This window comes from Terrapene carolina, unplaced genomic scaffold, assembly GCF_002925995.2.
Source record: "Terrapene carolina triunguis isolate 2854851 unplaced genomic scaffold, T_m_triunguis-2.0 Scaffold85, whole genome shotgun sequence".
In the NCBI taxonomy this organism is placed as follows: Eukaryota; Metazoa; Chordata; order Testudines; family Emydidae; genus Terrapene; species Terrapene triunguis.
Window position 1 is genome coordinate 4,166,491 of NW_020664436.1, and position 144,179 is coordinate 4,310,669.

At 44.1% G+C, this 144,179-nt stretch overlaps 1 protein-coding gene and 1 long non-coding RNA gene across 6 annotated transcripts; both read left to right on the plus strand.

Moving 5' to 3' along the window:
* The first annotated feature begins 8,743 nt into the window (after positions 1-8,743).
* KCNK5 (potassium two pore domain channel subfamily K member 5) lies at positions 8,744-69,257 on the plus strand. Of its 2 annotated transcripts, none has more exons than XM_024203466.3 (5): positions 8,744-9,046; positions 60,534-60,645; positions 61,918-62,084; positions 63,175-63,343; positions 64,558-69,257. In XM_024203466.3, the coding sequence occupies exons 1-5, from the start codon at positions 8,861-8,863 to the stop codon at positions 65,364-65,366; spliced, it is 1,443 nt and encodes a 480-aa protein (XP_024059234.2). In that variant the 5' UTR covers positions 8,744-8,860; the 3' UTR covers positions 65,367-69,257. The 2 variants fall into 2 exon arrangements, with proteins under 2 accessions (XP_024059234.2, XP_024059235.2); XM_024203467.3 differs by lacking the exon at positions 8,744-9,046 and adding an exon at positions 48,144-48,617.
* Positions 69,258-91,930: 22,673 nt separating this feature from the next.
* Positions 91,931-129,517, plus strand: LOC112109082. Of its 4 annotated transcripts, none has more exons than XR_003899787.1 (7): positions 91,939-92,015; positions 93,543-93,850; positions 101,941-102,063; positions 106,777-106,846; positions 109,364-109,520; positions 111,240-111,335; positions 129,295-129,517. It is a non-coding gene; the product is annotated as an uncharacterized LOC112109082 (long non-coding RNA). The 4 variants fall into 4 exon arrangements; XR_003899788.1 differs by having other exon boundaries at positions 91,954-92,015; positions 93,786-93,850; XR_003899786.1 differs by lacking the exon at positions 93,543-93,850 and having other exon boundaries at positions 91,931-92,015.
* The last annotated feature ends 14,662 nt before the right edge of the window (positions 129,518-144,179 follow it).

Below are 144,179 nucleotides of genomic sequence, written 5' to 3' on the forward strand. Positions count from 1 at the left end.
CAGGACTGATCCCTGTAAGATCCCTCTAGTTATGTCCTCCCAGTTTGACAGTAAACCATAGATAACTACTTTTTCATATGGTCTTCAACCAGTTTTGCATGTAGTTTATAGTAATTTCATCTAGTCGACATTTCCCTAATTTGCTTATGAGTATCATTTGGAACTGTTTCAAAATCCTTATAAAAAAACCAAGACATATCACATCTGCAGTTTCCCCACTATCCACTAGGCCAGCAACCCTGTGAAAGAAGATTAGGTTGGTTTGACATGATTTGCTCTTGACAAATCCATGTTGTCTATTACTTTATAACTCTATTATCCTCTAGGAGCTTATGAACTGATTGTTTAATAATTTGTTCCAGTATCATTCAGGTATCAAAGTTAGGCTGACTGGTTTATAGATTCATAGATTCTAGGACTGGAAGGGACCTCGAGAGGTCATCCAGTCCAGTCCCCTGCCCGCATGGCAGGACCAAATACTGTATAGACCATCCCCGATAGACATTTATCTAACCTACTCTTAAATATCTCCAGAGATGGAGATTCCACAACCTCCCTAGGCAATTTATTCCAGTGTTTAACCACCCTGACAGTTAGGAACTTTTTCCTAATGTCCAACCTAGACCTCCCTTGCTGCAGTTTAAGCCCATTGCTTCTTGTTCTATCCTTAGAGGCTAAGGTGAACAAGTTTTCTCCCTCCTCCTTATGACACCCTTTTAGATACCTGAAAACTGCTATCATGTCCCCTCTCAGTCTTCTTTTCCAAACTAAACAAACCCAATTCTTTCAGCCTTCCTTCATAGGTCATGTTCTCAAGACCTTTAATCATTCTTGTTGCTCTTCTCTGGACCCTTTCCAATTTCTCCACATCTTTCTTGAAATGCGGTGCCCAAAACTGGACACAATACTCCAGCTGAGGCCTAACCAGAGCAGAGTAGAGCAGAAGAATGACTTCTCGTGTCTTGCTCACAACACACCTGTTAATACATCCCAGAATCATGTTTGCTTTTTTTGCAACAGCATCACACTGCTGACTCATATTTAGCTTGTGGTCCACTATAACCCCTAGATCCCTTTCTGCCGTACTCCTTCCTAGACAGTCTCTTCCCATTCTGTATGTGTGAAACTGATTTTTTCTTCCTAAGTGGAGCACTTTGCATTTGTCTTTGTTAAACTTCATCCTGTTTAACTCAGACCATTTCTCCAATTTGTCCAGATCATTTTGAATTATGACCCTGTCCTCCAAAGCAGTTGCAATCCCTCCCAGTTTGGTATCATCCGCAAACTTAATAAGCGTACTTTCTATGCCAATATCTAAGTCGTTAATGAAGATATTGAACAGAGCTGGTCCCAAAACAGACCCCTGTGGAACCCCACTCGTTATGCCTTTCCAGCAGGATTGGGAACCATTAATAACAACTCTCTGAGTATGGTTATCCAGCCAGTTATGCACCCACCTTATAGTAGCCCCATCTAAATTGTATTTGCCTAGTTTATCGATAAGAATATCATGCAAGACCGTATCAAACGCCTTACTAAAGTCTAGGTATACCACATCCACAACTTCTCCCTTATCCACAAGACTCGTTATCCTATCGAAGAAAGCTATCAGATTGGTTTGGCATGATTTGTTCTTTACAAATCCATGCTGGCTGTTCCCTATCACCTTACCACCTTCCAAGTGTTTGCAGATGATTTCCTTAATTACTTGCTCCATTATCTTCCCTGGCACAGAAGTTAAACTAACTGGTCTGTAGTTTCCGGGTTGTTTTTATTTCCCTTTTTATAGATGGGCACTATATTTGCCCTTTTCCAGTCTTCTGGAATCTCTCCCGTCTCCCATGATTTTCCAAAGATAATAGCTAGAGGCTCAGATACCACCTCTATTAGCTCCTTGAGTATTCTAGGATGCATTTCATCAGGCCCTGGTGACTTGCAGGCATCTAACTTTTCTAAGTGATTTTTAACTTGTTCTTTTTTTATTTTATCTGCTAAACCTACCCCCTTCCCATTAGCATTCACTATGTTAGGCATTCCTTCAGACTTCTCGGTGAAGACCGAAACAAAGAAGTCATTAAGCATCTCTGCCATTTCCAAGTTTCCTGTTACTGTTTCTCCCTCTTCACTAAGCAGTAAATGTTTATAGTTCCTCAGTTTCTCTTTGTTCCCCTTTTTGAAGATAGGTACTATATTTGCCCATCTCCAGTCCTCTGGGACCTCATCTGTCCTCCAGGAGTTCTCAAGGATAATTGCTAATGGTTCCAAGATTGCTTTAGCTAGTTCCTTAAGTAAGCTAGGGTGAATTTCATCAGGCCCTGCTGTCTTGAAAATATCCAATTTATCTAAATATTCTTTAACTTGTTCTTTCCCTATTTTGGCTTGCGTTCCTTCCCCGTTGTTGTTGTTGTTGTTATTAATTGAGTTAAGTATCTGATTACCATTAACCCTTTTTAGTGAAGCCTGAGGCAAAACAGGCATTAAACACCTAAGCCTTCTTGATGTCATCCCGTTAATAGCTATTCTTCCCTGCTAAGTAGAGGACCTACACTTTCCTTCATCTTTCTCTTGCTCCTAATGTATTTCTAGAATCTCATCTTATTACTTTTACATCCCTTGCTAAGTGTACTCATTATGTGGCATAACTTATTAAATTTATTAGCTTATTATTCTTCATACCTTTCCTTTGCATCACGATAATTTGCTGTTGTGCTTTTAACATTATCTCTTTGAGGAACTGCCAGCTTTCCTGAACTCCTTTTTCCCTTAAATTTTTCTTCCCTTGGGAGTTTACCTACAAGTTCACCGTGTTTGTTAAAGTCTACTTTCTAGAAATGGCTCATTCACCATCTCCTCCTGATTTGGTGGTCTGCAGTAGACCCTACCATGACATTGCCCATTTTCCCCCTCTTATCTTCACCCACAGACTTTCAACTGGTCTGCCTATCACCTCCTTCTGGACTTCTGAACAAATGTATATATTCTTGATATATAATGTAACACCTCCTCCCTTTTTTCCATGTCTGTCCTTCCTGAACAAGTTATACACCTGTGTACCAATATTTCAGTCATGAGAGTTATCCCACCAAGGCTCAATAATGATGATAAAGGCATAATTTAGCTTGTGTACTAAGACTTCCAACTTATCCTGTGTATTCCCCATACCCAGACTCCTTACATTTGTGACATCTAAGATGTTGAGCAGTTTCTCCCACTGTTCTCGCTCTCATTGCTTCTGTAACCCTAGCGTAATTTTCCATTTCCCCCACAACACTGAGCCCTCTGTTAAGGTCACTTTTTATTATACCTACCTGTGGGCCTTTTCCACCTACCCCTTGTGAACCTAGTTTAAAGCCCTTCTCCCTAGATTGGTGAGTCAGTGTGTGAAGATGCTCTTCCACTTCTTGGTCAGGTGGACCCCATCTCTTCCCAGCAGTCCAAATTCCTGGAATAGCATCCTGTGGTCAAGGAAGCCAAAGCTCTCCTTTTGACACCACCTGTGCAGTCATGCATTCATCTCCAGAATACATGTCCCTATCTGGGCCCTTATCTGCAACTGGGAGGTTAGATGTTTTATATTACAAACAATAGCAGAATATTTGGCAATTTTCACCATTGTAGGAGAAAAATGTCCCACTAAACCTGATCGTGAGGCCTGACTGCCAAAGTTTTTTGTGGGTATTATGATGGTGAACTAATAAAAGAAAGTGAATTCAAAGACTGAAAATACTGCAATTGACTGATTTTTATAACCATGATTTAGATCTTTCCAGGTTAATATGCATGTTATAAAATCAAGAGTTATAAGAAGAAATTGGTAGTATCAACGTTTGTCTGCAAGAGTTGAAGTGAGATGGAAGAAGTTTAGAGTTTCTTCATGCAATAGTTTGAGAGAAACAGGACTACACTGTCCAACGTTGAAGGTCAGATTTCTATTGTAGATAGGTGAGGAGTAAGACAGTCAATGACATGCACAGATAATAAACTAAGATATCTGAGTTCCCTCATGAGGAAGATGCTCATGAAGATTAAAAACTACCCCACTGAAAAAAGAAACTGCAACAGTGTTTAGGCAGCAAAGCAACAAATTACAACCCCTTCCACCTCTCTATGTACAAAAAAGTAAGACAAGATTACCAACAAGAGCTGAGAAGCAAATGTAGATGGGTCAAAGCTTGTTAAAAGAGTGAGAGATGCAGAGCTGATGGACATCACCTGGAGTGAGATCATGAGCCAATTGGAAAGTAAGGACGTCCAGGTGAGAAGTGTTGAATCCTGAGAAGATAGATGCCTGAAGCTAATTGCACCTTTCACAGTTCATACTCAGTAAAATCTGCAGCACTTGTCACTATGCAACAGGTTTCCTTTGCCATAAAATATTTTCATGTGCTCAATCTAAAACATTTTCTAACATTTATTTATTCATTTCAGGGTTGTTCTAGGAAACATCTGTACAGCAAATGTGTCTTAGACATACAGCTTGGCTGAAAGGGATTTCCTTTTTGGACTGGAAAGCCTGAAATGATGATGACTTTTGCAAACAGTGCAAACGGTTGATACTTGTGGTTTCGCTCACAAGAGTACTATCTGCTGTTTCAGCCCTGAAGTTTTTTAGCCTTTGAGTAAGCCACCCCAGCCTTTTCATTATCTCAACTGGCCTGGGAAGCTGTGAGGCCCATATGACCGGTGCTGCGGGTGAACAATAGGGGCACTATTTAATCTGAGGGAGACGGGGAGTAAAAAAGGGCTGTGGATAAAAGGAGATTGGCTCTTTTATGAGGGCAAGAAAAGCAACAAAGAGAGGTGCCAGCTATGGAAAACCACTTATAAAAAGCACAGCACTATAAGTATCAAATAAAACCACCCATGACTTAGACACATTCTTTCTTGCTACACTCACTTTCAATGCAGTATGAAAATGTGCCTTGTATTTTGTTCTGCTGCAGACAAAAGAAATTGAAGTGAAATATCCAAGCAAAAGGAGCGTACTGACAGACTCATAAGATCACTTCTGCTTCTAGAGGGTAGAATTTGCTTCCCACTGAATTGTGGTTAACTGGTTTCTTGTGTGGGTTACCTCTCTAAAACCCAAAGAAGCAGTCTGACAAGTGGAGTAATATTTCAAAATGTCAACTGACTCAATTTCCTGAAAGATTCAGCAGAGTAGACGAGGTAGAGTTTGAGATGGAAAGTAGAAAGATTCCACCCAATCGTAAACATATGTTCCATAACTGTGTTGAAACTTTATTCACTCCTGCTTTATTTGTTATGCAAATCTGCACTATGTTCTGGGATGTTCATGTTGTTCCCTTAATATGGTTGTTTCAGCAATGTAAAGAGTTATAGGTAGTCAGTAAAAGAGGTACAATTTCAAAAATGCAGTCATATATCAAATACCCCCAGGTAAAGAGGCACAAGAACAGAAAAATAGGAACATGTGGTGGATTTTCAATCATTGGCAATTTTAAACTCAAGACTGAATGTTTGTCTAAAAGATATGCTCAGGTTCAAATAGGAATTAATTCAGGGAAGTTCTAGGGCCTGTCTTATGCAGGAAGTCAGATGAGATTATCACAGTGGTACCTTCTGGCTTTATAATCTATGAACACAAAACTGCTATAACCTGATCAGAGCAGTGGTCAATCTAGCTCAGTGTCTCATAGATAATTCAGAGGAAGCTGCAAAACCCCCCAAATAGGCAATTATACAGTAACTTGCCCAGATCCTTCTTTTAAATAGGATTTAAAAATAAAATAAAATGTAATGTAACTGTAGATGTTTTCATTATCCATCAACATCCAGTGTTTTTTTTAAATTATACTAAGCTTTTGGTCCAAATGACATATGGCAGAGTTCCACATGGTAAATGTGTATCGTGAAAAAAGTTTTCCCTTTTATCAGATTTAAATTTGCTGCTTTCTAATTTCATTAAATGTACTCTTGTTCTAGCTTTAGGAGAGAGAAAAAATAAACTTGCCTAATTTACATTCTCTATCCCATCCACTGTGTTTATCATCTCCCTTCTTGTCTCATCTCTAAACTAAACAAACACAATATTTCTAATATCACTTCATATGGAAGTTTTTCCATGGTTCTGTGACCCCTTTTGAAGAAGCCTGCACATAATTGGGGATTCCCAAGAGAAGACAGAGATACTGAACAATCAATACATTGACAGATTTATGTTCTTAGTGAACATAAGAATTCTCATACTGGGTCAGTCCTATGGTCCATCTAGCCCAGTATCCTGTCTTCTGACAAGGGCTGGTGCCAGACGCTTCGGAGGGAATGAACACAATAGGGCAATTTATTGAGTGATCCTACCCCTGTCATCCAGTCCTAGCTTCTGGCAGTCAGAGATTTAGGGACACCCAGAGCATGGGGTTGCATCCCTGACCATCTTGCCTAATAGTCAGAGATGGACCTATCCTCCATGAACTTATCTAATTCTTTTATGAGTTATACTTTTGGCTTTCATAACACCCCCTGGCAACGATTTCAACAGGCTGACTGTACATTGTGCAAAGAAGTACTTCCTTATGTTTGTTTTAAACCTGCTGACTATTAATTTCACTGCGTGACCCCTAGTTCTTGTGTTATGTGAAGGGGTAAATAACACTTACTTTCTCCACAGCATTAATGATTTTATAGACCTCTATCCTATTCCCCATTAGTGGTTTCTCTCACCCTGCTACTAAACTGCTGAGCTTGAAAAAACAGAGAACCTACTGTAGATTATAGTTGCCTGTGATGAATGTATACATTGTTGGAGAAGGCTGTTTATGTAGGGAGCAATTTAGTTTTCTATAAGCAGTCTCACAAGAGCACTGCTTTGATATCACTTCGTGTTTTACACACCAATAACTGAACACCCATACCTATGGCAGGATTTCCCCCCACATTTCTCTCATTTTTATCTTAATTCCACTTATTTCTTCTCATTTTGCTCTGTTTTTCTTCCTTCCTGCACTCTCTTCTTTCCAGCTTCCCTTCTCGCCTCTCCCCTCCACCCTTTTTCTCAGTACATGTCACCCTCCCCGTCTCACATTTCCAACTCCTCTCATCCAACACAGTGCTGCAACTTTTCCTCTCTCTTTAACCCCTTCTTTAAAAGTAAAGGTCAATACAATTCCTGGGCAAGGCTTTATGAACAAGCCACACTGGACTATCTCAAAGCTGGGAGGTTTTGAATGTCTTACGGAAGAACACTGGCAGGGGTCTCTCTCTCATATGTATTATTTATTAAAGGCACGAAATGTACTAGGGGTTTTACCACCACAGAGGAGGACACGGTTCCTTCCCTGAAGATCTTACAATCTAAACTGACAAGGTAGTGGGTGAAAGGGAAGCTGCACATGGCTCCTTTTCCTATTTTTTGCCCCCTTGCCCATGTTATTGGTCCTCGCCACTTTGGCCAGCTCAGATGAAAACTAAAGACATGTTCCAAAAACTTGTCTAGTGACAGTCTATTCCCTCCTCAGGAGAAATGAGACCTGCATCCTCTTACCCCTGCTCAGCTCCAGGAGAAAAAAGGATCAGATCTCACACCCCATTAACGTGGGTGGTCATTCACATATATGGGGGAGGTGTGTAGAGCCCCCAGGCACCATAAATGTCATTTATCTTCTAGATTCACCCAATCTCCAGTAACATAGGTCACCCTTCTAGCCCTGACACTACTAGTTTTAAATAGGGGTTTGTGCTCAAATCCCCATTTATCTGTCACAGATGACAATACACACAGTAGAGGCAGAGGTGTCTCACACCCACAGAGACAGGGTAAGGGCAGAGGTCTCTCTCAGACACACACAGGGTACAGGCATCTCACCCCCACAGTGCAGGTGAAAGGGTGACACTCTCATGCCCCCACAATACAGGCAGAGGGGTGACTCTCTCTCTCTCTCTCTCTCACACACCCACACCGTACAGGCAGAGGGGTGACTCTCAAAACCCACACCCGCACAGTACAGGCAGGGGGTCTCTCTCTCTCACAGACCCCCACAGTACAGGCGGTGGGGTGTCTCTCTCTCGCACACCCCCACAGTACAGGCAGAGGGGTGACTCACCCCCTCCCCCGTACAGGCGGAGGGGTGACTCTCACACCCCCACAGTACAGGCAGAGGATTGACTCTCTCACCACCCTCCACACACAGTACAGGCGGAGGGGTGACTCAGACACATAGTACAGGCGGAGGGGGTGTCTTTCTCTCTCTCACGCACACAGGGCACCTGCGGAGATTAGACTCCCTCCCAGCTCTTTCTACCGGGGTTCTAGTCGCCCCTCTTGGGGCCGCCGGGGCGGGCTGCGCGGCGGAGCGCACACACGTGTCGGGCGGGGGCGGGGGCAGCCCAGCGGAGCGGGGTCACAGCGGCACATGGAGCGGGTAAAGCGCGGCTGAACGCAGGTCCCCTGGCCTCCCCGTCCCGGATCTCCGGGGTGGGAGCCTGACCCAGAGCTGCTCAGCCGAGGCGGAGAACTTTCCCCTCCAGCCGCCCCGCATGCGCCGTCCGGGAAGGGGAGGGGGAGAGTAGGGGCACCAAATTCAAACAGCCGCCGAAGGCGCAAGGCGGGAGGCAGCCAGAGGGAGAGGGGAGAAGAGGAGGGAGGAGACGGTGGGAGGAGAGAGAGAGCGAGAGGCCAAGGGGAGGGAGAGAGAGAGGGAGCCACACAGACAAAAAGGGAGGGAGGGAGAAAAGAAAGGTGTGGGGGGGAGGGAGAGCAAGGCAGGGGGAGGAGGAAGAAGAAGAGCGTCTCAGTCACTCTCCAGAGAGAGCCTAAGGCTGCTGTTCTCTTCCTTGCGCCCCACCAAGGCATTTCCAGCGCCCTGCTTGTCACTGTGCCCGAGCCGCCCCCTCCAGCACCATGGTAGACAGGGGCCCCTTGCTGACTTCTGCCATCATCTTCTACCTGTCCATTGGGGCAGCTATCTTTGAAGTCCTGGAGGAGCCGAACTGGCAAGCAGCGACGGAAGATTACAAGGACAAGAAAAGTGAGCTGCTCAAGGAGTTTCCCTGCCTGAGCCAGGAGGGGCTGGAGAAGATCCTGCAGGTAAGTGGGGGCAGCTGCCTCCTGTCGCCTGTTCGGCTGCTCTGGGGGTGACTATGGAGGGTTGGCCGTTTGAGAGTTTCCCTGCATTGTGTGGGACCCTTTTAACGAGGATCTCAACGCGCGGTTAAGAGAGCTTCACAAATCCTCCCTGTGAGGCAAGGCGGCATTAGTAACCCCTAGCTGAGACAGGGAGAGCTAAGGCTGATGTCTCCTTGACCAACATCCTCCCAATAACAAGACGTGTGCGTGTCATGCGATTACCCCTCTGAGCCAAAACTTTGAATGAAGGGCTACACCGCAATAGTGCTTTGTGTTCCCGTAAATGTCTTACAAGTCTCTTTAAAAGTCCCTGCCCCAAGCAAGTTCCTGACTTAGCTGGGACGCCTGCCATGCAAAACCTAGGTCCTAAGTAACTCAAAAGTTTACCTCTGGTGGAGATTTCTAACAGGGGAGGGCCAGTCTTCGTGGGAGGTGTGTGTTTTGGAGAGTAAATTCCCAAGTAGGGTGCACTTAAAACAGGTGTATGCATGCCTTTAAGGAAGGGGGAGGGGAATTGGTTTTCTAACAAAGTATTTTCATTCATACCTATGGGGTGTGTGTGTGTTTAACATTTGAGATTTCATGAAGAATTTTATTTTTAAAATGAGAGGCGAGTTTGACAGATACTTTCTCTTAATTGGTGTATTGAGTTTGAATCAACTTCCTATAAATTTCGCACATTGCAAAAGTGTCCGTGCTGAGCATTCAAGGTTTGTTTTTTTGGTTTTTTTTTTTTTTTGCCAGTTGCAGGCTGGGCATGTGGCTTCCTTGGGGCACAGGCCAGCAGACTGGGTTTATATCTGCAGGTGATGTGCTTTGTAGGGTTTTTTCCCATCTTTTTTTTTTCCTTTTAAGACAATGCAGTATCTTGTAAATCTAATTGAAAGGAATAGTTGAGTTTACAATAAAAACGTGAGGTTTTCCACTAAAGGAGAGATGCTAATTTTTAAAATACAGTTGGTTTACTGTAAGCGTAATTTGCCTGTACTGTCTGTGAAACAGTGGTTAGAGTGTTATTTTCATTTCCCTTGGTTTCAAAAATGTATTGACTCCTCCTTAGGCTGCCTCAATAAGGTACTACTCTGTGGAATTACACTACTGAACTGTTTGCTGATGCATTACTGTAGCAACTCTTTAACGGATGAGATTAGCAGAGCTACCAAAACTAACAGATTCCCCCTTCTTTTTTTAACTCTACGTGGATACTTTTGGATATCTGAATGGACCCTAGGTGGTGGCATGAGAATCAGGGAAAAGATGAAGCCAAGCAATTGGTGCACTTGATCCTTGTCTTTGCTTGGCCTGTTTTTGTTTTTTCTATGTGCTTAGTAAGTTCTACTTTGAAAAGTTTGCCTGGGATCTGTGGTTTAGCTCTAATAACTTGGTCTGGGAAAAACTTGGGTTAAGGGGAAACCAGTCAAAATTGTATGGTTTGCTTGAGTGGGAAGGGTTACAATTTGAACTTCATTTTTATGAAGCTTAGTATATGTGAAGGGGTAAATACTAGATATTTTAATACACCAATTACTGAGAACCCCTATATAATATGGTGAGTAAATGCAGCATATAGTTTAATCTTTGTAATTTATAGCAAGTCTATTCTTTGCATCTCACTTAACCTCCATGATTTGTTACATCTATAGCACTGGACCGCTTCCTAACCATAAGGAGTGGTTGGTGGTGGATGGGACGGATTCCATGTATGTATAACTCCTCTTTATAGCTACTTAATAAGATTCAACAGATCACGCCGTAATACTAACCTGTTAGTGCCTTGCTATGCATCTAGTGTGTGCACTAATTGGCAAAACCATGTAGTCTGTCTCTTTGGAGCCCATGCAATACTTTTTACATGTAAAAAACACATACACTCAGTGCAGCCGTATATGGAGGTGAGCAGTGGAGAATGAAGAAAATGGGGTTGGCCATATGTTTGGTCCTAGCAGGGCCAGATTAACCTTTTGTGGGCCTGGCGCCAAACATATTTGTGGGCCTCCATGGGGGCAATGGAGCATGGCGTGGGGGGGTGTCGGTCCCCGGAGCGAGGGGCCGGACAGGGGCATGGCATGTCCGCTCAGCCCAGTGTGAGGGCACTATTTACAAACCAGTAGTTGCCAGATGCACAATGGCCCGCCTGGCCCTGTGCTGTCAGTGTGCCCCTTCCCCTCGGGGGTGGGCCCATGCCGTGCCACACATCCTCCTCCTCCCCCCACCCCGATTCCCGATGGCCAGAGCCCCCTGGACCCGCTATGCCCAGTACCCCCCCCAGACCCTGCCACAAATGCACAGCGCCCTGCACAACACCACCCCTACCCAGCGCCTCCCTGCCCACAACCCCACCACAACTGCCCAGCACCCCACACAGAACCCCCACTCCCTAGAGCCCCAACACACAGAGATCTTCCATGCCCCCTCACAGCCAAGCACCCCCTCCAGATCTCCCAGAGACCCACTCCCCCACGCCCTGCCTCCTGGCCACAGTCACCGGCCCTTCTGACTGGCCTGGCTGCCCCTCCATGTTTATGGTGGGGCAGCTGAGTCAAATTTTAGTGGCATTACGACCTCACAGCTGGAGCAACACTCTGGCAGCAGCTGTGCTAATTTAGGACAGGACCACTGCTTAAAAGTGGCTGGGCCAGGGCCCCTGCTGGCTCTGCAGCCTGTGGAACTTTAAGCAAGTACAAAAACCTTGGGGGGGGGGGGCATTAGCTCGCCCAGCACCTCCAAATTGATGACACTGCCTCAAAGGACAGACAAGTTTTCCGACAACTGACTGGGAGTGAATCCTAAAGTGTCTTGGCAAAAAGAACTATGGGATACATCTCCAGACACACATGTGTGAATGCAGAAACAGTGAGGACACAGTAATGAGGGTAGGCTTTGCTGTGGGAATGTTCACACACAGGTTAGCCTCACCCAGGTGCCAGTCACCTTGGCCAGCTGTGCAGTGAAGACAATACCCAGTCACTCTTCTTTCTATTGCCCCTCAGGATTCTGTCCTTTATCCCCCTCTATGCCTTTATCTCTCTATACCTGCAGCCTGTCAGGGTAATCAGCTGGTGGGCCGTGAGTAGGGTGACCAGACATCCTGATTTTATCGGGACTGTCCCGATATTTGCTTATTTGTCCCGCGTCCCGACCTACCTTCGGTCGGGACGCAAATTGTCCCAGTATTTTGCCTCCGCTCACAGGCAGAGCGGAGCCCGGAGGGCAGAGCATGCCCCCCCCGCCCTGACTCCGCCCCCTCCGTCCCCCATTGGATCCCTCCCCAAATCCCCGCCCTGGCCCCGCGCCCCCAGCCCTGCCCCCTCACTGCCCCATTGGATCCCTCCCCAAATCCCCGCCCTGGCCTGGCCTCTTCCCCAAGCATGCCGCATTCCTCCTCCTCCACCCTCCCTCCCAGGCTTGCACTGATCAACTGTATGGCAGCGCAAGCGCTGGAGGGAGGGGGGAGGTGGAGACGGAGTGGAGGCATGCTGGTGCGGGGGGGTGGGGCATGGAGCTCCGGCGGCCGTTTTCCCTCCCCCCCACCCTTTTTTTTTCCTTCCGCCCCGACCGCCCGCCCCTTCCCCCCCTTTTCCCGATATTTCACCTGTGTGATCTGGTCACCCTAGCCGCAAGACAGTTTGTTTACATTGACTGTCTGCAGGTCCCAGTGGCTGTGGTTCGCCGTTCCCGGCCAATGGGAGCTGTGAGAAACAGCAGCCAGCATGTCCCTACACCCAGCTCCACTTCCCGCAGCTCCCATTGGCTGGGAAAGGCGAACCACGGCCACTGGGAGCTGCGGGCGGCCGTGTCTGCAGACGGTCAGTGTAAACAAACTTTCTCGCAGCCCGCCAGTGGATTACCCTAACGGGCTCCATGTTGACTACTTCCAAAATAACCACACTTTTCAATATCTTGTCCCACCTCTCTGATGGGTGTTCCGTTGCGAGCTCAAACTCAACATGGCTAAATTGTGATGCTGATTTTTCCCTTCTCTCACTCCTCTTGTTAACAGTTGATGATGATGATATTGCTATCCTCCAGGTCATCTAGGCTTACAATATTGCTGTCACTATTGTTAAACTATTGTATATAGTGTCATAGTGTGCATGGCATTTCTCACAGAGAATGAAAACGTGGAGTGACATCCAGCCCCACTGAAGTCAGTGGCAAAAATCCTATTGATTTCAATGAAGCCCAGGATTTCACCCATTGTACCTGCATCACTTACAGTCTGAGTCATATTTAAATTTTCTTTCCCCAACCAGTATCCGTGCTTTTGTTGACTCCTGCTGGTTCTTAAAACATCTCTAAAATTCATCCTTTTTCTGTCTGTCCCTGGTCATCCGCCTGAATCTCTGGAACCACCTGTCAACTTACTCCCCCTCCAGCACATCCAAAACTACTATGCTGGTAAAATTATCTTCCTCTCCCACTGCTCAAACTGTCATGCCCCTGTTTGAGTCCCTTCATTTGCTTCCCTGAACTTGTCTTCAAGGTCCTGCATGACTCCAGACCCCCTCACATCTTTACTTTTGTCTCTTCCCTTCTCTCCCTCTACTCCTCTTAAGCCTTCTGCGTGGTTGCTCCTTTTGTATCCTTTCCCCTCAGTACTTGCCTTCTGCAATGCAGCCTTGTGAGGCTTTGAATAGCCTCCTTGACAGGGGCAGCTCCAGGCACCAGCGCAGCAAGCGCGTGCCTGGTGCGGTAAGCCGCAGGGGGCGGCGTGCCGGTCGCCGTGAGGGCAGCGGTCAGGCAGCCTTCGGCGGCATGACTGCGGGAGGTCCGCCGGTCCCGCGGCTTCGGCAGCAATTCGGCGGCGGGTACACCAAAGGCGCGGGAGCGGCAGATCACCCACAGAAACGCCGCCAAATCCGCATGACCAGCGGACCGCCGGCAGTTGTGCTGCCAAAAGCTGCCTGACTGCCGTGCTTGGGGTGGCAAAAAACATAGAGCCGCCTCTGGTCCTTGATCTTGTGTGTGTCAGTTGACTGTCCTCCCTTCTTTAATATCCCTTCTTCCTGTGAAGCCTTTCAACAAGTGTCCACCAAACTTAGCTTATCTTCTAATAATCAACCCCAAGGAAACCACAAAAAACATGCAGAAAAGGTTAGCTCTGCTGACCTGCTTTATGTAATAGGATGGTGGGAAAGAAAACAAAAATAACAAGAAATAATTTTGTCCCAAGAGCAGGGCTGCATGCTGTCTTGTCTCATACCCAGCACGCTGTGTTCTGATTTAGTGTCCAATTAAGTAGACACATTGGGCACAGGAACAATGGAAATTCTTTTTGTGGAGTGGCTGCAGAATCTGGTCCTATGATCTTAAGCTCCAAGGAGCCAGGGACCTTATCAATTTATTTGCTTGTCAAGTCCCATTTAGACTAGTATTTCTATATTAACAGACTAAAATTGCTTTTAAGGGGGACAGTGTCAGGTCAATTTGGCCTAAAATTTAGATTCTGGAAAACAAGGTTTCACTACACTTAATAATAGAAATGCACCGAATTAAAATACATTCTCATGGAAAAACGTTAACAAACATTTCCTACAGAATTTACAAATGACACATTGCAGCAAATGCTAGAGCATGAGAACCTGCAGATGAATCCAACCAGTCTGTTTTTACCACCTGCACTGAGAGAAATGCAAAAAGTAAATAATGCAGTGAAAAATAAACTACTCTTCTAATAACCTTATGTAGTGTTTGTAATAAAGGTAAGGACACTTGTTCCCTATTAAGGATTCCTAAATGCAATGTTTGAAGTGTGTCTCACTGAGGCATGTAGAATTATACCAATGTGCACAGTGTGTATATGTTGTGTAAATGGCTGCTTTCAGCCAGGTGACGCTATGCTTCTAGATAAAGCAGTTAAGCCATGTTTCAGTTTTCCTCTGATCAAACTCTGTGTGTCCTTATTTTGACAATTTTACACACACCTGCAAGGAGATGTTGGGGATTGGTGGGGAGGCACTCACATACTCAGTGATGCAAATTGGTGTCTGAGGGTCCACTCCCAAAACTTGGTGAAATGCCTTGTGTAACTTTCCACCTCCAAGAAGATTCTGAGGAATTTCAGAACTGCACATGTTAATTGGTCATTTATCTGGAATAACTATAATTTACAGTTAACTAAATTACCAACAAATCATGAACACACAAAGTAGAGGGCCCCAAATGCCCTTGAGAATTATATTTTTAAAAGTCTTTTGCTTTCTAAATCTGCCAGAGCTAACTCAACAGAAGGCTGCATGTTGTTTCTGGTGAGGAAGGTTGTCATTTAGCTTCACGGGGCCAGGCAGCATGATTTTTCAGCTGAGCTGGCTACCACAGGAGCATAGAAGAGAAGCTTGGGATAGTTTACAGCAGTTCTCAAACTTTATTGCAGAGCGACCCCCTTCTGACAACAAAAATGACTAAATGAGCCCAGGAGGGGGGATTGAAGCCTGAGCCCACCCAAGCCCTACCACCCCGGGGGGAGCTGGAGCCAAAGCCCAAGCCCCACTGCCCTGGGCGGGGAGGTGGGCAAAGTCCTGCCACCCCAGGCAGCGGGGGGCCAAACCCAAAGTCCAAGCCCCAATGCCCAGGGCTGAAGCCCTCGGGCGTTGGCTTCAGCCCCAGGCATTTCGGCTTGGGCGTCGGCTTCAGTCCCGGGCCTCAACAAGTCTTACGCCAGCCCTGGCGATCCCATTAAAATGGGGTCATGACTGAGTTTGAGAACTGCTGGGATAGTAGCATAAGGCTTGGTCTAAAACACAGTTTTTGTACTGGTATAACTATGTTGGGAGGGGGTTAACCAGCGTGGCTGTATTGGTATAACCACACTACTGTGGATGGAGTTATACTGGTATCAAGGTGCCTTATACCAGTATAGCTTATTCCTGTTCATGTATGGAAATAGCTATACTGTAATGGACCCTTTTATACCAGTATAAAACTGCATCCACTCTAGTGGGGTTGTACCACATCAGCTACAATAGTATAAAGTGGTACAACTTTTTGTGTGCAGACAATGAAATCTGCAAACTTGTACATGCAACCTGCTGTTGCAGCCAGTTGCAGGAGGAAGCCTCTGATAGAGCAGTGAGGCCAGGTGGTGACTTCTCAAGACCTGCCCACTGCTTTTCTTCCTCTGTGGGAGTGCATTTTCAGCGCAGGGGTAGATATGAGGCTATGCAGTCTTCCCCCTTCACTCCAATTTCTTTCATCTGCTCGTTATTGCCCCACCCAGCTTGTGACACACTGAGGTAACAATTGGGAGCTATACTCATGTGGTGAGTCTTACCGACCTTGTTTATTGGGAACTTTTTCTTGTGGCGGTGGTGGCGACAGCCAAAATATGTCTTTGATAAGCCAGTAAGTTTGGCTGGTGGCAGTGACGGAAAGAATTCAAAGCTATGTGTAGGAAACTTGTTTTGGGAGAAAAACCTACAAAAGGAAGAGAAAAACTGCCTGTTCCAGCTAGTGATGTTTGCTTCCTTTAGGTATTTGAACAAATAATTAAGGTCTTTATTCAAAAATCTTACAACCCTATAACCAGAAGGCCTAAAATAATATCTAAAGTAACGAGGTAGCTTGACTATTTGGACCAGAGCCCAGTGCTGTGAAGAAGTGCTAGAGAGAACCTCAAGGAGAGCTCGGATTAGTGTGCATGTGGTTTTTTGTTTTTGTTGTTTGGGGGTTTTTGCTAAAGAAAAATACCTGCAAGGCAGTTCAGAGAGTATGCAAACAGAAGTTGACAACTTCAGGCAGGATTTAAGGATTTTGTCTCAATACCATTTTGTACATGTGGTTGTTTTGTTTTGTTTCCGTCTCATATTGCACTTCTTATAAAAGAAATAAAATACTTTCTTTGAATGCTTGATATCCAGGGTTCATTACTTCAAAGTTAACATCATAAGGTTTAATTTTGCGTACAATATTTGTCAGGTTTGAGCGCATCTGTAAGCTATTTTTCCAAAACTTGAAAGGCTATTAAGATTTAACTCCACTTGCTCAACGCTCAGTAAAGGGAGTAGAGATTTTTAGTGGTGATTCATTCCCCTCCAAGTTAATAAAGTAATCAAATTAGATTTGCTCTTAATTGAAAGGTGCCATTGGCATATTTTCATAAGAATTGTGTTGTATGTAAATTGGGCACATAGTGTCACAGACCACATAGCTGCCCCGATTTCCTGATTTGCTGCCATCTAAAGAATTGGGGGGGAGGGGACAGAATTTAATAGTAATCTGAGCTTCGTAGTTTGCACCAGGCTGTCTGATTTTTCCCAAAGCAAAGTACAACATAGTTTAAATCCATGAAATATTTCCAAATCTTACATGGTTAAAAAAATAAAATCGAGCCACCTCCACAAGAATGGGACAGGAGATTGCTAATACAAAATTCTTCTTAAGGGAAAATATAATCGTTGTTAATCTCTAGAGCCAAAGAATTTTTAAAGCACAAATTAAGTCTTATCTCTGAAAGGTAAGTATTGTTTTACACATTTTAGAAATAGGGGAACAAGGAACTTGGGCCTTAATTGACTTGTTTGAGGTTGCTTAGCAACCAGTTGCGGAGGAGGGAATGGAACCTAGGACTCCTGTCTTCTTTGGGATTGCCAACCCTCCAGGATTGTCCTAGAGTCTCCAGGAATTAAAGATTAATCTTTAATTAAAGATTAATGTCATGTGATGAAACCTCCAAGAATACATCCAACTAAAACTGGCAATCCTAGTCTTCCTGCTCTAACTACTAGGTTATGCTGCTTAATAGGCAATATCTATACTAGGAAAATTGAGACCCACAATTCACCAATAGAAGACAGTACTGCAATACTCTGTAGTTTAGGTAACTTCAGAGTGAGTAGGTGGAGGCTGGGGAAGGGCTGGGTGTCTTGTGGGGTTTTTTGTTGCTGTTTGTTTTTAGTTGCTTTATTGTCTAATCCTATTTGGAGCAGGGTTAAATGGCAAGGTGGAAAAATGCCTGAACCCGATCAATGCTACAGTCTCCCCTATTGCCACTATCTGTGGAGAACTCTGAGTCCTAGTTTTCCTAGCACAGACTCAGCCTTAGGTGCTGCTAACATAGTCTCCCCCGGTTATTTTAGGAAATAATGCATTACATCATGCCACCATACGGCTGTTGCATCACCCCTCTTGCTTCTGAAGCTTGTAAAAATTCAGGATTGCATTCCATTTTTCACTGATCTCCTTTTTGGAACAAAATGTTACTTTCACCATAAATAAGAGTTCAGTTTGTTTTCAATTAGATTTATTTTCCCACAATGCTGTTAAATCCTTAGAACAAACATACTAACAAAATAGAGATACAACCTACGTTGCAACTGACATTAACAGTCAAGCAACTGTGCAGTCTCTTTAGAAAATAACTAAAACATTTGTTGCTATTAAAAAAACAACAACCGCAAAACCAAAAAAAAAAAGATGTAGTTGGGACACATGGCTGAAAGTTCATATTTAGTCCCTCTTTAAACAAAGTACTGCATTTGTAGCCCTCTCACGGAGTTCTTAACATAGTGCTATATTTAAAAAATGCTTTTACGGTGGGCGATATGGGTGACTGCCTAGGAGACCATGGTTGGGAAGGGTGGGGCGCAGTGGTCAAGAGGGTGCCGGCACCCGGGCAGGGTAACCCCTGCCACTTGTGGGTGGCTTCGTTGCCCCATGCGAAGTCCCGGCTCAGCAGAGCAAGCAGGTGGGTTGGGCCGGCTTCCAGGTAGGGGGGTTGTTGCAACTTGCCCCTGGCGAGGGTCTGCCCCAGAGATGAGCTAGGGGAGCCCTGGTGGGCCCAGGGGAGTGCCCTGCAGGGCGCGCTGGAGCCAGGGCTGGCCTTGCCCCTGGGGCTGTGCCATGCACTGGGGTGGGGGGGCCAGGAGAGTGCCAAAGGAAGAGCTACTTCTTCCTAGTGTATCCTGCACTCAAACTGGGCTGCCTGGCACAGTCTGCCAGCCAGGGTAGTTGCTCACCCGCCCCCAAATGCCCGTGTAGCCAGGGCGGCTGGAGTGTGCCCGGGCTAGTGGCGAGTGCTTCTGGGAGCACACAGCAGTGCCTGAAGTTGAGTGGCACTGAGGAGCGGAGCCAGCGGGGCTCCTGGGGGGGGCGGGGGGTAGGTTCATGGCAGTTCAGGGAAACAGACCCTGTGCTGGGCATGGGCTGTGCTGAGCTTCAGTTTGTGCCTTGCAGAGCTGCCTTCCCCCCTCCCCCGGCGCGTCACACTGTCACCAGCTTGGCATTCTGCCCACTGGTGCCAGGCACTGCCAGTGCCTTTTGCAGCGGTCTCTGTTGTAGGTGCACACAGTCTGTACGGTAACTTAAAAGCTTCTCCAGTAAACTCAAGGTGTGTGACTGTACTGTGTATCTGTACTTAAACACAAAGAAAGGGAGCCAAAATACAAGTTTGTCCAGAGTGCCATTTTCTGTAAGGCTGGCCCTGCTTTTACTTGAACCATGTGGTAGCCTTCCTGGGGGGCTAGTAGTTACAGATATAGTAGTTTCTTAACAGTGGCTCTCAACCTTTCCAGACTACTGTACCCCTTTCAGGAGTCTGATTTGTCTTGCGTACCCCCAAGTTTCACCTCACTTAAAAACTACTTGCTTACAAAAATCAGACATAAAAATACAAAAGTGTCGCAGCACTGAAAAAATGCTTACTTTCTCATTTTTACCATATAATTATAAAATTAATCAATTGGACTATAAATATTGTACTTACATTAGGGTGATCATATGGCCCATTTTATCCGTGACAGTCCCCTTTTTAAGCCCTGTCCTGGACGCCCCCGCTTTTTTGGCAAAAATGGGTATTTGTCCTATTTGCTCTTGTCAACTGATCATCAGTTGGCAAGAGCCAATGGAACAAATGCCCAGTTAGCCAACAAAGTGGGTATGACGGTGTGGAGGAACATTCGGGGCGTGGCGAGCAGCAACAACAGGCACCGGGCCTCAGGCTGTCAGCCACAGGTGGCATGGGGCTCAGGCAGTCAGCCCCAGCCCATGGCAGCACAGTGTGACCAGAGACTCCAGGTGGCTTGGGCCAACCCCATGCGGGGATGGGGGAGCGGGGGGGAGACTCAGGCCAGCCCCGTGCAAGCACAGGGCTCAGGCAAGCATCGCCACCTGGCAGCTCACGCCAGCCCTATGCAGTATCCTGTTTTTACTTTGGGAAATACATCAGCTCTAGTATGTAGAGCAGTGTAAACAAGTCATTGTCTGTATGAAATTTTAGTTTGTACTGACTGCTGGTGCTTTTTTTATGTAGCCTGTTGTAAAACTAGGCAAATATCTATATGAGTTGATGTACCCCATGAAAGACTTCTGCGTACCCCCGGGGGTACATGTGTCCCTGGTTGAGAACTACTGTCTTGGAGGGATCACCTTGTGCAGCAAAATTCCTTTAACAATACTAACACAACTGAAAATCCAGGTGACTTGGTTTCTAAAGGATGTAGATCATGCTAAGACTGTTCATTTTGACTATTAAGTGGAGTATATATTGGGGGAATTGATTTGGGTGGCAGTGGTTTGGTTTTTTTAATGTGATGATAAAATCTATAGGGGAGTTTATGTTCATCAAAAAGAAACTGGAATTTCAAAATGTAATTTTGTCAAATGCAAAATGGGAAATTCTTGAATGCTCATTACCTATCACTTAGTATCTCCCTACTAACTTCTTTGGCAAGTTTCCTACATATAACTAACTGTATTTGAATTTTTTTCCAACTACCTTGGCTTAAGACCTTGATTAATGACTAATTTAAAAAAAAAAAAATTGTGCACATCATTTTAAGCAAAAAGGCCCCAATTCATAAAATCACTTGAACACATGCTTAAATTCTACTGACCGTCTACAGGACTCAAGCGCATGATTTGCTGAATCTGGATGCAAGTGCCCTTATCTATTCACATCCCTACAAACCTGCATGTGTGAACTTCACTTCAGTTTCATTGGTTTGATCTGCCACGTAGCAGAAATAAGGAGAATGGTGAACGTTTATCACAGAGTTATTTAAATACCCTGGAAGAAATTCTGCCCTTAAATTCACTGAAGTTAGTGGTCTGAGAGCAGAATTTGGTCTTCTGTACTCTCTATTCTACCTTAGGTTCAGGTTTGTTAAACAAAGACATGACAGAACCCTGGTGTGTTATCTTGGTATTGGTATGAAGTGCTCCTATTCCTCTTTGATTAACAAGAAGTTGGGATACATATTGCAGTTTCCAAAGAGTTGTGTTCTGCTCCATACATTTTGGCAATATTTTCTTACCATGTGCCATAACTGTAGCCCTGGATATATTTGCATAAATGATGTATTTAAATAAAATTTTAAAAATCTGAGTTAACAGGAGGATAAGCCATTCCTCAGCACTCTGCCCGAGCAACTCTGTTTTCACATCCGTCCCTATTTGACTCTCTCACTCGGGTGCATAAGTTCCTGTGACCCAAGGAGCCATTGATTGTCAATTAGCTTCTGAAAGCTGTTGCTAGTTCAAAGACCTTGGGTGTTTCTTCCTTTTCCCTAAGAAAACAGCATAAAGAGGGAAGGGGCAAGGAAGCAATATAAACAAATTGTGGACCATAGTCTTTCAGAAAGGGCTGAATCTATCACACCATTAGATATTTCAAAAGTTCGTGTTCCATCACCATGCAGGTCTGTAGTGTTTTCTCCATACTCACTTGGCCTTAGCCCTTGCTGTGGGGTTGGTGGTATGGTAACTTTGCTCTGGGCCAGTGGTTCTCAACCAGGGGTCCAGGGCCCACTGAAGTGGGGAGGGGGGAGCACGAGCTGGTTTCAGGGCATCTGCCAAGCAGGGACGGCATTACACTCACTGGAGCCCAGGGCAGAAAGACAAAGCCCCACTGTATGGGGCCCCCACTGACGCTGAAGCGTGAGCAACTAAGCTTTGCAGGGCTCTCTGTGGTGGGGGCCCCAGGCAATTGCCCTGATTGCTACCCCCAATGCTGATCTTGGCTTTTATATGCAGAAAACCAGATGTTGTGGGATAGGTGGACTGTCGAGTTTTTGTAGCATGTTCGGGGGCCTCAGAAAGAAAAAGGTTGAGAACCCCGATCTGGGGATCGTGCTGCCTTCTTAGAAGAGAGGTAAGAGCTGGGCAGGCTTGCACAAATTGGCAAATGCTGAAGGGATTCTGTTCGTGTTTTATGAACGCATCCTCCCACGATTATTTGTAACCAGTTTCCAGCTGCTCAGAAATAAAATCCAAGCCTTTCAGACTTGTGTGTCTGCGTGATGTATATATAAACTAGCTTGTTTTTGAAGTCACAGCAGGTGCAATACTCTAATAAAATTAGATAATGGATATGTCTGAGTTGGCTCCATCAAGGGAAACTTCCTCTGCTATCCTAGAAATATGAATCGTGGCTGTCTGTAACAACAAGGCTCTACATATGTATCTGTTATTTAATGTTACTTTGGATTCTCAAAGCAGCTTTCATCTGACAGTCTCTATCGTTTACAAACTACCATAAGTGACGACTCCGTGGGTGCTTAGCACCCATCAGCAGCCAGCTCTTCGCCCTCCCCGCAGTGCCTCCCGCCTGCCGGCAGCTCCACCAATCAACTCCTCCCTCTCCCTCCCAGCGCTTACCGCCCGCTGCAGTCAGCTGTTTTGCAGCATGCAGGAGGCCCTGGTGGTGGGAGGGCGCGGGAATGGCGCGTGCTCAGAGGAGGGGGCGGCACTGAGTGAGGAGTCCAGTGGCACCTTAAAGACTAACAGATTTATTTGGGCATAATCTTTCATGGGTAAAAAACTGCACTACTTCTTCAGATGCATGGAGATCCATGCATCTGAAGAAGTGGGGTTTTTTTTACCCATGAAAGCTTATGCCCAAATGATTGATAGTGACACTTCTTTGGCCATCAGGACAGAGCCTAAGTGTGTGTGGTTTTTGTTTTTAATTTTTTTTTAATGTGGGAGCCTTCTTGGCTGCCTTTCTTCACCTTAAAGCAGCAAAAAAGGCCACAGTCAAGTTCACTCTACCCTTTTGTAGGTAAATTGTAAAGCGGGTTTAGATTTTCAAGGCATGATTGTAAGAGAAAACGACTGGGTCTTTGGGACAAGGACTATCCTTTTGTTCTGTGTTTGTACAGTGCCTACCACAATGTGGGTCCTGGTCTTTTATTGGGGCTCCTAGGTACTACAATAATTACCTGTGTGTTGTATATTTGGTGTATTTGTGATAACTTTGCTGTACAGTATCTGTTTGGAAGATCCTAGACCTTACATCTTACTCAGTAAAACTAGTGTAGATACACCTCTTTATTTGACTTCCATGAAATGTAAGATTTAGCTTATATTTTTGGAGCATCCTGGCTTTATTGGCAAACACTTAAGAATGCATACTCAGCTTTGCAGCGATATGGCCAGCTGGTCAGTTGGACAGATGTCACAACAGCTGCTTTCTCTTTTCCGGCTGAAGAATGTTGTTGTAATGCAGTTTCAGACTAGATGCTAGAAAGAAATTTGCTGCTGAACTTGTGTGTCTTTGAGAGGAAGGGTGTGTAGTTCATCTGCTTGCAATTTTTCTAGGGTTCTGATGATGAGCAGCTCTTAAGCTAAAGATGTTTCTTCATAGCAAAGAGGGAAATTTAATTGAGCAATGACTTCCTTTATCCTGTGGCATGTAAGGAGGAGTAAATAGAGACACTTGCTGAGTCTGTTACAGAAGCAGGAAGGAGAGAAAGGGTAGTAAACGGAAGCCTGCAACTTCACAGTAATTGTGCTAGCTAGTTGATCATTTTTTCAGTTAGAAGATCAAGTGTGACTCAGCTTTCTATACCCTCTGGGGTTTTTTTTTTTTTTTTTCTGTGCTGCTTGCCCTTAAATATCAATATTGCCTTTTGCTTTCAATAGCAATCTGTTGGGTATGTAAGAATATGCTGCAAATACATAGAAACTATCTTGCTGGTCTAGAAGTGCACACAGTTCAACAGTCAATAACTCTCATATAACGTTTTGGACTTGTTCCAAATAAACTGAAACTGTTCTATGCTAAGTGCTGCTCTTGAAATTAAGTGATTACTGCCCCACAGTTTACTTTACTACATTGTAAAATCCACTAGCTGAAGTGGAGTCATTAGTGAAATCTTAGACCTATGAATTTGTGTGGGTTTTGACTGTTTATTTGAGTGTAAGCTTAAATGTTCTTGGCACTTAGTACTTCTTTGCAAATGGTTTGACTATTTGTGATGTCATATGGGACATATGGAATTTATATAAAATGTTTGTAGGTTAATTTCCAGTTAGCTCCTTTGACTCCTTACTTTTTTGTATGTTCCCGCTGACTCCCCTTGAGAGGAGAAATCAGGAATTGTAGATGGAGGGTTATTTAAAAATTATATTTACTTCATGTATAAAACTAACAAAAGATTCCAGTAGTTTCTATGGGGATCTTATGCAATTGTGAAGGGTTGTGGAGGTGGTCTGTGAGATAGCAGATTGGAAAAGGAAGTGTTCATGAGGCAGTGTATTGTTAAGATGAGGTCTGCAGGGTAAAAAGCTTTGTGAATCCTTGAGGTACTGTGTACCTAGAGGTGAAAGTAAGCCAGTCTGGTCCGGCGTACCGGCAAGAGCCAGTACGCCGTGCCGGACCGCACCGGCTTCCGTGCGGGGATTTAAAGGGCTCGGGGCTCCCCGCAGCGGCAGGGAGCCTCGGGCCCTTTAATTTGCCCCGGGGGCTCCCAGCCACCTCTGCAGCTGGGAGCCTCGGGTTGATTTAAAGGCCCTGGGGCTCCCAGCCACGGCTGGTGCCCCAGGGCCTTTAAATCTTGAGAGGCCCCCCCTCTTCCGATTGAGGCCCCGCCTCTTCTGGATGAGGCCATGCCCCCCTCATGACTCCAGCAGTACCAGTAAGTCCTGTAAGTTACTTTCACCCCTGTGTGTACTTCACACGTCCATGGCAGAAGTGAGGAAACTAGAACAAAAGTTATCTTTACTTAATTATTCCCTCTTATTCTCAAGGAAGTAAATATAGTTCTTACTTTTGTAGTGTTGGGAGGATATAGATCAAAATAACCTTGACATACGTGTCCCAGCTTCTCAATGAGATTAAAAATTAAATTGGAGCTTTCATTATAGAGAGGTGCAGCATGACTTCCTTTTACGACCTGAGTAGCACGATGAGCGACTTCATCTCTGCTCCTTCTAGCAGCCAAGGACTCCACCTCCCATGCCTTTGGCAATATTCTATGATATTTTTTTAAAACACCTGTGAAGTTGTTCCAAGTGTCATAGAACAATCAGCTTTGGCCATATACCATGGAAAACATCCACCTGCTGTAGTGTGTTTCTGCTCTTAAAGAGAAATTGGAGCAAAATGATATCCTCAACCAAACCAATTTCAAGCACAAAAGCAACTATAGAAATTTAGGTTATTTCTGAGGTAGGGAAGGTTTAACCTCCTGCTGAGGAATATTTGCAAGTATAGATGTGAAAGACGCCACTGAGACTTCTTCCTATACAATTATGCCACAAGCTGTGGATTCTTTAATAAAACAAACACTAAAGGAGTGGATCTGGTCACATGCTCTCTGATGTAATTCCATTAAGTTACACCAGTGTCAGAGAGACTGGAATCAAGGCCCAAGACTTCTAGAGTCTTAGGGGGATAGTGGCTACTGTAAAACCATAGTGACACACACCTTCTCCCCTGTTTGTGTATCATTTGCCTTATGTGGCTTGAATGAACTGAAGCTGGGATTTTGACTACTGTACACTCTAAGGCAGGGGTCGGCAACCTTACAGAAGTGGTGTGCTGAGTCTTCATTTATTCACTCTAATGTAAGGTTTCGTGTGCCAGGAATACATTTTAACATTTTTAGACGGTCTCTTTCTATAAGTCTATAATATATAACTAAACTATTGTTGTATGTAAAGTAAATGAGGTTTTTAAAATGTTTAAGAAGCTTAATTTAAAATTAAATTAAAATGCAGAGCTCCCCAGACCAGTGGCCAGGACCCGAGCAGTGTGAGCGCCACTGAAAATCAGCTCGCGTGCCGCCTTTGGCACGCGTGCCATAGGTTGCCTACCCCTGCTCTAAGGGGTGGCCAAACTGCGGCTCGTGAGCCACATGCGGCTCTTTTACGGTAAAAGTTGTGGCTTACAGAGCCCCCCACACCCCCTCCCCTATTCTCCACCTACCAGACTTGGTGGGGAGGGGGGCGGGAGCTCAGGGCTTCTGCCCTGTGGTGGGGGTAGGGACTTCTGTCCAGCAGGGAGGGGAGTCTCGGGGCTTCAGCCCTGCGGGGTGTGCCTGCTGGGGCTCAGGGCTTCAGCAGGAGCAGGGCTGAAGCCTTGAGCCCCGGCATGTGCCTCCTGCAGAGCTGAAGCCCCTAGACCTTCCTCCCCACAGGGTTGAAGCCCCGAGCCCTGACAGTTGCCTCCTGCGGGGCTGAAGCCCTGAGCCCCAGCAGGCGCACCCCATTTCTTGAACTTCTGAAGATTGTCATGTTGCTGCTGTGAGGGCCAGCAAGTTTGGCCACCTGTCCTCTAAGCTCTTGATTCAGGCAAGGAAGGCTCATGATTTTCCCCGTCCCTTAGGGATTCCCTATCTCCCTCCCCATCAGATTTTTTTTTTTCCAGTCTGGAAGCTGGCTGTCTCACTTAATGTACACTAGAAAATCGCCCTTGTTGTGAAATGTGTTAACATCATCACCACCTCTGGGGACATAACGATGCAGCTTTGCATAATGGCACAACTTTGAAATATCTTGCAAGATACTGCCATGCTGAAACCCGAACAAATCTAGTCTTGTTTTTGAGGGTAGGAGTGCATGTTAAAACCGGCATGTGAGAACTTTGTATTTCTAAGGCTCAACATGAAGATATAATCAAGTTAACCACTGAGAACTGTTAATTTAATAAAGCAGTAAAAACAATTATAGGCCAAACTTTAAAGCTGAACTCAAGCTGTGAAAGTAAGTTTGCTAAAGCTGTCACAGTCAAACAAAATGGCTTTTTATTTATTTATTCAAGATATTTTCCACAGGATATATCCCAGTTAAATGTGACAACTTATTTACAATGGGTTCTTGCCCAAGGACTGAATGTGATGCAAAACTGACAAGAAACTGCTTAGAAAAACAAACTTATTTTCCTGTGCATCCTTTCTTTGTGTGTGCGCGTCTGGCTTTTAGATTGGATGCTCTTTGGGGGCAGAAAATGTCTTTATTCTTGTGTACTGAACACCACAGAGCACAGTGTTAATAACACAGTTGTGCTAGACATAGTAAGAGACCAGCAGAAAAGTGTACGTTTTGTTTGTTGTTGTTGTTGTTTTCACTTGTTCACAAACATTCATCCAAGATACGCAATACCTCTTTCATTTTGAAAGCATCCAGAGCTGAGTGCGGAACTTGTGTTGGAGGGAATCATGACACAACATATGGGACTGCGGTGGATATTGGCCAATGTTTTGTCTTAACAATTGGGAAAACTGGGGTCATTGTGGTGTGGTGATCAGGACATGCATTAAACTGGATGCATAGTAATGTAAGTCTCAAAGAAAAGTTAGCCTGGTCTACACTGAAAACTTGGGTTGACCCATCTATGTTGCTTAGGGGTGTGAAAAATGTACACCCCTGAGAGATGTAGTTAAGCTGACCTAAGCATACAGATTGGTCACCAGAAAAATTCTTCTGTTGATCTAGCTACCACTTCTTGGAGGGGTGGATTAATGACAGCGACGGAAAAACCCCTTCCGTCAATGCAGCTGTAGTGTTTGTAGTATAGATGTAGCCATAGTTTTTCTGTGGAATTTCTTTCCCACTACTCCTGTTAAAATAAAACTATCACCTCGCTGCTCTTAAAATGCATCCTGTCATTGTTGACATTGGAAACTTGCCTTGTTTCCCTCTCTCATTTGTTGAAATGTTACAGAGCAGAAGAGTAACACATGTGTTTAAGACTTTTGCTTGGTTTTTCAGCAGGAGTATTTCCATGGTAGTTAACTAGGTGAAAGTTAGTAAAGATACTGCATCGGAACATCTAGATAGCCTACAATACAATATCTGCCTCTGTTTTGTAGCCCAAAAAGTCACCCAGTAAAAATGCCGCCATCTTACTCAGCACTTATGCACCCTGTGTGTGTTGAGTCATATCTACTGATCTTACTCCTGTTAGCTTGTAGCACCCGTGCAGCTGTGGAAGAGGAGCAGGATTTTATTCTTCCATAGTTGTTAGGCCAATATTTTTGTTCTCCAGACACAGTTACTGGAGGTATCCGTCCCCCATCCACAGACAAACAAAAACCACCAACAACACTGGCTTGACTTTCAAATCCTAGATAATGTTCTGGCTCATCCTGCTGTAGGTTTCGGGTTGCCACACATTAGGAAAAAATCATATTTGGATTTGTAAACTGAGAAAATTCTTAATGTAAGTTGTTGTGTCTGTTAACTTTCTAACTGTGCCATATCTTGGTAGTTTTAAAGTGGGAGGACTAATGTTAATCAGTCCTTCTTTGATTAAAATATCTGGACAGTATCTTCCAGCTTTCTTTCTTAACAAAGCAAGACCTTGACAATAATGGCTAAATTTGCTAACCTTCAAAACTAACTTGAGACAAGTAAAATCTTTAACCTTTTTACTTTTAGCTGTGTTAAATCTTTCACATAAAAGTTAAATCATCTCTCTCTTTCAAATAACCTCTAGTTGCCTTCACTAAGGTCTGATCTATGTATAATATATTAGTTACTATAGTAAAGTGAGAGATTGACAGATATAAACATCAATGTGTTCAGTAGCTTATACCACAACATATTCAGTTGTTAAGGGTGTCTTTAGAATTCTGTAGGTTAAGTTGCTAGACAGTTTGGTTGTTCATCTGAACTTTTTCTCATTTTGCTTAATTGTATCCAATTGAAATTATAAGGGGAAACTTATTCTTCAATTTTACTTCCTCTCCTACAGACTTGTGTAGCTGCATTTTGCAAATGGGTAAAGTAGTATAGTGAAATTAACACTGGGGTGCTAGTCAAGAGCTCATGAGTCCTTGTCTGCTTGAGAAAGTTGTGCTACTTGAATGAAAGGTGCACTGCTTTTCTTTTTTTCTTTTTTTTTTTTTTAAACCAATTTAGTTTTGGTTTAATCGAGGCTTTTATTGGTTTGGCTTAAGTCTATTAAAAATCAGTTTAAGCTAAATTGAAATAAGCCACTCTTAAACTGAAATAAGTCTCCATACTGGTTTGCACCTGTTTAACCAAAATCAGTTTAAAATCACACCTTTAGTTAAACTATACAGATTTTCTTGTGTAGACAGGGTCTTGGTTCTAATCCTTGGTATGTCACTGACTTGCTGTGTGGGTTTACCTTTTGTTCCTCCACTTCCTTATCTGTAAAATGGGAGGCAACAGCATTTACCCAAGCTGAGCCAGAAGGGAGGTATTTACCCATCATATTGGTATTTTGTTAGATCCACTGGCAGACTAAACTTGTCTCCTTACCAACTTGTTGGTTCAGCTGACGCTGAATAACAACAATATTTGAACAACCTTTCTTCCTGCAAAAGAAAGGGCATGTCTATATGGGGACACTCAGGAAGATTAAACCAAATTAACTGAAGGTGTGAATTTAAAGCGCATTAGTTAAAATACCTTGATTAAACCCCTGTGTGGATGCTCTCACTCAGAAAGAAAGTGGTCAGTTCACTTTAGCTTAATTCTATGGCCACTTTCTTTTTCAATCAGAGCATCCCCTCAGGGGTCTAATGCACCTTAACAAATGTTCTTTAAATTTACACATACAGTTAATTCAGCTTAATTTTCCTGAGTATACGTGCCCTAAGAGGCATTGATACACACAATTATGCCTCATATTTTCATGTCCTGATCATGTCTAAGGTAAGTCTACACTACAACCTTTTGTGGAATAGCTGTGTCAGTCAGGATACGACGAGATGAGATTTGTGACTGACATATCTGTACTGGCAAAAATCACTAGTGTAGTCAGTTATACTAACCTATATTGGCAAAAGCATAGTTTTGCTGTTTCATTCAGGGGGACTGGATAAGCTATGCTGGCAAAAATGATGTTTTTTCTGATACAAGTAGCGTCCTCACTAAAAGCATTATGCTGTTATTATGTCGGTATAACTATATGGCAAAGAACTCCTAGTATAGACCTGGCCTAAGTAAATGTCCCAAGTACTGACTAAGGAAAAGGAGTCTGAAGCACTCCATACGGAAGAGGAGACTGAAAAGCCCTGTTAGGGTTCTGTATTCATGTCTTCTGCTGTCATGGGTCAACCAACTCTGTTAATGAAAACTAGGTTTGGTCAACACTTAAGTTTAGCTATGAAAAATCACACTCTTAGCTGACAGCTAGACCAGCAAAAGAGTCTTTTTGCTGGTCTAGCTTATTTCGTTCAGGAAACTATACTAGCAAAACTGCACTCTTGCCCGCATAAGCTGCATCTACACTAGGAGGATTTGCCAGTATAAGTATACCAGAAAACCCTTTCTAGTGTAGATGCAGCCTTAGTTTCCTCTGCTTCTTAATCACAAAAACAGAGTGATTGTGAGGCACTAAATGGCTACTCAGAGCATTAATTTATGAAACTGGGTTCTGATCTAGGGCTTGTTTATACTGCAGATGCTATAATGGCACAGATACAGCACTGCTGCTGTAGCACCGTAGTGTAGACTCTTCCTACAGCAATGGAAGGGTTTTTTCCATGGCTATAGTAAGGTCACCAGAAGAATTTTTCCATCCACTCTAGCTGCGTCTACACGAGGGGTTAGGTCAACCTAACTACAGCTCTTGGGGGTGTAAATTTGCACATCCCTCAGCATCGTAGCTAGGTCAAACTAGCTTTTCGGTGTAGACCAGGCCCAAGTAAAAAAAGCCTAGCCTTTTTGCATACGTCGTTAGGTGAGAGTGTGTGTGTCTGTTTTCAATAGCTGATGTTGGCCCTTAAACTGTGGAGTCCGTGTCATCTGACAAAGATGCCAATGGCTTATATAGAGAGTACAGCCCTTTTAAAGTACTTCACAAGCAAATGAGGGAAATTCTGTATTAAGTGAAATAGTATTTGACTGGCTGATATATATATCTACACATGGGATTTGTGAGTGTCAGGGGTGGTAAGTTCCAGTTTTCACTACTGCAATGACAGAACAGTTCCATCCAACTAAAACTCATAATTCAGCAAGTTATTGTTTAACTCTGCAGAAAAGTACAAGAGGAAATCACCTCTTTGCTCTCTTCCCATTAATACCCCTCACTTTTTTTGTCTGTCCTATGAATTATGGCTTTATAGGAAAACGAAACTGTCTGGCATTCTTCATACACAAGCAGATCTTAAACAGTACTTTCTGTGAAAACACTGACATGCCTCCAAGAGATAAATGCACAAAACTATCAGAATTCTTGCCCAGAGAGGATAGTTACATATCCAGTTATTTGGACTGAATGCAGAATGGAAGTAGAGCTTCAAGCTTTAACCTCCCCTTCACATTTCATTGTTCTTTCTCCTGGCAGTGCTCTCTGTCTTCCTAAGCGCTTAAGTGATTTTTACTGTCATGTTCACTCTTCATCTTACAAATGACAAATACTCTAAACTTTACTGTTTTATTTTTATTTCTCTGTTGTTCCAAAAAGTATTAATCACTATATCCCTTTCATGGCTGCTACTGCATAGCTCTCGGGACCAACAACAGCATGACTTCTTAAGGAGCTGTAATACTACGGGGAAAGGTGGGCCGCAGAGCAGGTTGTGCTGAGGCACTGGAGACCCTGCAGGCTGTCTTCTGCTTTAGAGGCTGACTCTTTTGCCTGTTCCATGGGGCTGGCATTATTATGTGGTGTTTGTATTACCGTAGCACCGAGGAGCCCTACTCTTGGGTCAGGACCCCATCGTGCTGTACAGGAACAGTGGTCTCATCCCCAGATAGTTTACAGTGTGAGGAAACCTGTCTGGAGTGAAACATGCAAAATTTTCTGCCTTCTCTTACCATTCTGTATCTTTTGGTACAGTAGAGAATGTGGTCTTTGGTCTTGTCGTGTTAAAAAATTGGTTAGTTTGACCTATTAAAGACTTGCCTTACAACAACTTTGAAACTGATTTCTAGCAATAAAGGTGCCTCCTTCAGCCCTGCTGTACCTTCCAGCAGGGACGCAGTAGTTACATGATGTGAAGTAAAACTGAAAAAATGACGAAAGTGGCAACCCCCTAAGAGGCAACAGAATCATGCACTGAAAGGACAACCGATATTTCTTATCTAGGGACCCAAATACAGTCCCACCTCTTTTTTTTTTTTTTTTTTTTTTTTTTATGGTCATCCCATATGATAATTGTTTTTCATATGTCTTGTTTAGTACATTAAACAAGAAACAAAAATGCTAACACTTTTTGCTTTCTTAAAAGCACGAGAGAGACTAAGGCCTAGTCTACCCTTTTAAATTACGTTGTGCAGGGGCGTGAAAAATCCATGACCCTGAATGACATAGCTGTGCCAATCTAACCCCTTGGTATACATGCAGCTAAGTCAATTGAAGAATGCTTTAATCAATCTAGCTATCATTGGCTGGGGAAATGGTGTTCCATCAGTGTAGGCAGTATCTGCAGGTTTATGCCGGCATCACAACAGCACCATAGCTAAGCCCGCATAGTCCTGGTAGTGTAGATATGGCCTAAGAGAAGTGGTCTGGTCTCTGCTTCCCTTTTAAAAGGGAGAGAGGGAACAAAAACTAACCCTGGTTCTGAACACCCTTATGAGGAAGATTATAAAAAATCATTCTGGAATTCACTGTTATGAAAGTTAAATCTATTTTTGGGGGCGGGGGGAGAGAAGGGGTGTAGGGGCTGTGTGGCAAGAAAGGTTGGCTCTATAATTGCTGCAAATTTCATGTGAATCTGAAGAAGGAATGCTAATATCCATCAGCAGGAATCAAGCTAGAACTCGGCAGAGTGCAACTAAGGTTTATTGTTTACAAAGTGGGGATATTTTTTAAGCATTTACATGTTGACTAAACATCTCTTGAACTGTTTCTTATAAACTCAAAATATAGTGTGTTTATAAATGAATCTCTTAAAGTGGAAGTAATGAAATTGGTGTCTTTCTTGCCACAACTACTATGTAGACAACACCCTGCGCTTGTTTAATGTGTAGCTTGGGGATATATTGATTTTTTTTATTTTTATTCCTTTTTTATAGTTGCAATATATGTCTTGATTTTGATCCTATCTCCATTAACAAGTTAAAATATTTAGATGCAAACTTTCCTTAATCTGAGGACAGCTTTGTACTTTATATCAGATGTGTCCAAACTTTTGATAATGCAGCACTTTGTACAAGTAAAGAATCATACGGATTATCATAAAAAGAAATCTGCAGTTTGATTCTATTTTTTAATAGCAGAGGTTTATACTAAACTATCAAGACGTCATAAAACATTATGTATCAGTTTTGGAACACCACGGAAGCACACGTCAAGAGAAGAAAATATATTTTGTGATTCATGCTCCTTGCTTTTTTAAAAATTTGCCCAAAGAGCTAGCATCTTGTAATGAGTCTCCCAGACAGAAATGCAAATGAGCAAGTTTCTATTGCATGCTGTTTTTGTTTGTTTTGTTTTGTTTTATTTTTTATTAGCTGCGTTATTTCCATAGTGATGTGCCAGGTGATTGATTTTCACCCTTTGGCCTTCCTTTGTTCTGACACATCTTTGTAACATTTTGGTAGCCCTTGCGGGAGAATTCCTGTATATCTTTGAAACATGCTGGTGGAAAGGTGTGATTGTTGGATGTTCCTTGTATGCTCTATACAAAGAACTTGCTCTTTGTTCCAAAGCTGTCAGTAGTATTTAGCAGAAACTTTCAGAGCAGTCGTCATGAGAATTTCAGAGCTGGAATGATTTGTTTCTCAGAATACATCACCTTTGTCTTATCCTCATCCTTTTGAGCAGCCTTGCAAAACTCAGTAAAATCGATCAGCCAGGCAGAAAATCCTACGTTCCTGTGATTTACGATTGATAATGTTAACAACGTACTTGTCCAGTGGAGGGCAGTGGGGAAATAACTTGCCCTTCGTGAGTAGAACTTTTCAGAGCTTGTTTGGAAAATGCAACTGGATGATGAACCACAGAGGGGCCTTTTCACATTAAAGCAATAGAACTATTCATGTGTACAGTTAAACTTGAGTATAGGTGTTTGCAGAATCAGAGCTAAAATCAGTTCAAAACATATGCTGTCCACAAACCCAGTGAGGTGGTAATGCTTGGCTATACTCAGGATTTCTATTTTATTATTAACAGGATGTGCCATAGAGCAATATGAGTGATCTCTGCAAAGGCATTTTTCATATGGCATCACTCCCACATCTATTCATTTTTAAACTATGCAGAAAGGTAAATCCAACATGCCTGCTGACTGCTTCTATCATTACCTCTATGCTTACAGAAGGACTGCAGTGGCTTATCTCAAAACGGTACACTACAAATTAAGGACCTTAAATGGCAAATGAAATGTAATGTGGATAAATGTAAAGTAATGCACATTGGAAAAAATAACCCCAACTATACATTCAATATGATGGGGGCTAACTTAGCTACAACTAATCAGGAAAGAGATCTTGGAGTCATCATGGATAGTTCTCTGAAGGCGTCCACGCAGTGTGCAGCGGCAGTCAAAAAAGCAAACAGGATGTTAGGAATCATTCAAAAAGTGATAAAGAATAAGACGGAGAATATCTTAGTGCCCTTATATAAATCCATGGTACGCCCATTTCTTGAATACTGCGTACAGATGTGGTCTCTTCATCTCAAAAAAGATATACTGGCATTAGAAAAGGTTCAGAGAAGGGCAATTAAAATGATTAGGGGTTTGGAACGGGTCCCATATGAGGAGAGATTAAAGAGGCTAGGACTTTTCAGCTTGGAAAAGAGGAGACTAAGAGGGGATATGATAGAAGTATATAAAATCATGAGTGGTGTGGAGAAAGTGAATAAGGAAAAGTTATGTACTTGTTCCCATAATATAAGAACTAGGGGCCACCAAATGAAATTAATGGGCAGCAGGTTTAAAACAAATAAAAGGAAGTTCTTCACATAGCACACAGTCAACCTGTGGAACTCCTTGCCTGAGGATGTTGTGAAGGCTAGGACTATAACAGGGTTTAAAAGAGAACTAGATAAATTCATGGAGGTTAAGTCCATTAATGGCTGTTAGCCAGGATGGATAAGGAATGGTGTCCCTAGCCTGTTTGTCAGAGGGTGGAGATAGATGGCAGGAGAGAGATCACTTGATCATTACCTCTTAGGTTCACTCCCTCTGGGGCACCTGGCATTGGCCACTGTTGGTAGACAGGATACTGGGCTGGATGGACCTTTGGTCTGACCCAGTATGGCTATTCTTATGTTCTTATGTTCCCATTGAAGTTGATGGCAAAACTCCCATTGGCTTCAAAGGGCATAGGGTCAAGGCCCAAAACAGTGATGGAGTTTTTGACATCTCCTTCTCTACTTTGATTCTGTCTTCAGACCAGTAAGAGAAAAGTTGTACCCATTTGTCTACTTTTAAGTCTCATCTTGCCTGATCCTGCTTCCTTCTGTGAGAGGACAGAATTAAGCCAAGTCAGTTGGATTCCCATTGGGTCTGTTTTTGTCTTTCTGTATGTTAATCTACCTGGACAGGCACATTTCCATTGGCAAATATTGTCATGTGTGTAACATCCATCACTTAATACATCTGTGGCTTAAGTGCAGTTAAAATCCCCTCCTGGGACTCCTGTTTCTCAGTTTGTGACTTCTGCAGTGTTTAAAGATTAATGAAAAGGGGGGTTGGGAGGGTTAAGTGAGGGGAGATTCGCTTACTCTCTGCCTGTTTATTTGTAATAAGATAATGTCTCACAGGAGAGTGTTTTCTTGTCAAGTCAATGATCATTATTTCCCAAGATATTTTCCATTTCCTTTAAAATTCTCAGCCCTTGTTCTCTATGCCAAGGGACAAAAATTAAAACAAAAAAGAGAGAGGGCATTTATGTCTCAGCAAGGCCGCTAAGAGTGGGTTCAGGCCCCAGTGAAAATTTTTTTAAAAGCCCCACAGCAAGGGCGGACCGGCTAAACAGGGCCGACGAGGGGCGGGGGGAAGCTGGGCCCCGGGTCCCCTTCCGGACCGCTGGGCTGCGGTAATTTGTACCAGTTTCCTCCACCCCCACCCCCCTCGTCGGCCTTGTGTCTCAGGAAGAATCCTGTCCTCAGCCAGATTCACTGCATTAGTGCTTCTTGTTCAGCTGTAATTTTCTGTGTGATAGTTGGAAATGTCACAGAATTCCCCGAAACTTCTGTTCGCCCCCCCCCCCCCCCCCCCCACTCTGGGAACAATACCAGCATCAGTCAGAACTGGTGGTTCCAGAGTATTTTTATTGGAGATGCTACCTAACGCTGGTTGAACAAATAGTTTAGACTACTTTACAGTGGCATTGAAGGACACTGTCCCTCTGAAGAGATATAGATCCCTTGGAATTCATTGTATCTAAGTACATATTTTATTTTAAGGAGCACCTGGTAACATGAACTATTAAGGCAATTAGCACATAACTGTCTGATTTGGATGGGGTATACTTTGCTCTTTTGTATTTAGACTACATAACTTTTAAAAGTATGTAGAGAATGAGCACACTAGAAATTCCCAAGATTATATTGCTCATCTCTTTATACCTCATGCACTTTATCCCTTGCTATCCTGTGTCTAACTTTGATTGTAAGCTCTCCAAGGCAGGAAGTTTACGTATAAAGCGGTGTCTCTGTGCATGCATGGTGCTGCAGAAATAATGTCTTAAAGTCAAATCCAAAGTAGCTCTTCAAGTTGCCTCTGATGACACTTTAAGAATCAACCACTCAGGGCTTGTCTAAACATGGAGTTATTCTGGAATAATAGATGTTCCAAAATAACTCCTGTCTGGATATTCTGATTCCAGAATAATAATGATACCTAGCTCAGTAGATATCAAAACACTTTACAAAGGAAGTCAATATCCACCCCTTTTTACAGATGGGGAAACTGAGGCAGAGAAAAGGGAACTGACTTTCGCCGGGTCACCCAGCAGGTCAGTGGCATAGCTAGGAATAAAGCTCAGGTCTTCTATGTCCCTGTCAGTGCTCTCTCCACTAGGCCATACTACATCCCTTTTCAGATTTGGTTTAATCCACTTTGAAAATGGATTAAACTAAACCAGAAAAAGGCACTGTTATTCTGGAATAAGTGTCCACACATGAAGCTATTTCAAAATAGCTATTCTGCTTTAAATTCACCCCCTGCCTTATTGTGGAATATCTTTCCTGTGTAGACAAGACATAGTTTTCTAACGGCATGTCTACCCATGGAAACTCAGGGAAGTTTAAGCCAAATTAACTAAAGCTCTGAATCTAAAGTGCATTTAACCCCTGTGTGGACGCTGTCATTCATAAGTAAAGTGGCCTTAGGCCAGGTCTACAATACAAACTTTTGCCAGCATAGCTATCTTGGTTGGGGTGTAATGAGATTTAATCCCTGACCGACAGAGCTGTGCTAGCAAAAGCCCCTAGTATAGATGCAGTTATGCCAGCAAAACTGCACTTTTGCTGGTATCGATTATTTTGCTCAGGGTTCGGGAATAAGCTAAACCAGCAGAGCACTTCTAGTGTATGGTTGGGGTTAGCTTAATTCACAATTAACCTAAAGTGATCTAAGGCCACTTTACTTCTGAATGAGAGCATCTGCAGATGAGGTTTAATGTACTTTACATTCATACCTCTCAGCTAGTTCAGTATAACTTTCATGAGGACTGGTCTACACCTAAAAGTTAGGTTGATCTAGCTATGTCGCTCAAGGGTGTGAAAACTTCACATCCTTGAGAGAGACCGTTAAACTGACCTAAGCCCTGGTGTAGACACTGTTAAGATGACAGAAGAGTTCTTCCATTGACCTAGCTACCGCTTCTCGAGGGGTGGATTTACTACAGCAACAGAAAAACTCCTTCTTCGAGTGATTGCTGATGTCCATTCCATTATAGGCGTGTGTGCTTGCCACATACACCAGTGCCAGAAGCTTTTCCCTCAGTGGTACCGGTAGGGGACTGGCTGTGGCGCCCTCTGGAGTGGCACACGTATGTGCCGGTCTAAGGGGTGCCGCCGGCTTCCCCCTCCCTTAATTCCTCCTTACCGCCAGTGACGGTGCTGGAATGTCTCTTTGCCTCGGCAAGCTTACTTCTCTGAACTGTCTAGTTGCGAACTTTTTGCAGGGCCGTCCTTAGGCATACGCAGAATACGCAGCTGCCTAGGGCACCATGTAATTTGGGGCACCAATTTCATGGTGCCCTAGGCAGCTGCATGCTGCGTATGGGGCATTGGCTCCAGCGGCCAGCCCCATCCCCTGGCCAGCCCCCCTGCTCCGCCCCCGCCCTGCCCCCATTCGACCCCTTCCCCCAAACCCGCACCCCTGCTCCACCCCGCCCCACCTCTTCCCAACACTGCTCCGCCACCACCCCGCCCACATCCCATCGCTTCCCCCAAGCCCCCTCCCCCAAGTGACGTGGCCCACAGGATTAGCCCTGTCGTTTAGGGGAGGGGGCTTGGAGGAAGGGGTTGGGCCCACTCCCGCACTCACCAGCAGCAGCGGCAGGAAGCAGTGACCCGGCCCCAGCCCGCTCTGCTAGCTCCCAGCCGTGTTGCTCCGCTTCCCGCTGCCGCCGCTGGTGAGTACAGGGGTGGGTGTGACCCCTTCCTCCAAGCCCCCTCCCCCAAGAAAAAGGGTTGGGAGCTGGGAGAGCAGAGCAGGCTGGGGCCGGGTTGCTCTGCTTCCCGCTGCCACCGGTGAGTGTGGGGGGAGGGGGGCAGGCCTGTCTCCTGCTGCGGTGCAAGGCCCCTCGCTAATCCCCCGCGCTGCCCTGGGCCTCCCTGCCTTGCTGCTGCCCCCCACAGCTCCTGCCCCCATGGCACTGCAGCCCTTGAATGCAGCTCCCCACCCTCACCCTCACCCTCCTGTGGAGGGGCCGCCGCCCCCCTCCCCCACAGGGGGGGTGCAGGTGCTCGGGCTGCTTAGGGAACCACCGTAGATAGGGATGGCCCTGACTTTTTGTATATAGTTGTTAAAAACTTTTATAGTTTCCTTAGTGTCAGAGTTAGTTGGTTAGTCCCGGACGGGTCTTAGCCTTGGGACAGAGCATGCCACGATCCCCGGGCTTAAAGTCTTGTGACTGCTGCAAGACACCTATGTCAGTCAGTGATCCCCATAAAAGCTGTCTAAAGTGCTTGTGGGGGAAACCCATGTGAGCGACAAGGGTCGCATCTGTAAGAGCTTCAGGCCTCGAACAAAAAAGGAGCAGGACATTCGTCTTCCAGCACTCCTTATGGAGTCGGCCCTCATACTGGCATTGGAGCCGACTAGATCAGACTCTGCTCCAAGCACTGTAGCCTCGGTGCAGAGCGCGCCGCCGGCAGCAACCTCAGACCAGCGCTGATCCCCATCCCCAGTACCAGCTGAAAAGCAAAGAAAGGCTGGGAGGGGGCGTTCTCCTGCGTCCTGTAAAGGGAAGGACAGAGCCGGAGGACAGCAAAGACCCCGAGGGGTGGCTCTTTCTCAGCGGATGGTGGCCTGGCTCCAGCACTACTGAGCTGTTGAGCTCCTTCGAGACCCGCCCGCCACCCTAGAAAGTGGCAGAGGCACTTGGCACCTGACAGTGCCATCCATGTCAGAGGCCTTTCAGGCTGCTACGGACATATTGTCCCTTCCAGTGCTGCCTACGCCAGCTACTGAGGTGCCTCATTCAAGGGGAAAACCTGCCTTGGGACCCTTCCAGCCATATCCATCAGTGCAGCACCAGTCCCCACCACAGGGAGTGCCCTGCCAGCTTTCCACCTGAACAGTGCCACTGCCCCCCGGAAGTGCGTCGGCTTACCTGCCAGAGTTCCCGACGTTATTCCCCGCTCTCTAGGCTGTGTTCACTGGGATCTCAGTGTCAATCGCCGGCTCCCTGGCGCTGACCCTTGGAGGCATGTCCCCAGAGCCCCAGTGCCCGGAGCGTCCAAATCTGTCTCCAGGCTCGCGGCACCATTCCAGAGGGTCAGTATGCTGGTCCCTGGAGTCCTGTCTTCTGTCTTCAGTTCGCCGGTATGGATCCCCACGGGCGCGTCGACCGTCTCCAAAATGTTGATCCTCTAGCTCCCATTCTCGCTTCCAGTCCATGGAGTGCCACGACTCTTAGTGTGAGGCGTTGATCGCCGGGGTACCGTCGCCAATCCGCTGAATGCAGTCACCGGAATCGCAGCACCGAGACACAACGCAGCTCCCTGGCAGAGGTCCGCAGAGAGAGCAGACAGGAATGGGGTAGACAGGCGACATCAGTCCCGTCCTGGTCCCCCAGACAAGCCTTCCCCTCCTCCTCACCTTTTCAGAGCCTGAGGAAGAACTGCCCGTGGGCCAAGGCCACCTGCTGGGGGCATCGGCATTTCCTTCTGGTCCCCCAGAGGCTGCATGGGCCAATGGAGAACCCCCTGGCACCTGTGGAACCCCTGGGCATTTCCCCAACCGTCACAGGGGCATCAGTCGGTCTCGGGCATCAGAAATATGGTCAGCCACAGTCCCCTGCCCGCCCCCTGACTCAGAAGCGGAGTCAGAGAAAGCTTCCCAGGGACAGCCAGCCCCAACCAAAGCTCCCTAGGCAGACGCAGTGGAGTTACCAGGCTCATCTATGCCTGCCTCTTCATCATCTTTGCCCGACGAGGGAAAAGTGAGGCCCTCTCACGCGGTTCCCCAGGATGACGCAAAAACCCACCTGAAGCTTTTGAAGAGGGTGGCATCGAACCTCAAGCTGGAAGCCCAGGAGCTGGCAGAGCCCTCGGACTCCCTGTTGGATGTGCTGAGTGCAGCAGACCCCTCAAAGGTGGCATTACCAGTCCACAAGGGAGTTGTGAAACTGATCAAAGCCCTTTGGCAAACCCCCTCCTCCCTGCCACCCTTCTCTAAGCGGAGGGAGTGGAAGTACTATGTCCCCACTAAGGGGTTTGAATACCTGTACACACACCCCGCCCTAAGCTCACTGGTGGTGTCAGCAGCCAATGAGTGTGATAAACAAGGCCAACCGGGATCGACCCCTAAGAATAAGGAGGTGAAGAGGCTCGATCTTTTTGGTAGAAAGATTTATTCTATAGCCAGCCTCCAGCTAAGAGTGGCCAACCATCAGGTCCTATTTGGCCACTATGACTTTAACATTTGGCAATCCATGGCCAAGTTCGCAGAGTTGCTGCCTGAGGAGCCCAGGAAGGAATTCCTGGCTATTCTGGAGGAGGGCAGAGCAGTAGCCAGGGCAGCCCTTCAAGTGGCCTCAGATGCGGTGGACTCTGAGGCCCGGTCTATGGTTTCGGCCATTTCAATGAGGCGGGCATCCTGGTTTCAGTCGTCAGGCTTGTCAGCAGAGGTCCAGCAATCCATCCAGGATCTCCCCTTCGACGGCTTGGTGCTGTTCGCAGAACAGACAGACACAGCAAGTTGCATGGCCTAAAAGACTCTAGTGCCACCTGTACATGTCGGCGCCTGCGAGGAAGCAGTTCAAGCCGTAACAGTCCCACAGGTTCGGAGGCCCTTCCCGTTCAGAGCCCTTCTGTAAAAAGGGCATGGGCTACAAGCACCGGCAAGGCCATCAGCCGGCCTTCTCAGCTCACTCGAGCTCTCTCCGTACCCAACTGGGTAATAAGCAGGCATTTTGAGGGTGTGCTCGAGGGCGACCTTCCAGCCTCTGTCTTGGATCCAGCATCCCTATTTATTTGCAACTGCCTGTCTCCCCTCCTCCCTGCCTGGGCCTCTAGAACATCAGACTAGTGGGTCTTCAGCACAGTAGCAGGGGGATATACCCTCCACTTATTTCTATTTTCCACCCTCCCTCCCAGTCCCTCTTCAGGGACCCTTCTCATGAGCATCTACTCACTCAGGAGGTGCAGGGCCTTCTACAGGCAGGAACAGTAAAGGAAGTTCCTCTGCATTTAAGGGGAAAGTACTCCTGTTTTTTGATCCCAAAGGCGAAAGGGGATCTACACCCCATCCTTGACCTGCGGGACCTCAACAAGTATCTCAAGAAGTTGAAGTTCTGCATGGTCTCCCTGGCCTCCATCGTTTCTTCCCTGGATCTGGGAGACTGGTATGCTGCCCTCGACCTGAAGGATGCCTACTTTCACATATCGGTATTCCAGGGACACAGATGGTTCCTACGTTTCATAGTTGGGACCACCCACTACCCTTTCCTTTGGTGCTTCCCTTTGGCCTAGCAACGGCACCAAGGCTATTCACAAAGTGCATGTTGGTGGTAGCAGCCTACCTCAGAAGTCAAGGTATCCAGATCTACCCATACCTCGGCGACTGGCTCATCAAGGGCCGTTCCAGGTCCAATGCAGTGTTGAAGTTGCGGGCCACTTTCCAAGCTTTAGGCCTGTTGATAAATGATCAAAAATCAACATTAGTCCTGGTTCAAAGGATAGAATTTGTTGGAGCAGTACTCGACTCTATCCGAGCTAGAGCATTCCTGCCAGAGACCAGGTTCAGGGCAATAGCAGATCTGATCACCAGCGTCACGGCTCATCCGCTAACCACTGCCCAGGTCTGCCTCAGACTATTGGAGCACATGGCAGCTTGCATGTACATTGTCCGTCACACTAGACTCAGTCTGCGTTCCCTCCAGATGTGGCTGACGTTGGTCTATTGCCCGGCCATACGTCACCTTGACAAGATTGTCACAATCCCATCACAGGTTCTTATCTCCCTGTAGTGGAGGACCGATCCAACTCTGTTAATGGAAGGTGTGCTGTTCATGAGCCCACGACCTATGGTGTCCCGATTTTGGATGTGTCCGACCTCGGTTGGAGAGCACATCTCCGTGTACTGCAGACACAGGGATCATGGTCACGGGAGGAGCTCGCGTTACATATAAATATCAGAGAACTCAGAGCCATCCACCTGGCTTGTGGAGTCTTCCTTCCCCAACTGTCCAGGTGGGCGGTGTTGACAGACAACACAGCCTCCATGTTCTGTGTCAACAGGCATGGGGGAGCTCGTTCGTTGGCTCTGTGTCAAGAAGCCCTCCGTCTATGGGACTTCTGTATTCAGCATGCAATCGACCTGGAAACCTTGCACCTCCTCAGCGTTTGGAACACGCTGGCAGATCACCTCAGCAGGTGGACCTATTTGCCACCAGACAGAACAGAAAGCGTCATCAGTTCTGCTCTCTGCAAGGTCTAGGCAGAAGCTCGCTTTCCGATGCCTTTCTCCTATTTTGGTCAGGAGACCTGAAGTACGCCTTCCCACCAACTCCGCTCATCAGCAAGGTTCTCTTGAAGATCAAGAGGGACAAGGTGTGGGACATTATGATTGCCCCGGCATAGTCGCACCAGGATTGGTTCACCATGCTCATGGACCTGGCTATAGCGGACCCATGGCCACTTCCCAGCCGCCCGGACCTACTCTTGCAGGATCACGGTCAGCTCTTGCACCCGAACCGTGCCCCCTCCACCTCACGGCTTGGATGTTGTGTGGCTGAACCTAGAGGAACAAGCCTGCACTAGGTACAGCAGGTTCTCTTGGAGAGCAGAAAGCCCTCCACCAGACTTACCTGGCAAAGTGGAAGCATTTTCTCCTGCTAGGCATCAGAGTAGAATATTTTCCCCAACCCACACATCCCTGCAGTCCATCCTGGATTACCTGCTTCACTTGAAGCACCAGGGCCTCACCTTTTCCTCGATCAAGGTGCATCTGGATACCATATCGGCCTTCCATCCCTGCGTCCAGGGTACATCTGTATTCTCACATGAGATGATCAGTGTCCTGAAAGGCCTTGAAAGACTCTTTCCGCCAATCCGGGGCCCAGTTCCCCAATGGGACCTTAACCTGGTCCCCTCCAGGCTCACAGGTCCACCCTTTGAGCCTATGGCTTCTTGTTCCCTTTCACACCTGTCATGGAAGATTGCATTCCTTGTAGCCATTACTGAGGCGAGGTGCGTCTCTGAGATTAAAGCCCTCTCTTCGGAGCCCCCGTATACGGTATTCTACAAGGACAAGATTCAGCTGTGGCCCCATCCAGCCTTGCTGCCGAAGGTGGTGTTGCACGTCCATGTCAACCAGGATATCTTCCTCCCAGTGTTCTGTCCAAAGCCTCACACGACCAACGAGGCGAGACGCCTGCACACTCTAGATGTCAGGCGTGCCCTGGCTTTCTACTTGGAGCACACCAAGCCCTTCTGCAGATAGACTCAGCTCTTTATTGCAATCGTTGACAGGTTGAAGGGCCTTATGGTGTCCTCTCAGAGGACTTAAAACTGGATCACCACCTGCATCTGCATTTGTTACAAGTTGGAGCAGGCTGTGCCTCCACCGATTGTGAAGGCTCACTCTACTAGGGCTCAGGCGCCTTCCTGGCGCATGTCCCTATCCAGAATGTCTTTGGTACACACGTTCACCACATTACGCCATTACCCAGCAGGCCAGAGATGATGCTGGATTCGGCAGAGCTGTTGCAATCGACACATCCATGAACTCCTGCCCGCCTCCAGAGGTACTGCTTGGGAGTCATCTACAATGGAACGGACATGAGCAATCACTCAAAGAAAAAAAAAAAACAATTACTAATGTTTTGTAACTGCTGTTCTTCAAAATGTGCTGTCCTGTCCATTCCATGACCCACCCTCCTTCCCTTCTGTCAGAGTTCAGACAAGAAGGAAGTTGGGTGGGGGGAGCTGGCGGCACCCCTTATAAGGGCACATACACGCGTCACTCCGGAAGTCGCCAGTCACTCAGAGCCTTAAGCCCTGAGCCTCTCCCCACGCCCCACCCCCCTACCCCAGCCCTGATCCCCCTCCCGCCCTCCAACCCCCAGCCCAGAGCACCCTCCTACACTCCAAACTCCTCATCCCCAACTCCACCCCAGAGCCCACACCCCCAATCAGAGCCCTCACCCCAACCCCAATTTTGTGAGCATTCATGGACTGCCATAAAATTTCTATTCCCAGATGCGGACCTCAGACCAAAAAGTTTGCCCACCCCTGCTTTAGACCATTTCTTCTATACCACACTATGAATTATCTGTATGTTTATATGAGAATTTTGTGGTGTGGGGAGGGTCTTATGAGCAATGGAAAGGAGAAAGAAAATATGGCTTTGGGGGGAGGGAGGATTTTTAAAAGCAGAAACTGTTCTGGGTGCTGAGTATCAAGCGTACTATTTCATTTGTGACTGTTCCAGCAGCTGCAGTTAGAGAGGAACTTGATTGTTCCGCTTGTGAAACAGGGACATCTGCAGTAAAGACAGTGGCTAGAGGCAGAATCTTAATCCACTGGTTTTTTTTTTTTTTTTGTATTTATGGTGTTGCATCATTGTACTTGACTTCTGAAGAGGGATTCAACCAAACAAACTCCTATCCATTTTCCCCTGACAGGTCACAGAGAATCAGTGTTGTGAACAGGAATCTCTGTAATAACCAGGAACATTCACTTTCTCTTGTCTAGAGAGGTTGCTCATTTGTTTCTTGTCAGAGGTTTACAATTTAACCAGAATAGGTGATCCTTAAAAAGAAGATTGGTTAATCAACTCCTATCAGAACAAGTCATTCTCTTCAAGGATGACCTGTAACTTATTAACCAGAAACGGCTAGTATTGGTCAGAGTCAAAGAAGTAACAAAAGATTTCTTCAAATACAATGATGTAGAACTGAAAGGAGATTCCTTTCCTATGTTTTCTGCTTGTTGTCTATAGACTACGCAAGCAGGTCTAAAGTTCAGTGGAGATGCAAATAACAATGTCTGTATGAGGTTGATGCTGAACCCCTTTCAATAACTTTACTGGGGCTAGTGCTCATGTAGTCCGAGGCTGCAAGATGGCGTCCTGGACAACTGACTCACATCTGTCTCTCCCTTAGCCCAGTTATGATATGTATCATAGTGGTTTTGGGCACCCAGAATAGATACTCTTGAAACTCAAAGCCTTGTCAGTAGTTGGTCATCTCCTTTAGTTGTTCTTCACACCTGTACAAAGCCCTGAAACTAACTTCCCCAGAGCCACAATAATGTTAACGTTTGTGTTGCAAGAGCATGGCTTTTTTCTTTTCTTTTTCTTTTTAATCCCCTGTTCTAGATAACCATGTTGATTTTTATTTTGGAACTAAACATGGCCTTCCTCAAGGCAAGGAGTGGGTGGTGCAGTCATTGAGGCAAGAATATTTTTGCCATATCAAAACTCATCATTAGGTGTCTTAATATCTTACGTGCTTTGCTGTGTTTGTCATCTTGGTCTTCGTGTATTTATGCTAGAACAATCTGTTCTGTGGGCTTTTTTTTTTTCTGGCTAATCAGTGATTTTTGGAAGAACCTCTAGCACTGATCCTTAGTCTCCCCTCCTAATCTATGCTTGATTGCTTTCCTTGGAACCTGACTGGTTCTAAAGTCCTGTGCAGTGCAAGCTGGTTAGGGGTTCTCTTCCTTCTCCGAAACTAGCCAGTCTGCTGATAGAGCAGTACTGCGAGGAGTAGAAATGGGGAAGGAAAGGAACAAAAAATCCCCATTAGTGGTTTCTAAAAACCCAAAGGGAATTCTGAAGATACTGAGCGATTAATTAGTAGACCTAGGCCGTAAAAACAGCAGAAAAATAGTTTGGCCTGCCACCTCCCAAATCATATCTGGTTTGTTGTCCTTTTTCAAAGCCAATATGCAAAGCAGCAACCAGGCATGTATTTACTTGCATGCTTTAAATATCAGACTCGGAGGCAGGGACAGCTCTATATGAAGCTGGAGGCTCTATATGTGCTGGAGGCTCTATGAGATAAGGAGAAATTTGCTCAGATTTAAGTCCTGGTTGTGGACAGAGTAAAGTTTGGAGCAATAAGTACAACTAGCGTAACTTGGATCCTCCAAATATCTATGTGCAGAGCTGCACTGTTGCATAATTAGCATGAAAAGCCGAAAAACTGACTGAGCAAATGGAAAAGGAGCAGCTTTTTAGCTTAACAACTTACAGGTGTTGGGTATCATGGAGCCAAAGTTCTTTGTTTTTATTTTTTATCTTATTTTGATAAGAGTTAAATATTAGATAACTAAATTGCATATGACTCGTCTAAGGGCTCATTAAAGCTTCATGTTCTGCCTGTAAAGATATCTGTAGTTTAAAAGAATTGCTAGTGAAAGTAGCAGGAAGTTGCCACTCATCTTGTTAAAAGTTGTCACATCATGTTGACTTGACCTCTGTTTAGAGAATACATTCCCCTTCCTCTGAGGATTGAGGAAAGCTGAGCAGGTCACACATGCACACTTCAGAATTGTACATTAAAATGTTGACACACACATGACTGGATTATGTTTGATGCACCCTAAAGTAAAAGCCTGTTAGTGTCCCACTGTAGTATACAAAGCTATACATTGAATAAGACAGGGAAAAGAGCAGTTGAAACTTAGGCCTGGTCTACACTTACCCCCCAATTCGAACTAAGGTACGCAACTTCAGCTACGTGAATAACGTAGCTGAAGTCGACATACCTTAGTTCGAACTTACAGCGGTTCAGACGCGGTCCACACGCGGCAGGCAGGCTCCCCCGTCGACTCCGCGGTACTCCTCTCGTTGAGCTGGAGTACCGCAGTCGACGGCGATCACTTCCTGGTTCGATTTATCGCGTCCAGACCAGACGCAATAAATCGAACCCGGAACTTCGATCCCCAGCCGCCGAACTAGCGTGGTAGTGTAGACCTGGCCTAAGTTAACTTTGCTTTTGGCCTGCTGTGGGAATCTATTAAGATAAAAAAAATCAGTTAAAACAATTGTTGAAATGATTGTTGCTAGCTGATACCATTTAATCGGCCCTTTATTAAAGGCAGTATATGACTACAAGAGAAAAAAAATGTGTATGGTCTATGTGTAAATGTGTTATCTGGGAATGTAAACAGTGTAGCTAACACCTGTTCTTTGGGATTTTTTTCCCCTTAGTGAGGGAGGAGGAACTCTCTCCAGTGATGTTAAATATGTGTTACTAATTAGTTATTCAGGTATTGTTGACTATGGTTTTATTAAACTTATTCTTATTTGCAATTTTCAACACCTAATTCCTATACCTTGATGACATCCGATTAATTGAAATACATTGCAGCCTCTGCATACAAATTTCAACAGTTTGTTACTGGTTTTGGCCCCATTGTGTCATAAACTATTCAATGTGATGATCATATGCTGCTGCTAGATGGGATCCTGCTAATGTTCTTCTTGGGGAAGAATAAAACTACTACAGGAATTCAAGGTCTCTGCATATCCTAGAAGTCTGGAGTGCTGGGAGGAAACACCTCTCAAAGCATCTTCTCTAACTGAGGGTCTGTTTACAACACACTCAGTTGATCAGGAATTGAATTTGTGCTGCCAACGGATGTCTCTTATTTAAAAACTGGAATTTCTTTCTCACTGGATTTATCACTCACCATCCTTCCCTCGTGCAGGTGCAATTGAATGCTGCTGCTGACTCATATATCCTGGAGGCTTTGCCCCACACTCCTCCTAACTACATTCTACATAGATCATAAATGACAGTTAAACACTCACAGGTTTGTAAGGCACCAGGGTGTTGCCTGTTAGCTTGAGACAATGTGGTTAACCTGTCTTATTTTTCTTTCTACAAAAAAAGATCACAAACCATTCCCCACAAAAGCAAACTAGGAAATCCAGGACTTTCCTAAAAAAATTTTTTTTTTCTCATCTGGCATGGCTGTTATCCTGATGAACATCAAAATCATATTCCAGCCCCAGATAATGCAGAGAGAGAGGGGAAATGAAAGGTCAACCATCCTAAGTCCTGTTGATTTCCAGAGTCCCAGAGACACTTTATCAAGTGCCTGAGCCTTCCTGAAAGGCTCGCTTGCTTGGCTGTGCACACCGACCCTGGTCATGTGCCAGCATGTTTCAAGCAGCTGAGGATTGAGGGGCCAAGTGAACAATCATGATGATACTGTCATTATGTCTGAGATGGAAAACTGGGATGGGCAGTAACCAAAAATGTGTGCTTTCCTGCTGATTTAGATCCATCTGGAAGGAGTCGTTCTGTATTCCTGAGAATTCATACATTACACACATACCATGAACAACTTACCTCATACCAAATGACTGGGAGAAATATACAAAAGTAGAAGGAGAGTCTTAAAAGGATGCAGCTGTTTTGTACATTGCTACATATGCTTTGGTTCCTTCCTTTGCAGCTTTCTCAGCTGTCCCTGAAATCATGAGCTATAATCTCCCCCTTTGCCACCATTCTTGCATTTTTGCTACACAGACCTGCTGTTGTAACCTTTTAATCAAGAGGAAAAATGCAGAAAACAGTTTAATGTCTAAGTTTACACTTTGATAAAGCCACTAATCAGTTAATCACTTTCTCTTCCACCCCAGCCCAAGAGTGTTTACAGATGAGAATATTTATTTTACCCTGTATACTGTATCAGGTCACAGTACATAAAAGGGCTCTGTTGGCTTTAAATCCTTTTTTTTGTAGTACTGCACGCCACACAGCAAAGGCTAGATTGTGAGAGTTCATAAAATGAAACATTCATTGCTAAAAACTAACACAATGATTTCTGTCTGCTACAGACAAGTGGGGAATGCTGTCCGCCAGTACTGATACACTCAAGGTTTGTTGAAATCTTCAGACTTTAATTCCATCATATGTAATGTGCCTAAACTCCTTCACACTTACTGTGAATCTCCCAAAAGAAGATTGCCTTAGTGAATAACTGAACCTGTGAATCAGTTTCTTCTTTAATATTGCAAAGGTCAACATATTATATTCAAGCTGCTGAATGTATAAACTCCGATTATTTTCAGTGCCGAACACTTATCATTTCTTTACTAGCATACAAAGGGCTTTGCATCCTTCTAATATTGTCTCTTGGTTTCTGGGCTTACCCATATTCAGTAGTTGCACAGGTTTAATGCTAGGTGTGTCTTTAAACCAATGTAGTTCAAATTGTGCAAAATCCTGTGCCGACACTCTTAATTCTGTTTAATTTAGGTTAATAATCTGGTTTATATTGATTTTATTTTAATTCAATTCCATAAATAACGCCTAGAGTTAAACTGGTGCAACTCTGAATATAGACTAGGCCTCTGTCTCTAGGTGGCTGGATATGGAGATAATGCAACATGAATTGCTTTCACCTCCTTTGCCCTACACGTTGGGATTGAGTCTCTTATTGTCTTGGGAATGTGCATATGCTCACCTGCATTAATATAGGACTTTCTGGAGGGGTCTGAGCAAGTGCTTTCCAAGTAAGTTTATTTTATTTCCCCCCCGCCCCCCCGAATGTAACTCCCTCCACCATAGCCTGCTTCATCATTACCATTGCACCCCACTTCAGGTTCTCTCTACATGAATGCTTTTACTATAGAGACTTTCCTGACAACCAGGGACAAAAAGAAGAGGGATGGAAGTTCTCTTTCAGTAGGTGCATGTGGAGACTTCTCTCCCCTTGGACTGAGCCATTGTTACCCTGTGGATGCATACGTACAAGCATATCTAGCTCTTCCTCCACCCTGGGGCTCCTTCCTCATTTGTTAACTTGATCTCTCTTCCCTTCTTGAAATGGGATGTAGTAAAATCAAAGACGTGACTGCGGTGCCGATTTTGTCTCCTGCTATTTCACTCTGTTGCTGCTGGATTCTGTTAAAATAAAAACTGGTGAAAGAGGAATGGCAGTATAAAGTTTCATCTGATTATAAATGCAAACCCCATGCCTTTGGACATTTTATTGTGATTGGCTAAATTGTTGGTATTGCATGTACCCGTGATTAGATAACTGATCCACAGTGTTTTCTATCTTTAAATTTATGTTCAAGACTCTGGATGTAGGCATGAAAAATGAGATCTTAGTTAAAATCTGAGGTACATCAAGTAATGAAAAGAAACATGAGCAGGTTATGGGAATTCAGAGCTTTTTGGTGACTTGGGCCAGTAAATATTAACTGAGTCTGCTGTAAAGGAGCCAAATACTAAGGGTGTATTATGTAGAAGGTAGTTGATCAGGAAAAGGATTTGAGGATTGCATAAAAATCTTTAGATGCCTGCTTAGCATATGTTTCAGAGGGTTTGTGAGGTAAACAGTCTACTTCAGCTGAGGAATAGAATGCAATCCCAAGAAGCAATACTGTTACTGTGCACATTATCCGTTAGTTTCCATTTACCTTATGCTTTGCATTTGTCTAGCATATTTTTACTGGAGGGTCTCTAAAGCACTTTGAAAACCTGTAACCCCTTGGAACACCACTGTGGGCTGTCCTCATTTTCACATATGAGGAATATGTAAGGTATTGAGAAGTGAAGTAAAGCTTTGTCTATACTATGCACCTTTTAGCGACACAGCTGTGCTGCTACAGCCGTGCCACTACAAGGCACACAGTGTAGCTGCTGCTTGTAGGCAGGAGAGAGCTCTTCTGCCGACAAAAAAACTTCCACCCTGCAATGAGCCGCAGCAGCTTTGTCGGCAGGAGAGCGCTCCTGCCAACAAAGCACTGTTCACACCGGTGCTTTTCTTAACACCCCCGAACAACAAAAGTTTTGCCTACGAAGTTCCGGTGTCAACAAAGCCCAACGTTTCCAAGGTCATTCAGTGTTTGGGTCAGAGCAGGGGACAGAGCAAAGGGCTACTGACAGGGCACAGCAGAACCACTGCTTTAACCAATAGAGTGTGCTCTCAAATGCAGTATTCAGTACTGACCACTGTGGCATATAGAGTAAATATGGTGCTGCCAGGGTGAGAGTATAATGAAAGCTGACTGCGCTGATTCTAGGCTTACAGGATTCGGTTACTCTGACCCACTCTGACTAAAGAGAATTATTTCATATTCGGACAAGATCATTGTTCACACTGCGGAGTTTTAAAATGCCATGAAAGTCAGAAACTGGGAAACTTGGAGAACTGTTTTGTTCAACGAGTGCAACAGAAAACAAATTGCAAGTTAAAGGCCACTGAATCTAATGGGTATATGTAGGAAAGGATGTGCAGAGATTATCTATGCAACTGCCACTGGCTTGTTTGATCAAATCTGCCAGCATGACTTGACTGGGTTTATGGGAAGAGAGGAAATGCAGCTAATCTAAAGGGGGATCTAATCTTTGGGCCAAGTGATTTCTTGCTGTCCTTTCCAGGCAGAAATAAAGTGCCTGTTGGGCAGGGTGAACTATTGTGGCTTGTAGCATCCCTTACCATGTTCAGCTCTCTTGCCTGGCTAATGCTCAGGAAATCTCCTTTTCTGTTGCTTATGTAACCTGGCGCAGCCATTCCTTTCCAAACATATACAAGTTTACTTTAAAAAAATAAATAAAAAAAAGCGATGATTCCTAAAGGGTTAATGGGGACTGGTTCATATGGTTCATACAACCCTCTCGTATTCCTTAACTCTTACTGTAGTATTTCTTAGTGGGTGTTCTACTTGCACTGACATTCAGTCAGCCTTGTGCCAAAGGACAGAGCGATAACAGGCATTACCTGGCCAAAACCTGTTGCTGCTGTAACAAAGCAGATTTTTTTTTTATGTACATCTCATTCTTCTGCCTTATCTGGGCAGATTAAAATTTTGAATGTACTGACTTATCTTCAGATAATGCTGTGCTAGTTACAGCATAACACTCCAATTAAAGAGCTTACCTGGATGGGAGATGAGCCAGAAAGTCACTGCAGGTGTCTAAACAGGAGACAGTGTGTGACCATTGTCAATTTTTTTTCTCCCTTGTGAGAAGAGATGTAATGTGGATTTTTTCCCCCTAATGTATATGCGACCAGACTTTCCTAAAATAAAGTGTCCATTTGCTCCTGAATGGTATTCTGTGGTTGTAGAGGCCTGCTGTGTTGCAAAATTGACCACATTTGTTTAACAAAGTTGCATCTTATTGCTGTGGATGTGACCATAACTGTGTTACATGTTTGGTTTGGTTTGTTTAAAAGGGGGAGGGGGAAGCCATGGACCATGTACAGATTTATTTGCACAGACAAAACGTAAAAGTCTACTTTTTTTTTTAAAGTTTAAAAACTTGGGCTAAAGCGGCATGCTTTTTGTATATCTGGCTATGGTATGGCTCACTCCTATTCACACAGGCAAGGCCCAACTGTTTAAATAGTTGTAATTTAACATGGTCAAGTGCCTTTGATTAATAGCATAGACAAGCCTGGGGGGTACTGTGGCCAAGTTTGCTTGTCATTCTACAGTTGTGTTCTTCATCCAAGCCCCCACCATTCTCTTGCTCTTTTCTCGGAGGGCTGGGTGCATGCTCTCCTTTGTCCCCTTTACACTGACCCAAAGGTCTTGTCTGCAATACCATTTTTATTCAAATTTCCGACCACTGCACTAACAGCAGGTCTGGCAATAGATGAGACAGACCCGCCGGCTGCCTTTGAACCGCCTTAAAGACCTGCTCTGAGCATAATCAGACAGCCAAAAAGTTAAAATACAGGTGGCTTGTCTTTAGTGACACACTCATCCTTGCTAGCACTGGAGCTGTGCTGATATTGCAGTGGTGGGAAATTTGAAGGGAAAATGCTGATGTAGGCACAGCCAAAGTATATGCGTGTATGGTTTGGTTGTTTGGAAAGGCTCAGCCTTCTTACACATTCTTGTTTTGCTATCTAAGCTTTCTTTTCCCCCCCTTTCCATACTACCAGAAAAGGAAGATGTCAGGAGAGAGATCCATCTATCCATCCATAATATCTGTTTTTTCTTACTCTTTTATCTTCCTGCAAACTAATTTGTCTTTTTTTTAAGTGCTCTTTTGTTCTTGTTTACAGTCATATCCTTATTTTGATGGACAATCTAAGTGGAACATGTGTCTAAAACTCTTTAAACATTAGCCTGAATAACCTCCTGTATATGCAGCCTTGGGCAGAGGGGAGAAAGTTATTGGACTGGCACTTTGACCTTTGGTAAATCCTCAGTCAAGTTGGTCATTAATAGAGTTAACAGTAAAGATGTCATTGAAGGAAACCTGAAGCTGCATTGGAGCATTATTTTATCCTGGGGAAGTACCTTGGAAAGAGAGAGAACTTTGTCACCTTGATTATGTTGGAATGATCTTTTGCCTTCAAGTTCATATTCCAGTTGATATCATTGAAACATGTATTAGTTTCTTCCCTTTCTTGGATTCTATTTCTAGAATCCTTGTTTATGTTCAGTAATAACTCCAGGAGTCTAGGAAATTGTATACTTGAGTGGGGAATGGCAAAGATGGTGATGTCTGACACAATCTATTTGAATTCAAAAAGATTTTAGCAGCCTAACAAACTTCTGCACAAAAGTGTATTTGCTGTTTAATGGTATTAGTGTCCGCTTGAATTCTCTGCTGATGTCAAAAATACATAATTGTTTCAAAATGGTCAAGAAGTTGCACTCTGCTTAGAAAACTGCTACATATTTTTCCCTCTGCACCAAAATTAACTTATTTTTCAGCTCTTTGTTTTTATTTCATGCTGGTATGATCAGCGGCGGCTCCAGGCACCAGCGCTCCAAGCGCATGCCTGGGACGGCAAGCCGCGGGGGGGTGCCCTGCTGGTCCCTACGAGGGCGGCAGTCAGACAGGCTTCGGCAGCATGCCTGCAGGAGGTCTGCCGGTCTCGCGGATTCCCTCCCCCCCCCCCCCCCCCCCCCCCAAAAAAAAAAGAGATCAGAGGGTTGTGTAAGCAATTGTTCATCTGTCCCAAGCGTTTCCTCATTTTGGGATTTCACTGAGGTTTTGTCTACACAGAGAAAGCGCACTTGTTGAACTTAAACTCGTACAAAGCCCTGTATGGACATTCGCTGATCTTGGTGCATATCAGCTTATTTCAGTTTAACTTAAACTAAACAGAAACGCCATTCTTGCATCAAAGAACTGTTCACGCACGCAGTTTAACTACATCGGTTTAAACTGACACCTTAGTTTATACTAGGGTTACCATTGAACATTCAAAAAAGAGGACACGCCACAGGGGGTGTTGGCCCCGCCCACAGTCCACCCACGCTCTGCCCCCACTCTGTCCCAGGTCCTGCCCCCTCCCTGCTCAGCCCTGCCACCGCACCCCTCCTCACCCCCTGGTCCGCCGCTGGCTTGCTGCATCAGTCCCCCATCCACTGCTCACCTCCTCCCACCTGCCACTCACTTCCTCACTCCCCTGCCAGAAACCCCCATGCCCGCCCCAAGAACCCCTGCCTGCCGCTGGCTCGCCGCTTCTTGCCTCCTCACCCCCACCTGCCCACCCGCCGCTGGCTCCCTCGCCGCTCGCCTCTTCAACCCCCGCTGCCCGCTGCTGGCCTTTTCACCTACTCACCCCATACCTACTCAACCCCCGCTGCTCACCGCTCGCCTCTTTACCCCGCCCCGCTCGCCTACTCACCCCTCCTGCCACAGGTCCCTCTGGCTCCTAGGATCGGGGCAGCCGAGAGGTCTCCACGTGCTGCGCCGGCCACAAGCGCAAGCTCCGTGGCTCCCATTGGCCGGGAAAAGCGCCAATGGGAGCTGCCGGAGATGCGGAGCAGGACTTGCAGGCGCCAGCAGTATGCAGAGAGCCTTCCCCCCGACCCCAACCTAAGAGCCAGAGGGACCTGCTGGGGGGCGAGGTGGGGAGTCCCGGTGGTGCTTACCTGGGGCGGTTCCCAGGAAGCATCCGGCAGGTCCCTCTGGCTCCTAGGGTCGGGTCGGGGGGGGGGGGGGGGGGGGGGGGGGGGCCCCCTGGCGGCCGCCAAGCCCTGCTCCGCGGCTCCGGCAGCTCTCATTGGCGCTTTTCCTGCCCCCACAGCTCTGATTGGGCAGGAGGGAGCCGGTGCAGCATGCGGAGGCCCCCTCCGTCTCTGTGCCTAGGGTCCGCCCACACTGCAGGCTCCTGCCCACGGGTTACCATACGTCCGTATTTTCCCGAACGTTTTTAAATATTTAAAAATTCCTCCCGGACGGCGATTTAAGAACTAAAAAGCCAGACATGTCCAGGAAAATACGGACGTATGGTAACCCTAGTTTATACCAGTGTAACTTTCTCATGTAGGCCTTAGTTTTCTCATTTCCTTCCTGCTCAACATGCATATGAATAGCGTATGGGCTGTCAGCTGGCATTCGGCTCTGTATTTCTATTTCGTATGACCTGCCTGGCTGCTGCAATTGAAAGACTTAGGCCATGTCTATAGTGTGGGCTACAGCAGCTTAACTGTGGCACCATAGTGCAAATGCTTCCTACAATGAAAGAACAGGTTTGTCTATCACTGTAGGAACTCCAACCTCAGTAACTAGGTTAATGAAAGCATTCTTCCCCCAGCCTTGCTGTGTCTAGAACACCTGCCCCTTCTGGGGCACTTGTGGCTTCAACAAATCTGCCTACAGCAACACCGATCTTTGTGGTTTCTATCAACTGATAACAGTCCTCAGCAGGCCAGGCCCATTTTCTACCTGCGCCTCTAGCTATAGCCTTTAGCCTACAACAAATATTGTACACAATCTTGCACACTTGTCAAGCTTCCCCAGTAGAGAGCTCTGTAGTTCCTTCATCCAGACTCCAAAGCTCCCTTCTTTTTATCTCTAAATGGGCTCCAATAGTGAAATGCATTTTAATTTTTTTTAAAATGGTGTTTCTCCACCACATACCCAGTAAATGCACTTTGAGGACAATGTTGTTGCAGGAAGGGTAGTTGCATGTATTGGGGCTCAAAATTAAATAACCTGGGTTTTATTATATTTATTTAATTAGTGCTGTGTGTTTATTAATTGGGTTTGGGTCTCTGTGCTAAGTACAGTGTCTGATCCACATTGGCAAGGACGGAAGGGTAGGTGCATGGGTGAGTGAGTGAGAGAGAGACACTCTTACCTGCATGGTGTTGGCCAGTGTAAGGAGAGCCTTCTCCTCAGAACACACAGTATACAATGTGTTGTCTCTGATCCTAGAAGAGATCGTTTCTCTGTGCTTAGATTAGACTACATTAAAAGTGCCAGGAGTGCAACCTGAGAAGTCCTAAATTGCATTTTGAATTGACGAGTGAGGACTAACTAATCAGTTATGGATTTCTATTAAGGGCTTGTCTTCACTAGACTTTTGAATTAATTAATTGAGTTAATTGCCAATTAAGGGTAAAGAACAAACATTGATAGGATCAAATGTGTGGGGAGAATGCATGCCAGCTTTTACAAATGTGTTAACTACCTCGAATTAATTGCAATCAAAAGTCTAGTGAAGACATATCCTAAGGCCATATCTACACTACTACTTTCGTTGGTATAATTTATGTTGCTCAGGGGTGTGAAAAAACACACCCCCTGAGTGACATAAGTTACACCAACAGAAGTGCTGTGGAAGTGGACAGCACTATGTTGACAGGAGAGCTCTCTCCCGTCGGCACAGAGCAGCTACACAAGTGATCTTACAGCAGCACAGCTACACTGGTACAGCTGTGCTGCTGTAAGCTCGCTAGTGTAGACAGAGCATAAGAGTGAACTGAGTAACCAACTATTTCTAGTGAGGAAGGTTCAAGTATATATCCGAACTGCGGTCAGATGCATTAATTAATTAATTAATTAATTAATTAAAACTTTATAAACTTCTATACAAATTATCTGTTGCCACTGGGCTTAGGTGTTGTTTCCAGTGCAACCTCCCTGTGGTTCAGTTTGGGAAACGCTGGACTAGGCTAAAATACCTCCAAAGATCGTCCCCACAAATGTGAGGATTCTTCATGAGTCTTCAGTGCCGTCTAGGCCTGCGCTGATGATTTGCTAGGCTTTTGATTTGCTAGCTCTGCAAAGCAAAAATATTGACCCCACCACAAAATATTATAAACAAACATTTAGCAATCAAATAAGCTCAGTTAATACAAAGACATGTTATGAGAAAGAAAGCTGAATGAGAAGCAGGGCTGATTCAAGAAACTAGAGACCGGATAGCATGAAATAACTTGGAAAAGTTAAGCAAAGGAAAACAAACCAAATGGAGCCCAGTTTTGTGCTGGCTCGTCAGCCTTTGCCAGGGACAGCAGGTGAAATAGCACTCGCCTGTGCTTTTTTGTGTTTGCATTTGTGTGGCTTGGCCAAAGGATTCCATTAGGCCCTGTTCATGTCCAAGCTACTCTAGGTCTTGTAACAATGTTTGAAAGTTTTACAATTTGATTGACTGTTTTGCAGAATATGTCCCCACTAAACCATATTCAGTAGCTGTGCTAGACACCAGCTGAATACTACTTCACCAACATAATGTGGGAGTTGGCTCATGAGCTGCATGGGGAACCATGTAACTCTAGCCATAGCTTATTCCCAAGTAAACCTGTTTAAACACTGCTGCAGTTTTGCAAAACTCTACTTGTGTGGAGAAACGTTTAAATAGGCAAGAAAATTTTCATTAGTGGGTTGGGGAAATCTGAAGAACTGTCCCAGATTGAGGTGTCATTAGAGGAGATTTTGGAAAAAATTGATAAACAGTGATAAATCATCAGAGCCAAATGGTATTCACCAAGAGTTCTGAAGGAACTCAAATGTGAAAATGCAGAACTACTAACCATGGTATATAACCTGTTGTTTATAATAGCTTTTGTACCAGATGACTGGAGGATAGCTAATGTGATGCCAATTATTAAAAAAGGCTCCAGAGGTGATCCCAGCAATTATAGGCCGGTATGCCTAACTTCAGTACCAGGCAAATTGGTTGAAACTACACCTCTACCTCGATATAATGCTGTCCTCGGGAGCCAAAAAATCTTACCGCGTTATAGGTGAAACCGCGTTATATCGAACTTGCTTTGATCCGCCGGAATGCTCAGCCCTGCCCCCCCCCGGAGCACTGCTTTACTGCGTTATATCTGAATTCATGTTATATCGGGTCGCGTTATATTTGTGTAGAGGTATATAGTAAAGAACAGACTTATCAGACACATAGATGAACACGGTTTGTGGGGGAAGAATCAACATGGTTTTTTAAAGGGAAATCATGCCTCCCCAATCTACTAGAATTTTTTGAGGGGTCAACGAGCAAGTGGACAAGGGTAATCCAGTGGATATAGAGTACTTAGATTTTCCGAAAACATTTGACAAGGTCCCTCACCAAAGGCTCTTAAGTAAAGTAAGCTGTCATGGGATAAGAGAGAAGGTCCTCTCATGGATCAGTAACTGGCTAAAAGACAAGAAACAAAGGATTGGAATAAATGGCCAATTTTCAAAATGGAGAGAGATAAATAGTGGTGTCCCCCAGGGGTCTGTACTGGGACCAGTACTGTTCAACATATTCATAAATGATCAGGGGAAAGAGGTAAACAGTGGGGTGGCAAAATTAGCAGATGATACAAAACTACTCAAGATAGTTAAGTCCAAGGCAGACTGTGAAGAGCTACAAAAGGATCTGTCAAAACTGGGTGACTGGGCAACAAAATGGCAACTGAAATTCAATGTTGATAAATGCAAAGTAATGCACATTGGAAAACATAATCCCAACTATACATATAAAATGATGGGGTATAAATTAGCTGTTACCACTCAAGAAAGATCTTGGGGTCGTTGTGGATAGTTCTCTGAAAACATCCACTCAATGTGCAGCGGCAGTCAAAAAAGCGAATAGAATGTTGGGAATTAGGAAAGGGATAGATAATAATACAGAAAATATCATATTCCCTCTATATAAATCCATGGTATGCCCACACCTTGAATATTGTGTGCAGTTCTGGTTGCCCCATCTCAAAAAAGATATATTGGAATTGGAGAAGGTACAGAAAAGGGCAACAAAAATGATTAGGGGTAAGGAACAGCTTCCATCTGAGGAGAGATTAATAAGACTAGGACTCTTCAGCTTGGAAAAGAGACGACTAAGGGGGGAGAGGATAGAGGTCTATAAAATCATGACTGGTATAGAGAAAGTGAATAAGGAAGTGTTATTTACTCCTCATAACAGAAGAACTAGCAGTCACCCAATGAAATTAATAGGCAGCAGATTTAAACAAAAGGCAACATTTCTTCACACAACACACAGTCAACCTGTGAAACTCTTTGCCAGAGGATGTTGTGAAGGCCAAGATTATAATAGTGCTCAGAAAAGAACTAGATAAGTTCATGGAGGATAGATCCATCAATGGCTATTAGCCAGAATGGGCAGTGATGCAAAACCATGCTCTGAAGTGTCCCTAGCCTCTGTTTTCCAGAAGCTGGAAATGGATGACGGGATGGATCACTTGATGATTGCCTGTTCTGTTCATTCCCTCTGAAACACCAGGCATTGGCCACTGTCGGAAGACAGGATACTGGGCTAGATGGACCATTGGTCTGACCCACTATGGCCATTCATATGGTTGGTTGTGTTTCCTTCTTTCCCCCTTCCCCCAGTCTTAGCAAGGATGGGTGAGTAAACTTTGTGCCTGGTGTCCAGTAAAATTTCATTACCATTTTTCAAGGTTGAACTAAGGGGAAGTCTTGACGGGTATAACTTTCTACTTCAAGCTTCGTGTTGGGCATTATGTCCAGATGATTTTATCTATAAATTGTTTCCTTGTAGGTGGTGTCAGATGCTGCTGGGCAAGGGGTTGCTATCACTGGGAACAACACCTTCAACAACTGGAATTGGCCTAATGCTGTCATCTTTGCTGCTACAGTAATTACAACAATCGGTGGGTATTTAGCATGTAAAGTCTCCTAGCCTTTAAGTTCAATGGGCTGGTACCCTCTCTTGTCCAACTGGCTGTTCACTGAAGGAAGATAAAGGCTTATAGGAAATGTATACAAATCAATAAAAACCTTAGAAAATGTATCTTTAAGACACATTTGGTGAGGCGATGACAGTTTTTCAGTTTCTGTGTCCACAGAACTCAAATCTTAGCAAGGGAAACATTTCTATTATGTATTTCAGAGTAGTCACAATCCTGTGTGTTGACAAGGTGGGATTAATGTGTTCTTAGTTCACATCAAGGCTTATGCTTGCAAGTCTGTGTGATATAAATTTAGCACAGAGTGTTGCCTTTAACTTAAAGGAATATTCTTTGGGGCTTGGCACATCCACACATGCATGAGATTTTGTGAAACTCTCCTATCCCGTACAATCCCACACACTCCCAAACAAGCTGTCGATAAATGCCTTGTCATTAGTGAAAGAGACAGATCAGAAGGCCTTCCTGTTTGTCTCCTGTATTTCTTGGAGAAACCTGGGCATAATTGATGAACTCTCCTTAATCTCACTGCTGATGTGTTCATGTGGAATCCTATTGCACTGTAAGGCTTATTCCTCATCTCGGATATGCAGACAGACTGTGCTGCAGGACTTGCAAAATCAGCTGCTACCCTTTTGCAAAAATCTGCCTTTGCTTTTGCAGAAGGTCTTTGCTGATATGTCCAGAGAGCCCTGCAAGATGCAGGAAAACATCAGGGGCACTGTTTGTTGTTTTTGTTCTGACAAGGAACACACACAGTGTTTGCAAACACAAATTGACCAGGGGAGATGGAAACCTTACTGCGAAACCAAATACAGCATCATGTTCTGCTTGTTACTATTATTAAAAACCTTTTGGAAAAAAAACCTGACTTCATTGTTCTTTAACTTCCAGTAAAAAGTTCAAGAAAGCAAAAACTGGTTTAAACAAGAAAATTCTGGCAGAGGGTTAGAAATAGGACTAGTTGTCCTTCCTGGGGCTGTGCTCAGAATATCTGCTCACCTCAGTTGCTATCAGAGGGCCAAAGCCCTGACCAAGGCAACTTGCTCTATCACAACTTTTTCCTCCACTTCTTCACTACCAGGCTTCCTTTATCTGCAGAAATACCAGGGCAAGGCGTAGATGTTCGTCTTACCTGGGACTTCTCGTACAGCAGATGTCAGGGAACAACTCCCTATGTATATGCTGAACTGCCTTGAATTGGCATCTGTGAAAATGGTCTTTTATCTCTTTCAGGCTATGGAAATGTTGCTCCTAAGACACCCGCTGGACGTGTCTTCTGCATATTTTATGGGCTTTTTGGAGTTCCTCTCTGCTTGACATGGATCAGTGCTTTGGGGAAGTTCTTTGGTGGGCGTGCCAAGAGGCTGGGCCAGTTCCTAACAAAGCGAGGAGTAAGCCTGGTATGGATTTCTGCTTGTTTTTCTTCCTGCAGGGTATGGTTGGTGTGTGACTTGAACTTCTAGTTCTTCAGCTCTCTGCTAATCTGGGTAGTGTACTTGGCTATTAAGGACCATATTCTGCAATGGGATTACATGGATTGAACTGAGAAAAGGACTCAGCCCTGTTTGTAAATTTGTAAGAGGCAGGATCTGTGACCACTAGAGTTTGTACAGCACAATGGGGCCCTGATTGGGCCCTCTAGGTTATATGGCAATACAAACTTTTGATAATATCGTAGTCACTATGGAGACATTTACAAAACAGTGTTACAAAAATGTGTATAATCGGTATACATAACTGAATGTTAATGCAGTAAAACCAAGCAGGTACAGGAAACTATTGAGGGTGAAATACATGTATGTACACAGGCAGGTAAATGGGTTTTGTGCAGGCATTGGGGGAGAATGGGAAGGAAAGTGCTAAAATTCTCTCCACGTGTGCCATGAATTGCAGTGTGTATGGTGATCACTCTTATGGCTACTCCAGCCACAACATCCCATCTCTCCAGCACAGAGCTTAAGTGCTATGGGGGCCACGTTCTGCCTCTCTGTATCAGAATGAGTTTTGCCTATAGAGAATTAATAGGCTGATATGGATTACAGCGCTGTTGTTCTCTCAAAGGTGTTAGTGGTGTCACCTACACCTTAGTGCAGCTTGAGTGACTTGTGTAGTTCCCCAAACCCTTTGATAGAACTGAAGCCTAGGAATTCAGAATACTGCATGTTTAATTCTTGTAACATGCCCTGGCTCTCCTTTTTCTCTTGAACCCTCCAGTGCTATCTCCTGTCAATCCCATAGTGCTCCTTCACTGATCACTTGCTCCTCTTCTGTCAACTGTGCCTCTACCTCCACTAGCCTTTTGCAACCCCCTTCCTTACTACCAGAGCACTCCTTATCTTTTGCTCCAGCAGCCACTGTGCGGGGTTGGTGATATGCTCATGGACTTCAGTATGCAGGCTAACATTGATGGACACACTGTAAAATGCACTGAGGTGGAAGAAAACTTGACTTGTGTTTCTGAATTATTATTTTTTTCTTTATCCTTCACAGCGAAAGGCACAAATTACATGCACCGCTATTTTCATTGTCTGGGGAGTCTTAGTCCATCTGGTCATTCCTCCCTTTGTCTTTATGGTGACTGAAGGCTGGGACTACGTTGAAGGTCTCTATTTCTCATTCATCACAATCACCACTATAGGATTTGGAGACTTTGTTGCTGGTCAGTTTACTCCCTATTTTATTATTTGTATATTGCCTGAGGTGTGTCTGTCTTCGGTGTAAATGTCAGTGCTCTGGTGTGTGTGTTCAACTTCCTGAGGTCTGGGTGCGTCTGGAGGCTTTTGCATTACTGAAGCTTTTATTAAAGATCAGCACTACTCCAAGAGACTCTGAGGCTGGCCCTGCAACTTCTCAAAATGGCACTTCCTAGACCCTGAGCTCAGTGCTCCGCTGAGGGAAACAGATGGGCGTGGGGAGGTAAGGAGAATTGTCTCAGCATTGTGGAGTGGGAGACGCTGCTCCATGCCTGCCATTGCTTCCATTGGTCCTAGCAACCACAGGATTTTGCTAGTGTCTCATCATGTGGGAGTAACCCAGAGGGCTTGTGATCTAACCCCATCAGTGAAAAAGTCTTGGGTAAGGCCAAAGCGCTGGGAAACCATGGAGCCCCTAACTTTTAGGTGACATCAAGAAAGTCAATTGAATTCTTTATACCTGTCTCAATAATCCTAATTTGAGTTAAGTATTTCTCACTCACACACACACACACATTTAGCGCAATCAAAACTTTTAGAAACAAGCCTCATAGCATCACTGGGGCAAGCATTGTCCCTGTTTCTCAGGTGGGAGAAAATGAGGCACAGAGGTGTTGAGGCCTAATCTTTAAGCAGTGACCTTTAATCTTGGGTGCCCAACTTCAGCCACCTAGGCTCTGCTTTGGTGAGTTGTATTTGTTCCCCAGAAGTGCCAAGCGCTCATAATTTAACTGAAGTCAGTGGGAGCTATGGGTGACCAGCACCTCTGAATATTAAGCCCAAGATATCTAGAGTTCAATGCCCTAAATTAGAGGGCACTCCTGAAAATTTGGGCATAGCTTGTCCAAAACCATCCAGGAGAGTTTGAAACAGAATCCAAAATCTTGATTACTGACCTCTGCTTTGATAACTAGATTGTCCTTTCTCCCTAACCCATTTAAAAGAAATGGTTTTTTTAAAGAAAGATCATTCATATGCAGTAGCTCATTCTAGGAGAGTTTAAAAGCAAACCTCCACATGTTGTCTGTTTCAACTTTGCTCTTGGAAGGCAGGTATGAAAATGGTGGTCTGCAAACTCTTGAAGATTCTTCATTGGATTTCAAGTTATATCCAGACTAAAACTTCCTTAAACTTTGTATATACTTGTTATATAACCTTTATTGTTTTGAATTCTTTATAGGTGTAAACCCAGACGTGAACTACCATGCCCTTTACAGATATTTTGTGGAGTTATGGATCTACCTGGGCCTAGCTTGGCTTTCACTCTTTGTCAATTGGAAGGTCAGCATGTTTGTGGAAGTCCACAAAGCAATCAAGAAACGGAGGAAAAAAAGGAAAGAGTCCTTTGAAAATCACTCTCCCTCTAAAAAAGCCCATCAGATGGGCAGCTCCAAGGATGTGAACATCTTCAGCTTCCTTTCCAAGAAGGAAGAGACCTACAATGATCTCATCAAGCAGATTGGGAAGAAGGCTCTGAAGACAAGCAATGATAAAATGATTAAAGCAGAAAATTCCAAACCAAATATCCAGAATGCCAACAAGGATGCCCTGGTGACATACACAAAGAGCAAATCATTCGATTATGACGACGTTTCCCTAGGACTCAAAAACGGTCACATTATGAGGCACCTAAATGACAAACGCACTGGAGACCGCCCCCTGGAGGGCACCGTGTTTATAAACCAGCTGGACCGGATCAGCGAGGAAGAAGGGGAAGCTTGGGACTCCAGGGATTATCGACCCTTAATCTTTGAGAGTGCCAATATAAATTTTGTAAATGAGGAGGAAGATCTTTCAGATGATGAGGAAACTTCAAAGTCCTCCATGGATGACAATCTTGCAGAGGAACCTGAGACTCCCAAAAAACTAGTGAATTTCCCATCCTCTGATGAATCTACCTTTACCAGTAATGAGTCTGAGATTTCTGTGCCTTATGAACAACTGATGAATGTGTACAACACAGTAAACAATGTAACGGCTACAACGTGAAGCAGCACGCATTTTGGCAATGGTTTTTTGAAGGTGGTTAATACTGTCTATTCAAAATTTATGCAGGAGGAAGGCAGATTTATTGCTAGCATCTCCTGTCTCTTAACACCCAAACCAAAAACCTCCTATGTCTTAATGTCATCAACAGTTGCTTTTTGGAGTCCAATCAGCTTTGCTTGTCTATGTTAGAACAATTGCAAGATGACAATTTAAAGCTTGAAGCATCTTGCTTCCTCTTGGGACTCTAGTTCTTGAAGAAAGTGGGAAGAAATGACTAAAGTTGTTACACTGGACCTGTTTGTTTTTTGTTTTTTTGTTTTTTTTTATTGTGCTTTTCATGGGAGAATTCATTTGGGTGTAAAACTATACAGTTGCAGACAAACTGGTTTAGGCATATAGAACATGTTAGATTACTGCCTCTCACCTCTGGAAAGCTGGATTCAAGTCCTGCCTAGTTCACAAGTGAAAATAAGTGTGAGGTCTTATCCTAGCCACACATCACCAACTTGCTACCACTAGATGTGGCATAACTGGTAGGCTCTCTCCAAGAGAAGCTTGGTACTGGAGTAGCAGGATGTACTTAAGATCAGAGTTGAGGTGCATTGGCAGAGGTGAGTAAAGAAGCTTCAGAGCCACCATGGTGTTTGTCTGGGTTATGCCAGTGCTATTAGTAAATGGTGAACAGTGAATTTATGAACAAAAATATTAAATTAAAAAAAACGCCAAAGGAACTGGCTTAAAGAGAGCCTGCTTAGCAAACAAGAACCTACCTGGGATGAAATCATCCTTAGGGGCATGAAAAGCACTTGTGGCTAAAGTTCACTGTGTCCAGCAGCCAAGAACTGTGCGGGGGGGAAGCCACCGTGATCAAAGTAAAGAGGAGCACAAAGGATATGTCAGACTTTTTACATGGAAAGTGTCCTTCCACTGTCCATATTTTAGAGAAAATACTTGAATACACTTTGTCTGTACAGATGAAGTTTTAGTTACACTGTCCTTTTGAGTAAAATCACCTTTTGGGTATCAGATCCTGTCTGAATGTTGCAATGCCTGTCAAAGGGACCTGAAGAGCTGCTACAGAAACCTGTACAGTATGATAACTATCTCTGGTTCAGAAACTCTTGCTGTACCTCCCCAACTTGATACTTCAGATTCGACTTGAAGTTGAGATGGTTTTAAAAACAGTCACATTTTGAATATGGTATTTTTAAAAGCATGACCCACTTGGGTATTCAATGGTTATTCTAACACACTTCCAAGAAGGTTGTGTAATGGTAGACTTGGGTAAAATTTTCAGACGTGCCTATGACTTAGGGATTGTCTACTCAGAGGATTAGTGCACAACAGATAAGAAAGTGAATCGACAGTGCGCTAGTTTGCTGCATGCTAACTGGCCATGTAGACCCTGCTACCATGCACTAAAATCTCTTTAGTGTGCTTTGACATATTCCCATATGAAAGCATACTGTGGAACTTTTAGTGTGTTGTAGCAGGGTCCACTTGATCAGTTAGTGTGCTCCAAGCGAGTGCACCGTAGATGTATATCCTGGCTTGCTTCATGCTAACTCTGTGTAGACAAGCCCTTAGGAGTCTGAGTCACTTTTGAAAAGGGGACTTGGGCTCCTAAGTCACTTGGGCACATCTGAAAATGTTACTACTTGCCTCTAATTAGAGCTTTTGGTTGGTTGTGGGGCTTGTGGGCTGTTTTTTTAAAAATGTTAACCCCAGATGTTTTGAGTAAAAAGAAAACGGTAATATGTTTTTCTTCCCTTTTTTAAAAAAAGAGATCCACGCATACACCATGTAAAACTCTTTCAAGTGAGCTGATTACATGTTGGCAAGAGGGGCTGCTACTCTGGGTACTGGGTGTGCTGGGGGAGGGGAAAGGACAGTGTCCCAGTATCCAAAGTATTTTTAGAACAGAGAATTGTCAAGACCTTTGGACTTAAAATGGCAAGTTTTTGTTTTACAGTATCTAAATCATTCCAAGATGCCCTAGAAATTTTGAAAGTTCAGAGAGCAGTTAAAACTGAAATATGTGGATTTGGGAAGGAGAGAGGTAAATATTGCTACCTCTAGAACTCGGTGAGAAGGATTGTGTGGAATTTTGTAATACTAATCTTGAATGACTAAATTTACTAATAACTGTAAATATTGGCTGCTGCTTGAATCATGGGTGTCTCCTTACACATTAGGAGGAGAAACTGTGGGAACCCAGCACTCCAGTTAGATATGTTGACAAGAAGTTCTGAAGCCACCTACTGTAAAACAAGGAATGTCTGTATTGATTGCTCTATGGAAACTTGTATTATGTTCATGAAGGTGTGTAACTTAATTGTAACAAAGGGCAAGATCCTGCTCTGTTAAAAATGTTGGCAAAAATGTGGAATTAACTTAATTGGTTGCAGCGGTTATTCCACCTTTACAATATTATAGCTGACGAGAGAATCTAACTCAAAGTGTAATTTCATACTTTTACTGCTTTTTGGAGTCTTGGTGACTAGGTGATCAGATTTGCAACAGGCTGGAATGAATGAGTGTCTGTACTAGAAAGGTTTTGATGAGTTCTAATAGGTTTTCTTTTCACAGCCTTTCATCATGACTCCAAGCCCCTCAGGTATGCCTCCTTGTGTAGAGGGTTTTGGGTGATTTTTCTTTTTTTTTCTTTCCCCTTCAACCATAAGAAATGGGAGGCAGTGCTCCATTTATAGAGGTGTGACTTTTACTGTGGCAGGTCTAATATTCTCATTAAAGAAATGCACATTACTTAAACAAAACAAAACACTCCAAAAAACTCTTCTTGTTCTCCAGCTTGTCTTCCATTGTTGACACAAAGATCAAAGTTTTAGTGACCGTTAACTGCAGGGTTAGGGTAAGGGAGAAAGGCACACTGAAAAAGATGGAGAAAGCAAGTCCAGCTTGGTATTCTCTGTTAAGTAGAGAAGAGGAGCAGCCAAAGTGTGGTCCATGGAGCTTTAGAATGTGGCTCCTCTTTAATACAGAAATTACATGACCCAGACACTTCTCTTGGTTGCTCTGACTGAGATGGAATGTTGCACGATCTCCATATCAAACTGTATCTGTGTCTTTAAAGATGTGGAGGGATGTAATCTGTTTCATGTTATCAAGTTAGGTGCAGCTCTCTGCCTTCTGCCAAGCTGCTGACGTGGCCCCCATTTGGACCTTCCCGACATAGAATATAAAACTCTACATTATAAACACCATAGATTTTTCAGGTACTGATTAACTTTCCTGGAACTAAATGCAGAATTCTTTTTTTGAGACATAAACACATCTCACTCAAGACAACCTACCCACGTGCCTTACTGTAATGCTACTGGGCAAAATTCACCTCTTTGCAGTGAGCCAGCACGAGGGCTATGCACCAATTAAATCCTGCTTTGCACTTGAAGATTAATTGGGATTTAATTGGTACATTGCAGAGGGCCAGCACAAAACCAAAGAGGTGATTTCTCCCCCTCCCCCGAAAGTATTTTTCAGATCTGGGGCCATCTCAGAATTGCTTGAGTTCTAAGCCAGCCAGCCCTCTTTGTCCACCTGTCTTCCACATTTTAAGAAAAGCAACAGCCTGGGGCATTAACTAGCATTGTCTTCTTGCCCTTTGATTCTCATGTAATGAATCAGAAGTGTGTCCAGTGTTTTAGCTCTTCAACATAAAAGTGCCTATAGCTAGTTTCAGTTCCCAGATGCTGCTTGGGGAAAATGTGAAGTAGTTCAAGGAAACTTAAGTTTACTATTTGCCACCATTTAGAATTTCACTGGGGTTTGTGAACTGGGGCTGTGGTTTGTTCTTCAATCATTTCAGTTTTATAGGTGGGATTATGTGGGTCAGCTGCTAACTTTAAGAAAAAAATTTATGGCAGATATAGATGGGGGGGGGGGGGGGGATCCTTCCAGCCGTTAACCTATTTCCTAATGGCTGCTAACCTATTTCCAGCCACCTCTGGGCCATTAAATCTGAGCATGGTTTCCCCTTTCATGCCTGATTTCCATTTGCCAAGACGATCCAATGCTGTAAAAGGCATTGGCAGTTGCAACCAGGTCTTTATGTTGTGTTTTGAAATGTTGTTCCTACATCCAAATTAAAAAGACAGAGCGGCCTCATCTTCCACTTTGCTCTCCCCTCTGTCTTATGCCAGTTAGATCAGTTTGAGGGTGACTAAATGGGCTTCAATGGTGTGTGTGTTTTGTGGAAGGGGCAGACTAACAAATCTGATACATTGGTACAAAACTCCTGAGTAATAGACAAAAAGAGCCGTGTTCTTCCAGTGCTGGGGGTTTCTGTGAATCCATTGCTGCCAATGGACGCCACAAAACTTAAATAAAACCAAAACCAGTGCTTACTGACAAACACCTTGTCATCCTGCATAAGAGATGACTTTTTTTTCTCCATTTGATTTGAGTGGTACAGATAAAAAAATATACCAACATTCTCAGTAAAATAGGAACAAAAAAGTAATACAGAAACCTATTGACCTTAATAGGAGCCTGAGAGCTCTATCTTTTCTATACTCTTCTTGCCTTCTAGGCTTCAGTCTACTAATTTGATGCATTTAACTTAAAAAAAAAAAAAATTATATATATATATATGAAATATGAAAAAGAGCCCCTAATTTTTAGTCTGTACAGTCCTGGTGATCTCACTTCTGTCACTCCGTCACATGAACAGATACAACATCTGTTTGTTCTTTGTTTGTTTGGTGATTGTCACTGGAATCACAATGTATGTAAATATTGGATAACTCTGTGTCAAATGTAATTTATTTTAATATTTTGCAATAAAACGTGAAATGTACAAGTTGTTTTCTCCAGTCATAATTGGCGGGAGGGGAGAGGTATCAAGGAACTGAGTCTTATTTCTATAACACTATACATTTGTATTGCAATTCACAGACAAGGCTGGTCTTGTTCCAAAAAGCTGAGGCCCTGATACAGCAAGTTGTAAGTTAATACACTGCACTTTGAGGGAGCAAAGTCTGTCAAAAAGACAGGCATGTTGGAACAGAGGTCAGCATTTGGAAGGCTAGCCAAAAGGTCATATGGATATGCTTGTGTACCCACAACCGCTCTCCAAATCTTTCACTCCACAATGTCTGAATGGGAGGTAGATAACAAAACAAAAAACTGTATTAGAACTGTAGGAACAATCCTACGGTGGCCATTGAATGGGCTAGAAGTCCTAACAGCACTTTTCTGTCTCCGTCAGTTTAATGTACGGAGCACCAGCAGCTCCCATAGAAATCAGTGGGAGATGGGGTGACCGACACTTGAGGAAAAATCAGGCCACTTACTGCACATGCCTAACTTTAGGCACCCAAGTCTGAACATAGCCTGATAGGTACATGTATGCTAGGTACACACCCAATGGCACACTCCAGCTATTTAACACCTAGCAGTTGATGACGGGAAGTGCCAGACTGGGATACTGTTAAGTTCTGACTCGTGGGGATAAGTTTTACCCTTTGGAATCTCAGACACACCTTCCTGTAACACCCGGTGATTTCCTTTGAGTGCTCTCCCCAAAAGGGCCTAACCAGCCTTGAGCCTGAAAGTTTAGGGATGTGCTCCTGTCAGTTTTTATGTGGTGGCATCCCTGCTGCTATGAGGTAGTGTTGTCTAGTGGCTAGAGCGGGGCCATGGTTCTAGTTACTATTTGATTGCTACTGACTCATCATATGTCTTTGAGCAAGTCACTTTACCTCTTTGCCTTAGTGTTTACACTCCTGTAAAACATGGATGATACATAGTGCTCTAAGACCCCTTGAATGAAAGGTTACTATACAAGTGCAATATCTATTAGACTTTGCCCCTCTCTCTTGCAAACAGGTAGAATTACACTCTGAATCAGAGTGTGAATGAGGGAGCTGATCCTACATACCATGTCTGGACTCTGTGTAACTACCGAGGAATGTGGTTTTATTTTGGTTACATACGTGATGAAAAGAGGGAGATGGGAGGAAAATTTAACCCTGCCCATAATAAACAGGGCTGGCATGTGTCCTGTATGGCCTGTGAAACTCTCACATTGGACAGCCTTCTCGCAGCTGCCTGCATTTCAGCTGGGTTCTCTAGCATGCATCCATCTAGCTGAGCTATGGGCAGGCATCAGGCTTGTGGTTGTGCCTCCTGGCCACTTGGGGCCATTGTGCAGTTATCCATCTGCCCTTTGTGCCTCAGCTCCTGCGGCTCCCATGCTGCAGCACAGCCAGGAGGGAACAGCTGGGAGGAGATGGTGGTGTAGTGAGGAGCCCAAAGTGAGGAGCCCAGTACTGACCCCAGGCTCCCTCAGCTCCCCAGGATCTCCCATCACAAGCTGCCAGGCACCTGGGAGAGTAGTTGGGGTTCTTGGGTTTGTGATGAGGAACAGGCATCCAGGCAGCCTCTCTTTTCTGTCTACTGCTACTGCTCCCACTTGGCTGTGAGGAAGAAGAGGTGGCTGCTGCAGTGTATCTCGCTCAGGGCAGGTTAGAGGTTTCTTTCACAATGAAAGAAAAGGGAATGTGGTATTGCCTACCCCAACAGTTCAAAAATCATGTCAGACCTTAAATCTTGACCCTTTAATAAAAAAATAAATAAAAGGGTTTGGGTCTGTCTTTTTAGTTTCTGAACTCCCGTGGCCCATCCCCGGTCTGTGTCAATTAGTGTTGCCAACTCCCCCAAAAGGTGATGTTGATCCCCCAGGGCAGAAGCTCTCACCCCCAAATCAATCCTGCCTGTTTCCCCCACTTCTCTGCCTCCTCTCTACTCCTCCTGCAGCTCTAGAGTTGCTTAACCCCCCTCTCCCAGGTCGGGGGAGGGGGGGGGAGCCTGCAGCAAGGTCCCCTCTGCCCCTTCCCAGGATGGGTGTGGGAGGGAGGGGAGAGGAGCTGTCCCTGTTACTCGCAGGAGGGCTCTTTCTGTTCCCTCTTAGGGTTACTATACATCTGGGTTTTCCAGGATATAGCCTCTTTTTTGAGCCTCTATCCAGGGGAATTTTTCAAATAACATGAAATGTCCAGGGTTTTTGCAGAGCAGAGGCTTCACCTCAGAAAGAGCTCCGATTGGTCCCTCCCCTGCATTGGCATCAGGTCCATTTCCCTACAACCACAGCTGCTGGACCCCACACAGCTCCCAGCCCCGGGGGGGAGGGTCCCGCAGGGTGGCACTGACTGATGGCTCTCACTGCATCCTGGGCTTGCTACCGTGACAGGGAACAACACTGCCCCCCCCCACCTCCAGTGAGTCCCCCTCCCTCCCACAGTGTCCCAGTCCTCTCCCCTCTTTGCCTCAGTGAGAATGGTGTTGGCTCCTGAGAGTGAGGAAGGGGGAGGCAGAGGCCATGGAGAAGCCAGCCAGTCAGAGGGGTTTCCCCCTCTTCCCGACCAGTGCTGAAATGCTCCACAGGGCTGGAGCTTCTGGTGTCCTCACTGGACTGGCTCCGTTCAGCCCTTGCTGAAATCTCATGACTTGCAAAGAGTTGGTGACACTGTAGCAGAGGGGAGCATCCCCTGGCCTCCTGACACACTTGTTCCTGTGACGTGTAACTTGAGGAGCTGCCCTACCCTTGACAGCCATGAATATAGGTGGGAGGAAAGGAAGAATCTATAGACCCTATCATTCCTCTCAACATTAAGGCAGCAGGGATCCTGCTGGCTGGGCCTGGGGGGAGGAGAGTTGCAGAGCAAACCACCCCACACTGCAGCAGCTCTAGTCCTGCAGGACTGGCTGGGCTCAGCTCCCCATTCAAGGCATTGCGACCCGATGTATGCGGACACAGCTCATACAGATTTGGCCTGGCCACAAAGGGCAGCTGAGCTTAGCCAACCCTCCGGGACAAGAACCACTTCAACCAAGACAGGGAATTTTGTGGGTCAAAGCAGGACCGTCCCATGAAACCTGGGACTCTTGGGAGGTCTGCCCTATCCTGTCCTAGTGTACATCCCTTGATGTTGATATTAGGCTTTCAGCCCCTCCTTTTCCATAGGTCCTTTTGGCTGTTTACCCTGTGGTGACTAGATTCAAATATTAGCTGTAGACCTTGCACAGCCTGGGATATTTAAAGTATTTGGGGGAATGTTGTTTAGTTTCCATGTTGACAGACGCCAGCCTGCCCATGCCATCTGGCATCGTTTCTGCTGACGCATGTGCAGGCACGCTCCCAGCAGAACAGAGGTTGCCTTCGTAACATTGCTCAATTAGGCGTTCATTCCTCCCATCCTTGCCCTAAACTCTCAAGAAAATCAAACTGAAAGATTCTTCTTTGGCCACCTTCGGGGAGAGAGAAGTAGAAGTCCACCAAAGGGGGTGGGGTGGAGCGGATATTAAAAGTCCTATCAGCACCAGGATGGGATATCCTGGTTTCACGTTATAACTAGAAAAAAAACAAATCCTGTCTTCAGGATATAGTATTGTGCCTGGTACAAACCAGCTATAAATGTATACAAAAACCGGGCTCAGTGCCCATAGAAATTAACAATTCCAGATAAAAAGGGGTAAAAAATAATCCCAAAAGGAAGAGTGGGAGCAGAAAGAGGTCAGAGAGAGAGAGAGAGAGACCCATCTTCCAGAAACAGAACTTTGAAAACAAGCTGAGCCACTCTAGGCTGGAAGCGCTTTCTCTGATGTTCACATTCCCAAATTGAGCTTTACTTCTGGACAGAATCCTGTTGACATACAGGACTGTGGGTTTACACATGTTTTATCTTCTGCTGGTGTAAGCTACTCAAATACAATGGTGTCAAGAATGGTATAAGACCCCAGATAAGACAATCTTCAAAAACTATTATATTTTTAAAATATTGATCAGACTAGTTGTCGGATAATTATTAGAGATAGTCAAAAAACAAAAAGTTGACTGAAAATTTTTTCCATCAGATTTCAGAGTGGTAGCCGTGTCAGTCTGTATCAGCAAAAACAACGAGGAGTCCTTGTGGCACCTTAGAGACTAACAAATGTATTTGGGCGTAAGCTTTCATGGACTAAAACCCACTTCATCAGATGCATGGAGTGAAAAATACAGTAAGCAGTATAGATATATATTACAGCAAGCTTATGCCCAAATAAATTTGTTAGTGTCTAAGGTGCCACAAGGACTCCTCATTGTTTTTCCATCAGAAAATGTAATTTTTGTTGACACTGGCATTTCTATAGGAAAATTTTGATGAAATATTTTAATTTTCATACTGGAAAAGTCTATAGTTGTTTGGAGTAACTGTGTAACTGTGAAAATTCCAAACTTTTTTTTCAATTTTGAATTGATGTTTTGAAATTAAACACATTTTTGGATAATTTAGAAATGAAATTTCTCTCAGTTTTTGGAAACCAAAACAATATCAGTTTTTTCCATTTTCAGGTTTTGGATTTTTTGGGGGGGAGGCAATCTGAAAAGGTAAAACTGAAACCTTTTGATTTCCAAAAATTGAAAAAAAAAAATCATTTTGACTTAATGTTTCATTTTAAAATGTGTTAAAATTTCTCACAGAAAACAACTTTTTTTACTGAGAAAATTCAAATGGGCATTTTCCCCATAATTTTTTGTGGGGGAAAAATGTTGATTTTTTTCCCCCCAACCAACTCTAGTATTTTTGAGAAATAACAAAGAAACTCCAAACCTGTCTGTCATTCTGCCTAAGCCTGAGTGTATTGCAGTACAATGCACTCTACCTTTAATTGTACTCAATGCATCACCTCTTCTTTCAAAGGAGCACAGGCCTACACTGAAAATAGGAGTGCCAGTCTACACCGATCAGAGTCCTTACTTCGTCTTATAGCTTTAGGCATTTGCTGATTGCATCTCTGTTTACACCTTTCGAGTCAATTTCTGGGTGTATAAGGAAATATTGTAATTATTTTCTAATGCTTTTCAGATCACAGCTTTAAAAACTCTTGTGCTCATTTATGGGCTGAGCACTGCTTATACTTATGCTTAAAAATATGCTGCGGTCAGAGAAGCACTTATCCCAACCATACACCCTGTCCATGGACGGGATATAAAAAAAAATGTATGGCTAAAAGTGTGGAGAAAATCAATTTGTTCCCCTGCATGCAGGCCTACAGAAAGAGTCTCATAAAAACTAGAAAGCAGCTATAAAAAAAGCAGAGACCACCTAATGAAAACTTCCTCTTTGCCTTCCTGCATGTGGCTGGCTATATTTTTACTGCCAGAAATGAACGCTGTATTTCTCGGTTTGGATTTAACTCCCACACCCTGTGAGGTAAGATTATAGGGTTTCATTTACAATGCCAAGGCTGTTCTTCCCATACAGCCCCCAGACCTGTTGCTTATCTACTGCATGTTGGTAGTCAGTGGAAAAGTGGGGGCGCAGCTCAAGACTCCAGGCACGGACAGCCTCCTCCAATATTTTTCTACTCCCTTCAGGCTGGGACAGCTGCCAGCTCCATCTCTGGCACAGCTGGAAAAGAAGGCAAAATTAGTAAGGAATTTGATGTGATTTTTAATTTCTGACTAAAATGGGAAATGAATGAAAAACTAGCAAGATGCCTTGGGCATTTGTTGGGGAACACTGCCTACTGTGACTAATTTTATGGCCATCTGCCATTTTAAAGTAATATAGTAGTTGTGGCTTACCCCAAAGAAAATCAGAAGGGTTCACAAGGAGGGCTCTGATAAAACACAGAAGCAGTGATTTATGAGAGACTTGCTATTCTCTTCCATGGTTTTCCAAAGGAAAGTGGAAGCCGCATCCTTTGAGTCATAGAACAAACAAACAAAAAAACACTTAGACTGGACTAATAAATATACCGTGCAGAACAGTTCAGTGTTGGCGGGTAGATGGGGTAGATCACAGGTTCTCAAAGCACATACCACACTGTGCTTGCTGGTCATGTGATTATGACTCTTCTTTCCTATAGTTGCTTGCCTGCCTGTCTGTAGAAATAAGCAGTTAAGGGTCAAGCCTAGCAGGGAATGTTGCAACCACCAGTAGGAAAAAAGACAGGACGTACTTGAGGAAGCAGAAAGGAGTAAGGAACAGGAAAGTAATTCATGAGATTGAAGACCTGCTTTCCTTTCCTGATGGGCCACAGAATGAAAGCTTTTCTAGAACCAAGAGGGGGGGAATTGAGAGGGGTCGTGTGCATGGAAGGGGGGAGGGTATGTCTCACATGAAACTGTTCACGGAAGTAAGCTGTCAGAGAACCCCTGCTATAAGCCCAGCACGAAACATCATAGGAGATTTAAAGGAAGCTGATTCCTGAGCTGAGGAAAGGTGGAAATACGGCTAAATAGAGTAACTAAAACAGAGGCAGAGCAGGCAAAGCATCAATGGCACCCGGTCCACGGATAGAACCAGAGCCGGTAAGGGGACCTGCCAGGAGACCAACAATTCACACTGTACTGGCCGAGCTGATGCAGGAGGGGTGCGTGATTCAGGAACCGGGACCAGCAGATCCGGCAAATGATGCAACGACTTCTTGCTCTTGTAAGCCTTGGAACGCACCCCTCCTCTGTGGCCAGAACTCATGGAGGGTGCAGTGTCTTTCCTGGGTTTGGAGGAAGAAGACTTACTGCCATACTTAGGCACATCCTTCCATGGTTCATGGCTAGGCCGCAGCATGGGGTCCATAGCACTGGTACTGGCTGCACCGGACTGGGACTCCGCGGTAGGAGGTGCACTCCTGGATTGCTCAGGCCGATGTCCAGAGGGGGTCCCCTGGCCAGGATCTGACTGAGGCCTCATGGCAAACTCCATGAGGTGCTTCTTAAGGCGTAGGGCAGGGAAGGAGAGACAGATACTGCACCTGGATGTAACGTGGGCTTCCCCCAAGCAGTACAGACAGTGTTGATGCTAATCAATGAGTGAAAAAGACCGAGGGCATCAGGGCAGCAAGTGCAGACCTTGAATTTTATCGTCATAATCCCAGGGCTGGCGCAACCCATTAGGCGACCTTGGCAGTTGCCTAGGGCGCTACAATTTGGGAGGCGGCGACCGTGGCGGTATTTCGGCGGCGGGACCTTCCGCCGCCCCTGTGGGGGGCGGCATTTTGGGGCAGGACCTTCTGCCGCCTAGGGCGGCAGAAAAGCTGGCGGCACTCCTGCATAATCCAGTACCCAGACACAGGTGCTAGGGGAGGGATGGTTGGGGGGGACTACTGAAGTGATGTCCCAAAGTCCCTAATCCTACAAAAATGACTATGAACACTAAAGCTACTACAAAATCAGTAAAATCCTAATTATGTACAAGAACAAAAACAGTTTTTCTGGAGAGTTTGGAAAGTGCGTCACCAAGGACGAGAGAAAAGCAAAAGCTCCGACTCAGACCATGCAGCAGTGAGAAGGAACTGAAGATGTGGTCGGTCGCCCCCTGCCCTTTATCACCTCGGGCAAAACCATGAAGCAATGCAAGGGCGCATACGTGGACCTACGGACACTACTACTTTGATAAGGTCCAACTCCAGCCGCATGGCGCATGCACATTAACCCTCAGTGGAATACAATAGGGACCATCACTCGAAGAACTATCAAAATCAGATGGGACATCAAGGAACATCGCAATATAAAGGATTGGTTAATGGCTATCGCACCTTGGAAATGCTATGTGCAAGGAAGCTCATCCTATGCATTTGGAGACTAAACAAAGGAAATAAAATAAAGACACAAGAAAATTTCCCATCTCTTTGCCATGTGAACTCTCGGGGGGCCAGAGATTCTAAACTGACTCAGAGATCCCCAAAGGTTACCCCCTGGATCTGCCCTGAAAGACATCTTGAATTGATAGACTAAAACATCTGTCATGTTTAGGAATCATGTGTTTTCTTGCTATAACCTGTAAATACTCTTCCTTTTTCCTATTTAATAAACCTTTGTTAGTTTATTACAGGAGTGGCTACACAGGTGTTGTGTTTGTGTGAGATCTAAGATTCAAATTGGTCTGGGGTAAGTGAATGGTGAGACTATTATAGTGATTCAGGAGTTCACATTTGTTACTGGCTTGGGGAAATCTAATTATAGAACATACCATCAGTGTGGGGTGTCTGCCCTGCGGTAGGCACTCATGGTCGTGAGCCATTCCAGGCAGCGTGACACTGCCAATCCCTAAAATGCCCAGGCATGAGAGACATTGTTTTCTGTCTCAAAATACTTGATCTGTTAGAGATTTTAAATAGAAGAAAAAATGGATTAAAGCTTAAAATTTGCTGTCCTTTATAAATTGCTGCCTTCCGACCCAATATGTGACCTTGTGCATTCATACAATGTATCGTCTTGGAAATGTTTGTGATAAACTTATCTTCCCTTGGCCAAGAGAAGGAGAGGGGGGGAAAGGGAGGAAAAGGCTCAGAGATTGTCGTAGTTTATTTACTTTAAAGGTTCATTCTTTCAAAAACCACAAGACCTAGGACTAAGAGGTCAGTGACAGCTTCCAAAAGCTAAATTACATGCAAACGTTATGCAGTAATCACCCAGGCTCTTCTTTAAAGAGGGATATTACTGCTGTCAACTGTCCCTGTCTTTCTCTTTCAGCTCCCATTGATATGTTCCTCTTGCCTGTGCATCCTAATTTCCCTTTCCTCTGCTGTGCTGCATTTGTCCTATCCTATAACAATTCCTGTGACCACGTAAGTATGCTGTACTTGTCCCTATGCAGTGTAGTTGTAGCCATGTTGGTCCCAAGATATTAGAGAAACAGCTTGGTGAGGTAATATCTTTTATTGGACCAACTTCTGTTGATGAGAGAGATGAGCGTTCAAGCCATCCAGAGCTCTTCTTCAGGTCTGGGAAAGTACTCTGAGCATCTCAGCTAAATGCTGTGGACCAGATTGTTTAGCACAAGTAATTAGCGCATATTGTGAGGGACCATTCAAGGTAGAATGGCCCGTTAGCACCTCTGCAGTCATAAGACAAAAATAGAGGGTTAGTGGGTTACAGATTGTTGTAACTCACACGAATTGTTGTGACCCACTCATGGCCTCTTTTTAATCTTGTCTTTGTCACCAACAGAAGTTGATCTAATAAAAGATGCTACCTCACCCACTTTGTCTCTAGGAGCTGTCCCTATTATGCAGCCCACCATGGCCACTTGGCATTGCACACTGACAGCAGAGCCCATACTCTGATTCTCCTGTTCTAAAAGCACAGGGCCTTACTGCTTGAATCTGAGGCTACTCTCTGTTAGCAATATGCGGCCCGTGCCACACAGCTGAACAGTTTTGGGGTTCTCTCCATTAAGGACACCAATACTTATTTTATCCATTATGAGTTTGATTCTGGGGTCTCATGAATAAGAAAAGAGAGCACAGACATATTCTGACTATTTGGACCCTATGTACACTGGGCGAGAAACTGGGTTAAGGACACATCTAATCATTTGCCAGTGGGTCTGGTGTTACCTGAAATGACTTTAGCAGCAGGGCCTTGCCTATTTTAAGTGAATTGCAACTGCTTCTTTTTCAGTCCCACTTGCCCCTGCTCCTTCCCACTAGCCCCCGCCTGCCACCAAACCTGAACTCCTAAGCACCTCTCTTTGACAGGGCTCCCTCCTCCCACCACCTCAGCCCCAAACCTGAGAGCCCCAACCTGGTTTAAAGCACAGTTCCCCTTCTGCAGTGTAGACAAGACCTCCATTTTAAGAATCATGTTGAAGCTCAGGAAAGGGGTACACTGAACTACTTTATATTCAGGTCTGCTGACATGACTGCATTTGTAGTGTGGATGGGATCTAAATTGGTGTCTTTGTAGCACAAAATAGGCAGCTAAATTGTCACCTGCACAAACAAACCTTTGGCTCCAAATCAGCAATTCAACAAAGGAAAAGAAAATGAACGGAGCAAAATGTGCCTGCTTATTCACTGAAGACAGGATGACCTAGAGAATGAAAACAAAGAGAAGGGATGAGAGTCAGAAGCAGCCAGCATAACCCAGTCACTTTGCACTGGGAGCTTTTATGCTATGAAATACTGGTGGCAGAATTCTATACAATGCTTGAAAACGTCACTGATGCTTCCCCTCCATATTGCATTTATTTCTGATAAATGCCAAGGTGACAGGACTTTAGAGATCCCCTGGATGGATGTCAGGAATTGTTTGTGGTCTGTGCTACATAAGACACTAAATTTAATCCTCAGGGTGAAATGAAAATGATATCAACAGGGCCGGCTCCAGGCACCAGCTTACCAAGCAAGTGCTTGGGGCGGCCACTCCGGAGAGGGGCGGCACGTCCAGCTGTTCGGCGGCAATTCGGCGGACGGTCCCTCACTCCTGCTCGGAGCGAAGGACCTTCCGCCGAATTGCCGCCGCAGATCGCGATTGCGATCGCAGCTTTTTTTTGTTTGTTTGGCTGCTTGGGGCGGACAAAACCCTGGAGTCGGCCCTGGATATCAAGCCCACATTCCTGTGCTGAATGTCTCCACTAACCAAACTTCTAACTAAAGGCTGAGTTGTATGCTCTTCGTAGAGGATGTACCTTCTTGTTGTGGGGGAATCAGCACAGTTAGGGTCCTTTGGCAGGGGGTTCCAGTGGGTTATCCAGTCATCTCACCTGCTTCATGGCAGAACAGAGTTCAGTATCCCTAAATAAGGAGCACAGAGCCAGTTCAAGTATATCCCTGGAGACCACCTCATTCGGGGTCCTATTAAGAAATGGTTCTTACCCCACCCTCCCATTTTATAATTCAAATAGTGTCTTATTTATTTAACAAAAACACTTATAACTTCCACAGATTAGGTCAGGTTGCCTGTGACTGGGGAAGATCGAGGGTGCAGGGCAGGATGGGGAAAAGGGCAGACATGATTGAGGAGAGGCTGCCTGAAGGGAGGGGAGCTCTGGGACATGAACAGAAAGCAGCAGGTAGCATGAAAATAGTGGTTCCTGAAGAGCTTCATATCAGGTTCAGCATGAAGTGGCCAAAATGGGAGTGAGCCAGAGGAAGCAGCAGCAGCTGGTAAGGGTGGGGAGGAGCCTGGAGAATGCCTGTAAAGGAGAGGAAGAAAAGGAGGAAGTAGCTGGGAAGGGCACAAAAGAAACCCTCAGTAGGGAGAAAGTAAGGCAACTGGGAGCCATTGAGGAAAGGACCCTGATTCCCACCACTACTTCCTAAAGCAAAACATCAAATTATCTCCTTCCCTGCAGACACTTCCTTCTCGCCTGCCTTGCCTCTCACTGGTGTGGGGTGGAGACTTTCTTAGGCCAGGTCTAGAGTCTAGGCAGGGTCTGGGAACAAGCAGACTTGGGGTCCAGGAGGTGTAGCACAGGCTCAGTTTCCTCACACTGTGGTGGTATGGGACTTGGAGGAGTGAGGAGCATGTGCATGCTGTCTCCCTGTGAGTGACCCCTCCCCAACTCACAACCCCTTGCAACTATGGGTTCTGTCTGAGCTGGCTCTGACCAGGGGGGTGCAGCCTTAGCCTTGATTAGCTCCAGTGATGGTGTTTCTACCTTGGCAGGTTTTTCCAACGGGCATAATTCTTAAGTATTTTCTAATAAGTAAACGCCATTTTTCTAACTCAAGTTTATTTTAATGACCATTTCTTGACCTTCTTAGAAAGGGGAAATAATTGGTTCCTGTCCTCATTCTTATAATTATATCTGTCAGCTTCTGGCTGCCCAGGGCTTGGGGTTGTTGGGGCACCATAACAAGAAGAAACTAAAAACAGAACTCATCAAAACAAAGCAGCATGGTTGAATACAGATCCCAGATCAGGAACAAGAAACCCTTCACGCTCCAACCCTCTGTCCTCCAACATACAATGTGGATGACTCAGGTTCTTAAAAGAAAATAAGATGTCTTGTGCCCAGGTCTGACAGATAGCTGTGAGGTTCTGTTGCGTAGCTTTAACATTCATTAATGTACGTGTAGGCAATTATCAAGTTTGCCCTCAGTATATTTCAGTTTGTCTAAGGCTAGGTACTCACTGGTTAAGTGATTGTGGGTTAGTCAATATGCAGTTGCATATCTGACTTTAACATAACCATATGGTCGATATAAGCACTCTGCTGTTAGGTCTTTCATCCCTGGTGCTGTATGTGGCTGGGATAAGCAATACAGCTACCTGGGTGCATCTCCTGAGATTCATAGTGCTACAACTCGCTGTGTCACTCTCCGTTCACATTCACAGAGTGTTGTGGGGCAACTTGTCTGCTCAGTCAGGGGATTGAGAGAGAAAATAAACTAGGTAGAGGAAATTCATTTCCTGGCAGGACCCAACTGGTGTGGTGGTGTGCTGTTATGTGTCAAAGGAATGGTTCCTGCTTGCCCCAGTAACACAGACCGACAGCTGCAGCTTTTTATAAAGGCAATGATTCTTTTTTTATGCCTTCACAGAAGCTTCTGCCAAGAGATAGTGGAAGGTGTTTCAGAGGCTGCTTTTAGACTGGAGAAGATGGAGGCAGCAGAAGCACAACAATAAGAGATGGGGACCATGAATAGATAGGACTGAGCAGATGCAGTTTCCCATGGCAGATGCTCCCAACGCAGACCACCTCTTCTGAACCAGGAGCACAAGCACACAGTAGTGGGACTACATTGTGATGGAAACATGAGATGCACAGCAGCGGGGCCAGAACTTTTGCATAAGAAAAGCCACTCTCTTTGGATCTGTGTAAGGAGCTTGTCACAGAACCTTGAGCAGCAGAACTTCCAGATGCAAGAGTGGCAGCCAATAACGATCCAGAAGTGTGTTGCTACCACCCTGTGGAAGTTGGCAACCCCAGATTGTTACAGATCTGCCAGTAATCAGTTCAGAGTAGACGAATCCATGGTGATGGAGGTTTGCAAGGCAATTAATGCTGTGCTTTCCCCTAGGGTGGAAAAAAATGGAAATAATCCTGAAATAATTTTGGAGTTTGAACAGATGTGATTCCCAAGCTATGTAGCGTGATTGATGGGGCTCATATATACCCATCCTATGCTCACCATGTCAAGGAATTAAGTACATTAACAGGAAAGGATACTACTCCTTCATTATGCAGAACCTTGTAGACCACTGCAACATATTCATGGACACCTACATTGGATGCATAAGGATCCATGATCTTCTGGAAGTCTGGACTGTTTCAACAAGAGATCCGATTATCTGGATTCACCCCCATGGCTCATGGGCCCAAATAGTCTCTCAAGTATGTCCCTTTGAAACTCTGTCTTGCTCTCTCATCTCACAATCATGGTGGAGATACTCTGCCAGCAACTTCTCCTCAGACTCCTTATTCTCCTTCTTTGTTTTTCTTCCAACTTCTTATTGCTTCTCCTTCAACTCCATGGGCTTTTCTGATCAGCTGGAGCAGTCCTTTTGCACCTCCATTATTACATCATCTCTGGTCCTCCATGATGTTGAACTCAATTTCTGAAGCCTGTCACTGACACTGAGTGGTCTCCTAGTTGGCCTCCCTTCCCTTAATGAGACTATTTCTGTCTCACTTGGTCCTGAGCGAGGAAAGAAAAGGCTGTGCGTGTCCTTGACTCCCTATATTCATACTCAGTGTACACAGCCACAACTAAAAAAAGTAGCAACTGTTATCTCAAAAGAATGCCATTCTCTTTGCTGATTCTTACACCCAACAAACTTCTGCAAGTTGTGAATCTTTCTAAACGAGTTTTCTCAGGAAATTAAATGGGGAGTTGATTTTATTTTTCAAATCTCCCAAAAAACTCTTTTTGGGAAAGGGGGGAGGGGTATGGGCATGGGAGAGAGTACCATATCCTGGCTGACAGAATGGCAATGGGGATTATATTAAACCTCTTTCAGGCAGCTGCAACCTTACAAGACATCATGCTGCTTCAGATTCCAGAATGGAAGCGGGACCAGTTATTCCAGGCCTTAGGGAGAAGACTTTCTCTACATGCAAAGGAAATCTTCCTATGTCTTGTGACAGATGAACTGATAAGTGACTGGACAGGGATTGCAAGTTATAATGGTGGCAGAGGGAGACTTGCTTTACCAAGGAATCTCAGAGACTGCCTGTAATATTTACTGAGCAGGGGGGGAAAAATCTCCAGGAACGGACCAAAAAGCAGATCAACAATAAACCGGCTTCTATGCTAGTGGGAATGTGCCTTAACATGCAGGTATATTTGGATGGTAGTGTGTTCTGGCAAGCTACATTTTGCCTGGACTTAGGTACAGCCAAGAAGCTTTTTACTTTCATATGAATGTTTTTTCATTATGGGCCTAGAGAGTTGGGGGTTCCCCTGGGAGGGGAGACCCAGAGTGTGGGGGTACTGCTGGGGCAGAACCCTGAGGTAAAGGGCACCAAGGTCCGGGAGGAACACGGGGGCCTGAGGCAGGTGAGACACCGCCAGCAGGGGGCACTCCGGAGCTGGAATCGAGCTAATTCCCAGACTGACCAGCAGGAGGTGCCGTGGCAGTGAGTGCGATCTGCTACACCTTTCCACTTCACTGTGCTCTTCCTGGTCCGGATCAGGAAAGAGTTCCTGTGATTCATGGTTGAGATCATCTCTGAACCTAGTGTCATTATCCACCCACCCTTTTAGAGCTGTCTGGTGGGGTGGAGCATGTCTTCTCAGACATCTAAGTTCTAAACATACACCCATCCTGGCTCCACAGCTAAGTCCATGCTGAAATCAGGCTCCATACATGACATGCTTCTCAGAACATGGTCCAGTTCCTCATGAAATAAACATGTTGTCAGGTAGTCCTGGATTGGCCTTCTGGTACCTCACCTTGAACCCCTTTATATTCTCCCTGCACTGCTGTCCGGTCCATTTCATTAGCCAGCAGCTGCTGAGATACACCCATCATACAGTTTGAGGTTCTTCTTTGAGGAGTTAAGTCATGGTTTTGGTTGCTTCAGCCCAGAGCTATATCAACATTCTGGTCTGATTCTCCTGCCAGGTGACTACACACTGATACATGGGCTTCTGAGTAGGCACTGTTCTGCTGTATTAAACACTGGAGATGGATGGAGCTAGAGGATGGTGAGCAGAGGCCTATGAAGGCAGACCACTTCCAGTCAGGGGTCAGACCACAGGCAGATGGCAAAGATAGTACGCAGGAGTGGGTGCCTGAGAGGCTTGTGGGGAAGTAACTGGAGGACCATGAGGTATCTATTCTTGTGACTGGCTGTGGTTGCATTTCCCTGCAGATATCTCAGGTTAGCAATATATGGAACAAGCTCACTCACCTCAGGGCATGGTGGGTGCCTTGCCATGTGGTACAAATAGAGGCTTGTGGATGTGGGAGAGTGGAGCGTGTTTAACAGTGGGTTTTCTCCTTAACTCTAGTTAAGCCTGCAGCAAAGACAAGGCCTAAACTGAACATGCCTAGATTTTGCAACTTTTCCTGCAACTATATATTTCAAACCACTGATAATTTTGCCTCTCATCTCTAAAGAAAAAAGGTTTCCTGTGAAATGTGGTGCCAAGAGTTGAATGCCAAGGTCCAGTCAGGGCTTACCTAGTGCAGACTAATTACCTCATTGTTTTAATCATAGAATCATAGAATTGGATTAATACCTCATTATTACTCCTAACTCACTAATAATTCACATTTAAAGTTCATCGCCAATGAACAAAAGTTACTATCACTAGGAGAAAGAGAATCTAACCTCCCTTTGTGTAGTAACCTGCTACAGTTCAGTGCATTTATTATTTGTTTTTGGTAGTGCCCCTGATTAGCTAGGAACTTTCCAAATAAAAGAGAGAACAAAGCGCTCCTCCCCCCCCAAGGAGATTACAATAAAAAAGACAATGAGACAAACACACATAAGGTGTTTTCATCAGTATAGTTAGGATTAGAGGGCCAATCCTGCAAGCACACTGAAGTCTGTAGGAGTTACACAGAGAGGCTTTGAAGAATAGCATGAAATGAAGGACAACAGTATGAAAAAACATTGACAGTTATTTTTTAGAGGTGGCACCTCGCAGTGTTTTTATTCATAGTACAAAATCAGATTGTTACATCACAGTGAATGAACCTTTGCAGGAGTGTTGTTTGAAAACATATTCTACTTTTCAGCAAATCTAATGTTTTTTTAAGAATTCCCTACCAGAATCTGAACAGAATGCATCAAACAACAGATGTCCCTTTAAATTAATGCTCACCCTCTGCTAAGTAGGATCAGGCCCTAGATTAGTGTCCTAGGATGTTATAAATTTTGTCATAAAGTAGGTTTGTTCATTCTTATAATACTAACTAGAGGTTGATGTTGGACTTTAGCTCATGTAGAAGTTCCCTTGAGACATTTGTACTTTAACATGAAACAAACACACAGCGAAATATGACTATTGTTGGTAAGTGCCAGGATATTCCAACTGTTTTAGAGACAGACCCAAACCAATACCTTGAGTCTGAACACCCCAAAATTCTGAGCTGTTCAAAATCCAGATCTGCACTCTGCCGCGTGAGCTGATTCTTAAAGACGACTGAGCATTAGGAGAGGCTGCCCTCTCCATACAGTGCTGTGCTCTGTTAAAGTACTGGAGAAAACCTTCCTCAAGAAACTGCTCACTGCCCAGAATTGTCAGTTTCACCTGTCAAAATAACTTACTGGAGCTTTGGAGAATTTTCCAACTGGGTGGCAATTTTTGCAGGGTAGGGGAAGAAAAACTGGCTGGATTTTCACACAGAATTCAGATCCATCTCCAAACTTCCCCAACTTTTATGCTTCTGTCATCTTCCTGGGCAGGGCCGGCTTTATGAACTGCGGGGCCCGATTCGAATACCCAGCAGAGGTCAGGGGCTTCGGCGGCACTTCAGCGGCGGGGGGGTCTGCTCTGGGTCTTCTGCGGCACTGAAGGACCCCTGCCGCCGAAATGCCGCTGAAGACCCAGAGCGGACCCCCCCGCCGCCGAAATGCTGCGGAAGACCCGGAGCGAACCACCACTGGGTGAGTAAAAAGATGAAAAAGGCGCCTAAGGCACAGAGCCCTCTTAGGAGCGGGCACGGGGCCCGATTCCGGGGAATCGGGGGAATCGGCCTAAAGCCGGCCCTGTTCCTGGGAAGAAGTAATGCCTTCCCCAGAAAAAGTGATCCCTTCCATGTGATTCTCTTACACTGAGAAGATAAGTCACGAGTTTCAATTTTGCAAGTAAACGTGCTCATCCGATCATGAAGAAGAGCTCTGTGTGGCTCGGAAGCTTGTTTCTCTCACCAACAGAAGTTGGCCCAATAAAAGATATTACCTCACCCACCTTTGTCTCTCAGTCTCATATAAAGTGTAAACTCTTCACTTGGAATGGTCTGCCCTCCTCTGGAATCCTGTGTCACTACAAGAAGCACTGAGAGCAATAGCTCCAATATTTTAGCTCTTCAAAATCATATGTCAGAGTGACGGAGAGAGATCCACTATGAGACCACTCTCTCGGGATCCTGAATGACAATCCTGAGAAGAAAGCTTGGTTCAACTGGTGTGATGTCCTCCGAATCCTGGCACTTGTTATAGCCCTTGTTCCATTTCCTTGTAGTGGGATGGAACAAGGAAGTTTTTAACTGCTCCTCCCCCAACCCTGCTCAGGTTTCGACAAGAGAAAAATTGTGGGTCTTTTTTTGAAATAGTGAGGTCTGATTACAAGCTAGTTATGAACAGATCATTGCTGGATGGTGAGAGGTAACTGCCAGTCATATTTCATACTGTTTCATTCCTTTGTCTGCATAATGTAATCCTACTGGTTAAAGTGATAGTAAAACATAGAGATCTGGGTCAATGACCTGCATGGCTCAAGATGTATGTGAGAACAGATCAATAATTTTAGATTGGGATTTTTCAGGACAAAAAGTGCTAAGTGCCTTAACAAACTGTACACTTGGATCACTGCATTCACAGCTGAAATGAAGTGCCTAGAGTGGAATGCAGCTGCTATTTAATAGCCTGCAGTAACAGTACACAGCGGTTTAGGACTGAAAGCAAAGATATTCTTATCCATGTGAAACTACATGGGTAATTTAGGTTGACAGTAGAATCGCGTGAGTTTATATAACAGGGGTTAGGACACTGTTTTTTTTGTGAAAAGCCAGATCCCAGTTCAGATTTAAAGCTCTGTCCATTCCCACCCTACAGCAAAGTTTGGAAGGGTTTCTGGATCCTAGCTTTTGGTTTGGGGCCATCTCTACTAGATACAATTCCCAGATATAAGATATGCTGTAAAAAGAAACAGACTATGGCATGGGACAGTTTGTTAGTATAAAATGTTTGCAACAGTGAGAAGCTAATGCCAGTTAATTCCCTGGTTATTTACTGTAATCTCATTAATTTAAAAAAAGAACTCATCTGCCTTGGGTGTAACTGTGCAGCCTCATATGGTTTCCCTTAAGATGATATTGAAAAGGAAATAAATAAAGTAACAGTTTTTAGAAAAATTATGTAGTTTTCTTCATCCCCTATATCAGCACTGATTTGTTCACACCGTAAAAAATGATAGCTAGCTAGTGAGTTTACCACCACAAACTGCACAGCTAGTTTAAATATGGTGTGTACCCACCATTTATCTTCCAGAGGAAATGTTCATGGGGTAACTGTGGATGAACATGTTTAGGTGTGGCCCTGTGGCACTCCTTACCTGCAAGCACACCAGCATGGAGTGATTTAAATCAAAATGATTAAAATAACCAATTTTAATCATGATTTAAATCCCCAAGGAGGAAACCATGATTTAAATAATGGATTTCAATATTGTTTTACATTTGTACTTTTTAGTTATTTTCATAAAGGCCAATTCTCATTGATATAAACTGGTATTTTATTTATTTATTTATTTATTTATTTTGCTAACCAGGAGGATACACCATAACTATACACATTTATTTAAGCAATTATATAGCCAAACATGCATTTATTCAGATTCTTAATATTTATTTGTTTTATTATGTTAGAAAAGGGGAATGATGCATTTCTTGTTTATTAGATGATTTATTTTTGACTTGTGATTTGTGTCAAGCTACATTTGCAGGGAAATTGGAATTCAATTAAGATGCACAAAAATAGCATTTCAAAATTGTTTTTCATTTGTTAAATAAAAGCTACCTAACGTGTTGGATACATTAAAAAAAGTTTAGCAAAGCAGGTTTTGCATTTAAAATGAACTGCTTTATTAAACAAAAGAAATATTATCTGTAGATATTATAGACTTGAACTAATTGTTTCTGGTCACTATGTCCTTCATAATTTTAGAGCTAGATGATCTCATCCTCTTACACTCATTTTTCTTCATAGATGGGAAGAGATTATAGATGGGAAGAGGAAAACAAGCTTTCCTGCTTGTTCATTCCCAATTGATTTCTCAACTTTGAATGAACTAGTCATTGAACTGAACTAGTTGAACAAAATGAAATGAAGAAAATATTCTCTCTGCACCTGCAGAAGAGGCAAGGTCTGTCAAAAGCTGGTTTAGCTCTTCAACAAACTCTTCACAACAGATGGACATAAAACAATGCTGTGTTCTTAATGGAACTGAGCAAGGTCATTTTCCAAACTGATAAAGCTCCTTCCTACCATGGGAGTACATTCCCGATTACCTTCTGTCAGGAACAAAAAGCACCAGAGAGCTTTTTGTTCACTGACTGATGATTTGTTTTCTTGTAGTTTGAGAACAGTCAAAAGGGAAGAGACTAATGATTTTGGGTCTGAACCAAAGTTTGGCAACTGAATGAACTAGAGGATCCTGAATGACAATCCTGAGAAGAAAGCTTGGTTCAACTGGTATGATGTCCTCAGAATCCTGGCACTTGTTATAGCCCTTGTTCCATTTCCTTGTAGTGGGATGGAACAAGGAAGTTTTTAACTGCTCCTCCCCCAACCCTGCTCAGGTTTCGACAAGAGAAGGGTAGGAGGACTGCAGGCGCTCTTCTAGATATCTCTGTGTATTTTATAGCTACTCCTGGAGGGAAGTGCCTACACAGAACTCACAGGAGCAGAACTAGAAACTAATGCTTTGAGTGAAGCTGGGAACCACAGGGTGAAGTGTGTGCTCATGCTAAGAATAGAGAAAGCAGGAGATAATCATAGTAAAACTTTGCATAACTAAGCACTTTACAAAAGTGGGTATTGAAACTGAGGCACAGCGGTTAAATGTTTTGCCCAAGGTCAAGCAAGTTAGTGTCAGAGCTTGGAAAAGAACTTAGATAACATTACCTCTCAAGAAAAGGCAAACTTGTCATCAAACAAAAATGTACAGGTAATTCAGGCAGACTTTTGCAATCATCTAAGTCAGGGTCCCATGTACTCCATGATTCTGTGGCCATTTGCTGAAGAATTTACCCCTTGCCACTGAACATGCTCCAGAAGTTGAGCTTTCATTTTTAAAAAAATTGTTTCTAGCCTTTATGGTTGCAAAGAAAACTTTCCAAATGTCTACTGAGTATAAACTGTCTGCCAGAGTCTGCCAACCAGAAAAATAGCTGTCAGGGTGGTGAAAGCTGCCTAATTCATCTCAAAGGGATGTTGACTTTGGAACCTAATAACAACAAAGACACCATTGGTGGGTTTTTTTGCTACTGATCACTTTAACAGCAAAAGCCAACTAATGTGTTTATCCCACAATCCCAAATTGCCTCCCGTGGCTCCACAAGTGCCAAAAATATCATTTGTCAACTACACAGCTGCCAAAGCCTCTAGCTCCACTCTAATAACTTCTGCAATGCGGTTATGCATTTTCAATACAAAACTCTTTAGCATGCTGGACGTTTTAAAATGTAGGGGCAGTATAAAGCCAATGAAATATAAAATTAAATGGCCCAGGCAATATTACATTCATAATAGCCATTTTTATATTTCAGTAAAGAGCTCCAATTTTTTGAACTGATCTGCAGATGGATTTTCTCATCTATTGCACTGGCATGCTATAGAAATCAGGCACCTTGCTGCAGAAATTAGATTCTGCTTGTGGCAGAGTGCACATGCCCTTGATCTAAATAAGTGCCTGCCAGTGGTTGCAATGCAAATGTTTTAGGGCTCGTCTACATGGAGCCGTTCAGGAAAGTTAAGATGAATTAACTAAAAGTGTGGAAGTTAAGGCACATAAATTAAAGTGCATTAAAGCCCCGTGTGGACGCTCTCATTCAGAAATAACATGCCCTTATTTTCTGAAGTTGATTCTTCCTCGAGGAAGCACTCATACGCAAATCAGTGGTAAAATACTGAACTTCAATGGCAATTAAATGAAACACAATGTGCTCTTTTTAGGCTGATGTTTCCTCCACCATAGCCAAGACACACACAGTAAGGAACCGGCAGTGCTATGTAATGAAAGCCTCCCCCCCTCCAGGGTCTGGGAGGCAGGAGCTGTGGAGGGGCCACTTTTGGGGGCCTCACAGGCTTAGAGTGGCCTGGGGGATTAGCGGGTGGCCGGGAGTAGCCCGCTCTGCTTCCCTCGCCCCAGCCCAAGCCGTGTCGCTCGGGGAAGAGGGCTTGGGGGAAGAGTTCCCCCACTCACCGGCAGCGGCGGGAAGTGGAGCAGCCCGGCCCCAGCCTGCTCTACTCTACCAGCTCCCAGCCGCGGTGCTCCGCTTCCCACCACCGGTGAGAGCCGGGGGCGGTCCTTTCCCCAACCCAAGCGATATGACTGGGGCCAGGGCAAGGGAAGCGGATCGGGTTGGGACCACATCTCTCCGCTTCCCGCTGCTGGTGAGTGCAGGGGATGATCCTTTCCCCGCACTCACTGGCGGCGGGAAGCGGAGCGCCATGGCTGGGAGCTGGTGGAGTAGAGCAGGCTGGGGCCGGGTTGCTCTGCTTCCTGCCACTGCTGGTGAGTGGGGGGTCGCTGGGGGAAGAGGTGGAATGGGGGCGGACTGGGGGCGGCGCAGGGGGGAAGGGTAAGAGGCAGGGTGGAGGGAGTTGTCCGGGGCCCCACACCCCCTTAGGGCCGGCGCTGCCCCTTGCAGGGAGGGCCGGCCGAGGGATAGGGCTGGTTGCTGGGGCTGGTGCCGCAGTGTATGCGGCACGCAGCTGCCTAGGGCACCATTAAATTTGGGGCAATTTGGTGCCCCAAATTTCATGGTGCCCTAGGCAGCTGCGTATGCTGCGTATGCCTAAGGACGGCCCTGCAAGTAACCACTGTGAATGACAGAGCCAGGTTAAAGATTTACTTGGTGATGAGATTATCCAACAATTTCCTCCCCCCCACAAAAAGTAAAAACAATTACAAATATTTCTGAGGGAAGAGGGAAAAATAACATAGTTGAATGATCCATTTTAGGGGCTCTGCAGTTCAGCCAATAACTTCTCACCCTCCAGAAGTAGCATTTCCAATATCCTCTGCTTCTGGAAAAGCTGCTTCATTCAGGTACCCTGGAGGGAAGCAACCAGAGTATTGACATCAGCCCATAATGGATTCATCTAGTATATCTTTTCTTCTCTCCTGGGAATATTTCTAGTTTGATGAGGACATTGGCTCCCATGCCCAAGAGAAGTCTTCAATTCTTCATAGAATCCTAAAACTAAGATAAGGCTCTTGGAACTATGGATTCAGCTTTGAGTCTCTTTTATGGATGCTCACTAGCTCTTTATCAGATTTTGGATGCAGTTTGCAAAGTATTAGAAGGAAGCGACTGTCAGAGAGAGCGAGAGCGCTAATGGGAGAGTGTCTGATATGCTGAGGCTTTGTCTTCACTGCATGCTAACCTTATGCTCAATCCTGATTTTCCCCTTTAACACAGCACATATTCATACATCCACATGCTGCTCTCAGTGCCACATGGTGAGGCAGCTGCCATGCTCTGAGCTATAGTGCAGAAGCATGAGGGTTTTTTTTTTAATTGTGTGTCACTCCCATAAGGCTAATGTGGTGAACGTGTTCAGCCAGGAGTACTCACAACCGCGATATCATGGTCCCTTAAGCCCACTAGATTGCCACTCCTTTGCACTACCTTCCCATCTACCTGTGCTTCCTGCGCTGTGACCTCTGACCAAGTGGTTATATCCCTCTGCTTGATGTCACAGTCCCACCCTGCCTGCAGTTTCTCCAGGCTTGGCCATCTCTAGTAATGGAAGCAGCAGAACAATGGCCCCTGATAAGACTATCATTGTGCATCCACCTGACTATAAGAACACCAGAAAGTTGGGGCAACTTTGAGCCAAAGTGAGCACAATCCATGACTTTAACAATACAAAGAATTGTGGGAAGGTATATCTAAAAAGCTGCAGGAAGAACATGGGATCAAGTGGACATGTACAGCATCGCAGGGAGAGGCTAAAAGGGCTGAAGGCGAACTAGTAGAAGTCCAAGGATAAGCATAAGAGAACCAGGGGTGCTCCAACAACCTGTTTCTTATAGGATGAATTGGACTGTGTTCCGAGCACCCATGAGCACAGAGTCCCATTTCAGTGTGGACTCATCTGTGGAGCCGAGACAAGTGTGGATTAAGAACCTGGATGTCTGCAAAGACCCAACCCAGGATGCTCTGGACAACCAGCAGGGAGAGGGAGAAGGAGAAGAAAGGTGGGAGAGGGGAGTGACACTAGTCACAGAGAAGAGCTCGTCCCCAATTCATAGGAACTGTTCCCCTTTATGACCCAGGCAGAGCACGGTGTGGTGGAGGTTTCCCAAACTGAAGAAGCAGGGGAGGAGAGCAACTCAGGCTGGTAAGATGGAGGCTGCTATCATTGTTGTTATTATGAAGGATATTACAAAATATTTGGTCGGGCTCTTGCCCTATAGCCCTAGCTGCTGGTTCAGCTCAGGGTGGAGGCAGCACCATTACAGCCCTCCCTGCTATCCCCCATCTCCCAAGTGATCAGTTCAAAATGGCGGACAAGGGGAGGGGCAAAAAATTAAAGCGGCACTTTACAGCAGCTTTAATTAAAAATCATTAATGAGAAAGGTAACTATAACCCATATTTCAGCCAAAATATAAATGACCATGAAATTATGCTTGAAGGCACTCATTACCATTGGAAGCCACCAGCATGTTAAGACACCCTGCCACTAGCATAGTTTCAAGTGTAGACCTATCCACACATGCGTGAGCTATCCCAAGTTAAAATCACAGTGAAGACAAGGCACTTTTATCGTGAGATAAAGTCACCTAGGTCAACTCCAGCCTGACTGCTAATAGGGTAAGCTAGCTAATGTTATGCACAGAGACAGGCCTGAGCCAAAACACCGGTTCCTAACCCCCTTCCCTTCAAAGTTTGATTTGGATGGGTTAAAATCTGGATAATAACTTTTCACTCGACACCTATCTCTATGACAGGATGAACCAACCCCCTCCCCCAACCCCCAGATCCAACCCCCCGAAACACTGGACTATTTGAAATCCAGATCTGAATTTTGCAACTTGGGTTCTCTTGTGGCACTTCTAAGGCAGCTAGTCAGAGAGCTATCTGACAGGCAGCTTGAGTGACTCCCCTCCTCCCCACAACCCCTGCAGTCAAAAACAATTGCCACCAGGAAAAATATAAGTTTTACTGATGTTTTTTTCCTAAGCTTTACAAAAATAACAGTTCAGTGTTTTAATGGAAAAAGTTTTTGCATTGGAAAATGATGCAATGGAAGGACCAAGAAGATGTATGTGAGAAGTTTCCATTTGTTTTGCTAGAGATGAGAGAAGCAATATGTGTTTTGTAGGGTAGACGGTACCTCCCGTTCTAATGTGCTTCCCCCCTGCCCCTTCTGTGACTGCTTTGGAAGAAGAAGTTAGAGCATAACTACCGCTGTAATCTTAGTAATGCAATGACAATAGATAAATATCATGTATGCAATATACCTTCTTTCCTCAATATAGAATAGCCTCCTTCAACTCACTAATTACTGTAGAGAAACTTGGGACACACACACCTCATTCTCTTCCAAGGAATATATTATTTACACCCAAATGGAAAGGGTGGTTGTTCTGTGGTGAGGGTAATTCACAGCATGTTGACAGCGCAATGTGCCTTTTGATCACTAGTTTAAACAAAGAAAAGTCTGGAAGTGGGAATACTGATATTTCGCACTGCAGTGGAGAATGTCTATGGTTAACACAGTGTTACCAGACACTTACACAAAGTTTTCAACTCACAGATGTAACAGATTTATGCAGGGTGCAGGCATTTTTGCAGAAGAGAGAGAAGATGCAAAGTTCTTGACTGCTTTGACTCTCTCTATCACCTTTCATCTAAGGATGGACAAGTGTTTTACGAACATTCATTAATGAAGCTTCAGAACACCCCTATAAGTAAGCATTATCAGTCCCATTTTAGAGTAATAGAGACACAGGCAGGTTTCCCAAGGTTAGACAGCGCTTCAGTGCCAGACCCAGGAGTAGAACACAGGAGTGACACCTCCCTCTCCCGCACAACCCCGATCTAACAACTGGCCAGCTCAAAAAAATGGGGCAAATTCATCCCTTGTGTAACTCCAGTGACTTCAGTGGAGTTGTCCAAGGGACTAAGTTCTGTCAGCCAAAAATATCACTATCAAGCTTTTTAAATAAAGACCAGATTTGTATCTATTCGGAAGAAAAGCCATTTAAACCTGAAATAAAACTAACTAAAAGATGGAATTGCTGGAACTAGCTTCAAATTAGAGGAGGGTGAAAAACAGTTTTCCAATCCTATGTAAATTTTTGTGATATCAAAAAAATGTCCTGTCCTAATTCGGGATGAAAAGTCAATCTCAAAAATACTCACACACTGAAAATCTGGGGGGAAATTAGTAGAGGCCAAATGAAACATTTCATTTCAATAATTTCAAAATGTGTACTTGTAATTTCATTTTTTAAAAATAAACTATTTTAGCTTAAATTCAAAACAAAGTTATTTTGAACCAGAAAAATGGATTTTTTTTCATTTTGAAAACTTAGAAACAAAACACTTTGAAACTTTTATGAGTTGAAATATTTGTTGAAACTGATCATTTCCCATGAAAAGTTTTGATTTTGACAAATTGGCATTTTCTGATGGAAAAACACTTTGCCAAATTCCCAACTGGTTCTATTTGAAATGTGGTTTTACTGTGTTAACATCCACATGGAATGAAGAGCTCATAGAAAATATTGCTGTCAAGTTCTGTCATAATTAGGGAATGAATGTAGTTTGCTGGACCCATACCAAATAATTAGGCCAGACTGGAAACAGAATAAGAAAGAAACTGAAATGGTCTCTTTTAATTGATTATTCCTAATCTGTTACAAGAAAAGCTTTCAGTCATAAAAAGCTCAAAAAGAGTAAGTGCTCCATCTTTAGATGACTCTTAAAACTTAAAAGAACAGTTGTATAACAGTATGAAAAGGCTAAGGAATCCGAAGGCAGGATATGTCAACTCTTCCATGAGAGACAAGGTAGGTAAGATAATATCTTTTATTGCACCAACTGAAGAAGAGCCCTGGGTAAGCTCAAAAGCTCGTCTCTCCAAAAAATTCAGTCCAATAAAACGTATTATTTCATTCACCTTGTCTCTCTAATATTCTGGAGCCAGCCCAGCTACAACAAGACTGCATACAACTCTTCCATGTGTCACCTTCAGCAGACGAGCTCCCTCTCCACCATTAAGAACTTGAGAAAGAAACTTGTATTATCTTTTCAAAATATCTAGGAAATTGAAGTCTAATTCACCCAGAATACTATTCCTCTAAGAACGGCGAGTCTGAAAACTCATCTCACAGGAAGTTACACAGGGTTTTCATTCAAAGCGTCTATTTCTGAAGGAGGCTAAATGCGCAAAATGATGGTTGTGCACTGTGAAGAAGTTGGATTATACTTTGCACTGAAGTGATCCAAGCAAGCCCACTGTTAATGAAACGCAATGGCTGAAAAGAAAATGTCAATGCTACTTAGTGATGGGGATGATTCAACCTTTACAGTAAGAGTGAGTGGTCCAGGAATAGTCTATGCTAGCTCTTCATCTTTTGGGAGACCAATGCCAGTTCATTATACTAAGAAAGCCAGTGCCCACCATTCCCTATTTAATTGTGTATGCTTTGTCCCACATCCTCCAACCCTCAATCTTGTGATCAAACATCACTGAATGGAGGTGGGCAGCAACTGAGTACCACTAAACATCATTAGGGGCCTGACTCATGAGGAGTAGTACTCAGTCATGAGGCCGGGAGTAAGGATGGTAGTGTGGGGTGCCCCAAACCCTGAAATATCAGTCCCCAAACCCTAAAATATTAGTGTAAACATGCATACACTGTACTTGTAGCTCATGGAGTTAATGAGACTTCCTCTATTGTTCTTCATTGCTAGTTTGTGTTTTTTATTGGGCAGTTATAGATTTGGCCCAAAATATTGGGGGATCCCTTCCAGGGTCCTGTCCTGTTAGGTGCTTAGTGTCCTCAAGCACTATTGACTTTAATGGGAGTTGAGTGCATTCAATAGCTTAGAGAACTGGGTCCCTAAGTGAGAGGCATCTGATGCGGGAATGACTGAAACACTGGTTCTGTCTCAGATCTGTAAACACTGACTGTTTCTGAGTGATTTAATGGTTGTCTTTTACCAGTTGCACCAAATGCATTAAAGAGACAGACCAAAACACAGTGGAAAAAATGAGCTAATAACAATTCATCACTGCATCCCTAGCATTGAAATGGCAAGGATATTAGGTTAAAATTCAAGCATACAAGTTTCTGGCTGAACAATATGTTCCCAATGAACGCTGCTATTCATGAGTTATAGTTGCATAGCAGCAATATACAGTGAGGATCCAGCATAATACAGATATATATTTCTTTAAAATTAGAGAGATTTGGTACGGTGCCTATAGGAGCTATAACCCAGGGAGTGGGGAACAAAGATGTTTTATGACCTCAGTCTGCCTTGGGCTGTTGCACAGAATCTTCATAACACTCAGCACTATGAACACTCTGTGGTTCTGTCTCTGCCATGCTCCCTACAGTGGGGTTGTGAGAGGACAGCACAGGACTGCAAATAGCAACTCTACATTTCCCCTGCATAGAGGAGAATTCCTATATTCACCGCCAGAGCAGGATAGAGGTACAAGGGCCAGAATGGCCCCTTTAATTTTTATTCAAGCAACTCACAGATTAGTAATGTGGGAATGGGTTTGATCAATGTTCTTTAGAGGTTTGCATGCATGGAAAGTAAAATAATAAAATGAGATCTCCTTGGTATATTTTGAGAATAGTGTATGCACAATATGGTAGTATAAATGCTTCTTCCTCATCTGTTCAAATGTCCCCTCCTCCCTTTCAGTAATAAACCAATCCTGATTAAACTTTCTTTTCTGAGGAGTTTTAGATGAGTTCCATCTTTTTGTAATGAATGCATTATTATTGTTTGCAGTTTTGTTGTAGTCGTGCTGGTCCCAGAATATTTGAGAGACAGGGTGGGTGAGGTAATATCTTTTACTGGACGAACTTCCGTTGGTGAAAGAGACACTTTCAAGCTACACAGAGCTTCTCTCTTTCACTCACAGAAGTTGGTCCAGTAAAAGATATTACCTCACCCACCTTGTCTTTCTGCATTATTAGTGGCAGTGTACCATATAATTGGATCTTCAAATCAGATCAGAACAGCCCCGTGAGGACAAGATATCCAAGGTCTCAACTCTCTGTTAGGCCTGGTCTACACTACGACTTTAATTCGGATTTAGCTGCGTTAATCCGAATTAACCCTTCACCCGTCCACACTACAGAGCCAGTTAATTCGAATTAAAGGGCACTTAAAATCGATTTCTGTACTCCACCTCGACGAACGGAGTAGCGCCTAAATCGATTTTGTTAATTCGAATTAGGGTTAGTGTGGCCGCACACCACCGAATTACTGTGGTTAAATTAATGGGGTAGTGTGGCCGCACACAACCGAATTAATGTGGTTAAAAACCGAATTAATGTGCTTAGTGTGGCCACGCACAATCGAATTTATACAATCTGTTTCCCAAATTCGAATTATCTAAATTCGGATTAATCCTGTAGTGTAGACATACCCTTAATGTCTCTTCCATTACTGAGTCAATAACTTCTCTACGTGCTCTAACCTTCCCTAGTCTGGGCCCAACTACACAATGGGGTATTCTATGGAACTTAATGACCCACAATCTCTTAAACATCTGAGATATTTTCTTTTCAATAGTAGGCAATTTTAACGGTGGGAGATTAATCTTTACTCTATCTGTTTGAAGCTGGCACTAGTGCCACTGTGGCCAATACGTAGGTCAGAGAGATGCAAATACTTCTCTGAAGTCTCAGTTTTCAACTCTGGCTCCCCTCTAGCTTTGCATGGGGCTTGTCTACTGAAGTGGCACAAACCCAAGCTGTGCAGTTCAGAGAAAACAGGACATCAGCTTTGTTAGATCCTCTTGCAAATAAGAGAGTGCTAGGAGCTAGAGCTGGTTGGAAAACAGGAGTTTTTTCCACTGAGAATTTTAAAAAAAGTTTTTGTTGACAATCATTTTTATCAAAATTAATATTTCAGCTTTTCATTTAAAAAAATAATGAAAACTTTAGTTCAAAATCTGAATGTTTTTTGGTCTGGAGTTTTTGAAAACTCAAAATTTTCCATGGAAACCAGACACTTCTCACACACACTTTTTTTTGTTTTTGTTTAATCAACAATCCAATTTTCCATCAAAATGTTTGACGGGCCCTAGCACTATCCCCATTTACTAGAAACAGAGCCAATTCCTCTCCTAGGCCTTGGCTACACTTGCAAGTTACAGCGCTGTAAAGGCTCCCCCAGCGCTGTAACTCACTCCCCGTCCACACTGGCAGGGCACTTGCAGCACTGTATCTCCCTGGGTACACCGCTGCAGGTACTCCACATCTCCGAGAGGAATAACAGCTGCAGTGGAGTGGCTACGACTCACGGGTGTGAGTGTAAACGCTTGCAGCGCTGTACTAATCACCTTGTCAAGTGACCAATCCTCTCCATTGTTGTGAATGGCTGCAGGAATGCGGAAGTGCCGGTTTCAAAGCTCGTACCACAGAAAAAAGCAAACAGTTTGCAGCTTGCTTTGAGTGAGTAAATGAATGAGCAGGGGGCCGGGAGTTCGGAACTTGCAAAATAGAGAGCTGACATGCTCCAAAAAGCACTCTCTCTCCTCCCACACTCCCTGTCACAATCCACCCCACCCCCCCGTTTTGAAAAGCACGTTGCAGCCACATGAATGCTGGGATAGCTGCCCATAATGCACCGCTCCCAACACAGCTGCAAATGTTGCAAGTGTGGCCACGCCACTGCGCTGGCAGCTGTCAGCGTGGACAGACTGCAGCGCTTTTCCCCACTCAGCTGTACGAAGACAGGTTTACCTCACAGCGCTGTACAGCTGCAAGTGTAGCCAAGGCCCTAGTAGCCATTGTCTTAGGATCCCAATCCTACATAAAACGAATGAGCTCTCATTAGAGATTAATGCCACAATCTCCACTGAGATCTTGGCCCTGCAAATCCTTGCATGGTGCACAGCGGGGTTGTACTCTGGTATAGATGTGAATGGAGGAGATGTGTGGAAACATAAAACTAGAGAGTGCTACTCATAGTCCTCCAACTGCTTAAGAGGTCTGGCCCTGGCATGCCTGCCCCTTTACTTACAAGTGCCCAAGGTAAAAATCTGAGGAAGAAGGGAAAAACCCCTCAAACCATTGAAACAGTCTCAGGTTTCTATGACTAAAAACTGCTCCTTGTGTTGACTTTGGCCTCGACTCCTGTTGGTCTTTGCAGTTAAAAAGAATACTCCATCTACTTTGTGTTTACCTGCCCTTCTCCTCAACATTTCTGTGTAATTTGCAGGGCTTTGCAAAGTGACAGCAGGTAAAGCAAACAAGTATCCCCACTCCAGGCAGTTTCCTGCTCTGTTCCCCTCTGATCCTAAATAGAAAGTGTTTGCAGCAACAGTTCCTGTTTATTGTGGGGAATCAGACAAGCTCCTGACTGAGAGGGAATTTGCCTGATTCCGTTACACACCAGAACAAGTTCTCACATAATGCAAGTGACTTCTTCATATGCAAACTTTATGTCATTGCCGAATTCTTCAGGACAAGATGGCTTTACAGTCTCCAGCATGCCCACCCTTGAGGATTTAATTGCCTGAATATTATTTCCTGACATTGTGCATGTCTCCACATTTTCGCAGGGGCTTTTTCCTCTGTTGAAATGATAGGCTCATTTCGGAAGCAGATTGTAGCTTTTCTCTGCTTTGTAGGAGAACAAAGTGTGAAATACAGCACGTTTTGGAAACTGGGCAGTAACATGGTATAAATGCTGTCTACCGTGATTCTGATACTTCTGGGACCAAGATCCATTTTAGCCCCTCAGGCCCATTGAGGCAGAATCCATTCATGAAACACATTTAGCTTTCGTGTGACTTCATTTCAAACTCCATGAAGGTGGAGGTTCACAGAGCCCAGGCTCCACCCTGAGCCCAAATGTCTGCACCAAAATTTTACAGCCCTATGAGCCCAAGTCACCCAACACAGGCCTGCCACAAGTGTTTAGTTGCAGTGTAGACATACCCTTACAGGCTGAAGGCTGCTGGTCATTCCCAGAACAGGTAGATCATGGGTAAGCATTCTTTGGGTATCTCTTGGAGATAAAAATGAAAACTATTTAGAGCACTGGAGTGTTACTGACATCACTGTAAGCAATGTGAAGGTGGAAAGGAATGCAAGAGTCTTTTCCCTTTGTAGATCCCTTTTAAGTTCTTGGCTGGAAGCGGTGTGCACTGCCACAAACTTAACTGTCACTAGTTATGGTTTGTGAATATTTTTCTAAGCTTACCTTTAGTTTTAATCCCATAGGTTCCCAAAAATCATGCTGGGTGTGTCTCCATCTCTACTGTGATGCGGCAGAATTCACTGTTCTATGATGTCAGAGCCACCATTAGGCCCCACTGTAGAAAGGAGGCAGTCCATAAGGGTCAGGTAAGAAGCCCTTTTCTTTTTTTACTATATACACTGGTTCTGAATCTTTTAAATGATTGTTTAATGCCCTTTGGTTGAGTGATGAAGTTCACAAGTTCTGGTCTGACTAGCCTTATTACAGACTTTCCCAGTAGCAATAAAAAAATAAATAAAAAAAACCCTATAAAGAACTTAAGTACCATGATCCTTATGCAGGCAAAACTCCCACTGAAGGGGAGGGAAGGGACTGAGGAGGGAAGATTGCAATGTGAGTTTTGCCTCCATGAAGAAACACAGAATTAGGCCCAGAGCAGATCATTGCTCAAATAAACCACAAAGATATTTTTTGCTTGTGGGTTTCTTTATAATATGATGATATGATAAGTCAGTCATTTCTGTGGAAATTACTCTAGTCCATTATTCAGGACACAAATCAGCACTGAGCAGTAAGAAAACATGACACATAATGCTGCGGACAAACTTTCTAACAGAAACAGAAGCAGCCAGTTTGAACGTAACCCAGGTCAGTAGTGACTGAAAGCTCTGACTCTTAACATATGTCTACACAGCTTAGAGCAGCGAGTCTCCCAGCCTAGGTTGACAGACTTGGGCTAGCGGGACTTGTGCTAGTACTGTAAAAATAGCTCTGTAGACAGCACTTTGAAGTTGTGGATCAAGTTCAAGCTTGGGCCCTGAAGCCTAGGGTGGGGGCTGGGCTTCAGAGGCCGAGCTCCAGCCCAAGCCGCAACTTCAAAGCTCTGTCCGTGTAGCTATTTTTAGAGTGCGAGCACAAGCCCAAGTCTGTTAGCCCAAGCTGAGGCTGTGTAGACATATGTTAAGAGTCAGAGCTTTCAGTCATTACTGACCTGGGTTACGTTCAAACTGGCTGCTTCTGTTTCTGTTAGAAAGTTTGTCCGCAGCATTATGTGTCATGTTTTCTTACTGCTCAGTGCTGATTTGTGTCCTGAATAATGGACTAGAGTAATTTCCACAGAAATGACTGACTACACATAGCCATAGGCACCCTGTGTGACTGAGTTGGTGGTTTTAATCCAGTCTGCGGTGGACAAGTGTCCAAATTACAAAACTGACCCTAGTTTGTCCCCTTGTTGGCCATCTCAGCAGAGGATTAAAAGAGCCATGGAGTCTAAACTCCCCTCTTATCCTCTGAATTGATCCCTCTGTGATAAGGCACATTGTGTCAGAGAGAGAGAGAGAAAGAGAGGCTTGCACTGCTTGCCCATGGTCTACCTAGTTTCTGGATGACCAGAAGCCTTCATTCTCCAATGCTATCAGTCCAGCAGCTTTCACCAGCAATAAACCACTTAGAAAATCTATTTCTGAAGTGTTTAAGAATTATATGCAAATTCAAGGTCAACTGCTTGAAACGAGTTCTGATGTGATGGGGTGGTTAGGAGGAGAGCATTAATAAGAAAATCTGTGGGTGTCAGATTGTTTCTGGGATGCTGGTAAGGTTTGAGAGGGAACCACAAATTGTTTTGTAAATTCTGTGGGGGCAAAAGGAGGAAATGACTATTTTAGAAGCCAAACACATCACTAGCGGGGAGGAGAGAAATTAAATACCCACACTGTAGAGACTTTTAGTGGCAAGAGGCAGAAATGGGAAGGGCTGCAAGAAGAAAAGACAACAAATAGTCCAAGAAGAACTGAAGCTGCAATTAGTGCCCTAGAATATTTTTGGTGCCCCATTCATATCAAGAAGGCAAGCTCCCAACCATAGGTCATTTCCCTTCTCCTTCACTAGAGCAAGGAACTTGCTTTCTAAATGGCTAACCTCTACCTACATCCCATGCTCCCAGCATGTAGTCTGGGGCACAGAATCTTCTGGCCCTTCCTCTTCCAGCTCTGGAGAGTAGCTCCAGGAATTCATAAGTCATCTGTGTTCAGCTGGTCCTTATTCCACTGTTGGCAGGGATCCTCTAGCTGGCTGACTTTCTCCTGCAATGGAACTCTTCTCAATCATGCCTCCACCACCCCAGATTGAGGTACATTAGGCATAGGCTGGATGGAGGCTACCCAAAGTCACTTTTGAAGGTGGCTTTTGTTAAAGAGAGCCTTCTGGAATGTCATAGTCATAGAGTTTAAGGCCAGGAGGGACCACCAGATCATCTAGTTCAGTGGTTCTCAACCGGGGGTACGCAAAGGTCTTCCAGGGTGTACTTCAACTCATCTATCGGGGGTAGCCGTCTTAGTCTGTATCCACAAAAACAAGGAGTCCGGTGGCACCTTAAAGACTAACAGATTTATTTGGACATAAGCTTTCATGGGTAAAAACACTTCTTCAGATGCACTTCTTCAGATGCATCTGAAGAAGTGGTTTTTACCCACAAAAGCTTATGCACAAATAAATCTGTTAGACTTTAAGGTGCCACTCGACTCCTTGTTCAACCCATCTAGATATTTGCCTAGTTTTACATCAGGCTATATAAAAAGCAGTAGCAAAGTCAGTACAAACTAAAATTTCACACAGACAATGACTTGTTTACACTCAGGCCCGCTGACAGTGGGAGGTCAAAGGGGGCAATTGTACAGGGGCCTGGGCGATTTAAAAGGGCCTGAGGGCCCCCGACCACCGCTGCGGCGGTGGCCAGGAGCCCCAGGCCCTTTTAAATTGCCCGGGCGGGCTGCAGGGCTCCTAGGCGCGTGTGACCGCTTCGGGCCCCGCACTTTGGGGTGCCCTGGGGGCCGGTACAAGCAGCCAGTGACGGATTCTTCACTTCTGCCCCGGGCTCCGCCCCCCCCCCCCCCCAGGGATGGCCCTGGGGCCCAGAATTGCTGTCGGCAGGCCTGTTTACACTGCTCTATATACTGTACACTGAAATGTAAGTACGATATTTATATTCCAGTTGATTTATTTTATAATTATAAAATAAAATTGAGAAAGTAAGCAATTTTTCAGTATTAGTGTGCTGTGACACTTTTGGATTTTTATGCCTGATTTTGTAAGCAAGTAGTTTTTAAGTGAAGTGAAAGCGGTACAGTAGTCTGGAAAGTTGAGAGCCACTGATCTAGTCAGATGTCCTATATATCATAAGCCACTAACTCCACCCAGCCACCCCCACCCTAAACCCAACAACTGGAATTAGATCAAACTAGTTAATTTGGAACGGGGGGCTCAGCAGGGCTGATGGGCAACGCACTCTTTCTAAAAGTGTGGGGGGGGGTCGTGAGACCCTGCCTCCTCTATGGCCTTGCCCCTCCTCTTCCCCCTGAGACCCCGCCCCCAGACTAAGTCGGAAGCCAGAGCCAGGTTGGGGAGCCTGGGCCCCTCCACCTGCCTGGAGGGGGGACCTGAGAGAAGCCCCCAACCTGTGTCCCCTCCCTCTGGTCCCCCTGCACCAGGCAGGTGAAGGGTTGGCGGCTCCCCACAGCTGCCCGTGTGGCTCTTACCCCGACTTGGCTCCGGCTTCTGGCTTGGCCTGGGGGACGAAGAGCCACAGCCGGGCCATCGTAAGAGCTGCCCAGGCAGCTGTAGGGAGCCAGGGACCCTCCAACTGCCCTGGGCAGGGGACCCAGGAGGCAGGGACACAGATCGGGTGCTGCTCTCAGGCCCCCCCAAGGGTCTGCAGCTCCCCATAGCTGCCTGGGCTCCCTGGGCCGCTCTTACCCAGGCCAGGCTCCAGCTTCCAGGGCTCGGGGGAAGAGGAGGGGCAGGAGGCCAGGCCCATGGCAAAAAGTGGACAGGCCAGGCCCATCCACTTTCAAGAGAGACAGAGAGAAACCACTTAAAGGAAGCTTTGCTGGGCTTGGTAAGTCTGAAAAGAATGGGAACTGCATTGCCTTTGTCTCATAGACTCAGAGCTTAATTTGTTCAGGACGTTTGCCAGGGCTCAGCATCGGCATCTCTTTTCATGCTGGGGCTGTGCCCTGGCACCTTTTCTGTCAGCGGCATGCAAGACGTTCAGTGTATGCAAGACCGGGCTGTGCAGAGGATGCCATCTTTATTGCTTGATCCCTGGCACCTCTTATTCTACACTTTAAGGACTGAAGACTTTCCTGCTGAGCATCACTTGTATTTACTTCATTGTTCTTACATTTACCTACCAATGGTGAAGGGAACAGCAGTGAAACTAAGTTTAAATGCACAGAAGTCCCTTTCTCTTAACTGCATGGCAGAGCCTGCAAGTGAAGGCTTTGATTGGGCTTTTACTACTGAGTCTGTTGTAAAATATGTGAAGAGTGACTTGTATCTGAGATCAGTTTAGCACAGCTTCTACAGGCTTGGCAAGATGGAGTCTTCCTTTTCGTTCACCTGGCAGAACTTTAATTATAATAGTTAATGGAGATATCCCATCTCTTAGAACTGGAAGGGACCTTGAAAGGTTGTCAAGTCCAGCCCCTGCCTTCACTAGCAGGACCAAGTACTGATTTTTGCCCCAGATCCCCAAGTGGCCCCTCAAGGATTGAACTCACAACCCTGGGTTTAGCAGGCCAATGCTCAAACCACTGAGCTATCTCTCCCTCCTTTGTATGGCATGTAGTCTATAGAAGTCTCTGCTGCAGTTAATGTGCAGGACACCCTCAAAGGGTCTAGCTGTAGGAGTCAAAACTCCCTTAATTAGTTATATTCCCTCCCCCAACTACAGTGTCAGATCACCAGCTGTCAATCCCATTTACTTCCAGTAGATCAAACCAAGAATATAGTGCAGAGAACAATCCTACATTGGCAGGGGACAGACAACACAAGGGTCTTTCTTCATTTCTAATTTATAGGATTCAGCCAAAAGACAATTTGAGACTGAACAAGAAAATCCACCTGAACTGAGTAACAAAATCTGTAAATGTGAGTGCATGGTTTTGTTTTGTAGTATTTTATTGATACGTCTAAAGAATTACATGGTACATCAGTTCTGAGCTGCTGAAAATGTCTAGCACCACTAGGTTTTCTGTTATTTTTGGCCTTAAAAAAGGCACCTACAACTCTGCTTCCTGCTGGGAATGGATAATGCAGATGAGATTTTCCTATACCCGTTAATCTGTTTTATTGATTCCATATTGGAAACCCAATGTACAGATGTGGAACACATGAGGCTGCTGTCTCTGAGAGAAAAGCATGTGAGTGGGATGGAAGGAACAAATAAAAAAAACAAAGACATTGCCAGGACCAAATCAATAATGACAAATATAAATGTAAGGCCCAGGACTGGAATAGCAGAGAGGGCCTCCAACCAGGAATGTCCTACAGGGAGGAAGAGCTCTGTCAGATGGGATGTGCTGTAGGTTAAATGATCCAGATCCTGTGACTTGCCAGAGTAAGAACAGAATGAACTGTATTAGCACATGTGCAAGTGAGCAAGGCTGGAAGCAGAGATGCCATCTGTGATGGGGGCAGAGCTGTCACATTGCTGTAATCTAACAGCAGCTGCCTTTGAAGCAAGACTGAATAATGTAGGTTATGAACAGTGGGGTATGGTCACTGCTAAAAAGGAGAGATTATCTGAGGGTTAGCGGTATAAATAGTAGTGCTGGGACAGTCCCAAATAAAATGACAGGTTGCTTTGCAAAATCTTCTCTGTAATGTGCCGCCGAGGACAGAGATGGACAGAAAGTCTTTTCCCAGCCCTGGAGCAGCTCAAGCCTTCGCTGGGGGAAGCATTTTAACCAACTTGAGTGCATCTATAAAACTTTACATATTAAATAAACGAGCTCTTCCTTGTCTGCCTCTCAGCCTGGCTGCTTGGTTTAAAGAAATGTGCTGAGTCACAGAGTGGGTCCTCACCCTGGTTTGGACAGGACCTACTCTTGACTATCCTTTAGTGCAGGGGTGGCCAACCTGTGGCTCCAGAGCCACATGCGGCTCTTCAGAAGTTAATATGCAGCTCCTTGTATAGGCACCGACTCCGGGGCTGGAGCTACAGGTGCCAACTTTCCAATGTGCCAGGGGGTGCTCACTGCTCAACCCCTGGCTCTGCCACAGGCCCTGCCCCCAATCCACCCTCCCATGAGCCTGCCGTGCCCTTGCTCCTTCCCCACCCAGAACCTCTTGCATGCCACAAAACAGCTGATCAGGAAGTGCGGGGAGGGAAAGGGAGGCGCTGATTGGCAGGGCTGCTGGTGAGTGGGAGACGCTGGGAGCAGGTTGGGGGGAGCTGCTGGGGGGGTTGCTGATGTATTACTGTGGCTCTTTAGCAATGTACATTGGTAAATTCTGGCTCCTTCTCAGGCTCAGGTTGGCCACCCCTGGATTAGTGAGTGGTTCGGATTCCCCTCCTTGCACTAGCCTGGACACCTTCTCCTCGAAGGGATTCAGTCTGAGGGAAGGCAAGAGGTGCTTCTCACTTTGAGCTCTCGCTGAGTAGGGCAGCTTTGTTTTCTACCTGGGATTTCCTAAGGGTCTTGCCTACAGATGTGATGAAATAGCAAAAGTATTGCTATGTTCCTTCCTGGGCAGGGCTGCATTTTACAGATGTAACCATCATACCCCTCCATGGGTTGTTAGCAGTAGGGTTCAAACCGTGGTCAGGTGGATTTGAACACACTAGCCTCTACAGCAGAGGTGGGCAAACTGTGGCCAGCAGGACCCTCTTGCCCTGCCCTTGAGCTCCCAGCCGGGAAGGCTAGCCCCCGGCCCCTCCCCTGCTGTTGCCCCTCCCACCTCCCTCGCAGCCTCAGCTCGCTGTGCCACCAGCGCTCTGGGCGGCGCGGCTGCCAGCCTGCCCCAGTGCTCTAGACTGCACGGTGGCGTGGCTGGTTCCGGTTGGGCTGCCAGTCCTGGTGCTCTGAGTGGCATGGTAAGGGGGCAGGGGGTTGGGGGGTTGGATAGGTGTGGGAGTCCCGGGGGGCCTGTCGGGGGCAGGGGTGTGGATAGGGGTCAGGGCAGTCAGGGGACAGGGAGCAGGGAGGGTTGGCTAGGGGGTGGGGTCCCCAAAGGGGGCAGTCAGGGGACAAGGAGCAGTGGGGGTTGGATGGGTCAGGGGTTGTGAGGGGGGCAACCAGGGGGCGGGAAGTGGAAGGGGGCAGATAGGGGGCGGGGGCCAGGCTGTTTGGTGAGGCACAGCCTTCCCTACCTGGCCCTCCATACAGTTTCGGAACCCCAATGTGGCCTTCAGGCCAAAAAGTTTGCCCACCCGGCCACCCCTGCTCTACACTCTGACTAAAACCCTGTTTGCCCAGGCTCATCAACCTCTCTATGTGGCTCAGCCACAGAGTGTGGTTTGCACAGGCAGCATTATCTGGTCAACAGCTTTCCATCAGTCTCCTCTTTCATTGGTTGCAGCTGGGCCTTGCCTCTCTGATTACGACCATCAGGAAGTAGTTGTTGATTTTGAAAACTCAGACTTTTTCTGCCTCTTTCTGAAAGGGAGGAAGCCCCTGTTACTTCTTTCTTAGACAAGCCAGCTTTCCTGATGGAGGGACACACACAGAGAAAGGGTTGTTTATGACATGGCAGCATGGGGAGAAATGTAGAAACTGAAATACTGCAGCAATTTGAAGAAGCGAGAGCAAAGGAAGAACAGGTAAGTCTCAGCCACCCCCCATATCACGTTGATAAGAAGAAAGGTTTCCAGAGTTGAAGAGGCTACTGTGGAAAGGGCACATCCCCCAGAGTCTGAGAATAGAATGAAGCTCCCTTTCAGGAGCGCCTCTGTCATGGGTTACTATTAGGGTGACCAGATGTCCTGATTTTATAGGGACAGTCCTGATATTTGAGGCTTTTTTGTATATAAAAGCCTATTACCCCCACCTCCCACCCCATCCCAATTTTTCACACTTGCTATCTGGTCACCCTAGTTACTACAGCCATGTCAGAGGGGAGAAGACAGGAATCTCCTCTGCTTCTTGCTCTAATACACCCCTGAGAGTCCTTCTCCCCCTATCAAGACCCCACAGGCATTGAAGTCAAAAAATCTTTCCTTGCAAGAGTCAGTCATGCTGTATCAGAAGCGTTTCTCCTAATGTTGTGCAACTCAGAGAGAAGGGATCCTGGGCCAGAATTGCCCCTAGATTGACTCTTGATTTTGCAAAACTAGGTCTCCTCAGCCCATTTCTAATTTGCATTTAAAATGAGGGGCCAGATCCTCAGGACCAGCCTTTTGGTGCTCAATAAAGTTTGGGAGTGGGGAAGATTGCACAAAGGTGGTTTTAACTCTAGCGAGTCTCCAGGTATAACACAGAGCCATTCCAGCCCTCAAGGAGCACTCCAGCCATACCCATTTTCCTCCTGGACATGATCCTGCATGGGTTGGGGCAGTGGCGCAGAGCTATGCGATCTGGGGATTACCCTGAGCAGGGAGGTGCCCTCTTGGAGGCAAATATGCATGCTTTAGGGCTGCTTGGCACTGCCATAGAGGGACTGAGACTCTGGCCCAGAAATGTTTTGGCTTCATCTTCTCCAGCATGAGAGCACAGTCACTGTGCAACTATCCCTTGTTTTGGAAAGTGAGTGCAAGTTTGTGGTGGCAGACACTAAGCTCCTGTTTGTGGTGAAGCAGCTTTTAATAACTGTTCTGGAGTCAATGCCAAATTGCACGTTATGTGGCTATTGGGTGGTTACAATCTGACTCTTGCCATGTTACTTACAGTAAATAGTATCAGGTGCCATGTTCTTATGATGCTCTATATCAATTACTGTTACTGAGGCTGCACATTAACTGTTTCCATGCTCAGGTCCCACTTGGGCACAGCACTTAGACACGTGAATTGGCCTGGGTGTGATCTAGGATCTGAGCCAGTGAGGTTCTGAGTGCCCTCAACTCGAAGCCCTTACTGAGTGCACTTATCTGGAGAGACCCAGCCTGCCCTTGACATTCCAGGCAGTTGAATGGCCAGTCCACAGAGCTGTTTGTAAAACTGCTGTCAAAACCCATGCCCACACCAGTGGCAACAAAGGAGCAAAATACCAATCCAAGGGATCAATCTTGCGGGTTGCTGAGCCCCTCCCTGAGAGATGCTGAGTGCCTTCAACTCCCTTTGAAACTAATAGGAGCTAAAAATGCTCAGCACCTCTCAGCATCAAGCCCCAAGAGTTTAAATTTATCCAAGAACAAACAATGACTATCAAGCCCATGTTTACTTTTGCTGCCTTTGTTGAGAACATTGAGTGGGAGTGATTCTGTTTGTCGGTGCATAGGCTTAGTCTGTTTGTATCTGTGCTACAGTGTAACACCAAAAGCATCCACTGTCAGCTTGTAGTTGATCCAGATTGCTTTAAACAGCAACTATTTTCTGTGTTTCAGGGGACTCATTGCAAAACCTTCCTAGGATGTGCAGGGACTGGCAATCTTCCAAACAAAGAGGATTGATGGGTGGCATTGATACAGAGTAATCCCAGAGTAAGTCTTGATCACTATGTGCACAGCTTTCTTTTAGATGGGATCTTAAGGAACATGTGGTGGTTTATGGGTTTGGGATGTGTAAGATTATACCCCTGGACCTGCAGAGATAGATTGTAAAACTGACCACTTGGCTATCAGAGAGTATTTTGATTTACTGGTAACACATTATATTTTAAAGACACATATAATTCCTTGTAAAATGCAACTGCAGAATTCTAAAGTCCTGTCTCAAAACATAGCAGCTTACAGTAGTGACAGTGCAGTGTGATAACTGCAGAGTACTGTAGTATTTCCTTTTATAAGGGATGTTTTATGCCTAAATTTAATCTCTTACCCGCCACCTCATTTCCTCAAGTGTTTGCAGAACATCATCTCCTAGTCAGTAAGAGACCAGAAGAGACAGAGTTTCAAGATCCTTACAGCCCTTCAGTTATTCTGCGAGCAAATTGCCATCATTCCTTTTCATGTCTCTTCTTTCTGAGTCACACACTTCTCTAATCATCAGCTCTTGATCTAACAATGCCATGTCCATGCCTTGAATACTTATACAGTTTGATGTGCTTGTTACCATTGGAAGTTTTGCTATAAATCAACACCTGAAAATATTGAAATTTGAAATTTTGTTTTATATCCTACTACAATCCGAGCTGCCTTCATGGGCTAGTAAATTTTACTAAGGTTTCATGGAGTCCATCAGGCTAAAGTGTTTACTAGTGCCTGTATGTCTATTAAAGCAAAAAACTATATTGGTTACACACACATGATGTGATGGCAATTTTTTTTTCTTAGAGCCATTGCATGTCATTTGGATCCTTATCTGAAAGCATCTAGGGATCTAATATTTGTTAAGAATGCAGACACTATAGTATCAATGACAGGCCAGTTCAGCTCTGAAGCTGCAGTTATTAAAACAGTGAGAGGAAGTTCAAATTAATTAGCACAATATCCTTATGAATGTCCTCTTGATTTAATAATTAAGCTGCGGTTCACAAGAAGGAAATGGAGAATGCACTGAATCTGATTTTATAAAAGATGTACTTTGGCTCTGCAGTGGCAGTTCTTCCAACCACAGTGAATTCCCAGAGGAGATACACGTTTTAAAATAATAATAAAAACAACCAAGAGGAAGGATCCTGCATTTTGATTTTTTTTGACCAGCCTCCAGAAGTTACCAGTAAATTTAAACCAGATGATGTTGGTAAAACCAATCAGCCAGTTGGCACCGTACATAGTAATTTGCACTGAACATTGTATAAATGAGCTTGGACAAATTTGTAGCCTCTCCTGGAAATGTGTAGAAAAATATACCGCAGAGCACCCAATGTGGAATCCTGTGAGCGTCCAGAGAAATATGCTTCCTTGTCTTCTTTCCTTTTCCCACAGGACTGTTGCATTGTTAGATGGAAAGAGCCCACGCATCCCACCAAGGCTTAGTTTTGCACTATGGCTCAGTAAACCTGCCCCGGGGGGGGAGAGAAATAAGCTAGAACTTCCAGTTGTTTTTCCCTCCTCCCTCCCCCACATCCTTTTTTCATGTTTGAATCAGCTTGGGACATTGAACAGCTCCTCTCCCACAAAATGAAAACAACTTTGATTTATCCACCTGTCTACTAGTGTATGGGGAAGGCTAGTTAGATGAAATCCTATGAGTAGGATTTGCATTTCATTAATGCTTTCCTTCTAGGGATCTCAAAGCACTTTACCAGCAATGCGGAGTTAAGCCTCTTTATTGAGAAACAGAGGCACAGAGTGGGGGAATTACGTGCATACGCACAATAGAATCATAGAAATGTAGGACTAGATGTGATCTTAATAGGTCATCTAGTCCAGTCCCCTGCACTGAGGCAGGACTAAATGTTATTTAGACCATCCCTGACAGGTGTTTGTCTAACCTGTTCTTAAAAGCCTCCAAAGACAGAGATTCCATAACCTCCCTAGGTAATTTGTTCCCATGTTTAGCTATCCTGCCAGGAAGCTTTTCCTGATGTCTAACCTAAACCACTCATGCTGCAATTTTAGCCCATTACTTCTTGTCCTGTCCTCCATGGATAAGAAGAACAGTTTATCCTCCTCTTTATAACAACCTTTTACATACTTGAAGACTCTTATCATGTCCCCACTCGGTCTTCTCTACTCCAGACTAAACAAACTCATGTTTTTCAATCTTTCCTCGTAGGTCATGTTTTCTAGACCTTTAATCATTTTTGTTGCTTGCCTCTGGAGTTTCTCCAATTTGTCCATATCCTGCCCTAAGTGTGGTGTCCAGAACTGGACACAATACTCCAGATGAGGCTTTATCAATCCTGAGTAGAGTAAAACAGGGGTTCTCAAACTGGGGGGTCGGGACCCCTCAGGGGGTCACAAGATTCTTACATTGGGGGGTCGCAAGCTGTCATCCTCCACCCCAAACCCCCCTTTGCCTCCAGCATTTATAATGGTGTGAAATATATAAATAGTGTTTTTAATTTATAAGGCGGGGTCGCACTCAGAGGCTTTCTATGTGAAAGGGGTCACCAGTACAAAAGTTTGAGAACCACTGGAGTAAAAGAATTACTTCTTGTGTCTTGCTTACAACATTCCTGCGAATACGTCCGAGAATGATGTTTGCTTTTTTTGCCACAGCGTTATATTTTTGACTTGTATTTAGTTTGTGATCCACATTAAGCTCCTGACACCAGATCCTTTTCTAGGCAGTCATTTCCCATTTTGTATTTATTCAATGGATTATTCCTTCCTAAGTGTACTTTTTTTCATTTGTCCATTTTGAATTTCATCCTACTTATTTCAGACCATTTCTCCAGTTTGTCAAGATCATTTTGAATTCTAATCCTGGCCTCCAAAGCACTTGCAACCCCTTCCAGCTTGGTATCATCTGCAAACTTTATAAGTGTCCTTTCTATGCCATTATCCAAATGATTTATGAAGATATTGAATAGAACTGGACCCAGGACAGATCCTTGCAGGACCACATTTGATATTGTCATGGAAAAAGTCACCCACGCATTGATTTTAGTTCACAGACTCAAGCCTGAGGCCAGTTTATTGTAATACATACCAACGCGTTGGGGTAGCAGTCCGAAAACTACCACCCCTAGCACAGCACGCAGGCTGCTTTTATTCCGTCAAACCGCAAGCATAGTACAAATAATACGTCATTTATGCGAAAATAAGAGTTGGGGTCTGTCCCTTTTTTCCCGGCAGCTTCCTCATTATTTACGAGAATTGGGTGCCTATTGGGTGGGGGGGTTTCTTGGTGGTTTCCGACATGGGTGGTACTTGGCACCAGTTGGAGTGTTGTTCTCGCCAAGGTACATATTGTTTTTTCCGGGGTTTTACGGTTAAGGACATAGGGGTTTATTACGGGACGCCCAAAGATGATATATGATTGGCTAGTTTGGCAGTTAGCTGGAACTTACGGGGCAAGTTGACCTTTACTAGAAGCAATTTCTTCATATAGGCGGTTATTATGTTTCATAAACAAGCGGTTATCATGTTGCTAAAGCCTTTTGCATTGCTCCCTCCCCCTCCCTCCTCTGGTCATAGCCCATGACCGTATTTGGCAGGGGCCTGTACAGCTTAGTTTTGTTCATGCCCTGGCCTGTACTGTTCTCTGTAAAGGCCGTCTGTATAGTCAGCTTCTGTCAGAGGGCCTGAATTTGGGCCTTCGGTGTTACTTTGGCTGCCATAAAGGCCACCCAGTTCTTTTTCCCCACAATATGGTCTTCCAGATAGAGTAGTTATCAATGATTCTCAGTCAGAGTACAGTTTTCCAGTTATGCACCCACCTTATACTAGGTTCATCTAAACTATGTTTTCCTAGTTTGTTTATGAGCAGGTCATGTGAGATAGTATTAAAAGCCTTACCAAAATCAAGATATCACATCTACTACTTTCCCTCTATCCACAAGGATTGTTAGTCTGTCAAAGAAGGATATTGGGTTGGTTTGACGTGATTTGTTCTTGACAAATCCATGTTGACTGTTACTTATCACTTTATTTTCTTCTTCATGTCTACAAATTGATTTTGTTTATTTGATTCACTATCTTTCCAGGTACGGAAGTTAAGCTGACTGATCTATAATTCCCTGGGTTTTCCATATTCCCCTTTTTTATAGATAAGTACTATATTTGCCCTTTTCCTGTCCTCTGGGATCTCTCCCATCCTCCACTAGTTCTCAAAGATAATCACTAATGGCTCAGAGATCTCTTCAGCCAGTTCCTTAAGTATTCTAGGATGTACTTCATTAGGCCCTGCTGACTTAAAGACATCTTACTTGTTCTATTCCTATTTTAGCCTCAGGGTATGTCTTCACTAGCAATGTTAAAGTGCTAAAGTTGCAGCGTTGTAAAGTGGCAATGTAGACAAGGCCTTAGATGGTACCCCATTGATGTCCACTATCTTAGTTGTCCGATCACTGCTAACCTTTTTGGTGAAAACTGAAGCAAAAAAGGCATTCAACACTTCTGTCACTGCTGCATTTTCTGTTTTTTTTGTCTTTCCCGCCTCATTGAGTAAAGGGTCTACCCTGTCCTTGGTTTTCCTCTTGCTTCTAATGTATTTGTCGATTTATTTATTTTTAATCTTTTATGTCCCTAGCTAGTTCAATCTCATTTTGTGCCTTGGCTTTTCTAATTTTATCCCTACATTCTTATGTTGGTTTTTATATTCTTCGTTAGTAATCTGACCTCATTTCCACTTTTTGTGTCACTCTTTTTTGAGTTTCAGATCATTTGGAGATCTCTTGGTTAAGCCAGGGTGGCCTCTTACCATGATTCTGATTTTTCTGGATAGTTTACGCATGTTCCCTTAGTAATGTCACTTTTAAAAAACTGTCAACTTTTCTGAACACCCCCCCCCGCCCCCGCCCTCCTTAGGGTATGTCTACACTATGAAATTAGGTCAATTTTATAGAAGTCGATTTTTTAGAATTCGATTTTATACAGTTTATTGCATATGTCCACACTAAGTGCATTAAGTCGGCAGAGTGCGTCCTCACTACTGCGGCTAGCATCGACTTACAGAGCGGTGCACTGTGGGTAGCTATCCCACAGTTCCCGCAGTCTCTGCTGCCCATTGGAATTCTGGGTTAAGCTCCCAATGCCTGATGGGGCAAAAACTTTGTCACGAGTGGTTTTGGGTACATGTCGTCAGGCCTCCCTCTTTCCGTGAAAGCAACGGCAGACAATCATTTCGCACCTTTTTTCTGGGGTCCCGTCCGCCAGACACACTCAGCCCTGCCTGGATGATCGGAACCCCAGGCAGGCAGCGGGCTGAGCAGGGCCAACGGGCAGAGCCCCAGACCGGCAGCTGGCCGACCGGCTCAGCCCCCTGCTGGTCTGGGGCTCCGTCTGTCGGCTCCTGCCAGCTGCGGTCCCGCTCAGCCCCACTCAGCTGGCAGACCTCGGTGAGGTCGATTGGGGTGCCTGGACAGACATGGCTATCCTCCTCTTGGAGCACTGAATCGGAGTGACTCCAGGTCATTCTCTTCTTTAAGTTTCGTCTCATGGAGATTCAGTCCTGCCTGGAATATCATGCGAGCTGGAGGCTTCTGCCTCAGGCTGCTCTCCCAGCCGGCAGCACTGCGTGGTCGCACCTACCCCAGCCTGCCCCTTGCTCCCATGGCTCATGAAGCCTGGACAGTAGTAAGGAGAAGTTCAACTTGTGGAATGACAAATCCAGAACGAAGGATTGCACTCTATGGGCCACGTTAAGATTCTTTCAGAGTCTTGGATAGCATTTAGTCCCTATAAAAGGCTTCATGAAAATTTCCCCCCGCCCCTAACAAAAATGTTAATTTATCAGAGCAGCTGAAAGGGTAAGGAACCCGGGACTATAACTTAGAGAGAGCTTCCATATTATTTAACTCATCATTGATATTATTCAAAGTAAAATTTCACAGCACAGTCTATTCTAAGACTCAAAATGCAGGAGGGGAGTCCAGAAAAAGGAACAGTGACCTGTTTCCGCCTGGTTTCGAACCAGGGACATTTCGCATGTTAGGTGAATGTAATAACCACTACACTATGGGGCTTCTCTTTTTTCCCCCACAGACTTTGCCAAATGCACAGGAATGTTTTCTCTAGCTACAGAAACTACCTAATGCAATGTCTATATCTATGGCCTTCCCGCTCACAAAGCGGTCATGCCCCCGCCCAAGGCTGACACAGTGTGGAGTGCATGTGACACAGCGACCTGGCTCGGGCAGAATCGCTAGCGAGGCATGATACTTTTGCCGTTAAGCAAACACAGCAATTCTTTCCTGGCCTCTGCCACTGAATGCCTCCATGCATTACGCTGTGCCCTATCAGTGCGGGAGGACTGCATGAGCTTGGAAAACATGTCATCGTGAGTGCGGTTTTTTTCTACCTTCTAATGTGCGATAACCTCAGGGACGGAGATGACAGGGGGAGCGTAGAAACATTCTATGCTCTACGATTCTGGGGAGACTGCATGGTCACCTGTGCTGCTGAGTTCGCCACTCTGGCCAAACAGGAAATGAAATTCAAAAGTTCCCGGGGCTTTTCCTGTGTACCTGGCTAGTGCATCTGAGTTCAAAGTGCTGTCCAGAGCGGTCACAATGGAGCACTCTGGGATAGCTCCTGGAGGCCAATACCGTTGAATTGCGTCCAAACTACCCCAAATTCGACCCGGCCATGTCGATTTCAGCGCTAATCCCCTCACCGGGGAGGAGTACAGAAATCGATTTTAAGAGCCCTTTAAGTCGACAAAAATGGCTTCGTCGTGTAGATGGGTGCAGGGTTAAATCGATCTAAAGCTGCTAAATTCGACCTAAACTCGTAGTGTAGATCAGGGCTTAGACTTGCCTCCCATGGCATCTTATCTACCAGTTGTCTGAGTTTGCTGAAGTCTGCCTTCTTGAAGTCCATTGTCTTTATTCTGCTATTCTCCCTCCTACTGTTCCTTAGAATTGTGAACTCTTATTTCATGATCACTTTTGCCCAAACTGCTTTCCACCTTCAAATTCTCAACCAGTTCATCCCTATTTGTCAGAATCAAATCTAAAACAGCATCTCACTAGTTGCTTTATTCACCTTCTGTAATAAAAAGTTGATTTCAATGTATTCCATTAACTTGTTGGATAATCTATGCCTTGTTGTATTATTTAAATACTTGCTAAAAACTCACTTCATCCCTATGGCCCCAAGCAGTGAGTTCATAATAACAAATTAAAGTAATTGTTCCTCCTCCATTACGCAATGTGTTCTGTCTCCTCTGTGTTTGTATGCTTGACTGGAAGATCTTTGGGGCAGGTATTGTTTTGGTCTTTGCGTTTTGAGCAGCGCTGCGCACACTGCTGGTGCTAAACAAAACAAAAAAAAAAAATAAGGCCAACATCCTCCTTTCAGAACCAGGAGTGGATCTCAACTCCAGTTTTTTGTCTTCCACACGTGTACTTTTATCTGAGGCCATGGCTAAACTAGAAAAATATGGTATGTTTTAAAACCTATTGGCTCTCACATCTTAACTTTGCATCTAATGTAGATAGGATAAATTGTGTTTTAAGAGTAAGCTGGTCTTGATCAACCCTCCTGGGTGCATAATTTTGTGTAAATCATGCTGGTTAAAATGTATTTGCTAACACATCTTAAAGCATGATCTCTTTTCATAGTCTAGAGATGGCCTGAAAGGCATTTATGGAAAGCAGAATTTACTGCTGGGATCTGCCATGTAGATTTGAGACGTGAATTTTGTCCTAACTTGGTGAGGAAAGAGGAAACTTTAATAAAATAAAAATAAATAAATAAATAAAAAACTATGCAAAGCCCTGACTAAGGATTTTTAAAGTATTTATTCCATTGTGGAAGTTCAAGTGTATTGTACAATATTATTAAACCAGCTTCTAAAAGTCCTGTGTCTGCAGACATTGCTGGCACTATCTGTGCACACAAAATTGCCTTGAATTTGTCCACAAAAATAGAACAAATATTGATTTGTAGGCCCTTGTGCAGGGGTTTACATGAATGGTCTGATTTGCTTGTAATTTTTGTAGTACATTTTTAGAGTAAGTTGGAGAATGTCTTCCTCACATTCCTGGTCATTCAAACCCATTTGTTCAGGGTTTGACTTCTTGTCAGAGCAATGTTCACAAGAAATGGCTGTCATTGTCTTTACTGGAACAGCTCCAATTTATGCAGGTGTGTGATTTAGTCCACTGCTATAGAAAAGTCAATGGAAATACTTTAGATTAACACTGGTGTGACTGAGAACAGAATTTGCTCCTTTGCTTATATATAATGTACATAGCAAATTTTGCTTTTAGATGTGTACATGGGGCAGCTGTGGAAATCAATGGGTGTTTTGTCACAAGTGATGGAAAAGCCATGTCACGATTATTAAAAAACAAAAATGATGATGAAATGCAAATATATTGATAGATCTGTAAAGCCAGACCCTCAGCTGCTACAGCTTAGCTCCATGGAGCTGATTTGCACCAACTGAGGATCTGGCTCAATGAGTCTATTAACTTTATGCAAAGACATCCATAATTTTAGCATAACTGAACAGAGGATTGGTATAAAGGGGTGTTTAGCTCTCTGGGGGTAGGTACAAGTCACCAACTTGTAACATGCTGCAATAAACTTCCGAAGCAGAAACTGTTCAATAGGATAGGTTTTCCAAGACCTTAATCATCAGGCTAAAAGGGAGGGATAATGGACAGTGATGCTGAATTCTCACATTGAAGAATCATGAAGTGGGTCCTCAGGTTCACTGTTACAAACAAATAAACCAAGAGCCATGTGGGATTGTTCCCTCTAGTGCTTTTCCAAGCAGCTTTTTTTAATGGTTTAATGAAAAATTACCTTCTTACCACTCCATGAGTCTTCTAATGCAAGAGATTGTCCTCTGGAAACTAGCCAGAGTGAAGGCACTGTGCTGAAGCCACAAACTGACTTTTGCTCTCTTGGATTTAGACTCCAGTATTACCCTGTGTTAGGAAGGCTAGGTTAGAAATGACCCATAAGGGAATGTTTCTACCATTTTTCTTTAAACGCTAATTGGACAAAATCCGTTGTGATGCACTTTGTAGATTCACATGTGTTTCCACAGTGAAAACACATTTGAAGGTTCTGTTTAGAATAATCTTCAAAAGCTGAAGTGCTACCCTTCTTTCTGGAAATCAGGATAACACAACATAAGCCTTTTGGATTTTTAGTCATACAATCTCCATACGTTTTAATATTTGCCCAGCAGTAGTGGTCTATGTATTTCCTTGTGACTTAAGTAATCTGTGGAGTTTGAGGGCTGTTCCACATAGAAATCACTTGTGTGTGTGTTTTGGTTTTACCCTCCTTTTATAAAAGATGCATTTGATACTGTGGTTAGAGAAAAGAAATGCATTTGAGGGCTCCTGGGTTCTGCTCTTGGCTCTGCTTCTGGTTTACTGCAAATCACTTAAACGTTTTCTGCCTCACCTTCCACTCCTTTCAAATGGGGATCATGAATGACCTGACCGGGAGGAGGGATTGACTCGTGAAGAGTTTTCAGCTCTCTGGATGAAAGATGTTACTGAAATGCCTAGTATTCATAGTCTGTTGTTCATGGCTTGTTGGAAAACAAAGTCTGCTCTTTTACCTAAAAAATTAAATACATAAAATTAAACATAAGCACATTTACTACAGCAAGACAGACTACCCTGTACTAAGTGTGTGCTTCCAGCTTGCCATCATCTTTGACACTGTATGTAGCTTTAAGTCATAGCCAGTTTTGCTCTTTGATATGTTGTTTCCTGTAGGTTTAGTGGAATAGCTTACATACTAACTGAAATTATCTTTATGTGACACTAAGATGCTGAATGTGTGGTAATAAGTAACGTCACTGTTTTTGAATATCCAATGTGCTCTTGGTGAGAAATTAATAATTTGAAGGCACGTTTATAAAACATCATTTGATATGACAGGAACAAAATGTCATGAACCCCTCCACCCCCAGCAGCAGCAAACATTCCACCAGCATATTTTCCATTGGGGTTAACCGCATCATAATTGGGTGAGATGTTTTGGGTTTGGTCCAGTGTGTGTGCTGCTTTGAAGAAGTCTTAAGTATCAGATAATGTTTATGATGGGACTAAAAGATGGATGTTTCAGTGATTTTTGTGATGACAAGACCAAAAGAATGCATGGAAAGGTTATAATGTGTCACATGTGAACATTGCACCTGATTCTCAGTGACTCCATTGCTGTTATCGGAGCAGGGCAAGCCACTTGGAGAGGAGTGTGGGGCAGGGCAAGCCATATTTGCATTCCCTGTATTCTGGGGCCATGCAGAGGCCTGTCTGCACCCCAGTAAAAGTTAGAACTGCTTTAACTTAGGCTAGGTCTACACTGCCATTTTCAGCGCTAAAACTTTTGTCCAGGGGTATGAAACACACACACACACACCCGAGTGACAAAAGTTTTAGCACTGAAAAGCGCCAGTATAGACAGCAGTGCTCCCGGCAATAAAGCTACCACCACTCGTTCAGGGTGGGTTTTTTTAAAATCACCAGGAGAGCTCTCCCCCAGTGATAAAGCGTGTCTACACTGCCCATGTCACAGCATGGCCACGCTGTAACTTGGGCAGTGTAGACACCCTTACATTCTGCATCCTACAGCCCTATAATCCTGAGAAGCAGAGAGTAACTATAGTGGAGTGCTCTATTGCCCCACCCTCGATCTGTCCTTTGCACTGAAGGCTGGGATTGGGGCCAACAGCGTATAGACCTTATGCCAGTTCTACACAGTCTAGGGAGGCCTTTTGTGGAGAGGGTATTCTGAGGGGGGTTGTTCTTCCCACTTGAAAGCCCCTTATGTTACCTGCATGGCAAAAAGGGGCATTAATGTAACTGAGAATCAATCTCTTTATCTTCAGCACCAAATCTACCACATAGGAAGCAGCTAAATCATGTAGGACTGTCTCAATCAACTTTTTTTTTTTTTTTATTTCTCTTTCTATATAGAGAAACTAAAACTCCAGGGGGGGAAAAAATCCATTGATAGCCACCCATCGTAAAACCAAGATTAGAGTCCAAGCAAAGTTTGCTTTATGGTCACAGTTATTCTCGCTCTCTAAACAGGAAAGTTATCAGCCCACACAAACTGTTCCACAGAGAGTTTCTAACCAGGTAATTAAGAACCAAAACACTGCTTTCAAGGTTTTGTCATGTATCACTCCCTGTTTGTTTTTATTGTGCAAGCTCAGTTCGTGCAATGATAAATTGTTTGCTCTATGGCCTTGCTGTGGTACATGGAAAACTTTCCATGACTGAATTGCTATAGAACAGAAATAGCCAGGCATTTTCCAAACAGCTTGGTGAAAACCCATTTTGGATCCTGACGAAAAGGGGATTGTTCAGAGGCTCATCAATGTCCCGACTACCGTACAACTTAGCTGTTTTGCACCACTTCAGATCTTTTTTTAAAACATGTAACAGATCAAGGGGTATATTTTTTCTAATACAGTGTAATACTGTTATACTAGGGAGAATGGCCTTTTGAAACTAAATATTCTTTTGCTGCTTCTGAATATCCTGCTGGGTTGAAGTAACTGTCATTTTTTCCCTCACTTTTCAGAAAACAAACTTATCTGGGCTGAGGGTAGCTGATACAGATCTGTATCATAGGGTCTGAGGTCCAGAATTTTAGATATTTAGGCACTGCTGCTCTCAGCATTGCAAACCCTAACTGATTTAGGAACCTGAATCTTATTTTCAAATGTGATTTAGGCACTTCAGATCCTAAATCCCATTGACAGTTGATGGGATTTAAGCTCTTAAATCCCTAACTCCCTTTTGAAAGTGAGATTTAGGTTTTAAATCAGTTTGGCTTTGCAATGCCGAGAGCAGCAATGCCTAAATATCTTTTAAAAGCTAGACCTAGAAAATGCAGTATTTAAATTGATAATCCTCATTTAAAGTGTATCCACTAGGCAGAATTCTCTCTTAAATATGCAAGGTGGGTCATGATGCCCACATTTTCCTCTTCCCCATGAGCATTCCTGACATTGAGGGGAGGAAGTGTGTTGAGAACGAGAATGGGCTTATGGTTAAGCCACTGGACTGGGACTTGGGAGATTGGGGTTCATTTCCTAGCTCTGACACAAACTTTGTATATGACCTACCCTCTTTGTGCCTCAGTTCCCTGGCTGTAAAATGGGATAATGATGCTTCCTTCCTCTGACCCTTCTGTCTTTCCTATTTACACTGTAAGCTCTTGAGGAGGGGCTGTCTTCCTATGTGTATGTACAGTACCTGAAGTCTTGATCTGAGAGGAAGACTTTGTCCAGAGAATTTAAGTTTATAAGGAAAGAAAGTAAACTTCTGGATCCTGACTGTGTCTGCAAGTCAAGGGTCTCATACAAACTGATTTGCTACTGTGACAGGATCCAGATAAGAATGACAAGACTTTAGGTGAAGGGAGAAAGGATAGTTTGTGGTAAAGGATCAGGAATAGGAGAGTGATGGAATGCTAAGGTCTGGCAGGTGGGTCAGCACTCTGATCACTGTAGCCTCAATTAGTTTCCCAGTAACAGCTGATTAAATAACTAGCTAATCAGAAGGAGAAACTGGGGAGATAAGCAACTAATTAGCCCTCAGCTGGCCTATCTGAGAAGAAGCCAGGAAGAAAATATTAGAGGGAGCAGGACAGGACTAACTGAGCCTGGACTGAAGGCACTCCCTAGAGAGAGGGAGGCCTCCTCTCCTCCTAGAGCCCTAACAAGAATTGCTGAAAGAAGTAGAAGTTAAAACTGAGGTTGCACTGTACTGGTGTTGGAGGATGGGTTTAGAATAAAATACAGCCTGCCCACAAGGCAAAAGTGGGTCATAGCAGTTTCTGGGGCATCAGAGGACAGGAACAGAGTATGGTCCCATCACAAGGAGTAAGGAGGACTTCTCAGCTTCCCAACTCTTGGGTACTTAAATTCCATCCAAACTGAAACTTTTTCAGGGTCTCTTAGCACTAGCTTCACCATTCTGATATCAATAATTTAGAAGAATTAAAAAGACTCTCCGTAGGTGGAGGTCTGTGAGGAACACAAACTATGGCTCTGATGCTGTGGAGTGATGAGCACCATTAACTCCAGTGAGATCACATCATTAAGACTTAAAAGGACAGTGAGTGGCAGCAATCCCATCCTGCTTTCTGATGTTCCCCTCTGTTCTCCAGACAGCCGGGATTGCCCCTAACGTTAAATGCTCCAGTGCCTCTGGCCTTTAAAACAATAACCCTTTGTTATGTGGGAGTGAGGGTAATTACTGCACATTTCCTCCTTTGGGTCCTGTTGAAATGTCTCCAGTAGTATTCCTGCCTGTTTAATAATTATCCATGGTTTTGCAAATTGATTGTGAGCTGGAACATTAAATCCCACAGGAAATATGGTTTTGCACAATCTTTGGAGGCTTTTCTAGCAGCCTGAGCGATTAAAGGTTGAATGTGACTTTTTTTTTAATTTCCAGAAAAGGGTTAATCTCAGAGGCTGAGCTTTAGTCAGAAACAGAACTTTAGGAAGACTAGAAGGTTCAGACTTCGGTAATGAGATAAGGAGCTGTACACTTATAAGGATCTGGTTTGAATCTGGTGGTGGATTCAGTATCTGCAGTAGGTAGATGCCAGTATCACAAATCATCCTCATAACTGGTCCCCTTGTTGGTAAGCTCAGCAGAGAGGACAAGGCTTGGACAGATAATGTCTTGGAGGCTAAACTTTCCCTTTCAAGTGACTCTTCCAATGCCAGGTTGAGGTGCATTGGCAGAGGGAAGTGTCTGAGAAGCTCATGTTTACCCATTCTGCAGTACATCTCCCAAATACCTGTTCTCCTGCATGCTGTTCATCCATCGCACCACCAAGTCCAAAGACCTCTCCTCAGCCTCCTCCTGGCATTGGCCAAAGTGGCCATCTATCAGTCCAGGAGGAAGAAACTGAATGTGGTTTTTTGTTTTTTGCAGTGATGGGGCCTGTGGCAGTGTATGCACACCCTGTCCCAAAAAGGGGGCATAAGGGGTATGTGGACACCGCCATTAAGTCTGCTTGTCCATCTCTGACTTCACCACCCCAGAGTCTAAGGAACAGAGTAAAGGTAATAGCCCTGGTTCCCAGGGCAGCAGGGTGCAGCAGCCAGAGTCAATAGAGCAGTCCTTTGGCAGAGCAGCCTAGCAGCCAGAACCAAAGGGGTCACTATCAAAGGGAGGGATGAGGGGGCTGGCAGCTCAGGCAGGGGGGCCCAGGCCCACTCAACTCCTCCAGGCCCCCACCCAGGGCCCTAGCAGTGGCAGAGTGGTCCGCCACTGGCTCAGAGGGGAATCCCACCAAAACACACTGAGCTTACCGGGGTCAAAGATACCACTCCATTACCCGCCCTGGGTCACTTCCTACCATTGTCTCTGATGTGGCAGTCCATGAGGCTTTGGGGTCTCCAAGCTCCACCGCACAGGTCACTTCCTGGGGCTCCATTGGTCACAGGTCCAAGCCTGTCCTTGGGTCCTCTGGTCTCCGCAGATAGGGGCAATAGCCAGTTCTCAGTGGGAGCGCCCAGCACAGGTCCTTCTCTTCCAACATCTAGCCCCAAATGATCTGGGCTTCCTCCCTTTGTACTGCTGCAGCATCTGGAGCATGCCCAGTCCAGCCTAGGGGGCAGGACTTCTGCTGTCCATAATGTGGGTTTAACCCTGTCGTGGCTAGTACGAGGTATGCACACCCCATCACAGGGCCTTTTCCCCATCTCTTGTTTGTTTGTGCACACATCAGGGCAGTTCCTCTGTGCTGCATCCACTTTCTCATAGTAGTGAGTGTTATCTGAGGTTCTCTGCTCAGTGCTCCCTTCTGGTTCCCTCATTTTGGTCCTGTGACCTGCACTTGTCCCTGCTGTTCTCTTTTGTCCCCCGTACTCTGTTAATGTCTGGGTTCTGTGGTCCTTCCCTCACCAATCTCAGTCATGAAATACACTGACACCATTCACCAGCACTTCACAGACATGCACAAAGAAAAGCATCTGTACTCTGAAAACTGTAAAGAACATATTCAATGCAGTAATAATATAGCTCTGCCTTTGATCCCAGCATTAGAGCTGGATGGAAGTTGGCTACAGTCTCTGATGCTGATCTTTCAGAAAGAGATGCCATTAGTATGGTTGCTTTCACTGCTAGCAAACATGCCAGTTTTGATTTCTAGAAATTCCATCTTGATATCAAATTCTATTCAGAATTTATCCATGGAAAGATGGGCTTTCTTATCAGAGAAACCTTGAGCCAACTACCGTGGGCAGTTTCCTTTCAGTGCAAACTTCTTTAGCAATGCAGAGCTTTTGAACTGACAACTCAAAAATATTTTGTTATGATTGTTTCAAGATTTACCAGCTGTGACATCATGACCTGTTGTTTTATAGCAGTGATGTCACTTCATTGGATAAAAACAACTCTCGCATCTTCCCACAAAAATGTAGTTGTTTTAATTTTATTATATACTTTTTTTTATACATCATTAATAAAATGCTAGAATTCTGGGACCATGGCTCTGAACTCAGAGCCATCCCAAACCTTCCTGATGTCATGTAAATTATTATTTGGTTCAGGTTTTGTGCACCTCTCATCAGACTCTGCAAAGTCTGTCTCACACCTCTGTCAGCAGTCACAATGTTAGAACTGCAGTGTGTTGCCATTCATAAGTGCCCTTACGCTTCCAAGTGGGCTGGCAGAATCTCCAAGGCAGAGGGCTGGGGGAGGAGATGGGAGCCTCTGATTAAGGAATGAGGGAGTGCCACACCGGACTGACTCCAGATCAGAGTCCTGTTCCCAGGGAACAATTCCTTAAGTGAGGAGAGAGCCCCATTCTCAGTTCATGAGCAGCTGATGCAATTAAATAAGGGGGCGGGGGAGGAGTTCCTAGTACTTAATTGATCTGGGAGTATTAATAAGCCTTATATATTGCTGTGCAGGTATGTGTCTACATTGCAGGCACCAGGCTTTTGGTTTGGGCTCCGTTTCTTTCTTAAAAATAAATAAATACTTTTAGTGCTCATGCAAGTGAGACTGAGAGCTAGGAAATATGCTGAACACTTCCATGCCGCTGTGACAAAATATCCAATCCTTACCTACACACTTGTGTTCCCTTGCCCTCCACACACACACACCCTAGTCAATTATGGGCCTATACACAGCTTTGCTGATGCACCTCAGTCATGATGTGCAGGAAGCCATACTGTTCCAGGCCTGGGCTGCCAGGCCAGCAGTGAAATGATATTTCTGACCTGGGGAGAATACCTGGTGTTTTGCAAAGGGCTTGGTGGAAAGGCTACTGGAAGGCAGGATTCCCTGCCATCCTTTTCCAGATAAGGAAAGAAAAGAAGCAGCTATCTTAGAAATTTGTTTCCTTAATAACCCTCCATGGAATTCAATGTTTGTTAAAAGTAGATAGAAACCCAAATCCTTCCAACGTGGATTCTTAGTGTCTCAAACTTCTGAATATTTATCTGGGTTTTAAGTACCATTTTGAGTGGAAAGGAAGGAAAAAATCATTGTAAATTTGTTCCTTTGCCTTAGAACAAAGAAAAAGTGAAGCTCTGCTTTGTTATACTGGTACAATCTGGACTAACTCCATTGAAGTTGAAAGGAGTTACCCAAGATTTCCATTGTACTGTCACTGTGGTCTGAAGCTGTTTTCACCAGCACGTGCTGCTTTTAGGCTGGATCTTACAAACAGAAGAGAGACGCATGATAGACAAGCCCCTGAACTGTGAGTTTTCTCTGGCAGTGGGTATGCCAGAAGTTGATGCTACAGAAAGACTAGAAGCAGTAGTTTAACCTTTCCTCGCAGTGTTGGGTAACGAGTTAAATGAAAGAATGGTCCCAGCCAGGAAAAAGGGTCTAGTGGCAAAACAAGTCAATGAAGCCAAAGCACAGGGAGAGGAAATTTATATCTTTGTCAGACCCGAGATGTTAACAGTGAATTGCAAAGGAAATATACAAATGAAGTTAAACTAGATTTCTGTTCAGAATGCCCCCTCTAACCTGACTGCAAGGGGCATTCACAATGAAAATACCTTAAAGGTTAGTTTAGGGGGGCGGGGGACCCTCTATCTCGAAGTTTTCTGGTTCTGTCTGTCTGTCTTCGCCTAATGGCATGCATTAGATAAAGTCCATAAAATACATCATTCCATGACATTAAATCCTGGGATTTCATGAGTGAACCAGGAAATACCAAGAGAAGCCCTTACTTTTTTCTGTACCCAATTAATCATTTTCCTGCACCTTGTGTGGTCAGCTATATCTGTGCAAAGCAAACCATTCTGATTTGGTAGCCTCTTATACCCACTTTCCTCTGCACCTGTATAGTCATTTACACTAGTACAGAGTGCATACAATAATGAACTAGACCCTCTATGTGCAACTGAGAGCCTTGCTACCAGAATCTTGTGCTGGCTGAGTCCACACTCTGTGCAAGTGAAGAGGAGGAAAAATCCAAGGGGGACCCTTGGTGGGGGTGAGTAGCGAAGCAGGGTAATCATATTGGCTGAGACAGGAAGTTAAAGATGGAAGGAAAGAAGTGAAGGAGTTGGGGGTGGGGGGAAAGAGTGAAAAGATTTGAGATACGGGACATTTTTTAAGTAATCAGGGTTTTTAGAGGCTGCTAATGATTAAGTGTCTAATTTAATATTAAAGTTATTTTCTCTGCCCTTTTCCTCTATGGAGCGAATTGCCTCAAATTCACCAAGATGCTCATAACATTCCTCTCCCCACTGCATCTGGGAACTTGCAGCCCCCAAAACCACATATTATTTAAAAATTGTCCCTAAAAATATTTTCTTAATGGGACCCCTGTGTGTAATCAAAATCAGGGCAGCCATTCTCTTATGACTTCACATGAACATGGCAGCATTTTTGATACCTACAGGAGAGGGTGAACATTAATCTCTGTAAGAGGTTGTGGGCGGGGGCAGCTAATTTGACTTCTTTTCCTTGGACAGGTTGAACAAATGTGCATCCAGGATCTCATCCTGAGAGATGCTGAATACCTGCAGCTCCCACTCAAGTCAACCAGGGTTAGGTACTGGGTACTACACAGAACGAGACCCTCCATTTGGAAAGTCTTGAATTGTATATTTTGAAGAAAAACGCAGCTTCTGAGCTATTGTAAAGACAGTGGAAAACTACCAGCTTACACCAGAACAATACTGCAGCTCCAAGCAGGTGCCGGGTTGGGTGGGGGTGAGGGAAATGAAAGTTTAACCTTGAATGAAATTATATCTAAGGATGTTGTTGATATTCTGCGGCAAAACTGATGTCTTTTATGCAGTTAAAAACAGATGGTCAGGAAGCTTTCTCCTTTGGAAAAGTTTTTTGCCTGGAGCTATTATTTTCTTTTGCATACAAGGGGAATAACCTTTTTTTTCCCAAAGACGAGAAAGTCACAAGAAATATTTTGAGACATTTTATAGTGGGCTTAATTTTCAGAGCTGCAGCCATGGGGTCACACGCTCCAGTGCTGTTACAATTAACCTCTTCTCTACTGGCAGAATACACATGAATCTTGACAGCAAGGTTTTACAATAATGGCCACAACTGGGTTGCATGCGCCCCTTTATGCTGCTCCAGTGACTGGATACCAGCCAGATCATCACAACAGGGAATATCTCCAGTGTAAGGGGGTTCCCTGGCCCTTTGTAGGGCTAGTAGAATAGTTGTACGCCACCTTGGTTGTGCCAAGACAAGCCCAGAGGAGGGAAGGGGGACATTGAAGGAGGGAGGTATAATAGTTAATGCTAACAAACATTGTGGAAGGGATATTAAACCTCATACTTCAGGACTTAAGCCAATCTCTATTAGAGATCAGAATGAGCCTTAATGTGAGGAGCAGATTAACCCATAGCTGCCTATTGCAGATTTCTTACACCGTCCTGTGACCATCTAGCATTGGCCACTGTAGAGACAGGATACTAGACTAGATGGACCTTAGATCTGATCCAATATGGCAATTCAGTATAGCAGTTCCTGTGCTCTACTAAGTGGAGTATGACTGCATCATAAGAGACAAACTGGGCAAGGAAGGAGCGCAGAAGAGAAATTACTGCATTACAAATTCATCGTTACTTGTTTATGTGCTCAGACACAATACACTGCTAAATGCCGAGGACTATTTATGCTTTTTTTTTTTTTTTAAGTCTCTTCCTTGAAGTCAGAGGGCCAAACTCTGCTTTGGCTGATGCCAGTTTACTCCAAATTCAGACCAGTCTTAATGAGAGCAGAACTTGGCCCATAAACTCTGCTGAATTTGCTTAGTTGATTTTTTCAGTGGGATATACACCTCTACCCCGATATAGCACGAATTTGGATATAACGCGGTAAAGCAGCGCTCCGCGGGGCGGGGATGTGCACTCCGGTGGATCAAAGCAAGTTTGATATAACGCGGTTTCACCTATAACGCGGTAAGATTTTTTTGGCTCCTGAGGATGGCATTATATCGAGGTAGAGGTGTATCTTGTGGCAATGTGTGAGTATGCATACATGTCTTGCGGCAAATGCACCTTTTTCACATTCAAACTCTTATCAAAATGATGTCTTTTTTTGCTAACAGGACAACACTGAAATAACATCCCACTGGCATTGTGAAAGGGACAATTGAACTAAGTAAGAATTACGCCAACTTCTGTTTATTGATCATCCACTGATTCAATACACTCAGCAGTCTTGCTAAGTGAAGAAACATTTCTGTGAAGAGGCTAATTTATTTAGAGAGTTCTGTGACCTGATTTTTGCTTACTTAATTTAAATCTTTATCAAACTAGCTCAAAGAGGACACACTAATGGAGACAAAACATTAAAACTCTGAATTCATAATGGAAGTTATCCCATCAAAACATTTGTTAGGAACATGCCTCTGAAATCCCTTTCACTGATGGACCAAGATCAGAGAAGACATTCAGGACTCCAGTTTCACTTCAAACTAGGAACTATATTTTCTGAAATTAAAAAAAAAATATTTGTTTTTCTTTGAAATGAAATTAGGTCACACACTAGAAACACTCTGAAAAGTGGAAAGTTACTATTATTTTTTTTTTACCCGTTTTTAATTTAGCTGCCATTTCACACTGCATGCAAACAGAAGACTTCTTCCTACCCCCAAATCCTGCAGTGCCTAGCTGTGCCCATGCAACCATCAGCAACTAGTGTTTTTTGATGATGATGGACAAAGAACAATCCAGCTTGCTCTCCCACATCACTTTGAAAAGCCAGGACAGTAAACCAAGTAAATCTGCTGCTCTGGAGTTGTGCAGGCATACTCAGTTAGGCAAATGGAATTTGTGATTATATTAATGCCTCCTTGCGTGAAGGTCAAGTTGACTGTTCAGTTCATTGTTTGTTAATCAAGTTTGCAATTTGGTGATCTGATTAGACCAACAGGTGCTTTTAGATAAGAACATAAGAATGGTCATACTGGGTCAGATCAATGGCCCATCTAGCCCAGTATCCTGTCTTCCGACAGTAGGTAGTGCCAGATGATTCAAAGAGAATATACAGAACAGGGCAACTAACAAGTGGTCCATCCCTTGTCGTCCAGTCCCATCATTTGGCCATCAGAGGCTTAGGGACACTCAGATCATGAGTTGCATCCCTGACCATCTTGGCTAATAGCCATTGATGGACCTTTCCTGCATGAACTTATCTAATTCTTTTTTGACCCCATCCCCTGGTAACGAGTTCCACAGGTTGACCCTGCATTGTGTGAAGAAGTACTTTCTTACGTTTGTTTTAAACCTTCATTTGGTGACCCTGGTCCTTTTGTTATGTGAATGGGTAAATAATGGGTTATTTTTTTCAACACTATTCATGATTTTATAGACCTCTATCATATTTCATCCCCCTCCCAAGTCATCTCTCTTCCAAGCTGAACAGTCCCAATTTTTTAAAATCTCTTTTTTCAAATAGAAGCTATTCCATACCCTTAACCATTTCTGTTTCCTATCTCTGTACCTTTTCCATTTCTAACCTATCTTTTTGCCAGAAGCATCTGTGGTCACTCTTTCTCTCCCCCCGCCCCCTTCTATATGTGGCCAGCAGAGTATGACCTTTTCCCTCAGATAGGTTAGACTATTGCAATGCACCCTACGTAGGGTTACTCCTTAAATTGATTGGGAAGCTTAGACAGGGCAAAATGCAATTGGCCCTTTAACTAGGGTATCCCACTCTGATCTGCCTATCTGTTGGTTTCCAGATGGAGCTTGAGATGTTGGTTTTGGCACCGGCGTACCTCAGAGACTGTCTCTTTCCCATGCCTTTCTGCCACAGATGCAGTCCGTGCAGGTGCTTGAGCTGGAGCCTCCTGAGTTTAAAAGAGTAGGCACTTTCTGCAGAGCACTCTGCATGAGGACCCTTGACTCTAGAATTCACTTCCCACCTTGTTCTGAAATAGCCATCATCTGCTGCCCTGGCATGTAGAGCTGGTGAGGGTAGGGAGAGAATAGATTCTGCTGTAGGATAGGGGACTTCTATGGTTTGTTGCTTTGATTGGACTGATTATTTTTGTTGGGGTTTTCTGAATGGAATATCTCTTTAATGCTTTTAAAAAAAAATATTTTAATTGGCAGTAGGGCCTGTAGGGCAGCAGGGAGAGGCACTTTGTTTTGATTTCTAAATATAAATAACAACTTTTTAACTGCCAGAGTTTGACTGTAATGCTGTATGTCTATCAGTAACTCCGTCCACAAAGAGAAATGCCCTTTCTTCCAACCCAAGAAATCCTAGGGGAGTGAGTCTCCTGTGGAATACATGTCCAGCACTTGGATCACAACAGACCACAGAGTATTGCAATGTAAAACATTAAGCTTGTGACTGAGTTAAATGTTACATTGACTGATTAATAAAATAATTTTTCCCAAGAATTATTTTTCCTTTGGTAATTACTGTTGGCTGGTAAGAAGAAGAAACAAAAAAAAACAAACAAACAAAAAAAAAGAGTAGGGATACAAAAGACCAATTCTCAGAGGACTTAATGTAATTGTCACATTACAGATGGCTGTGTGTTCTTTTATAGTTAACTCCTTGCTTGGCTGCTTTCTTCAAAGCTGTGTACCCTTAGGATGTATTCTTTGATATTTGAATGTAAGGAAATGGAAAATTAAAAATAAAAATGTAGGAAATTCCCATTAGAGAACTCTGGTATGTGCTTGGAGCACCTTTAATTGTTTTATTTCATGTTACTATCTTAAAATATTGTGTCTACAGTTGGCTCCAAATGGTAAGATTGGAGTTGGTAATTTTATTTATTTATTTATTTATTTATTTATTTTTAATTTGGGACCATCTTTACTTCCATCCATGTCAATGTTTTGGGTCTGAAGGTGGTTGACCTCTGTGAAAGTGCACAGTGGAAGGAGAGGAAGCAAGAAGCCTGCCCTGCACATGCATCCCACCACAATGGCCACTCATGGTCCCTGCTCCCTCCTGAGCACACGGACTGGTCCTTGCTGGTGCTCCTGGGGCACAAGCCATCCCGAAGGAGGGACATAGCCCTAACCCACTCTCCACTGGCCACACTGGACGGCTCTCCTGTTAAAGCTGTTCCAGTTTGTATACATAATTAAATAGCTGTTGGATCAGGGTCTTGAATGTGGGTCTCCCACAATGACTGTTTAATGATTTACAGAGTGGAACAGCTTCAACAGGAGAGATGGAGAGAGCTCCTCCCTCGAATACTCTCTAACCCAGTGGTGAGGCCACTGTCCTGAAATATGGGAAACCCAAGTTCAAATGCCTTCTCCGCATCAGGCAGAGAGGGGAAACTGAAGCGAGGTCTCTCACATTCCAGGTAAGTGCTCTAACCATTGAGCTAAAAGTAATAAAGGGAGGTCACTGCCACCCAGAAGAATCCATTCAGGGTCAATTCATTTGACCCAATATGGATTTATTTCAATTTGCTAGATGATTATTATTTTTTTGTAACTTTTAGATTTGATTTGGGTCAAATTGAGCTTTTTAAAATATTTTTATTTTTTTGTCAGACCTGCCGGCGAATCGAAAAATCAGTTATTTCTCCAGTTCTGGGTAATAACTACCCTTCATTCAGAATAAATGTAAAAAGGCAATTATGTTCCTTTATGGAATGGATAGCTGAAACATTAGGAGCCACCACACAAAACACAGGCCACATTCAAGGCCATTGAGGAATCTTAGCTATGTGGGTGCAGGTTTTGTCTGGGGGCTGAATACAAATGCTGGGGGTGGGAAATTGTTGTTTTTTATAGGGATGTGTGAGTGAGGCAGCACCACAGAAGCGCACACAGAAGGAAGCTCAGGGACAGCCAGAGAAGCACTTATAGCATGATGCTGAGAAACCATTGACAAAGAGAGCTTTTGAGTGGAGTGCTGGCTGGAAAGAGGCTTGCAACTGTGAGCAAAAAAACCGTCTCCTGCTGTATGAATCCTACTGTGTTCCGAGAAACAGGACTTTGTGTATATTATTTGTAAATAAACAGGATTGCATCAAAGAAAGGCCTGACTCCAACAACAATTTCTCTTCCTACTGGAAACAACTTGCAAAACCTTGATTATTGGCTAACCACTTGGGTTGAAAGGGATAACAGATGCAACACAGGCACACTTCACTTGTGAACCAGTTTGCTCTAAGAGGCATTATGCTTCCCAGGGCTCCCTTTCAGGTGGATTGTTCTGCATCATCCCCAAAATAAGGCTGTGGTGAAAAGCCACAACAGAGCTTGTGAGACTGTTGGGTCACTACCTGTCTGTAGGTCGTGGACAGTTAGGTATCTGCATTCATTTAAAAGCAATCCTTTGCATCCCATGACACATCACTTTTACTTTGCACTGTCAGGTTCCAGAAACAGGGAGTGTCTGAGGTCTGAGTGACACACAGCAAACAATTTATTTCCAGTCCTTCTCTGCATTTAGTTCAAATTTCTCTGGTAAGTCCCTGATTGTTAATCTTTTTGAGGGGTGGAAAAGCTACATGTTTCTCTGGAGAACCTTGTGAGTTGCAGCATATGTTTGAAGTTAAGTGGAGTTGTTTTACAGGAAATTTGCTTCCTACGTTCTATATATTTGCATACTTACCAAACAACGACAAAAAAATGAACAGTCCATGTTATTCATGTTGTTCATTCCTTAATGGGATACAATACTATGAGTGTGTGTGTATGAGCTTAGCGACTGGCAGTCTTTAGTCTGCAAATTGATATCCTATAAAATGAGCTCTCTCAATCTTTGATCTTGTTGTGTTGGGGGCATTCAAACAATGTCACTGCGTTTTACCTCTTGTGCTTTCAGGAATTCCTATGACCTTAATGTTTTTCTTCCTCCTCAGCTGTTCAGATCTTCTTGTTTGTCACACATTTGTTTCATCTGTGACTTTACATCCCTGGGTATGTCTACACTGAAGAGAAGAAAAAAAAAAAAAAAACCAACCCAAAAAACAAAAACCTGTAGCAGTTGGTCTTAGAGCCCAGGTCAACTGACTTGGGCTCACAGGGCTTGGGCTTATGGGGCTTACAAAAGCAATGTAGACATTGCCACTCAGGTGGAAGCCCAGGCTCTGAAACCAGGTGAGTTGGGTAGGTCTTAGAGTTTAGCCTCCAGACCAAGTGAGAACATCTACACTGCTATTTTTAGCCCTATAGCCCAAGCCATGCAAGCCCAAGTCAGTTGACCTAGGCTCTGAGACTAGCTGCCCTGTTTTTTTGCAGTGTAGATGTAGTAGTCAGTCTCATTCAAGTGTAGGATCTTTAAGGCAGATGCTCTCCATTCCACATCTCTCAAAACTGTTAAAAATTGAGTGTATGTAGTTTGCCTTGATTTTTTTCCCCTCAAGACTTTCTAATCTTGGTCCAGATCCTGAACTGATATAAATTGGTGCATCTCTGGGATCTGACTCACTGACTTAAATGGAGTTGTGCCAATTTACACACGCTCAGAATCTGGCCTCTTGTGTTTTAATCCTGTACTGAGGTTCATGGCAATGTTCAAGATCCCCACAGAGATGGTAGCTAGCTTCTTTGGAGTCTCTTGCTTTCCTTTGATACACTTTGAACAATACTTTTTCTCTTACCCACTGAATCATCCCCACCTGTCCACCAAAGGTCAGAAAGAGAGACAACAGCTATCAATCACTGAGCCAAAATGTCAATGCAAAAAGTTTTTGGTTTAATTTTGGAGCCAGGGTATGTATGAGCCCTTCTCTGCCATACTCTCCCAGTGGCTTTCCCTGTCCTGTGCTAACAGATGCATGTTCATTTCCACAAGCTGCTTTGGTGGTCTTGCAAACTAAGGGTGGTCTGATTTGCATAACTCTTTAGTGCAGTCAAGACAGCAGCATTCCTGTGTGTTTTGTCATCGACCCTCTTAAGTGTATTGTACTTAGATGGAATGAGCTCCGTTGCGAACTGACCCAGAAAGTCAGCTGTCCCTCTTAATATTTTCCCTAACTGGGGAAAGGGGATCTAATACAAATCCTACTGGTGACACAAATCTCAAGAGTTATGCACTTTTCTCTCATTCTGTATCATTGCCGTGCCTGCTGATTGCTGCAATAATTGGAATTGTCCCAACAGTGCTTTTATCTAGGGGATAAAAAAGGTATATTTCCTTCTTCTGTAGCTGGACTAGCCACTTGTTTGTTTGCAAAAATGATTACCTCTTGGCAGTTTTAGCTTGTTTGCTTTTTCCCCCTCCTAACTTGCATGCAACCACAAGAATCTTTCCTATTGTGAACCACTAAATGTTAATGCCCCATTACAGAGCGAGTCATGCACTTTTTGTAATCCTTAAATCTTGTGAAATAATTTAATCAGGCTGTGTGCTAATCACACATTCAGTGTTGACTTTACAAAGTGGCACAGAATACTACATACATCTCTTAAGGGCAGGCCCACAATGGAGCAGAAAAAGCACAACAGGTGCTCAGAAGCGCTATCCAATCCCAGATTAGCTGCATATGGGGTGGTTTAGTAGGTTTCTGCTGGTTCTTGGATTCAGTGCCTAGTGCTCTTCTCTTTGGACCAAACTCTCCTCTGACTTATGTTTGTGCAACTCCATCAAAGTCAGTGCGGTAGCATTCATATAACTGAGTCTATGTCTACACTACAAGTGCTACAGTGGCACAGCTGTAGTATAGACACTTGATAAAGCAATAGAAGGGATTTTTCCTTTGCTGTAGTAAATCCACTCCCTCAAGAGGTGGTAGCTAGGTCGACAGAAGAATTCTTTTGCTAGCCTACCACTATCTATACCGGGGCTAAGATTGGCTTCATTATGTCTCTCTCAGGGTGTGAATTGTTCACATCCATGAACAGTGTAGCTGGGTTAATATATATTTTAGGTGTAGACCAGGCCTGAGAGATTTGGCCCCATTGTCTGATAGCTTCATGAGTGCAGCATGGTTTTCCTCTAGTTTCTGTAAAATGTTACCACTCCAAAGCAAAATAAAATAATATTTTATTTCTAAACACAACCCTCACCCTGTAAGTGCCCAGGGCACTGAACAATATTACAGTAAAGACATTCAAAGGATAAAACATCCCCAAACGCAAGACTCCCAAAGTGGAAAGTCTCTCTTTGGGAAGGCTGCAGCAGCACAAAATAACCATAACCTCCCTTCCACTGGGAAAGTCAGTGCATCTGTGTCTTTCTTTATAAGAAAAGTTATGTCCAGGTTTTTTTGTAGTCTCTGTTTAGTGGGAGAAGTCCATTTGCCCATGGTGAGGAAAAGAAGATGTGAGAGGATGGTCAGAGAGGGAAAAGCCCAATATATTGGAAGCTACATTTCCAAAGCTGGCCTGGTGTGTCTGGCTCCTGTTGATTGATTTTTATTCCTTCCTTGCCATATTTGTAGATTTAGAATGTTCCACAAACCCATTTCTCCCTATGCAGAGATGGGCGTCATGACAGCCATTCACCATCCTCTACAATGCACTTCCTAGGTTATGTTTGTATTTGGATCTTTGGAACAGCGCAAGAAGCTGAGATCTTGATCATTTCTTTTCCTTTTCTTCAGAAAATGGTTGGTAATTCAATAGCATTTCCCGTTCCCTGTTTACACAGATGATTTACTTCTTAAAAGACTATTTATTTTATTGTTTGGAACATTTCACGAGACACATGATTGTTTATTAAGTAAAGGTCTGGGGCACAATTTACCAATTTACATGCTGTACTAAATACTAACAGCTTATTTTCGTTCAGTTATTCCTCTCTCCAACTTTCTGAAAGTCTCATCAAATGATACCATAGGAGAAGAACATTCTCTGGATTCCTTAAATATTCGTTGTATCCTAGCATTACACAACCATAATGGCAGAAATTCTTTGAGTAACTGTAATAGCACTGTGATTGACCATCCTTCATAGAAAATGGAAGGAAGGGGCAGAAATAGTTAGTCTACACTTTTCCTCTCTAGGTGCTTTTTTTTTTTTAATTCAGCTTTTCATTTTTACCCAGTGAAACTCAATGATATTTCATAGAGCTGCAATCAGCCCTTATCTACCAATTTATATAATCTCAGTAATCCATGACCAGTTCCTTTTTCCTATAGAGACAACTGGTTAAAGTGCTTGCTTTGGCCTGCTCGTGTGTGTGCTTGAGGCTCAGGTAGGAAAATTCATTGCTAACTACCGGGGCCTTTACTTTATTTTTCTCACTTTTGAGCCTATATATTTTGAACTGTTGTTATGATTGCATCCCTGCAAAATTCTATGCACCCATTTAATCCGAACAAAAGTTTGGTTGGTTGGTTTTTCTTGACAGGCGAGTAAAATAGTCCCTGTCTCAAAGACCTGACACAGGTAATATCTTTTCATTTTGTATTTGTATTGTGCCTAGCACAATGGGGCCTTGATCCAAAGCTGGGGCTCCTCGCTGCTACCACAATACAAATAATAAATTATTTTGTTCACTATCCTTATCCACCTTAATGTGTCAATGTGTGAGTGAATAGATTTGATGCCAGAAAAAATTGGGAACCATTGGAATAGAACAAAACCAAGAGCGCTCTTGCAATATAGTAGCTATCTAAATTTCAGATCCATGCACATAACGTTAACTCTGGAGCTGAGTTGCATTTCTCTGTCATCTGTGAATTTTGCAGACAGGGAGACTAACTTGTTTATGGGAAGATTTTGTTTTTCATACACTTCATCTCAGGTGACAGAATAACCAAGTTCCCCAGTACTTGGTTGTACACATTGATGCTACTAATTTGGTTTCCCACGTGAGCTTTAACTACATGGTTCGCATGAAACTAAGCTTTGAAACCAATCATCCAAAGGGTTGCAAAACCTTACTGTAGGAGCCAAATATTTCCAGCTGTTGTTGTCTTCTATTTATTTCCCACAGCATCTTGGCTTGGGTCTGCTAGTGATCTTTCTTCCTCAATGGCATGAGATATTAGCAGAGTCATTGTTTATGCTGCACAGAAGGATATTCCTCAAGCCTTACTTCATTAACAATATTAAAAGCTTGTTAATCTGATTTATCTTTAAAGAATGGAAACTTTTTCCATGTGAAATAAGGGACAGGCTTTCTGTAGATTGTGATAATGAGGTCAATTGAATACCAGGAGGCAATCTCTGTTATAAACTTGGAGATGTCATCCAGTCTTCAGTTGCTTTACAGTGTTAAGAGACGAGAGAGATTATTCAATATATTGCATATGTTTTAAAGTAACTTTACATCTGTTTCCTCCAGTGCATAGAGTTGTTTAATGTTCAGAATCTTCAAAAGAAAACATCCACAAGGAGATCTGATGATAGTGGATGATCAGAGTGGCCACTAAACTACTGAGAGCATTTTGATGTAATCTCTACCCAATCAGTGGTGTGAATAGTTTAAAACAACCCTGGATGTCTTGGGATCAGCTATTTGCTATCACGAATCTTTGAAAATGGTGCCGATGAAGTACATATGAAAAGCAATCATATAAAGTTTAATTGCATGAGGTGCTTGTAGATCAACCTAAAGTACTTTCTTAAACAGATGCTATCAGGTTAAAAATGTAGCTCTCCAGGGTAATGTACACGATCAACTTCTGAGTGTGAAAACAAAATATTGCTGCTCTTTAAGCTCGCTGGCCTAGAGAGATCTCCAGGGCCTGGATTCCCAGCCTGGTCTTGACCTCTTCAGTGCCATTGACTATACTACTCCTGACAAATTACGCCTGGGACTGTTTCCCTCTCTCCTTCAACAAACACCATTTGGCCTACCTGCTAGAGTTGATTAGCTGACTGAAACAGGTAAGTAGGGGAAGAGGATGATTTTTCCAGTTGTGCTCGCGCACACACACACACACACACACACACACACACACACACACACACACACACACACACACACACACACACACACACACCTCAACCTAGATGTAGCTGAATGAAATCTAAGCCTCAAAAGTTTTTGAGGAGGTAGTTTGTTTGTTTGTTTTAATTTATTTATATTATTCTGCTATCTTCATTTAAAAGCTATGTATTTTTGTGAAGTAACAGTGCCAACTAGTGGTCAGATAATATATTCACCTTGTGAAAAACCTGAGTATTTTGTGGGGGAAGCCAAGCCTTGTTGTTAATAAAAACTTGGGTTAAACATAATGTAAGTCCCATGATAGCACAGTCAGCTTGATTTTATTTAATTAATTTGTTTATTGATAGGTAAAAGACTTTATTGAAATTTCTGGGCATTTACAGTAAAATATTTGTTACATTGTTGTGACATGTATAATGGGCCAGTTATTAAAAATTAACAATATTCTATATTAACCATATATTGTGTTATAATTTTCCTTTCCCCGCTTTTCAAGTTATTTAAACAACCATAATTTGATTATATGTATAGTTAAACATTCACAATAACGTTTTAAAATCTTTATTGTGAAGGTTATCATTTTCAGGGGAAGATAGGAAGTATGAAAACTTAAAGGAAGGAGGAGGCTGTAATTCGGTTATGTCCTCTCTGTATGCCCTTCTCGATTACTATGTCCATATCAAAGCATTTCAATGACTTCAGTATTTCTATTGTGGTGTTTTTCTGTGCAAGGTACACTATTACTTTTATCCTTTTTGGGGTAGGGGGAAGTCTGGTGAGAGAGGGTAGGGGGAAGTCTGGCATTTTTCTCACAACATTTGTTAAGTCTTTCATTACTGAAGAGTTCGCTAACAGTTTTTTCCAGGAGCCAGAGTAAAAACTGTTGCCTGGGTCCACGGATTTAGGATTGTGCTCATTTTCCCTCCCTCCCCTTCCCACCCCGTAAAGAGCAAGAATAAAAGTAGCTTCCTTATTCTCAGCTCAAATCTTTTTTAATAGACCAACTCCCAATACCCATGTTTTTAAGTCTTGTTCAGATTCGATCCCTAGTGCTTTTTATTTCTTTTAGGAGGGATTTCCAAAATGTTTTTACCATCCAGCATTCCCGTGTCATGTGTATAAAAGGATCTGGCTGTGTTGCATTTTATACAAATATCTGGGCGATATGTATTTTGATTATACAGAAATGGAGAAACATACATTCTGTGAACCAGACAGTACAGCTCAACAATCTTTTGTTCAGTATCAGCAGGATAGCCGTGTTAGTCTGTATCCACAAAAACAACAAGGCATCTTAAAGACTAACAGATTTTTTTGGGCATAAGCTTTTGTGGGTAAAAACCCACTTCTTCAGATGCATGGAGTGAAGTGCATCTGAAGAAGTGGGTTTTTACCCACGAAAGCTTATGCCCAAAAAAATCTGTTTAGTCTTTAAGGTGCCACCAGACTAACCTTTTGTTGTTTTTCATATTTGCAGTCTTACCCTATAACTTAATAGTTTTATGCAGTTTGTCTTTTAAAAAGATAGTCATGAAATTATACATTCTAGACACAATCTTGATTGCTGAAACTTCAAACCCTTGTATAATGTTTTCTAATGCGGGTAGTTTTGTTTCTTTTCTGGAAGCTTAAGTAAAATAAGCAATCTGTGCAATATAAGTTTATATTTTTCTTTTAATATATTGCTTACCTCTGCTTTGTTTTAAGATTTTCCAACCTTCCTTCCACTTATTATAGTGGTATTTGCCCTTACATTTTAATAAGTCCTTATTTAGCCCAGGTATGAAAGCACTATTATTTCTTATTTTTGATATTATTGAGATCTGCTTTTTGTTGTTGTTGTTGGTTGAGTGCCTTGCATATGTCTAATTAATAATTGCACTTGTAAGTAACGTGATGTTTCACAGGGTCCAGAATTTTGGAATGTGAGTCTAACATACATTTAATTACATAATTGGGTTTGCCAGTTTCTATTCTCTCTGTATGCACAATGGCTTTTCTCTACTGGGGATCCATTCCAGTACTGGTCTGATTTGTGCCATGCTATAGTATCTCTTGAAATCTGTCTCCCATCTCAACTAGATGTTACAGCCACTCTGTTTTGATTCTTCCAATTTGACCATAGGAATCTTTGAATAATTTTTAAAAATTTCTTGAAAGTTGGTGCCAAGGGAATCATAAGGAAAGGACAGAGGACCTGGGCAGGACATTCATTAAGTACTACTAATTGATGTCAATGGTAATAATCTATTCGGCGTTCTTGTTGTTGTCAGTCCCAATACAAGATCAAACAGATATACTAAATTATTTAGCTGAGACAGTCTGAGTACCTTCCCCAGATCTAAAGAAGAGCTCTGTGTAGCCTGAAAGTTTGTGTCTCTCGCTAACAGAAGTTGGACCAATAAAAGATATTACCTCACTCAAGTCTCTCTAATGGCAATAATGTCCTCCTGTCTTGGTCATTGTAAATAGCTTTCATTAATGGCTCAATATTTAATTTAAACAGCTCCCCCACCACAGGTGCTACGTTAATGCCTAAGTATCTAATTTTATTATGTTACTTTCAGTAGGCATTTATCATCTTTTACGTATCTTTTGGAGCTGAGCCATAGTATTTGATTTCAGAGTAGTTTGGTCAGGAATCAATGTACAGACTAAACACTTCAATTATTTCTTGTAATAATGGCTATATTTGATGTATATCTTGTATAAAAAGCATAAATTGTCAACAGAAAATGAAACTTTGTTTTCTATTTCCAATACACCTATTAGCTGAATTTTTTTCAGTGTCCCTGATCTTTTGTGATAATGGTTCAATAATTCAAAACAAATAACAAAGGTGATAAGGGACATGCTTGTCTTGTTGCTCTGCAAAGTGGTATCAGCTCAGTTTTTTGTAACGCTTCCCCAGATACATGCAGCAGGATTTTTGTAGATTACTTTGATCCACTTCTGAACGTGTTTTCAACGTTCTGAATAGAAATGGGTGTTCTTCTGAGTTGAGAGCCATTTCTGTATCCATGGTTAGAATGTAGGTCTTGTTATTAGTGCTTCTGGAGTGCTTACCACATTGTAGAAGTTTTCTTGTACTACTTAAGGGGCATCTTCCTTTTATAAAGCCAGTTTGATTTTGGTTCATCAATTTAGGCATATTGTCACTAATCTGGATGCCAGTATTTTAGTCAGAACCTTACTATCTATATTTATTAAAGAGAGAGGCCTATAAGATGTTGGATCTGATAAATCCTTATTTGGTTTAGCTGGCAAACCTACAGCTGCCTGATAAGCTGTCCCATAAGTACTCTGTTGCCTCAAACTGAAGTGCACTCACTAATGAGGGAGTTACCTATGTTTTAAATACTTCACAGAATTCAGAGATGTATCCATCCTGTCCAGGACTGCTCCCTGATTTCAATAAGGAAATCGCTATCTCTATTCCTTCTTGTAATGATGGGCCACCTAGTAGCTCTCTTTCATTATGAGTGAGTCTGGACAGTTTAAGATCCTGCAGTACAGTGTTCTGTGTTTATATATCAGCTAATTGTATATCTCC

Bases quoted from the DNA above. Each gene is read 5' to 3' on its own strand.
- KCNK5 (XM_024203466.3), top strand. From the start codon at position 8,861: ATGGTAGACAGGGGCCCCTTGCTGACTTCTGCCATCATCTTCTACCTG. The intron at 60,646-61,917 runs GTGGGTATTTAG...TATCTCTTTCAG, and splicing joins TACAGTAATTACAACAATCG to GCTATGGAAATGTTGCTCCT. The intron at 62,085-63,174 runs GTATGGATTTCT...TATCCTTCACAG, and splicing joins CAAAGCGAGGAGTAAGCCTG to CGAAAGGCACAAATTACATG.